The following is a 144,179-nucleotide window of genomic DNA, read 5'->3' as shown; positions in this document are numbered from 1 at the left end:
TTCAATTTCATGTTGTGCCAGTACACAAGATAACATGACTGTGGCCAGTGGGGACTGCCAGAGCTGTAGATAACTGCCAGGACCTGTTTATAGCTGGATCAATACAATAACAAAGATCCAGTGTGGTGTTATTTAAAATCTGCAGGGTGATATTGGCCTATGTCCTACCAATGGATCTTTATTTCTCCATTCATTTATTTCCAAATGCTTTATTTCTTCCTGCTCACAGTGCCACAGTGTTAAATAGGCACCATTTGTGATTAAATAAATAGGCTGTAACCTCTGAGTTTATACTCTATTGAATTTAGATTGTGCACACTTATTTCACAATAAGCCCCACTGAACAGTATGGAATTTCAAAGAAAAAATAGGTAAAACTCTGGGTTTAATCTTCTATATACTTTTATTCTTATTTACTATTCCTTTGTAGCTTTATGCCCACTTATCTAAGTAAATCCAACTGAAGTCAATGGGGCTTGCTTCTAAGCAGGCATGCATTAGTTTTGTGCCATAAATAACTCTGACCAAAAACTATAAAAACTGTGGCAGGATTTTTTTTATCGTAGGTTATTTGAAGACAAGACAAAACCAGACCAGACCATTGGCCAATTCATACATTCAGTGATAAATATTCATGTAACTAAAGTTATATGCAAATTAAGGCTGATAAACCTCAGCTAGGACAATACTCATAGTAACTGAATCTCCAAAATGCATCTTGAAAAAGCGTGAGATCTTAACTCAATTTTTTACTTTATTTGCAAATGATTAAAGTGACTATAAATGATATCTGAACCTACAGTTTCATGCATGTATTATATGTAGATATAATTTCACTTAATAATGTATAAACGTACAATAGAGATGAGGAACATTTTGGTGGCCAGCAGCTGAAGTCTCTGTTGTTTGGATAGGCAACCCAATCCCACATCCCTTTATGTGCACTGCTTTCCAACATCAATGGCTTGCAAGTTATGATTACTAGGGAATGAGATATAACTCTGATTTTGAAATATTGGGAGTGGGTGGGATCCATCTACTTCATTATTTCCATTCTCTTCCAACAATCCTCAATCTGCAAGCTACTTATACTGGCAAGATGGGCATTGCTCTCTGTGAGACACTTTGTCCTACAGGGGAGAAACAAAACCACCACCACTGTCAGGTTTGGAGACCATATAGTTGTACAAATCCAGAGCTTGCAGTAAAGTTGGTGCAAGCCAGGAAAGGGTTAATGTTAAATGGCAAGCTGTAAAAAAATAAGTACAACTGGGTTACACTTCCTGAGAGATAAGGTTAGTGTTTAACCAACCTAGGTAGGTCAGATAATGCGAGTGGGCTGGAATGGGGGAAAAGAAACTAGTTTGGAAATAGTTGGAGAGCTCAGAAGCATATAAAAGACCACAGATGGGGGTGGGGCAAGGCTGAAGAGGGAGGAAGAGAGGTGGGAGCTAGGAGAACAGGGCCAGACTAAGATGATACCCAAAGAACGAAGCATGCATCATGATGCAATCTCTGCTTATTTGAATGGTGGTGGTACAGAAGGGGTAAGGTTTGCATTGTGATGCCATGATATGCATTTCATCACTTACTACCCTCCCCGCAAGGATGGCCATGGAGTGAGGGGCCCCTGCCTCTTTTGCTGGCAGAAAAACTATTCGCAAGATATGAAAGGAAGGAAGGCACCAGCTTTTCTTCTTACAGCGCTTTGTCCAGCTTGGAGTGTACTCCCTGCAGCTAGCAAGCGGGGGAGGCCAGCTTTGGATGGGTGCAAAGGGGCTGGAGACTTTTCTCCCTGAGGAAATCGCCATGGATCCGCTGGGGGAGAGTCAAATCTAGAAGAGCTGTGAGAAGGAGGAGATGGGCCAGATGGGAGGAGGTCTAGCCCAGAAGGAGGGATTAAGCAGCTGCAAATAATAAAGTAAAGTAAAGGCTTGTTATTGTGAGCACATGTGCCAAAGAAGCCGAGAAAGTTAGGCTGTTTAAAGATGTGCTATGCTTTAGAGGAGTGTAGTGCAGCTTTAAGGAGACCGCTCAGCCTGTTGTGTGGCAGAAAGGAAAGATTGCTAGCTTGGAGCAAACCTCCAAGAAGGGAAGGAGAAGAAAAGGGCCCTTGGAAGCCCCCCCTGCTGGTGGGAGATTTGGAAGTAGGAGTGATGAAAGTGGATTCTGAAGGAATTGAAAAGGATCCTGTGTGGGAGATCTCCAGGGGAATCCCCTTTCCAACTGGGGGGGGGGGCAGCTTGCTGCAGGAGCTACATCCATGTGTTAATTTGAGAAAGATGGCTGAAGTAGCTTGCAAATGAGTAAGAAGCAATGTTCCCTTTGTCTCTCCAGACTCGACTCTCAACTGATCCGAGATGGCTGCAGCATTTAAAACTGCTTTTCTTCAAGCTACTTTTTGATCCTGGGGATGGCCCAGGGTTGGGTGGGATGAGGGGGGAGTGAAAGTTTGTTGCCAGGTCAGCAATTCTTTCTCTCTATGCATATCATTTCCTTCCATTTCTGGCGTTCAAGTTGATTTACTTTTCCTGAAATGGGCTTTAGGCTTTTCATTTGCTGAAAAAAGATAGGTCTATAGAGTCTGGCAAATGAGTTTGTAATCATGAGGATTAGTCTTTTTGAATATAAGGGGCCAGGTCTGAGGACTCAATGGCTGGTTTTTGCATTGCTGTTTGGATAAGGTGAGGTGAGTTCTGGCCATGGTGATCTCTTGGCTCAGCAAGAGGATGATGGTACTTCAGCTGCAAAACTGAAGGCAACCTTCAGAGAGCAGCAAAGTGTTCGTATTTTGTGTCTCTCTCTGCTACCATTTAAGGGTAATCTACATTTTTGCACCCCCAGTGCCCTCTTTAGTCACTAATTGCCTTTGACTATAATCTTGACACAAATCAAAACTGAAGGCTCAACTGATGGTCTGTTCATCTAGCAGATTTCGGGGTCCAGGTTTTGTCTTAGCAGACTTTTTACATCTTCTGATCTGGCTTCCTCCACACTTCTGAGGAAGGCTCAGCCACAAGTCCTGTCTTTCTCCAACTGGCCACAGAGTTCTCCCTCGCCAGTATAAGCTCTCCTCTCAGACAGGGGCATCCAAAGAGATCAAACGCATGTTACACGATGCAGGTAAAAAAAGGAGGCTTTGATTGGGCAACTACATCTGCCATCTTGACTGCTCCCTCTGCACTTTTCCTTCTTCCCATAACAAAGATATTGAAGGCAGCAGCCACAGCTGACAGTAACCAAACCATGTTTATGGATCATTTCTGCACATTATAAACTGACAGATTATTCACATCAGTGTTTCTTCTGACTGGCTTTTCTTCACAGATTGCCTAATTCTTAAAAACAAATGCCTTATACTCCCTTTTAACCACATGGACCTCCATATAGCTATCTGTTTTCATTTTTGCCTACAGCCTTATATTTTTCTGACATTACTCTCTTAGCAATGGCAAGCTAAGGTGGTTTTGAAAAATGATTAAACAGCAATAATATTTATGCAGTTGATTCAATAGTAATTTTTCTAGGAATGCAGTATATATAAAGTTTTGCGATGCACTTTATTGCTGACTTTGTAGAATTTGAACAAAATTAAAAGCAGCAAAAGCTAATCAGTAATGGCATTCGGTACATTGTGTTACTGTATATATTCCTTGTAATTGCAGGCCGTTGGCTAGAAATATTGAATTTTATTAGTAATATATCTTTGGGCACTTTGCCTGGTTAACCTGCCCATTTTGACTCTGAACTTTCCTCCAGCAAGAGAATGTAAACAAAAATTGTACAGTTTTACAACATTACCTACCATTTATCTGAGTCTTTTTTAGGCTTATTTTGCAAAAAGTAAAGTTATTTATTTATTTATTACTTCAATGTATATAGCCCAATTGACATGTGACTCAAGCAGCATGCTGAGTTAAAAATAGCAAATTATAATCATATAATGATAGTGATATAATAAAATATATTATACTAAAGGCCACTTCAAACAATCCAAACCTACCAGAAACAAACAAAAAATGCTTTTCCAGAGGGCAGGCATGGCAACCCAGGCAGCATGTCCCCTGGGTCCCACCAGATGGCAATTATTAAGTGATGGGACCTAGAGCATGCCAGATCTTATTGGATGGGCAGAAGTAATTGGAGACAGGTGGTCCCACAAATAACTAGGCCTTCTGTCATGAAGGGCTTTATAGGTAACAACCAGCATCTTCAGTTGTACCCAGAAACCTACTGGTAACCAGTGCAGAAGCAGTGGTGTTACACGGGCACATTGAGGTGCTCTCAAACTACTTGTGCTGCTGCATTTTGGACCAGCTGCAGCTTCTGAGTGGTTTTCAAGGGCAGCCTCATGTAGAGTGTATTGCAATAATCCAGATAAGAGGTGATCAAGGTGTGAGTGACCATGACTAGGCCTCCCAATCCAGGAATGGGTACAATTGACATACAAGATGGATTTGTACAAAGGCCCTCCAAGCAATAACTGGCAACTGTTCTTCCAGCAGGAGTGTGAGTCCAGGAGGACCCCCACATTTCTTACCAGGTTTGTCTGGGATAGCGTGACCCTATCCAGAACCAAAGATGGAAACTCTCTGTATCCAGGTGGCCCCAAATCCACTGCCCCTTGGTTATGTTAGGGTTGACTTTCAGCCTGTTCTCCCCCATTCAGAGCTCTACAGCCTTAAGACTGAGAGAAAGCCCCAAAAGCCCTGTGTACCCCACAAAGCGTGGGCTGAGGACCAGATCTCTCCCTGCATCAACACTGACTGGAACTGATCCTGGAAGAAGGAGGAGAGCCATCATAACATTATGTCTCCCACCATACCTCCAACCCCCTAAGCCAGTCCAGAAGGAATTTATTTATTTATTTATTTATTAAATGTGTATAGCTGCCCATCTCACTGCTGCAACTCTGAGGGCTTATACAGTTACAAACCAAAAAAAGCAATACCAAAACAACCCCCAAACCCCAAAAAATCATTAAAAAAACATTAAACTATTAAACCCTGATCAAGGAAAAAGCATCTGCTCTCCACATTTACTGGATCACCACTGAGTGGCAGGTTCTTCCTTGCTTCCTGCATTGAGGAGAAGATTGGACTATTACATATTTATTTGCTTGTGGATAGATTTACATCCCATCTTTCCTCCACAAGCTGAAGGTACACCCTCCTCCTATTTGTCCCCTCAACCCTGTGAGATAGGTTGGGCTGAAAGAGAGGGACTGGTCCAAAGTTACCCAGTGAGCTTCTGTGGCTGAGGGTGGACTAGAACTTGGGTCTCTTGAATCCTTATCCAGCACCCTATTCATTCACTTGTTTGTTTATACATGTAAACAAAGACTTTCAGTTGAAAGTCTCAAAGTGGCCTTAATTACTACACCATACTGGCTCTATGTATAGTACAGAGCATGAAATAATAAAACAAGTGCCTGCATTTACTTCTCATGATCAGAAACAGAGAAAAGGACACTGAAATTTGTATCCATATATCCAGGTCAACTTCAGCTGTCACAAATTCAGTTTGAGCCGCTTCTTCTAAATTAAAAATAGACCTGTAGATGTCTGATGTTTCCCAGGGCCTGCTTCCTTCTAAATATATGCGGGAGCTGCCCTATTTTTCCAAAGCCATGTTCTATGGCAGTCCCTGTGGACAGGCAAGTGTTCCTGCCTCTCTCTCTTTTTTTAACAACTTTATTAAATTTTAAGATAACAATAAAAACTAACAAAGCTAATATTAAGGATAAAGAGGAAAGAAAGAATGAAAAATAAGAGAGATAACAAAGTCAAAAGGGAGGGAGGGAGGGAGGGGGGAACAAAAAAGAATGACTTCCAACTTTCCTCACAATGGATATAAGTATCAATTTCACTAAACTCTTACTCTAAGTTTACAACATAGCTTTTATTTTTCCTATGGTTCACTATTATTTCTAATCATCAAATCATAATTTCATTTTTTTTCTGTTTCCTGCAAAAAGTCCAAAAAAAGGCTTCCAATTAGCATTAAAATTACTCAATGTCTTTTCTCTAATCAAAGCCATCAGTTTTGCCATCTCAGCCAGCTCCATCAATTTCACCATCCATCCTTCCATGGTAGGCAACATCATATTTTGTGGCTATCAAAGCCTTGCTGCTGTTATCATATATAGAGACAAAGTGCAAGTGTTTCTTCCTCTCGATGACGCCTCGGAAGGCCTCTTATTCCTTCCTTGCTCAGGGAACCTTCAAACTGCCATGAGCTGGAAAGTTCTGCTTCTGACTGGAACGCAGCTGACCACCCCACACCTCAACAGGGCAGCCCTTCAAAGGAGGCCAGGTCAAGAAAGAGGCACGGCAGGAATTCTCTTTATCATTTTAGAGTAGAGTAACCGAATCTTGAAAGCCTGTGAGAGTTTCTCCCTGCCCCCTCTTACACCAAACCACATCAAAGCGGGGCTATTTTGAATTTCTTTCTCACTCTTTCCTCTTTCTCAGAACTGAATCATCTTTCCTGAAAGTCCCCCCTAAACGGTTCACTCATTTCTTCCCCATTCCCAAGGCCAAGTCTACATTCCTTCCTCTCACAGATAGTTTCGTTTTCTTGCACACGGCAGAGGGTTGCATTAGATCAATGTTTTTCAACCCCAGCAACTTTAAGCTGTGTGGACTTCAGCTCCCAGAATTCCCCAGCCAGCCATGCTGGCTGGGGAATTCTGGGAGCTGAAGTCCACACAGCTTAAAGTTGCTGAGGTTGAGAAACACTGCATTAGGTGATCCTTCTATTGCTTCAGTTCTATGATTCTATGAGCTAAACAATTTCTTTCTCAGCAAGAATGACATAGGTAGCTGTCTTGGCAGCAAAATCAAGGAGCACATGCAATCATGCCCTCCCCTGAAGAGAGACACAGACAAGATCCCCTCCACACACTAAAAGAACGTGCCTGGGCAGAGGAGCCATGCACTCAGCCACTGGAATCCTTCACTCCTTCCCCTATTCCTTTGCCCCATGGTGAATTTATTTTACCGTGTGTTCTCCAGGATACATTACTACAAGCAGAAATGCCATGCTGGGGCAGGTGACGCATGGTAAGGGGGATGGCAGGGCTCCCCCTTCAATCTGCAGAGAGTTTTAGGCCATGCCCTCTGAAGATGGGGAGCAAAGAAGAGATATGACGGGACTGACAGCGCTTCCACACGAGGCCTTTGCATTAATTCAGAAACAGCGCTGGACTTGTCCGATCTCCAGCCCCTGCCTGCTTGGAAGAGTCGACTTATTCCCTGCGCTGGACCTGCTGCTTTGACACTGGAGCAAAGCGGTTTGTTCCCTTACTGATGCTGCAGGATTGCAGGGCTGCAGGGCTTGGGGGCTGCGTGTTCTCCCATTGGGGGGGGGGGTGTTGGCTTCCTCCTGCCTTTTTTCTCCCACTACCCCATACCTTGCCTGATGCTTGTCTGCACTCTCGGTCTCGCTGCTATTATACGACCTTATCCTCTCCTTGACCTGAAATAAAGGCACTATGAGGTCTGTGGCCGAGCAGGAGAAAATCTAAGTTTAACGCTGGGTTACTTTCCCATCCTGGTTCTTTAACTCTTGGAATGGGAGTTCCTGTCAATGGTGGGGCAGTGGGGCCAGTCCACCCCGGGTACAGGCAATAAGGGGGTGCATTGTCTGACAAGGCTATCTGGAGGATCAGCAACAGGTGTGGAGGACTTTACTGAGAAAAATATCCATTTATATATACTTACCATTACCAACTGGTAATTGTTTTTACTCATCATACATACATACATACATACATACATACATACATACATAAGTAACCCAGTGTTAGACTTAGATTTTATCCTGCTTGGCCACAGATCTCATAGTGCCTTTATTTCGGGTCAAGGAGAGGATAAGGTTGTATAATAGCAGCGAGACCGAGAGTGCAGACAAGCATCATACATACAGTATACAGTATAGCCCCATTTTTAATGAAGACTTGAAGAGCAGATCCTTGCCCCCAAAGGTTTAGACAATCTAGGAACAGATACAAAAGTGACAATAGAAGAAGATGAAAAAGGAGCAAAAGGGATAATCAAGAAGACTGTGTAGCTATGCTCTTTGTAGGTAATTTCCAGTTGAGTCTGCACTCAGCACACTCCCAGCCATTCCTTAGATCCAGATCAGAGCAAGTACATATGCCATTACATATCAGCAGACATCAAAACAGTTAACTGGAAAATGAGACAAAAAGCAAGCATGAAAAATAGGCAAGAATTTACATTATCTATATATTTCTACATCTATCTTTCAAAAACACAGAACTTTCCAGAGCCACTGGAAACAATACTGTGAGTAATGAACATGGACATCCCAAAGGTTGTTCCAGCTGTCACTCTTGTAGGTAACAGTGGGAGATGTAAAGTAGACCACCAGGTGATCCCTCCTCTATTCTGCACCATGGGGGAAACAATTTGGTGGATGTATCCAGCAATCTTGCTTTCATGTTAGTTTAGTTAGATTAGAGTAGGGGTGAGAAATCTGCTCCTGAAGAGAAAAGTTAAATGATGGCCTCGGCCTATGGTGGGCAGAATGAAACACGACAGTGATAGAGCAGAGTTAGCAGGATTGCATAGCGCTCTCTCTTAATCTGCTGTTCCAGCATGAAATTTGGCTGAAGGTCACAGGATGCCAGTGGAGATTTGAACTAAGGGAAATGATGATGCAAACCCAGCTAACTGAATAAGTGAATGGCTAAGATAGAGAGCTGGCTAGCTACATATAGACTGGTACTCAGAGACTATCGAGTCTTAATTTCATTTTTATGGAGTTTGTGACCAAACATTCTAGGTGAGGCGTTTCTAGAAGATTGAATGTTCAACAACAAGGTCGTATTTTGGCATCTTAAAAATTCATGGACTATAATAAAAGTCTTGGCACTTAAGGTGCCACAAAATCTCTTATTTAATGAGGCCCAGAGCTCCATTCTGGAGGTCCAGAAACTCAGACATCTCACTGTCAGTGTTTTCAGTGGTATGATTTTTTTTTTTTTTTTGCTTTTTAAAAGTGAACTAAAACTACATACAGGTCTGTTAAGCTCTCATAAGCTTAAACTAGTTAGTCCGAGTGAGAGAGAGCCCCCAGGTCAAAAAGCGGGCCCAGAGTTTCAGCCCCACGTCTCCAGTGACGTTCCTCAAGACCCCTGTGGCTCTCAGAAGTATTTTTTTCAAGTTGCCCATCGCTCTCAGGATGAGAGCAATTGCTTCAGCAAGGAAGAAAACTTCCAGACTGCTTAAGAGTACTGGTATGAATAATTAGTCTGACAGAACCAGTATTGCTTCTGTCTGTACAAATTAGACTGTCATAATTTAAAATAGAACAGAATCACAGTGACCTCGTCCTTGCTTTTCCCATCCCTGGCTTATTTCCAGTTTTTAAAAACCAAAAGCTTTTCAAGTAATGAAAAATATAAAGCCATTTCAAATTAATTTTAGGCACCAAACAGTGAAATGGAGAGGCTTAGGACTGAAAGGAAAAACAATAATGCTAGGTACGTTTTAATTTATGAGGCACCTGAAATTTTGGGGCTCTGCAGCTCCCATATCAATGGATCTTATTTTGTTCCTTTCTCTGGAAGAAGGGATCAGTCTCGATTACCTTGATGAAATGTGTTGCATTCACAGGCTTAAAAGCTTTGAAACTGGTACGTGCTAGATAATAATCATGAAATAAGTAATCACACTTACATACCGAAGAGGTACATTGTGGCATGCAGTTTCCCAAGAACATGAAAAGAGACTTTTGTACATGCCAAGAAATGAAGAATCTGATTATGGAGCCACAATTAACAATGCTTTTGCAAAATCTGATCCTGATACAGCTTAAGGGGGCTTTCAGAAACTCAAACTCCTAGACGTAGGACAGGGAAGTAATTTTATATAGGGTTAGGTTAGCTGTTCAGTATATGGTAACCTTCATCAATTAGGACCATCCAAACAACATTGTCTGCGATTCCCATTATGACATGTTGGCTTGAGATGGTGGAAGTTGTGAGAAACAGCAAGAAGGACCCGTGATGGAGACGTCTTCTCAGGAAGGGAAAGGGGGAGCTTCATGCTTTCTCAAGGTGGATTTAGATATTACTGTTCCAAAAGCGTTAACACCTAAATGGAGCTCAGTGAACCTTTAAAGAACATAGGATTCTAGAAGACCTACATTCTATGGGGACCAAGGGAGCAGCCAAGAACCAAGCTGACCCTTTAGGCAACGGCTTTCAGAGATGACTTTTTTCTGGCAATTCTTGTAAATCAACCCAACTGTCTAGTCACGTCACACATGAGCAGGCCCTTGCAGCAGAAAAATTAAAAGCTGACACCTTCCTTACCCGATACGTCTGGTGGTGATGGTGTGTGGACTGATATGAATCCAATCTATTTCGCTGGCCAGTTGTCAAGGCACATTTCCATCTTGCCATTATAGACTAGTGGAAAACCTGTCAGTGGTAGATTGGACTTTCTTTTCACAGCAAAAATGTCATATAAATTAGCTGCTGAGTAGGGCTATCTGCAGAAATGTTCTTTTCTGGTGAGACCATGAAATAGTAGCTATGAAGTGAAAAATAAAAGTCCATAATTCCTTGTTGCTGCTCTCCAGTCTTCACTCAACAGCTAGGCTTCTATCAACCATATTTATTTCCATTCTGAGCCAGAATTCCAGTGGAATTTATCACAGAAACTCACCAGAACCGTCACTGCAGCTGACATTGTAACCGGGTCATCCATGCATGTCAGAAGACAGGCCATTACAGAATTTTCAACATTGTCCAAAGAATAGTCATAATGCTATTTACAGTAGCTACAAAGCCCACTGCATGAGAGTACACAGATTTTGGAAAGCCATCTGGTGAGCTTCAGGATAGTTTAAGACTTCAGTTATTTCAATATTCCTACCCCAGTGATTGCAAGCCAGTTCATTGACTACACCCATTGAAAGAAAGCTAATCTACAAAACGGATCACTGAATGATGCTCAGGATAGGAAAACCCTATTCCCTAGGGTTAAAAAAAGAAAAAAAAATTAAGCTCAAATGGCAGAGGCCTGCTCATACCAGTTCAAAAGTGCAAAAATGTCTGGACAGAAGAAAATCTTCCCTGGAATGCCAATGCTTTTTCCTACCTCTCAACTAGCTGCAGCTGTTTTTCATTTGCACAGCACAGAGTTGCTGCTTTGTAAAATAGACACAAGCGTGTGCTCCTTACAGCAGGCAGGGCTAAGGGGAACTCAGAGGGAGTACCTCAAATTTAAGGCCACAGAATCTTTCCCATACCCCTTTCCTACATGGAAGCAGAGGCAAAATCAAGGCAATGGTACTGGCTGAGTTAAAATCAAGTCCCTGCAGGAGAAAGAGCAGGATTTAGACTTTATATCCTAATAGGACCTACTAGTGTCAACTTCAAGATCCACTGGGATGGAACTTGACAATTCAGTAAATAAATTGACCAGCATTTCCTGGGTATTCCACTTTAAGCTACAGACGTGTGTCATGTGTGGCATCCTTGCTTGCTGAGTCTCTCCATCTGCCTCAGAAACCAGCTTCTCAGGAAGAAGGGAAAGGTGAACCTTACTGTAGCCTCTTAGCTTTGGGAGTACAAGAAATTTATTAGCTCAGTGGTGTGATAATTTCCACATATTTGCCCCAAAACATGTCCAAGACTTCTGCTGATCTCACACCCAGGCTGGGAGTGCCCTGCTACGTAGCTCAGGAGTAAACCAGCAGTTCCATTGTCAGCAACTCCAATGGTTACGAATGGCAGGGCACTTTTGTATAAGACATCCATGCAGAACTTTGGCGATCCCCAGCAGTCTAGCTATGTTAGGGCTCCCAGATTTGGGCTGCAAGAATCTGGACAGCCAAGAGTTCCAGTTTTCTGAATCTGTTTTCTGCTCTCTAGTGGTGGTCCAGATTTCCGCAGGTCAGTTCTGCAGCTCAAACCCAGATAGTGGTGCAGGGTCACACGTAGATAATGCCTCTGGGTAACCTGGTCAAGCTGTGAGCACCAAGCAGCCCTCTCTTCTGGTAACACAACCGCATGGGAAGCCCCATGCCAGTGACCCAGCCACAAATCTGCTGATGTATTTTGCTAGGCTGGAGCTTTCAGTTATCTGTGCAGCATATTTTCTAACAAATTCCTAATTATCCCCTTTGCATGCCAGCAAAGCTGGAGAAAAGCTTACCTTCCAACTGTCAGAGTATGAACAAAAGGTTATTAAACACCCAGCATGTTTGCTTTAAATTTTTGAGAAATGTTTTAGAATAACGTACGGAGGGACCAAATATTGAAACATGTGCTTGAGAGGAAAAGAGTTTTCACAGTGAAAAGGTGGGTTGTCTCAAACAAACAAACAAACAAACAAACGGATCGGATTATTTGGAAGAAAATCCTGTGAGCAATTAACCATGCCTTAGCTTTTAGAACAGCCCCGAAGTGTTGCAAAAAGAGTGTTTTTCTTTTACACTAAGTTAAGAATTATGAAAAAAAGGAATTGTGGCAGAAACCTCTGAGGTGGATATGATCCCCATTTTTCTCCACCTCATTACCCTCTTTTTCATAGTGCTAAGATAGAAGGAGCATTTTTTATTATTTTTAAAGAAGGATACTGGGATACATACATGCATACATATATACATACATACATACATACATACATACATACATAAATGTTTTGCCTTTATGTAATTACAGAGAAGAGTGAGAGGGCATCTCTTGTACATATGCATATAAAGTTTTATAGAAATGTTTCAATAAAGAATGACCATATTTATGGTCATCCATACATAGCCTTTATCCGTAAGCAACTTGTTGGCGTGTTGCAAGTAACATCAGGTCTTCAGCTGGTGGAAAAATAGGAGCCATAAATTTATCTTTCCACTATTGAAGAACAAGCAGTAAGAATAGGACAGAAAATTCATTTTCATTGTCCAATCATCGGTTTCTATGAGTAGTTATGTAAATGAAAAGAATATGGATATTCATTCCAAAATCAATTTAATATGTGTCTGATGTCTTACCAGATTTTAGAACATCACAAAAATATGGTTGAATGAAGCTTTATTCTCATTACATCTACAAAAACACAATGATGTCCAGCCTGGATGGGGGACAACTGAACCCCGGTAAGACAAAGTGGCTGCGGGTACGGGGAGCCTCAAGATCTGGGAGTTTATCATCTTTGGTTCTTGATGGGCTCACACTACCCCAGACAGACCTGGTGCGTAATCTGGGGGTCCTCCTGGACTCACGACTCCTGTTCGAAGAGCAGGTGGCAGTCGTGGCTAGGAGGGCCTTTGCACAACTTCGTGTTGTGCATCAGTTATGCCCCTTCCTCAATCAGGAGGCCCTCCACATGGTCACTCATGCTCTGGTCACCTCCTAGTTGGATTACTGCAATGCACTGTACATGGGGCTACCCTTGAAGAGTATCCAGAAGCTTCAGCTGGTGCAGAAGGCAGCGGTGTGGACAGTTCTGAATGCCTCCAGGGGGCCCATATAACATTACTGTTACGCGAGCTGCATTGGTTGCCGGTTTGCTTCTGGGTCCAATTCAAGGTGTTGGTTATCACCTTTAGTGCCCTTCATGGCACAGGACCAGGTTATCTGAGGAGCTATCTCACCCCTGTTATATCAGCCCACCCCACTCGGTCTGGCAGAAGGGGCATTTGCAGACTCCACCAGTCAAGGAATTTCAACTAGTGAGATCTAGGAAGAGGGCCTTTTCTGCCGTGGCCCCTGCTCTGTGGAACAACCTATCTCCCGAGGTGCACTGGACCCCACTCTCATGGCCTTCAGGAAAAGCATGAAATCCTGGCTATGCTAGATGGCCTGGGGGCCACATGGGGGCTCACACCAGTGGAAGTGGGTTGTGGGGTAATTGATGTTACTCTGGCGTCATCTTGAATGTTTTTTAGTTTTTATGTATAGGGCTTGTTTCTGTAGTTCGATTTTTTAATTAATTATTAATTTTAATTAATGAATAGGGGTATTTATTTTTTAACTGTTTGTGGCTTTTACTTTTATTGTGAGCTGCCCAGAGTCACCCACTGGTGGAGAAGGGCGGCATACAAATTTAATAAATAAACAAACAAACAAACAAACCTAGTCCCTCTGTTCCCTCAAAGGTGCACCTTTCATCCTGTATGTAACTCCATCCATCTTGCTGCTGGTTGTCCTCTTTCTTTTCTTTCTTCCCACTTTTCCTAGCATTTTAGACTTCTTAAGGGGAGCTAGGTCTTTGCAGCAGAATATCATAATTTGAACCTTGTCATTTCTGTTGTGAATGAGAACTCTGGAACAATTTGTTCTATGGTTCATTTGTTTGTTTTCTTGGTGATCCATGGTATTCTCAGGCATCTTCTCCCACACCAAAGTTCAAAAGCGTCAATACTCTGTCTATCCTGCTTTTTCAAAGTCCAACTTTCACTTCCATAGAGTGTCACCGGGAAAACCATTGCCTAACTATTCTGATCTTTGTAAGTATACCAACATCCTAAATATCTTTTTCAAGGACTGCATAGCGAGAGTATACATAGCCATACTTCTATAGATACTCCCTCAATTCCTGTTGTCTTCCAACTTTGTAATGACCACAGTGGTGATCTAATTTCCTCTTCTAGTATTAGAGATTCTTGTAAATAGGAAATATCCTCTAAAGTATCTTTGACATCCCTACTGTACAGAATTGCAATATACTACTTCCATCTCTGATCTTCATTGAATCAGTTACCTTAATGATAACCAACATACCAAACTGAAGTTGGAATCTCCTTCTGAGGTCAGAGATCATTTGGAAAACTTCCTTTGTTTTTCTGTGTCTGTTTCCATCTTCAGTGGCTTTACAGATTTCATTCTAATACTGCTCCATGTCTCCTTTAACAGCCCTCTGAAATACTTTGTTAAGTGCCATCCCAAGATCTTCCTGGCAATTTGTACCCTCTGTTCTGACATCCAGTTTGCTGTTTCTTAGTCATTGGCAGTCTCTTTTCACATTCCTCCTTAATAACTTCTTTGATTTCCAAAAGTCCTCTGGTTCCCTACCAATGAAATTCAGGACTTCAAAGTGATTCCTGATGTTCTTGAGAATGATAGATATGTGCTCAAGTTTATATTGCGGAAACTGATTGGCCTTGTTCTTCCACTTTAGCTTGATTTGGAACTTACACATGAACAGTTTGCAATTTATTCTGCAATAACAAATTTGCTACATGTTTGCTGTTATAACTGAGCTCTTCTGTCTCCTTGATTTCTGTGTGCTCCGTTTGGCGATGTTCTTATATATAGACATTGTTTTGATTGTTTGAAGAATGTATTAGCAATGAAGAAATCACTGGATTTGCAGGAATTGATCAGTTATTCTCCTGCTTCATTGCTGGTCCCTAGGCCATATAGTCCAATTACATTTTCCTCCTTGCTATGGTATTTCCAACTTTGGCATTCCAATCTCCAACTCCAATTCATTTCATCTTTCACCATCTTGAGCTGTTCTATGTTCATCATGTTTCTTACGTTCCATGTACCCACTATAATTCTGTCTTTGCAGCTTCAGATTTTCTTTTACTGCATGGCAGCATCGGCAACTAAACATCCAGAAGGTTTTAATCTCATCAGCCATAAACACCATTAGTATTCTGAAGAGCTGAGGCTGTTCCTCAGTAGCATGTTGAGCGCTATGTGTCCTGAGGGGCCCAACATCTAGCACTATATCATTAATTTTTAACTATCCATGTACCATCTTTTGAAATATAAAAGCTATTTACCACAGCCTTCTCCTGCTCAGTATAAAATGATGCCTTTGTTGTTGTCCCTAAATTGTTCATCTGCTCTAGCATCTTCCTATATCACTGTTGCCTGTTATAGATCCTTGCTTGCTTTAGATGGGCAGCTGAGATAACCTTCACATTTTGGGTGACCCTGCTAGGGTTTACAATCTTGGTATACACTCCCAGCGTTCTTTGCTCAGCTCTCCCAGGAATACCCCACTATCACAATGAGGCAGTATAGCAGGACTTGGGGGGAGGTGGGCAAAGTGAGGATCTCTAATTCTTTATTCCATTCCATTCTTTATTGCATTTCAAAATGAATTGAACTAAGTAAACATGATAGCCTCAGTCTTGCTACCACTGCACTTATGTGGAATAATATAACATTGCTAACTGGGGCCTAATAGCAGCTCTATACTCTGACAAAAATAATTCTGTACCTTACCATTGACCTCTTATCCTGATTTAACAGACCCAGGGAAATGTGTCTGCTACTCCTAACTGTCTGTTAAATCCAAAAACATGTTATTCACAGCAATTTACATTATTTGTATAATGATGTCATTTGCAAAGTAGGGTGATTTTTGTAATAATGTTACACAAATAAGATGAATTGCTGCAAGTGATGTAAATAGAACATATTTTATTATAAATTTAAGAACCTTGTTTGGATTATTTTCAATGCAATGGACTTGCCCATCATTTTGGGGAGATGCTTGAATGGAAATTTTGACTGTTTTATTCACAGTCTGTTAAATGTAGGTACTTAGCTATATTTAGTATCTAAATTAATATTTTTCTCACTCTAGGAATCTCTCTTGATTTCACCCTGAGATTTCAGAGTCTACCTCACTGCCTATAATTTCATGTTTTATTTTGTTTTGTTTAAAAAACAGGTTTATAGCTAGCTCTTGAGTAGGGCTCCTAATATAGGCATGCTTTCTGCAAGGGAAGATACAGCCAGGAAGGTCTGGAGGCTATGCTGAACTTATGGGAGCAGTTGGCAGCACTCAGTTAAGTAATGATATGTGAATGAACATACTCTAGTCTGCAAGATCATTCTGGATATCTTCAAGGTAGGCCATTGCTCACCTTGCTGCCATAGAGCACATGATTGATATGCAGCTAGGTCCAGGATCAAATGCCAGCATTTCCAGATAACACTGCAAAAGATTCCTGGATATTTTGGAAAATTTCTATGTATCAATGCAGTAATAGTGAACTACACAGACCAGTGACCAGGCCCAATATAAGACTGCTACTTGATTTCTGATAGGTTGCTTCTCAAGTTCTCCATGTTTCTAGAAGTTTTGACATAAACTTATAGTAAGGCTATCAGAACTGGGTTGCAGAAATTCAGAGGACCACTAGATGGCAGCATAGAGACCCAGAAAACTATAACTCTGCTTCTCTCTAGAGGCACGCTTAGGGATTTTTACAACTCAGATCTGGTGGCTCTGTTTTATAACATCAGATTGGAGAGTAATGGTAAAGGAATGGTGTAATGGCTGTAATTGGAATTGCATAATTGCACAAGTATGCATAATTGCATAATTGAATGTCAGGTTCCCATCATTCTAGGTAGGAAAATAGATTTAGAAAAGGGAAATTCATATACATACAAAATAATCTAGAATGCACCTGCACACACAGACACACAACACAGAAATCTGGACTTGCTCTTGTGACCTCTTTCATTTTGTATCATCACTCTGCACTCCCAACTTCTCAAACCTAATTAAGTATGTGCCATGGCCCCCTAAATCAATCTGTTTGATCTAAGGCAGTGTTGTCCAAACTTGGCCACTTTAAGATGAGTGGACTTCAACTCCCAGAATTCCCCAGCCAGCATGGCTGGCTGGGGAATTCTGGGAGTTCAAGTCCGCTCATCTTAAAGTGGCCAAGTTTGGACAACACTGATCTAAGGGAACATGAACCAATGTCAATTTGGCCATTGCCTTTGGGGAAGCTTACTTTCAAGGCTCTGAATTCCATGGTGGGAAGACGCAAGACGTACAGAATAAATACATTGGATATATGGACATTGGTTTGTTGGACAGTGGCCACTTGTGGGTCTTGTGCTGCTTAGCTTTGCCTCACCTGCAGCCACAGCAGGCACAAGAAGTGTGAAAGCTTCGTGCTCATGTGTCCCATTTACCACAGGTAACTCCTTGCTTTGGTGACAACCATTTCCTGTCTTTTCTGAGCATCTGTGAAGGGGGTTGCCTGTGAAATGGCTGCCAGCAATGCCTCTGCGCTGCTACTATCAGGTGAACGTGGGGAGCAATGTGCCAGATGTGCAATGCAAGTTCTAACAATTTGTTCCTAGCCCACAGAAGGGCAATAAAGAAGACATGAAAGACTCTCCAGGAAGGCTTTAAGAATTCCTCTCATTGAAGTGTGAACAAGCGGCAGGGGGTGGGGTGGGGGGTGGGAGGTGGGAAGCCTAATAGGAATCAATGAGACACAAGTGGCCATTTGAGGTAATACTTCATTCATTAGAGCATGTGGAGAAGATTAACCACTGAGGTAATTTTCTTCATAAGATGTCAACTCCTGCTGCATTTTCTCTTCCTCATGTCTTGCATATTCTCACATATGAACGCTGCTGCTGACTTGGTGGAGTTTTAATATTATGCTTATTAGAACACCTCATTTGTTGTTAGCCTGGATTGCGCCTTGGTTAGGAAATCACCAGTGGTTTCACCAGTGAGAGTGGGGTCTGGGATAGAGAGCCGATTTTATAAAATGAATTCCTGCTTTTTGTGTATCTCTGCAAACAAAGGAGCGCACAGTGCTTTATGCTGAAGAAGTACTGAATAATTTAGTTAAACTGGATTTTTACAGCTGTTTTCTGTTTCAGTTTTAAGATGCCTTTTGCCACATGAGCACGGTGGAATGTGGTAAGAAGTACTGTGTGGCTGTTCAATATATTGGTTGATCAACAGGGTATAATGGCGTGCTTCTCCCACAGCTATAATGTTTTCCATTAAAACAGCCAAAGACATCCTACTCAAAAAGCAGGGGGATTTGGCAACAACTGTAACTATTATTTGAGCCTTTCTGTATGAAAAGTCGCCACCGTTCTTTTCTAAGGGAAAAAAGGTACTTAACTGCATTGTAAGTAACACTGTAAATACCAAATTCGTGACTTTCCCCAAACCTGCTGCTCTCCAAACATATTAAACTTACATTTTATAATTTTCTGAAGAGTACTAATTTGACAAAAGCTTTAATGAGTGCCCAGATGCACTCTTCTGTTTTACTATCAAAAATGGAGGGCTGACATGCCATCAGTTTGGTATTGGATGTTAGTGACCACGTGGATGACCTTCTCCAGGATGATGGGTCCCCAGCCTGGCCCTTCAGTCTTCCAATGGTGCACCATCGCTTCTGTAATCAAATCTGTCCGCCTTGCTGCTGGTTCTCTCCTTTTTTTTACCTTTCCAATTTCCCCAGCATCGTGGATTTCTCAAGCGAGTTGAGTCTTTGCATAATGTATTCAGAATTTGAGCCCTGTCATTTGTGCCTTGAATGAGAATTCTAGATTGATTGTTCTATAATCCGTTTGTTTGTTCTCTGGTATTCTTAGAAATCTTCTCCAACACCATGATTCAAAAGCATCAATAGTCTTTCTATCCTGCTTCTTCACAGTCCTACCATATTCTTAGTACACCTCTGCTGCTAGGCGTCCCTCCAGCCCTCACAAGAAGCCAACAGCAAACCAGCAGTGATGTGTTGCAAAATCCCCTGAAAATCTTCCCACTGTTTTAAAGCCAAGGGCTTTGTGAATTGTTTGTTTCCCCTGCTGATGGACATCTACATTTTTGCTGGAAAGGTCTACAGTCAAGCAAAGGCTTTGTTCTTTTTTTGCTTTGCTCCTGTTTCATGAAGAACAAGGGAGGAGCTGCTTGTTGATCATAGACTTCTGGGAGTTCTCAGGGAAGGGTGGAGATGATTGGCTGCACTGAGTGATTTAAGGTTCAGCATGCAGCAACTGAGAAACCTGGGCAGAAGAAGGACGTGTTGAAGGTCCTCTGCAAGCTCAGTGCTTAAACACACAGAGAATCCCTGGATGGTGGGGACCAAGTGGGGGAAACACATCTTGGGTTTAAGGTCCCTTCAGCATCATTTGTAAAATAATGGAGGGTGATGTGGCAGAATTCTACAATAAAACTTACTTTCTATAATGTAGGGCAGTGCCTTATTACAAAGGCAGAACATTGTCCCCGTAATTTAGTATGTTCTCTTCGCGGATTAGCAATAGCTCTATAGGGGTTTCAAATAGTGATCTTTCCCAGCCCAATCTAGAGATTCCAGGGATCAAGCCCAAGATTGTTTACATGCAAACCTGGCCAGGCCAGTTCCTAGAAACATATGTTCTTTTCTTTTTAGTTATTCACACACACACACACACACACACACACACACAGGGTGTGTGTATGCATATATGTGTATGTGTGTGTATATATATATATGTAATCAGGAAAACACTGCAGCAAAAGTGTTGTTATTCTGGTCAGAGAAGCAGCTGCTTTAAGGAGTTAACATGTGAATATGCCACACTCCCCTCCCCCTATGCACATGCCAAAGCACCTTTTCCCCTTCGCATCTGTGAACAACCTACTATGTATTGATGGCCCTATAGCTTGCACTGGGTGACAAACTAAGGGTCCTTTCTGTGTTGCTCAGGCCAATTCACTGCATCTAGCAATACAAATGGAGGGCTTATGTTTAGTACATTTCAAAATTACTGTACTTAACCTACTCTTTCTCAAAAAAGTGTAGGCAGGAAGGCGGTTCTGTCTGTTTACGCTGATCCAGACTTTAATGCTATTTTGGTTCACTTCTTGACATCTCATGAGAAACTGGAATTAGTGAGAACAAAACTGGGCAGTTTTGCTGTCCTTTATTCTTCTTTCTGCACCCTCATAATATCAATTTCTATGTTGCCTGTGGGAGTAGTAATTACTCTTAAGAATCATTATTAACTGGGATTCGTTTTCCTGTTACGTTTTCTCTTTTCAGAGCTAATGCTTTTTACATTTTACATTGGATAGAATAAAATAGACCAGAAAATATATGAAGGACAGATACTAGAATTTTGTCTCCAAATGTTAAATTACTATTATTAGCTGCCCCAATCCCAATATGAAAACACTGAGTCATATATGAGTCACAAATAAATGGTTTTATTGATTTTAAAAATGACAAAAGCAAAGAAACAACAAAATAAAAATGTTCTATATATCTCATGTAATATGCTATTTGAGGTCTATCCAGTAACTGTTTTCCAATATTCTATTTTTCATGTAGCCCTAACAAAATTATATCCAAAGTTTAAATAGTTCTTATTCTATCTAACTGTCCTTTATTATTAACATTGCTTCCTTAGCCAGGAATCAAAAGGTTATCTGAGGAAGCAGTAGTGGTAGCCAAGTGATTTTTCTTTTAAAAAGAGAAAACAATTGGACATATTTGTGGAAAATAGATTCATTACTTGGTATCAGCAGCTGCAAAGAACTATAGAGTGTCTCTGCGGAGCAAATACTAGGGACCAGTGTCACTTTTACACCCTGCTTATGAGTTTTATGGGCCAACTATATACTTATTATGCAAAACAACTTCTTCACAAGACTGACTGGGACAATTAAGACCAAACTTTCCTAATCTGAGTTCCTTCTGAAATTTTGGATTCTAGCTCCTCAGGTTGTATGACCAATGATTTGTTTGTTCATTGGATTTCTAGGCTGTGCAACTTCATAATGTCTCTAGGGTCACTTCAGAAGTTAAAAGAAACATTATATAAAAAACAATAATGCTCTGAGGGACAACAGAACCTCCAACCACATCACCCTCAACCCAAAGGAACCTGTCCAATACCCTAACCCAAAGCCTGGGAAAAAAACCCAAATTTTTACAGATCACTTGAAGGCAGCCAAGTGGGGGCCACACAAATCTCTGGGGGGATGCTGTTCCAAAGGTCAAGTATGGTGACAGAGAAAGCCTGCTTCTTGGGTCCCTCTGGAAATAATAGGAATCTACTTTTTTAAAAAAATTAACAGATATCTCCATTTCAATTCTTCATTTTTTTTGTGTCCCCCCCCCCCCATGGTATTCTAGGATATCTGGACCATTCTAGGATATCTGAAAAAGATAACATTTATAGCTATTATAGTATGGTATGAATATAATATGAATAATAATTATGGATAACTGTGAGTGCTAGCTTAATGTTTGTTGCTTGAATATAAGCTATGAGTTGGCAGAGTGATTCTGGTGATGGGCAGAAAAAGAGGATATAAATGATTAAGTAACTAGGAACTAGAAGCCAGAAATTATATAAGGGAGTCATGTTGAAGAGATGAAGCCTGGTATCTCAGCCAAAAATTTAAGCCAGAAGTCCAAGAAGCAAGGAGCTGAAACAGGAGTTAGACTTGAAGAAGAAACACACCAGCCCTAGAAGGAAGGTTGTTTTTCAAGTGAAGTCCAAGATCAGTCTGAAAGGCATATGTAGATCTTCTATCTAGGAAGGTCAATGACCAGTTGATTGAATTGCTCCAAACTATAATTCCAATTCAAGTAGTCATCACTTAATGACCACAATAGGGACAAGAAAATTTGTTGTTAAGCCGGCTAGTCATCAAGTGAGGCATCACATGACCACACCCAATTTTATGACTTTTTTGTGGCAGTTGCTAAGCAAATCACTGCAGTCATTAAGTGAATCATGTGGTTGTTAAGCAAATCACTCTGTTCCCCATTGATTTTGCTTGCTGGAAGCCAGCTGGGAAGGTTGCAGATGGTGATCATGTGACCCCGGGACACTGCAACTATCATAAGTTTGAGCTGGTTGCCAAGCACCCAGTTCACAATCACGTGACCGCAGCCCCCGCGGTCTGAGGCTGAGATGGCTGTAAGTGCGAGGTCCGGTTGTAAGTATCTTTTTTCAATTCTGTTGTAACTTTGAATGGTTGCTAAATAAATGGTGCTTAAGCTAGGACTATCTGTAGTTAGGCACACAAGGCAACATGTTTGTTCCTACCATTAACTGAGTGAAGTTTTAGATGCTTCAGAAAGCATTCTTTATTGCTATCAATAGGCAGCAAATAGTTATTTCATCTCCATGTATTGCCAGGAAGAGTTGCTGCGTAATCAATCAAAACAATGTGATTACCTTGCATCTTGACTTGGGTTGTTCAACATGGACATTTTTGCTCTGTCTCAGATAACAATGTCTTGGGTTGGGTTTGTGTTGTGAGGCAAGGTTCATCATAATGGCTCTGAAAAATCCTTTTCCCAGTCCCAAACACTCTAATTGGATTTGCACTGCTAATTACCTGGAGTTGAGTCCAGTTCAATAGCTCCTAACCAGCTACCAACAGGAAAGATGTTGTTACTGAACAACTGGATAATTATTGTCAAGATCTCAGGAGTTTTCAATATCATGGCTGCTAAATGTAATATATTGTTGCTTAAACACTGTAGCTAAGGAGACAGGATCTAATAATACAAGAAGGAAGAGTGATATATTCCAAAATGAACAGGAAGAAACAAAGTTGTTCCACTGATAGATTTCTCCTATACACCTTCCAGATCAGCTCCAGAATACTCAAGGACCTTCTAGAGAAGTTTTGAAGAGAAGGGAGGGAGGAGAATGTCCCATGTATGATGATGAATTTCATCTATTATCTTAATCTTGGATTATTTTAACACCACATAAGTTATTGTTTTTTCTTTTCAATTTCTGCATGATTCTGCTGTCATAATGAAATGTTCATACATATGAACCTTTAAAAGTTTCAGATAGAACTGAAGGTGCATTTTCAACTGCTGAGCCATTAAAAAGTAAACAAAAATAATAGTTTAGCCCTATATTCTACTGAACATGAAATGTCGTACATTCAGTGAAAATTAAAAACAAAACTTTGTTTTAAATTGACTAGTTCTTCATTAATTAATTGGGTGATGGCATTCCTTTCTCAGAATCAAGTTTCGATTATCAGAAAAGACTGTCTTACAGTAAAAATTAAAATAGAGTCACTGCAAGGTTTCATTTGGTTTTAATCATCAGTTGGTATTTAATGGGTTTTTTTTTTTCCTTTCTTCATTCTATCCTGCATGGGAAAAAACAGGGTTGTGGCTGAGTAGAATCCACACCCACTCATTAACCACTTTGATCTATTTGCCTTCAATGCAAAGTGTCCAAGAGAAGAATGCTATTTGACCGGTATGGTTGTCTGTCCCTAAGTAAGGATATTATTAAGGAAATCCCAGGTTGCTACATAGCCTGCCAACTGTACAATTCTGCTAGGTCCCTGGGAAATAAGGCCATTTGTACTGAGAAAAAAAAGGGGGGGGGATTGTCAGTATATCATCTGTATTCTCCTTGAATTAAATAATACATTCTGAGGTTGTCAATGCAAAAAATAAAGATCCCTAAATTTTGATTTGGTTTGTTGGTATATTGACATGTCTGTACAGTGTAGGGTTGAAAGACACTATTGTTGCTCTCTGAGTAAGAGTTTAGAACAGTTACTAGTGTTACAGCTCTTCAGCAATAAGAACAGAAGATATTAGAAAAAGTGAAATGAAAGGGTAATCAAAACTTCCACTGTGGCGAATGAAAGACTGCCAAGATGGGCTGAGGCCATCCAGGGAGGGGACAGGGAGATAAAATGCTGACAACAAAATCTTCCAGTAACCAGAAGCAGAGGCATTTTTCTTCCTTTGTTTACATTTTGGGGAGGGGGGGGAATGACCACTGCAGGACAGTAGTAGCTGTGATCCTCCTCCTGTCCAGTTACAGACAACCGGCTCCAGAGTGCTGAGATGGAGGACATGTTTTGAAAAGGTGTCCTTCCAGAAGCATTATATGGTGAGCTAGATCTGGATAAGATGAAAGCTATTGCCACTTTCCTGCCATTCTACCAAGTGCCCTGAGAGATTAGTCTTTCCAAGTTTGGTGCTTATCGCTAGTTGACTCTATACCCCCCCCCCCCCACCACCACCATGGGACTTTTACTGAATGTTGGGAACAAGCAGCCCTGGAATTCTTTCCTTACAATACTGAGATCTTTACCAATACTTTTACATATCTAAATTTGTATAATGATTCCAGCCATATAGCTCAAAAAACAGTCAACTAGAGATCCACCTTTTGCAACATACAGCTAGTGCTCTTTAGCAACTGCTGGCCTTAACAGCAGCAATGATTGTTATTATCTCGTAAGTGTATGCCAGCTTCATTACTTGCCCTGGTGCAGAAAGCTGAGGGCAGGGCAGCTGACTTCTGCCTTTATTGTTCTGCAGTGAAAGTCAGTGTTGATAGGCTAGTGGGCAGCCACTAACCAGGCGAGAGAGAAAATGCCTATTTTGGATGTTTCAGCTGAAAACGCCTTCCCCCTCTTCATCAGCTACTTGTAAGCTGTTGACAGCATAAGAGCTGAAGGAACCCTGCAAATTAACCCTGATAATTCTCCTGATTCATCTGAAAGCAGAGATCATTCTGATCAGCAGCTCCAAAGCACAGTTTCTGCCCCACCAGATTAAGGCAGAGAGATACATGGGAAACATCTCCCTCTTCCTCCTCCTCACAACTGCCATTCCTCAAGTCTGGAAGGCTGAAGTTCATCTCACTTGTTTACTGCCTTTCCAACCTAAAAGTGTGTTCTTTTATCTATTTTTCTTTATTTGCTGGACTAACGCCCCACCTTTCCCATCAGGAGCTCAAAAGGGCATACATATCGCTCCTGCCTCCAAGTGTTTCCCCAGAACATTGACCTGTGAGGTACTGACCCAACATTACCCAACATACTTCAGTGGAACCTAGGTCTTCCCAGTCCTCCTTTACCACCTTAACCAGTACCCCACACTAGCACTGTTTTTACATTTAATGTGAAAGTGCACTTCACTTCATAATTTAGGTTATGAAATATGAAAATATTTATATCCTTTCAAGCAAAATTTTAATCACATGAATAAAAATAAATAAGGAAGTGGAATATGTTCCCATATTATTTTCCCCCTGTGTCTTAAATGTATTTATGACAAATACCAAGCTCATTGCCATTCTTATGGTGAGTTGTGTTATCTCCTCGGAATGGGATTATTTCCATTGTGGGAGACAGAGATCTCTTTCTGGATATGCAAACGTTATAAAGAGGTTCATTGTCTGTAACCACTTTTTTTTTTTTTTTAATGGGGTGGGGATAGTGAGCCACAGACTCCTGAGATATCTGTTTTTTGTAAGTTGTATATATTTTTGCAAGACTGTAGATATTTTCCTTCCATATTAAGTTAGTTAGAAATATTCTAAAAATACTAACATTCGGAGAAATCCTAACATAACTCAGAAATGTCCATTAAGGGCCATTACCTCCTGTTAACCCTGATTTAGGTAAAGAGAAAAAAAATAAGGTGCCATTTGTTTCATTCCAGCCTTAGCTACCAACATCACAAACAATCATTTAGACAGCAAGTAATTGTTTTCTTCCAGCTAGACAGACAAATGGGAAATGTGATAAGGTAGGATAACTGCTCTGCATTGTTCAATAATGCCAATATGGCATCTGCTTACTATGGGATTGCTGGAGCTCTAGTTAAAGCAAACACTACCAGTATTTCCTATGTACCAAGTTTTGTTGCAAAAACAAAAGTAAATAATTTACTCCTGTGCTGGAAAAAACACTGCCAAGATTTGAAATTAAGAGTCCCCAGGCAATGTGGCTAAGCTTCTGAACTTACACTTCTTTCCATACTGTGTAGGATTATTATTGCAATGTTGTGTTGTTTATTTAGGTTTGATTATTTGAACTATTTACATACCACTTGTTATGTAGCACACATATCCAGCTGATGTGCAATAACAACCTTAAAAACACAGTACATAATATAATACAATAAAATAGCAAAACGCATAATGCAACTATATCATCAGTGGCCAGAATCACATTCAACAGCACCATCACAAGTTTTCAAGTATCAAGGCAAATAAAAAGTAAATACATACTTAAATTAGAATAATTGGTATGTTTCAGCTAGGTTCACATATCACTTTAGCCAGTGTTTCTAAAAATATATACAATTTTCAATCTTCCAAAAATTTAGCATTTGAGTGTAAAATCTTGCAAGATTTCATGTGGGAACACCAAAATCACATGAGTTTTGCAAGATTGGGGGCATTATTTCATTTGGGGGGGGTCCTGTGCATGGATCTATGGAGATCACAGGTGCAATGGTGCTCACAGATGCCACATGACTGACCCCTGCATGTAATGGTTGGGAACTTCTGCTTTAAGTGACAGATGCCACCATTTGACTGCATAAATTAACACTAAACCTTCTTAGGTTAAAATGATTATTACCTATTGGAAATATTGGAATTATTGTATGCCATTTAGCCAAAATGTTCCAGAGGAGCTCACCTAAGATCAATATCATCAATTCATGTCCTTGGATTTGCTATATCAAAGACAGGCCACAAAAGGAAAAAGTGATGAGGATACACCAGAAAAGCAAGTATCAAGCCTTAAAGTAATAATAACAGCAGCAGCAGCAGCAGCAGCAGCAGGAGCAACAACAACAACCCACTGGGACTGAAAAAGTGGCTGAAGAACCAATTCTTCTTGCAAGCCCACTTTTGTTATCAGATTAGAAAGAATGTACTGATAAATTTGCATTGTGGTTCCCAAGCTGTGCAAAAGTTCTGGGTATATCTCCCACATCACCTATTGATCGTTCTCACCTTTTTAAAGGTATTCCTTCTTATACTTAGACCTGCAATTTATCTCCTAATGATGCATATTTGTTGCTGGACTGTACTATTTTGCCCTTTCCATAACTATAAAATAAGCATGGGTAGACTGTACAATTTTAGGCTCTAGTACAGATTAAACCAAGTACAGGAACAACATCTACATAATGTGTTACTATTTCATTGTATTTAATATCGCAACTTACTATTTTTTATACAGAAGTGGGAAAACTATAATTAAACTGTCAGTGCTCACTTTTTTCCCATATGCAAACCCAGACACAGAATGTGGAGGCTGATTCTGTCCATGCTAGACTCCAAATCTGCCTTCTCAAGGCTCTGGTGGAACAGTTTGGGTCATGATCCAGGCAGCTGCTGGGAAGCAGGATTTGCCACAATCCTTCTGAATCTGCAGGATCACCACGTTTTATCACTCGATGCAACTTTTCATTCAGAGGATTTTGGTAATGGATAATCCCTTGGGGGGGGGATTGTTTTGAGTGATAAATATGTCTCATCACAATGGCATCATTCAGTAATAATATTTTGGTGCAAATTGTTTCTCTTGCTATGACCTAAGATAGAGGAAATGAAGCCTTGTTGAGGGTATTTCTGCCCATCTTCTGCTTTTGTCCAGTTTGGGATTATTTTAAGACAAGCAGATTGCTTTACTGTATCTGTGTGTAGCTTTAATGCATCCTGGTGCATTAGTGCTTTCGGACAAGAGGGAAGCAATGGTTTCTTGCTGTAACTCATTGTTTAGGGACTTTTAAAAACAGTGGTTTAGTACCCTAAAGGTCTCTTCTAATTTACCCATTGACAGATCTGTTGCCTGCTTGTTATGGAACCCGTGTATTATTTCAGAACAGAACAGGATTAGCTGCCTGACCTTTGGAGGATCTCACAGCTTGCAACCCAAGATGGCCTTTCATTCATTCTGGAATCAAAATGCAGAAGTACACCAGTGATGAACATGACAAGAAGTGGTACAAAAAGAATGTGAGGGAAACCCAACAACCTCCTTTTAAACATTACTAACAGAGCTACAAGGAAAGCCATTTCAACTGGCACCTGATTTTGAATGTTATGCTGTCAGCTTCATGAAAAAAAATATTAATTTCATGGCAGATAAAAAAGAAGAAACTGAGCATCTGTTTATAGGCAGAAAAAAGAATACTGTAACTTACATGTGATCCATATTTGCCATGACACAGAAAGGAAATAGATAACTTAAAAAATGTGTCCCAGTTTGTTAAAGAATGGAACTGCCATTGTGGTGATCCTCCAGGACAGGGTTCCTCAACCTTGGTGACTTGAAGATGCGTGGACTTCAACTCCCAGAATTCCCCAGCCAGCATGGCTGGCTGGAGAATTCTGGGAGTTGAAGTCCACGCATCTTCAAGTCACCAAGGTTGAGGAACCCTGCTCCAGGAGATATCTTCTTCCACCATTGTAGGGAATAAGCAGCTGGATTGGGTGGATTTTTGCTCTGATTAGCAGGTGTTTCCCTTCATGTTTGTAAGCAAACATGAGAGCCCTTTTCAATTTTTTTTTTTTAACTGCAGTTTGTGACTTGTCCTATTAGGTTCCAAATGAAGAGCATTGAAATGCTAAGGAGAAATATGTATTTTGGGACTTCCCAAGGAACAAGAAAAAACAGATTATTTTATAAAACGTCATTGTGTATGTCAATGATGGTATGTGTTTTGTGTTGCCTTGCCATACTGTAAAAGGAAACTCTGGGTAACCTTCAATTAATAGCTCAAATGCCTGAATCAAGTAATTCTTCACCTTTCATTCTCTGTGCCGGATTTATAAAAGAACGCCATTTAAAGATACATTTCACTGCAAAGTCAGGCTCCGTTTTATTTAATTTTTAATTTATATTGTGAATGGAGAGAGCAGCTTGGAAATGTACTTAAGGGACTCCTAACGTCTTTGAGATTAAAAATTAAAAGCAGAAACACAATCCAAGTGACCACAGGAAGAATGAGAAAAAGGATTACATAAGAATAGAATTTAAAATGAACCGTTTTGCGCAAAATGGACTGCGGCGGCTGCTGCTTCCACTCATCATATTAGTTTGACTCCTTTAGTTGAGTATCCTCCATTTTTATTGTACTTCTATTTTTCTTACAATTGCATTAATCATCTAGGAAGCAGAAACTTACGTTGAAGGCTCATGTCATTAAATGAAAAGGACGTGTATTCCAGATGTGTTAGGATTACAATTTCCAGTCTCAATCCACGTGGAAGCTCCAAATTGAGGAAAGCTGTCCTCCTGCATGTTTAGATAATCACAACAATATTATGACGCCCTGAACTTTTGGTGCATATGCTGGATATGAATCTAATGAATATTTGCTTTGGGTACTTCTTCTATGGCAGTACAGATTATTTGAATGGCTAATGTTGCAATCATTGTATTCTAAACAACCTTACTGTATAAAGGTTGCTTTTTTTTTTAGCAGATGGAAGAAAGATTTATTTATTTATTTTACATTATTTGTATGCCTCTCACTTCATAAGACTCTGTGTGGCTCCCAGCCATAAAGGCATTGATCTGATTCTCATAACTATAAGCTCATATCAGGTTGCCTCTGTTCTGTCAACCCTCTGAGGATGACATCTGAGGAGAGAGAGTCACCAATATACCGTCCCATGCAGAACATGTAGACTGGGAAGCTTCTACTCAAAGGAGATGGTTGCATAAAAACGGAGACCCAAGGTTTTATAGGTAATGGCCAGAACTTTGAATGAAACCTAGAAACCTACTGGCAGCCAATGGATCATCTTTCTATTTATTCATTTTATTTTGTGACAGATTTTTAAAGAAAAATACACAAAGATTTTAAAAAATGCCCCTAAAGCTCCCAACCAATAAACAACTAATAAACAATAAAAAACTAAAAAAAGAAAATTATAAGCTATCGAAGCATATTACATATATATTTCCTATATGAAAGGTTATATAAACTTTTCAAATTTAAAGAAAAAATCTCCGTTGTAACATATCATAAAATCCATGCCAGAGGGAAAGATACTGTTCCATTTTTTGATTAGTGGAAAAATTTGCCTTTTCAAAATGGATGAATTACACATCTCCGATGGATCATCTATGCTTGGGTATGCCACACAACTGATGGGTGCTGTGATTGAGGAGATCTGCTTTATGTGGAAACCCATAATTAAAATACCTTTCTAGAATAAACAGGCGTGACCTTCAGCATATATGTTTTCAATCCAGTCCACCTGGCTGGGGTTTTCATGCCAAGCATGCAGCTGTCCATCTCTTGCAGAACTTATAGATTGGATGATGAGAAGAGCAATCCTTGACTTGTGTTTACCTGCCATGACTGGGAGAAATGTAATACCACCATAGGCCTAACTTACTTAATTGCTCTAAGGCCTAGTAGTGCAGGATAAAATTAATCTACCAAGTTCTCCAAAGCTCTTTAGGTCAGGTGGAAGAAAGAAAATGGGAATGCAGAAGATGCAGAAACCTTAAAAATGAGAGTAGTTTTATTTCCCCCCGACTTCAACTATTTTTGTCACGTATGAAAATTTTTAGCGAACACAAACATTTGAGCATTTAAAGGAAAGCATTTGGTGGCTCTATTTTTGGATTCCATAAACATTTTTGTAAGTACGCCTGCAAGGAAAGAGAGTAAAATGTCAGCCACACAATATTATTGATAAACTGTTGAGAACATTCTTATATTTCCTGGAAGAGAATCAATATAAAAGTATGGGATTGGAGCAGACTCCTCTTAAAATGAATATGGTGATGTTTTACCAAGTTATTTATTTCTTGGCAAAAACGATACAAGATGTCGTATCTCTGAAGGGCTGGGTTTTGAATATTGTGAGCAACTCTAATATCCCCTGAAACCCTTTTCTTTGAAAAAATGGTTGAGGTGCAAAAACAGATCCACAAAGAATTACTCAAGGAAACTGGACGTGCAGTTTCTTAGATTAAGCAATTGAAAATGTAAGGCACGACATTAAACCATGGCTCTGTTATGCTAAATACTAGACAAACTACAGATTTTACTTACTAAGCTATTTCAACTCAAACAATTTGTGGCTATCCTTCTATTTAGCGAGGGAAATTTCAGTTAGTGAGGTTGTATCTGAAGGTCATGCTTGTTTATTCTGGAAAGGCATTTTGATTATATGTTGCCATGTAAGATAGCGTTCCCCAAACCTGGCCTCCCCCCCCCCCCCACCCCCAGCGTCTGGACCAACTTCCAGAATTCCCCAGCTAGCATGGGCTTTGCAGAGAATACTGGGAGCTGAAGTTCACATAACTGGAGGGTATAATGAATTGGAGATTGGATGCTGTAAAAGGAAATAAAACAGGAAACATTGAAGATGACATTTAAAGTTAAAGGGCTAAAATCATAGACTTAGTCAAAATCTAAATGAGGACTGCTGATTTTAATGGGGCTTCCTTTAATGTGTAGACCCAAAGATCTGAATTCCATGTCTGCAGTTCCAAGGTTTCTAGTTTACATGGAAACATAAAATATTTATTCTAAAAGAAAGAAAGAAAGAAAGAAAGAAAGAAAGAAAGAAAGAAAGAAAGAAAGAAAGAAAGAAAGAAAGAAAGAAAGAAAGAAAGAATTAAGAAGCATTCTAAATGGGAATGCTTCTTTTAATCAGCTATAAGAGCCAAACTTTCTTTCTTGAAGCTTCTGGGAATGGCATATGCCTTAAGAAGAAATAAACAAGTTGTAATTAACAGAAGCTTAGCAGAGAGCGTCAACTGTTTCCAAAATCTGGGCTCCTTGGGAAGGGTAGAGAAAAGGGGACATGTAATAGAGCTTTCCCCTACTTGTATGTTATTTATTTAAATCAAATTTATCAAGCCGCCTGACCACAGAGACTCTGGCAGGGGTACAACACTAAAAACAGCATGAAAACAATGTAATAAAAAAGAAAGAACAATGACATCCAGCCAGAGCGATAGAACACACTACCTAACATACCTATTCCCTTAAAAAGCCCACTCCTCACCTTCGACCAAATCTTGGAGAACAGCCATGTTTTTAAGCACCATTTGAGCGTAGCCTGGGTACAGGCCATCGGGATCTCCGGGGGGACGCTGTTCCAGCGGGCAGGCATCAGAGGACACCCTTGGGTTGATGGGATAATGCCAATTCTGTTCTGCATTCTGGCATTATGAAAGAATAGGAGGAGAAAGAAGAATTGGCAGGCTAATTCTCTTTCCCTCTATTTTCAGTCTGTAAGGTAGAGGGAATTTCTGAAGTTTGAAATCTCATTTGCTGTGGAGGCTCAGCATACAATATAGATTCCCCCCCCCCCCCCCCCGCCCCAAGGATCTACATCCTGTGAAGAATTTCCATGGACCAGAAGGTTTTTCTTCTCCATACACTTTCCCTGTGCATGAGGAAAGTGAGAAGAGGAGTGACAGAAGAAAGGCAAAGCAAACATGCTTATTTTTATTCTTTCTCCATTTTGCAGGTTGTATGGCACAATGTGCAAAGCAGGCCTTATCATCAAAATGAGATGCCTGCCTCTTGGAGCAGATTTTGAGTATGCAGAAAGGACAGTAAACAACAGTGCCTGGGGAGGGAGGGGGAGTCAAAAAAGGCAAGATGATGGCTGCAGCATTGGGTTACAAGCCCCGCTCTATCTGTGGCTGTGTTCACAGAGGAAAAGGCAGGACTTGAATCCCAATACTGTGAATGCCACCTTTCATTTTTTATTTATTTATGTTATTTATTTATATTTCAAATTTGTCACTGCCCATCTCACTGCAGAGCAACAAAATTTTTGACACAAACACACACACACACACACACACACACACACACACACACAGAGACACATAGATCCCATAGATGCTGCTGCCAGTAACATATTAGCTTTTATACTTGTTGAATTTTACTGCTAAGAATGTACTAGACTTCTCTTTCTAGAACTCTTTTCTTTTGAATGTACTAGAATAACTTGGCTGGATTGAAGTACTCTGGCCTTTGACTTGGGTGAGGTGTGCATTTATACCCTCACCCCCCAACTTCCCAGCAGGAGATGATTTGGGAGAGGTCTGACAGGACTGCAGTCAGTGAGCATCAGATACATGATTTGAAACCAGAATGTAAGCCTGTTTTATTTGTACAACGTAGTTAATTGCAAGAGCGTCAAAAAAGTTAAGATGGTAGTGACAGCAATATGATTGAAGCCCCATCCTTTTTTACATGTGTTTTTGTTGGGCATTTAATTGGGACATACGTGTGTTGCTACCATTTACGTTGTAAAGAAAGGGGGAAATATTACAATATAACATGGTTGAATGAAATAAAAGGGTTGCTTAATCCTTTACAGGAGAAAAGGTAAAATAACAAATTGGGGGAAAGGTATAATGATCATTTGGATTAAAACAAACCCCCCCAAAGAAGGCAAAGTTGATTAGAAATGTGCTAAGGAGAATAGGCGCTCTGGCAGAAGCTGAGATGGACATTCTAGTCTTCCTTACAGTAACCGAAGATCACCTGAAGCAATCTTAAGGTGAGGTCTTCAAATCTACATTTTGACATATGCATTTCAATAGTCAGTCATGCAAGAAGACAACCAGCCAATGTCCTTCTGGAGCATGGATGCTCTTAGGCAGTTACAGAATCTTTCTAATTCTTGGTAGATAATTAAGCAAATGTGAGTGAGCTGGTAGACAGGACACCAGGGCAGACTTTCCCATCAGGCATGGCAGCCTCCAGACACACTTGGGGGTATATCTGGGTAATGAGATACTGAGATGTGAGAGCCGAATTGTGCCAAACCCTAATTTCGATTTCAACCTCAGACTTTTGTGCTTCGTTCTCTCTGGTTTGATTTGACGCTTTTTTAAAGCAGAAGTATTAGAGTTGAGTGGCCAAACACAGCCTGAGCTGTCAACAGTATGTAACACCATCAAGCCCAGCTCGACATGATCTCTTACTCTTTGTGGGAAGCAAGGCTGTTACTCAAGGCTTGATAATCACCTTTTTGTTAAGGGGATTTGGGAGTTGATCAATGGCTCCTTGTTTCTGAAACTGACCAGCCGTTATCTTGGCTCTGTCATGGGTATATGGGCCTTTCACTTGGAGTGTTTCAGAATTTTCCTTGTATGTTGCTGGTTTCTCCCTCCTTCTCTCTCTCTCTCTCTCTCTCTCCTTCCCTCCCTCTCTCTCTCTCTTTTAATTTATTCAGACTTTAGCAGGAGATAATTTTGTGTCAGAACCCATGCCTGTTTTTTGTTGTTTTGCCAGATTTGTTATGTTGTTACAGACCTCTTCTGCTTTTTCCTCACTCTCAGAATTGCTTAGAACAGAAAACAGTTTTGTGTAACTAAGTATATGGTACGACAGAAGATATGACTCCTGTGAGTCAATGGCATCCTCCAAGTGCGGGGAAACTTTTAATATGACTCATTTTAACACTGTTAGGAAAGATGCCCACATACTGGTGGCTGCCACATTAAACACTTAACGGTGCGTCAGCCATACACTTCACTCTTATTTCTTTAATATATCTCTTTTTCAAACCCTAAACATGTAGCGCTGCACAATGAAGTGAGCATATGAGTAAACATGAGGTCTCAGTCATGTAAATCATGTGGGGTTCAATCACACACATATCTGCAGTAAGGCACAGAAATCAATCCATTGTGCACTGATATTTTTTCAGGATTAAGATGTATTTGCAAGCACTTAATTTAAGAATGACTTTATAAAGTGTATGTAGGTTATAGTGATGATTTCACTTGTTTTTGTACAAGGCCTGGTCAGGCGGGGGCAGCTTCCTCCATAGGGTTTAAGGTTTTGAGATTTGCAATGTAATTGCTGCAAATTATAGCTGGCCAAAAAATTCCAGAATTAATCGAAGAATTCCAGAAGCATTTGGGGGTGGGTAATGCCTTCTTTCAACTGGTCTTTCAGCTGGCAAATGGGATGGAAACTACTTGAGTGGATAACCTAAACTGGGAATTGTATAAGAGGAGTGAAGACCTTCTAGTTCTCATTAAATACCCTCCTTGAATATCTGGCAGATTTCATCCTTGGGAGGCACTGTTTTTCAGTGGTTGAAGCCTGTCCTATTAGGTCAAGTCTAGAAGGTGATGCTGCAGGACTATTACTCAACCATTATAGATGAAAAGCTTCTAATAGCTAGTTGCGCATGAGGAAGTCGAGGTGGCATTTGTTCAATTGTTTTAATCTTTGTATTGGAGGATAAACATCAACACTTTGAAAGATCTACTGAAATAAGTAACCAATACAAATGTACAGAATGGGTGAGATAGGTGTCCACTGTTGGTCCTAACTGAATTATTTGGAGTTGTATTTTGTACTAGCTGAAGTTTCTAAACAGTCTCCAAGGAAAGACTCACATTCAGCACTTTTCAGTAGTTCTGAAGGTTTCCAAGTCATGAATGACAATAGTAAGGCTGTCTATTCAAGCATGAAAATGACTCCTTCTAGAACAGTTTGCAGTCTGTATTCCTGGCTAGTGAAAATCACATACCAACAGTACCATCTTGTCTCAGTTTATAAAGTTATGTTGTATTTAACAGAAATAAGGTCAGTCAAATTATAATAGATCTAACTGGAATGAAGGGATGAGTAAGGCAGATCAGCTGTTTTTAAGTTACTAGTCTTAATCTTAGTTACTGCTTTTTGTTTGGGGGCTTTCTTTTTTACTCATAAAATAATTTATCTGCTCTGCAGTATACCTAATTGTTTTTCTTTCTGCCTTCCAGTCAGTCCTGACTTCCAACGATTCCCTGGACAAGTCCATGCAGTTTTCTTGGCAACATTTTTTGAAAGAAGTTTGCCCTTGCCTGCTTCCTAGGGCTGAGAGAGAGTGACTGGCCCAGGGCCACCCAGCTGGCTTTGTGCCTAAGGCGGGACTAGAACTCTCGGTCTCCTGTTTCTAGCCTGGTGCCTTCACCACTACACCAAACTATGGGGACACGCAATATCTGACAAAGCTCCTTTAAGAAGGTCTGGACTTTTTTGCCTTCATGTAGTGACATGGCTTTCACAATTTCTTTCTGTAATTGTATAGTGTTTCATTTTATTCAGAGACTTGGTGTGGAAAAGTACTTCCAAAAAGAATTAAAAAACGGATTATTGTTATATTGCCTCTCAACTGCTGCCAGACTAAAATGTTATATGTCCATTTAGAGAAACAAACCAGAAGGAGACGTGAATTTCTGTTGAGTAGTTACTCCTCACTGAACCATATTCAAATATATTTTGCAATAGGGGTGAATGCATGTGCCGTGCATAAAATAATGGGACAGTTCCTTTCACAGCATGTCTCCATAAATCTTTCCCTACTGGCACAAGGTGTACTGACATTGTCTATATCAAAGAGGAAATATATTGCTGCTCTTCCACCAGACAAGCCTATTTTTAAAGCAACTTTTAAATTATTTTTTCAGAATTTCTGATTTAGTCATCCATATAGTTAAATTTTGATTAAAAGATTAGCAATATATACATCTCTTGTAGGTGATATCTGGCAATATTATCTGGAATTCCTTTTGATTGGTGAACTCTGATGAAGCGGATAGAGCACTCTACAGCATGGCTTCTGCCATCTCTGCTACAAGCCCTTCCTGGTTTCTGAGGGAATCCGGGAGGGCAGAGTCAGCTGGATCTTTGCTCATCTTCAGCCAGTTGTGGTCCTACCTGACTTCTGTTGAGAGATAATCTTGCTGCGATAGAACCAACTGTGTATCAGATCATACTATTCCTCTTCATACCCCAAATCTCCACAGGCCTAGTAAGGAAATCTGTTCCTATCTCAGATCAATCCTAAATAGTGATGGCTCTGCCTCTTCAGTTTCTAAATCAAACATCTCCAGCTGACTTGCAAAAATACCAGCTCAGTAACATATCAGATCTGAACTGCAGATGTGCAACAGTTTCCCACCTGCAGATGAATCCCAGACAAAGAAATGAAAAGGAGATCAGGAGATCTTTCTGAGGTATGACGTTCCACAGTCTTGGCACCACGACTGAAAAGGCTTTGCTTCTTATACTTCTTATACTCACTAGCTTACTTTGTGAGAACAAACAGTTCAAAGAGTATTTACCAAGGAGTATATTTAGAAATTATTTTTTAAATGTGTATGATTTTATCTGGCTCTTAAAGTTGTAACTTTTGCTGGCAATTTGTAGAAGTGCATTTCAGCATTTGAATTATGAAACGTAGTTTGTATTCAAAAGTCAGGGGGAAAAAAAACCCTCTAAATCTCATTTGATGTGGCTTTCTTGGAAGAGATGTGTCTGCCAGAAAGAATTAAAAACTAAACTAAAATTGCTCCTAGCTGATCTCTCAGAGGTTCATGCTTTGGAATCTGTTATAAGTTATAACCACTTCAGGGAAAGACAGTCAATCATGTTTTTATAATGATGGAATATATCTCTATTGTCATAGCTATTGTGAAAGGCTACTGCCCTTTCCACAATCTTAAATCTCCAGCATTGACACTAATAAGAAACAATCCCAAATACTTTTGATATATTTTTAATCCCAAAAGGTTTTGTTTAGCATCCATCAGTATGATTAAATATCATCTTTTTTTCTGGGCAAGTGACTTATGAATCAACCATCAGCATTAGGCAAGGGCTACTCTATATTACAGATACCTTCTCACATAAATAATGTGAAACAAAGCAATTTAGGGTTCATTTCCTCCAACAGCATTGTTGTTGGTCTATTTCTTTCCCTTTATGCCATACCATTTCCCTTTGAATTACTTTTTGGGCTATTCTTCAGAAGGCTTAAATCAGAGTTGCTCATATTTCTTATAAAGCAGGACCGTGCAATTCTTTTTTGGGACAAGAGCCCCACCTGATCTTGGCTGCAATTCAAAATATGAATGAGACTGACACCAATACCAAGAAATGGGTTCAGAAGGAACAATTTAACATCAAATGTTTGTCATCCTAAAAATCAGTATTTGGAGAATTCCAGGAAGGTTCATTAGGCCTAATAGGATAATATTTAAAACCTTGAGGATAATGACAATTTATATAGTTACAGACTCTACAAATTAAAGAAAAAGAAAAGATCTGTGGGATCATCTAAGATCAGACCATAAAGCCCAAAGAAAATTTGCTTACTTTAAAGAGAAATAAATTACCAAGCAAATACTTTAATATTTAGAGTCTGTTATATGCCTCTCTGACCTATACAAAAAGAGAATGTGTGAATTCACACTTGCTCCAATATAATCAAAATCTGATGCCCATCGTATTTTAGCACTTTAGTTTTTAAAGTGACATTATATTAATATGACTTTGAAAAGCATCAGATTTTGCCCTTTGAAATAAAAACCTGTCAATACTACATACTTAACCAGAAATAGGTAGACATCGTCTTTCTAACCCAATGCAAACAACAGGCAAATATCGTTATAGGACTGCAGGTAAAAAAAAAAAAAGAGCATCAGTAGCTACTATACATGTTGTAAAAATAATATGGAATGATTGTACTCTAAGAAAAACTCCAGAGTCATTCAAGCAATATCCTTTGTAGCAAACATTCAGACCTGGGGTTTTATGTCAAGAGCCAGCTTTTCACGCAGACTGTCACCAGACAGAAATTCTCCAAAACAAGGCAGATAAATTATTCATAATTTCCTTCAGAAAGAAGGAAAAGAACAATTGGTCTTAATTACTGCACCTAACAATAGTGAAACATCCGATAAAGTCTTTAGAGTGCCACAAGAACTATTGTTGTTTTGCCTGTTTCCCAACAGCTCTGTTGAAATGCCGTAGGGTATGGATAGAAGATGAGATCAGTCACGAGGAATTTACATTCTGTCAAACCTGTTCTAAAACATAGCTTTACGACTGAATTGCATTCTTTCTCGGGTTCTAATAATAGATTTCTCCGGTAATGTGGTTCTAAAAAAAATGGCTACGTATCTCAATCATGTATTTGCCTTGGGACAGAAGCACTGTTAACACAATTAACGGTTTTCCTCTTGTGGCAGATAGTTGGGGGTGGGCTGGATTTTCCTCAAGGCCACAGCAAGAAGGAAAAAATGACATCAATGCTACATCCCACTCGGCATCATGATTTCCTTCTGTTCATATTAGTTGAGCACAACATCTCTGAGTGCTCCTTGAACTATTTGAAGGCTGCTGAGCTGTCCTTCAATTATGTTATCTCTGCCTTAAAAAAGATGAGGGTGGAAAACTGCACAATTTTAAGTATGATAAAACTCTCGTAATTTTGCAGGCTCAATGATCTGTAAGAAATCTATTGTCTTGTCTGTATCAACCCTGAAGTAAAGAGTCAGGATCAGGAAAAATCATCGCTCCACTCTCAGTGTATGAAGTACTTGGACTATTGCAAGAAAGATGATTAGGCATTCCTGGAAGACTGCTTCTGTTCCAGACTTTAAAAATTGGCTTCACAAAGTTTGTCAGCTTTCTGCTTTTGAACTGGCTTTGTACTGAAGCAAAGGCAAGATGAGACAGTATGATTCAATTCACTGTTTAAAAGCTCAGTGGTAATTATTTTTATTAATATAAATTTAGGAGTTTGAAATTGTAGAATGAGAGTGGAATGTTGAAATTCGAATAGGGTATTTTCCTTTTTTTTTTCTATTTTCCTTCTTTTTTTTCCTTTTTTTTTCTTTGTTTTGCTTGTTTGTAATGATTTTGTTTTATTTTTTAGTGCAGATGTTTTTCTTTTCAGCAGTTATTCATGAATCATCAATCATTTATTTTATAATAATATCACTGTCTACATATATATTTGCTACTGATTGTTGTTAATATAAAATGTCTTGCAAAAAAATAATGCTAATATTTGTAAAATTCAACAAATAATTGTTTAAAAAATCCTCTTTATTCTGCTTTGGTCAGATTGCATCTAGATTACTGTGTCCAACTCCTGGCACTGCCTTTTAGGAAGTCACCCTCTGGGGGAGATGGGTGGCATATAAATTCAATAAGTAAATAAATAAATAAAGGACACTGAGAATCTGGAGTGAGTCCAGAGGAGAGCACCAAAATGGCCAGAGAGGAAAGCAGTATGAAGAAAGGTTGGAGGCCTTGGCCATGTCTAGGCTTGCTGTTTATCTTCAAGCATGGAAGGCCTGTCTTATAGAAGACAGGACAAAATTGTTCCAAGTTGTTTTAGAAGGCAGGACTAAGCAACAAAGAGTTTAAACTGTAAGGAAGTAAATTCTGGATGGACATCAGGAAAAGTGGCCTAATGGTAGACTTTCCTTCCTGGCCATCTGCCTCTGTTTAAAAAAGAGACTGGATGGCCATCTTTCAGGGATGATCTAGTAGCCGATACCAGCACAGGGCGGGGGATTGGAGACAATCTCCCAGATGTCTTCCAATCCTTATCATTCCACTCTGATCTGATGATGGTGATGATGGTGATCCTCCCCCGATGTATGTATTTTTTCTTGCCTTTTGTTATGTTTATTACTTCTCTTTTTAATTCTAATATGTAAACTGTCTGGAATCACTTTGGTAATTGAAGGGGCTTGCAGATAGATAGATAGATAGATGGATGGATGGATGGATGGATGGACGGACAGACAGACAGACAGACAGACAGACAGACAGACAGACAGATAGATAGATAGATAGATAGATAGATAGATAGTTAGAATGGAGCAGTTGCCAACACTGCCCAACTACTTCTCCTATAGGGATGCACTAGAAGAAATTTTCAGCATTTTTTCCTCTGCAACCTCCAGCATGATCCAACCTATTTTCAAACCCAGTTTTTCTTTTGCTGGATTCTGCCACCAAACAAATTTCATCCCATTCTGTCCAGTTTTTTGGGAGTGATTGTGCTTTCAGAGTCCTGACCCCTTTTACATAATATTGTTCCAACATTTGATTGGGTTGGAAAGAATGAAAACAAAAATAAAGCTAGGGGGAAAAAGGAACCAAAAAATAGCAAGAATAAAAACATGATAGCACACACAAATATATATACATACATTTTTTATGTATCCATAAATATGTATCCATAACGATTGGGATATTTCAAATAATCAAATACTGAATATGGAGAGAGAGAGAGAGAGAGAGAGATGAATGTATTATGATCAAAAGAAGAAATACAAACATTTTAAAATTCTGTATTACAATTTTTATCCAGAATGACATTTGTATGGAAAAATACTATATATTTAAAACCTTGGAGGTCCTTTCAGATATTTATGACGTTGCCAAACTGATGCTTTGGTTCCTTATAAAGAGTTTCCAAGGTTCTTCCCACACACAAGTGTTTTAGCACTAAGGACTAAGTAACACTATGCATTAAATATGTAGCACAAAGCTGCCCTCCCATTTTGCGTTTCTCTTTTACAGTAGTCTACATGCTTCAGGGCTTACATTTCTCATCCTCCAGATACTTGCCATGTTTGGATGAGATATCCAAATAAAATTTGGTTCCTGCCCTCATTACAACTAGATGTGTTGGTTGTTCATTGTTGAATACATAATATCAAAGATAAGTCTATTGCCAAAGAACAGAATAAAAGATAGGCCTGACTTCTACATTAACAACGCTGTATAACAGCCTTTTCAGCAAGGCTCAGTCTATTCTAAAACATAAATTGAAACTACATTAGTGGCTGGCTGGTTATATGAACCAACAAAGCCTGTATCGTTTATTCCAGTGGGCCAGAAGAAAATAAGCATTCACTCCTTCCATGTGGTTCCTCTTAAAAACCTGCCATGAAGTCAGCCAAACTCAAGAAAGGACTTATAATCTTTGGTCATAATGTATGTATGTATCATATAATACATAATGTACATTATATATCATAACGTACATAATCTTTGATCATGTACAGACAAAATGTGTTATGTTAGATATATATATATATATATAGCACTATAGATGGATGGAGATGTGAAGAGAGAGAGAAAGAAAAATAGCACACAATACTTCCATTTTTTCAAGGGCTAGCCACCTGTATCCGCATCTCATGTCAGTGAAAAACAAATGGAATTATACTCAAATCCATTCAATTTTACTTCCAGATGAGTGGGAAGTAAAGGTAGTAAGTGAGTGGGAGGACTTTTTAGAAACATTTCAACAAGAGTGATTATAACTTATAAAAATAATCATCAGAATTTCCCCAAATTACGAGACGATTCCAAGACTCTTAGAGAAGCTGTTCTGAATATTCAGTGTTTGGTGAAAGAACATGTTTATCATGAAGGATATTTTTTTTAATTCAATCAACAAAGCAGGCAGTTAGACGAGAAGTTGACGTCTGATTCACTTTAGAAATATGAGGATAGTACATAGTACACAAAGTGGTGATTAATTGCTTCTTTGTTGCACTGTCTCATACGTCATTTTTGAAGAAAACATATTGAAAAAACAAAACTATTTATGATGACTATTACTGTTAGCTTGAAATGTCATCATGGTTCATAAACCATTCCTGTTCTTGTAAAGTATGATGCACTTTGACAAAAGTTAAAGGCCCTTGTGACTTGAAGCTTGATTCAGAAGGTTGAGCACAGGGCTGCCAACTCTGGATTTTTTTTGTTTTTTAACACACATAGCAAACCAAATTATGGTATCTGGGTAGAATTCTTTGAGTCAGAAATGGTACTCAGAGCAAATTTAGCATTTAGCCAGAGGATATGAGCAGCAAATTTTGCAAAATCTTAAATTAATTCAGCAGGTTTAACAAAAGCAAAGAAAGGACAGTACTCCCCCCCCCCCCCCCGATTATATGCCAGCTAAAGTCCAAACTTCATTTACATCTCTCTAGATGCTTTGGAAGATCATTCTTGTTTCCTGCAGAACTTGTAATGCAGGGCAGGACATAGATATCTTGGCTGCTAATTACGATAGCCAGGAACAGGCAGTAGAGCTCTTGATACCAGTTGTAAAAAATGAGTGAAGGAGAGCTATCTTGCCCTTCTTTATGGCCTTCCCAGACAGCTGGTGGCCTTGGTAGGGAAGAATTCTGAAGAACCTGATCACTAACCGGATTCAGCATGGCTCTTCTTACATACTTACATTCTAGGATTTCTGGTTTTTTTATAGGCTAGTATATATTCCAGGTATGCTAGTGTACTGGTAGTTATTTTAGAATACATTTATTTATTTGATTTTTATGTCACCTTTATTTTGTACAACTCAAGGCAGCATGCCTAATGCTCCCTCCTCCTATTTTCCCCACAATCACAACTCTGTGAGGTGGGTTGGGCTGTGAGAGAGTGACTGGCTCAAGTCATCCAGCCAGCTTCTATGCCCAAGGGACTCATGAGCTCCCAGGTTCTAGTCCAGCACCTTAACCATTACACCAGACTGTCTCTCTATATTGATGATGATGATGATTACGACAAAGATGATGATGATGATGATGGTGGTGATGATTTAGTATAGCCACCCACTCCAAAGACTTTGGGTGGCTTACAGCATAACACACATACAATTAAAATAGTTAAAACACAACAAGAAAACTTAACAGCCTGGACAAGAAAACAGCCATCACAGTCAAAACAACAGGACAGCCCCTCACCCCTCCAATGCACCACCCCCAGGCCTGGGAACAGAGTCAGATCTTAGCACCTTCTGGAACCCTAGGAGAGTGGGTGCCATATATATCTTTGGGGAGGATGCTGTTCCAGAGGGAACTTTTATGTTACTGAAACTTTTATTTTAGAAAATAGATGACTTCACTTCCTAGAAGAGGTTGGATAAACATGTATGTAGTTTAAGAAAATGAGTACAAAACTTAACATGGGAGCCAGCATTTCATAGCATCACTTCTTGCTTTATCCTTATTTCTCCTCTTTAAAAAGTAATGTCTCCCAGGCTGCTCCCTACTGTTTCTTAAGCCAACTTCAGAAATTTCCATCCAGACTGCAGTGGGTTGGCAACGGGGCTGGTCTTGCACCCAGTCCAAACTATTGCCAGAGTGGTCTTTCCCCTGCTTCTCGCCCTTCCCATCTGCACAAGGAAGGCAAGCCTCACTGGCTGGCGCTCGTGTGGACCAGGCCCTGCTCTTTCCTTTTAGGGGTTCTTCCCTCCTCATGAGTCCCCGTGCCTTTCCCTGGCTTTCCCAGAGATCTGCTCACATAGATGCCTTCATATCCCCCCCCATCTCCTTTTACGCAGAACCCTTTCTTTTCTTTTCTTTTCTTTTCTTTTCTTTTCTTTTCTTTTCTTTTCTTTTCTTTTCTTTTCTTTTCTTTTCTTTTTCCCCTTACGGCACCATCGTGGCTCTGATGCTACAATCAGAGCAACAGGGAAAAAGTTGCTCTTTCGCTCCTACTTCCTCTCTAGCTCCAGGGAAAGTTTGTAGCAAGGAAGAACTGATCGGTCAACTTTATAGAAACAACATAGCAACGTTTCTACCTTGCAACTGAAATATGCATTTAAAAAATAAAGGGAAGAAGGGAAGGGAAACTCTGCAGTACAGTCCTGGGAGCAGGGGTGGGAAGCAAAGGGAGCGTGCTTCAGCCAGCCGGGGCAGAAAGTGAAAGGGTGTGCACAGGGAGAGGCAAGAGTTGAATGGCTTCTAGGGTTGTGGATAGTTCATTGACATAAGGGGCCATCACTGGATCAACCACAAGATTATTTAAAAAAAAAAAAGCAACTGCTGGCCAGCAGAAAACACAACAGCCCAGACAAAATGGCTGCCCAGGGCCGAGACCAGCCGCTGGAGGGCAGGGGGCGTGCCGGGCACTGCAGCCAGTCAGAGCTGGGCTGCTCCTGGGGTGGGATGAAGCTCTGGAACCCCCCTGCTCTCAAGGACTTTGGAAGGCTTAGGTTGGAAAACAGCAGTTTTGAATCAGGACTGGGAAACAGAGGTGTGGGGGGCATTTGCAGTGGGCTGGGAGGGGGAGGAGGACAGCATCATCTGAAGCAGCGAGTGGCCTGTACTGGTGATGGGTTTTTAAAAATTGTTTATATGCCATCAAGTCATTGTTGACTCTTAACAACCATGTAGACAGATTTTCTCCATGACAATCTGTCCCTAACCTGATCTTTCAGGTCTTCAAATGGAGCACCACTGTAACTGAGTCATCCACCTTGCTGCTGGTCATCCTCCTCTTCTCTTTTCTTCCACCTTTCCCAGCATCAGAGCCTTCTTGAGGGAGCTAGGTCTTCTGTGTCTGAAGTAGGATAATTTGAGTCTGGTTATTTGTGCTCAAGTAAGATCTCTGGGCTGATTTATTCGATGATCCATTGGTTTGTTTTCTTGGTGATGGGCCAAAACCAAAATGTGAATCTGCCCTTATAAAGCTATACTACATTTTAAAACATTTCTATAGATCAGCATTTACATCATTCAAACATAGCTAGTTTCTGTAGAATGCATATAATTGGACAAACCTAAGCACTGGACAGAGAGACAGCATGAATGAATAAGTGGTAATGTGCAAAATTACTCAACCGCAAACCTTTATGCTATCTAGTTGACTGTCATTGGAAAGTGGGCAGAGTTCTGAAATGATGTCATAACACTCTGTTTCAAATATACTGTGATCTGTAAGTTATAAGATGCAGCTTTAATGTATTAATATGACGTATTCTAAATCAAACCCTCTACATCAACAGCCTTGTATTGTCATTTGATAAACTTTCAGCAAAGTATTTTGACAAATTGCCCCATGATTTTCTGATTAGCAAGCTAGTTAAGTAGGGGTTGAATGGCGTGACAATCAAGTGGATAAATATCTGACTTGAAAATCTTTACTTTAAAGTGTTTATTAATCATTCCCCACCAAGCTGGAGAGATATAAAGTAGGGTGTCACAAGATTCAGTCCTGTAGTCCTGTTGGCTAAGAAAGCACATCAAATTTGCAGATGATGCAAAATTGCATGATACAGTTAACATCCTAGAAGATGGAAATATAGTACAGTTCAAACCAATCTTGATATATTAAAGAAATGAGCTGAAAGTAGCATAATGAAATTTAATAAGGAAATGCAAAGTTATAGACCAGAGTTCCCTAAAGTGGTCAGTATTGACCCCCAAGAGTTGATGGGACAAACAAAGGAGTCAATAAATGGCTGGGGGTCAAAAGGGGAACAGTAAATTTCTGGGGGTCAATCGATGGTTGATAAATGATGGAAGGTTGATTGGGGTCAATTAGTCTTTTGGCATCTCTGTACAGTTCCATCCCAGTTTCTAGTCCAGAAGGTGACGTGGCTAGTGGCAAGGTTATCCAAGGTTGGATGGTCAGTTGTCACCATTATCATCCTCATCCTCATCCTCATCCTCATCATCATCATCATCATCATCATCATCATCCTCCTCCTATTAGTTAAAGTAGTATTTATTAAATTAGTTTCATATAATAAATGTTTGGGGATTGATGAACAATCTGAACCTTCATTGAAGGGGTCAATGAGCTGAAGAGTTTGGGGACCCTATTATATACGTACCTAACAAACAAAAATCAAATAGACAGATATGGAATGGGGAATACCTGGTTTGGCAACAATACTTAGGGAAAGGATCTTGGAGTTGTACCTGATAACTGCAAAAAAGGCAAATGCAATCAGGCTTCATCAAAAGAAGTGTAGTTTCTAAATCATGAAAAATAATTCTATTTTATTTTAGTTTGGTCATCCCCCAAGTCATCAGGTTCACAGAACGACAGAAAACAGGATTCAGGGACCAGAACCAATGAAACAAGATTGAGAGAATTGGGAGTGTCTCTCCTTTAGAGAGCACTCTTCAAATATCTGAAAAGAGACCATGCAACAGATAGCCAAGAACATTTCTCCTCCATCATTGCAGAATCCTAGGCATGGAGTGATGGATATAAATTAGAGAAAGACAGTTTCCTACTGAATATTAGGAAAAGATTCCTGAGAATAAGAGTAGTTTAATAGCGGAGCCAGCCTCCCCAGAAAGATGGTGAGCTCCCTTCATTAGAGATCATCTGTTGTGGATACTTTGTATTACTGCACAAAGCAGGAGTTTGACTTGATACCTTACATGCCCCCCTTCAATTCTATAATTTTATTAAATGCATTGACACAAGATCCCTCAAATTATCTTTTTAGTATCAAGATTAGTTTATAGAATACACCAGTGTTTCTCAACCTTGGCAACTGTAAGATGTGTGGACTTCAGCTCCCAGAATTCCCCAGCCCGCATGGCTGGTTGGGAAATTCTGGGAGCTGAAGTCCACACATCCTACAGTTGTCAAGGTTGAGAAACACTGGTATACAGTATCACTTTCTGATGGAATCATGCTGTAACAAATCTCTCTCCTAGCCCTTTAAAATATTACTTTCCTGGATTTGGAAAGGAGGGGAAAAAAGACTATGGGTAATCAATAGACTCTCAAGAAGAGAACAGATCAAGAATCATCTTGTTTGCTCAGCAGGAGAATTTGTTTCCCTTTTTTGACAAAACAAAACAAAAAAGAGCTCTTTCTAAAATATCATGGCAACTAACATTGTGAGTCGGTATATATTAACTTGAAGGTCGAGGCAGACAATCTTCTTGTAACCAAGTGTTGCATTGATTTTTTAGCTACCAAGGTCACAGGAGATGTGGTGGTGAGTGCCATTGCTGGAGGATGGCAGGACTGGAATTTTAAAATCCTTTTTATTTCTTTGGTAAAATAGAAGCATTAAGTTTTTGAATGCTTAATGCATTTATCTGTTTATTTTCTTTCCGAAAGGAGGGGAAAAAAAAAAAGATTCACTGAAAGACATTGGTTTGTGACCTTGGGGAGCTTGTGGTAGTGTGCATGCCCTGAATTTTATATTCCTAGTTTAAGTAACTCCCAGTGAGTTCAATTAGATTTCTCTCAGAGAAACCCTACCAATAAATGTAGCCATTTCTGCAACAGTATGATTTTATCCATTGATTGTAACAGAATTTATCCCCAAGAAACTACAATTAGGAATTCTTGCAATATGATGCCTTGAAGGCTTCAGCTTAAAGTTTCTGCTAGATCTGTGACTTTCAAGTCTACTCCATCCCAGAAGTGTCCTTGGGAGGGACCAACAAAGTCAAAATGGTAAGCATAGCTGTGCAATTAAACACCTATCCATTTTCACATCAATGTGACTCATGTGACAGATGAAAAAGGGCAGGATTTTGAATGCGTGGTCATACTAATCATCATGACTACTTTGACCTCCTATGAACAGCCCACATCATCCTTTAACCAACTAAGATTAAGAATATCTAGCAAAATATTCAGATTACTTATTGAAACACTAACTTAAAAATTAAGTTATTTAAACATTTTTATTTCTTTACTCAAAAATAAATCCCTCCACACTTAATGGGGTTGAACTCCCATGTAAGTTTGCCATAGTGTCGGCCTTTCCTCCATTTCTGATCTTCTGTTTATGTTCTGGACAAAATAGAAAATTCCAAATATTGGCCCATTTGACTTGCAAACTTAGAATAAATCCCATCTGATTTTTAATAGCTCCTTCAGGTTTGTTGTTTTTTTAAAAAAAAGCTTAGATACATTCCAGTATTTGTGCAACACAACACCTCAGGCATATCCTGATGCAATGACTTATGAATTTGTAGGTTGTTGGCAGAGCACACAATCCTATGAATCATGTTCACAGAGAAATTCACATCATCCCTTAAAAAAAAATGCAGGTTTACACTTCCTTATGGTTATTTACATAAGACTTATGGTCCCCATGGTTACCTAAAAGGAGATGCACACTTTCACCTAGGCAGTATAGAGACAAAAAGCACATTGGAAAGTCAGTCTAAAATATCTCATCCTATACAACTCTTATGCATTTAATGATGCATCATTAAATATGCTAGCTTGCAAATTACTATTTTAAATTATAGAAAGGTAGTATCTGTTGATTTAGACCTTTGTCAAAATGTCAGAGAGAGAGAGAGACTAAACTACCAGCACTACAAATAACCAAATTTGATCTAGAAAATGTGGCAAATATAAACTGGGAATGAAGAGCTCCAATCCAAAGAAAAAGCGAGGGACATAAATGAACTGCTCATCTTGTTAAAAGAGAGGATGTTGTTTGTTTCCTTTCTCTGTATGCCAAACAAGCAAAGGTTATTAGTACCTGAGGTACCTGTAGAGAAAATGAATTCAGCATTAAGTCTAGTCTTTTTTGTGTAAGAGATTATGTTCACTCATAAGGCTCAGCTATTGAAATTCAAGCAGCCCCAAGCAGCACAGCCAAAGATGAGGGATGCTGGAAGTTCAGCAACATGTAGAGAATCCCAGGTTCTCCATCTCTGGAGTCGGCTTTTGATCAAACAACTTCCCAATTAATTCAAGGCAAGCTTGGCCATGTTTGTGCAGCTCACATGCTAATATTTACATTCAGAAACTTTGAGGAACAATAATTGGGACCAACTACAAAAAGATTGTGCCAAGTTTCTCCATATGTTATAACGTGAACAACATTAAAGTTGGCATGTTTTAAAGTCAGTGCCTCCCAGATTGTCTCTCATGAACAAATGAAGCTAATCTAAAAAGGTATTTTCCTTATGATGCCAGAGATTGTTTTCAATCATGAGGATCTGCCTGGCAAAATATTCAAACAAGAGTATTGAGTTCTTTGTCACAGGGAGATCATAATTGCTTTGGGAACTAGGCCCTTGCAGACTGCATGATAGGCTTTCATTCCACAAGGATTAATTACAAGGTCATGTCAGGAATTTCTTCAGACAAGCCTGACAAAAGGAGAAAGTAATGACAAGGTCTATGATAGAACACAAAAATGAATGTGGGAAGAAGTAATGTTCCTTCCTACTTCACTGGTTGCTATACCAAAACACTGTGTCTTGAAAGGCTTTCTTCTTGTTCTTTATGAATTAAAGTTTCTCTCTCTCTCAGTTATTTCCAAATTCCATACAGGTAGTCCTCACTTAACAACCACAATAGGGACCAGAAAATTGGTAGTTAAGCAGGGTGGTCATTAAGTGAGTCACCACGTGACCGGATCTGATTTTACAACCATTTTTATGACAATTGTTAAGTGAATCACATGGTCGTTAAGTGAATCACATGGTCGTTAAATGAATCCAGCTTCTTTAATGGACTTTTTTGCCAGAATTCACTTAACGACCATGTGATTCACTTAATGGCTGCAGTGATTTGCTTAACGACTGCAGTGATTTGCTTAACAACTATCATAAAAAAGGTGACAAATCGCGATTACATGACCATGGGGGGTGTGACAGTTTGTGATGGTCATAAGTGCAAGTGCAGGTTGTAAAGAACTTTTTCCAAGGCTGTCGTAACTTCAAACCATCGTTCAACAAATCATCGTTAAGCGAGGACTATCTGTATCAGATACCTAATCAATATGTCAAAAGATCATATTCCAAAAGACAACTCAGCAGCCATTTTCTTGTTGCATCAGCTAGTCCTGCATGCTAAAAGGCTAGAACAAGCCTGTCTGTGTATTGTTCCAAACCCCTGTGAAGTTCTCAGATAGCAAACGTATCGTTATCATTATCATTATCATTATCATTATCATTATCATTATCATTATCATTATCATTATCATTATCATTATCATTATCATTATCATTATCATTATTTTATCCCACATTTTTTATATATAACTCAAAGCGGTGGGCATACCTAATATTCCTGCCTCCTAGTTTCCCCACAACAACAACCTTGTGAGCTGGGTTGGGCTGAGAGAGAGCAACTGGCTCAGAGTCATCCAGCCAGCCTTCGTGCCTAAGGCGGAACTAGAACTCACAGTCTCCTGGTTTCTAGGCCCACACCTTCACCACTGCACCAAACTGGGTCTCATAATGGGCAAAGATTAAACACAGAGCCCAGCAGAGAGTCTCCCTCAGGCAGAAGCCTTTAGGGCACTGACCTTGCTCAAGCTAGCAGTTCCAAGGGTGAAATCCAGAAATACACACTGGACAGATCCCCTATAGTACTCTGTGGCAAATGCTCTAAAATTGTTTTTCACAGTTATCTCTGCATGCAAACCTTGTAGGGACTGCTTTTACAGTAAACAAATACTGTATAGGCATGGGGTCACACATGGGTGAACAACAGTGAAGTGGGGAAAGGCCAATGTAGAGAGAATGTAATATTTTTCTCAACTTCTCCCTTCCAGTTGTACTCTAAAGGGGGTAAGACTATGCATATATTGGTGTGGGATTAGATTGAAACATGAGGCTTAGAATTTAGAAATTGGTATGTGGTATCAAAGCTTGCTGATTGCTATATTGTGCATTATTTCCTTGTTTTACTTTCTTGAAGTACTTATTCTTCTTGTTGCATTTTCACTAAAGAAGTAAAGAATGTTTTTTGCTCTTTAATGAACTCTGTCTCATGATTTTTTCCCCTCTGTATGAGCATTCACTGCCCCATACATTGAGGCAAGTAGAAACAAAACCCCATCAGGTCCCACAGGAAGCATCTTGTCCAAGTGGAATTCACTGATCCCCAGGAATCACTTCAAGTGGGGACTGAGAAAAGACATATTGGTAGATCATAACCTGAAAAACAGGCTTGCAAAATGCGGACACATTATCTCAGAAATATCTTTAACATCAATGTTAGCATCAGATGAACAACCTTCTCCTACACGTGGCTACCTACAAATAGAGTGTGTCTAGTTTCTGGGGGTTGCTAGACTGAAGTGCAAGCAGTCCCCTGGTGCTGCTCTATACTTATTTGAGAAACAGTTACAGATCTTGATAAGCTTCTGATGGATAACTCTGCCAAGATTTCCATGTCAAGTCCCACTGATTCCAGACACTTCCAGATAACAGGCAATTGTATTTTATCCTGCAACCTTTTGACATTTCATATATTTAATTGTAAGCACAAAGTGACCCAACTTATATCAGGACCATCTTATGGGGGTGTGTGTGTGAAGCCTAATCCCCTCCCCACAGCCCTTAGAGCAAATTGTTAAATACAGCTCTGCCCCATAAAGAAAGTGGACAGCATCTCAACTCTTCTGAGTAGAACTTCCTCTAGCATGCTCATATTGCAAAGGATAGGTAGAAGATGAAAGAACCTTGTGGGAGGTTACATGAAATAGAAAATGAATGATGCCTCCTAAGTACCCAAGCAATTTCTCTTTCAAGGACCTGTAGTGTCCCTTCCCTTACCGATCACCTAGTGTCCTGGAGCTTAATCATATGACTGTAAGTTGTATTCTGATATGTCTGATTTTATGTGATGACTTCTTAGGAAGTTACTTAGTGCTTTTTTCTTTTTGGACCTCTTTGGGTAAGTCAGTGTGTCTAATAGTTTCTGGAAAGCAAACTTTTAGCTAAGATCTCTTCCTGTCTATCTGTAGGATCATACATTGCATGCTTCTTGTCTGTGTTGGATCATGCATTTCCCAACCTGGCACCCTTTAGACGTGTAGATTTCACATCCCCAAATTCTCAGCAATAGCAACGCAGGGTGGAAAAAAGATGTAAGTTGAAGTCCATACATCTGAAGGATGCTCAGGTTGGCAAAGGCTGCACTAAGCCATAAAATGATTTGTTTGATTTTGGTGTAATATATTATGCAAACCCAGCTAATTGAGGTTTATACAATAAACCACACTTAAGTAAACTAGCTTGACCAGAGCTATAAAACCAGTCTAAGTGACCATTTCCATTCTGGCCTGGATTGAAATAGTCTGGACCTCATAAAACAGTCAGTTCTGCAGGTTTAGTACTCAATATGGATTTATCTTTTTGATATTAATAATATCCCTATAAAAGACATTACTGGTTTAATTATGGAAATATGTTATAGTAAAAAAAGCATTAATATACATTTCTGCCTTATACCCAAGGATAATTGAGTGCTTTATATATATAACTATGATTAACAAACATTATCAAATAACTAAATTAACATAAATCCAAGATGCATAGAGAAAAAAATATAAAATACAAAAAAAAATCTACTAAAAGGTAAGTAAAGAGACAGGTACTGTACATGTACAAATTTACCATATGTATAAAGTATTACCACATTGTAGTCTATTGCTATTGATGTAAACCATAAAAGCCTTCCAAATTTGATAGAATTGTGGTTCCTGTCTCTGATGTCTCATTATTTTAACTTTAACTATTTTATATATATGCCACTGATATATAAAAGCAGTCATTAGTCATCTGAGTTAATTATAAAATCCATAATGAAGTATTTTCTTTATATATAGCCAGTGTGAACTGCCCACATAATAGCAAATTGGTATGATAGTGAACCTGAGCAAAGCGACTGGTTTTTGTTTTATGAACATTTTGCAATGCCAAACTCTTGGTGTTTGTAAGCAATGGCATCTGTAGGAGGGGTCAAAAGAGGCAAGACGGCACTCATAGCGTCATGATTCAAGCCCTGCTTCTTCTGTACATGTGTTGACATCACACGTGTGTTCAAAAGGGTAGGGCTCTGATTGGGATGTTATGCCTGCCATCTTGCCTGTTTTGACACCATTTCTTCTAGACATCACTGTCTGTAGAGCAATTGTATTATTAGTTTCAGTTTAAGATTTTATCTCAGATGCTGTTATGCACTTTTGCTTAGTTAAGCCCCCACGTGTTATTTTTCATGGTAATAGGAAATGTTACAATAAGATGCTACCGTTAGTTTCATGGCAGAGACATGCATTTCAGAAAAATAAGTAATTTGTCCAATCTTGTAAATTCTTCACGTTGAGATGAGAAATTCATTGCAGATTCTATGATACTGCAATAAAGAAGCTAAGTCTCAAAGCTTATTCAAATCTTTCTAAGATGCCAGTGGATTCTTGGCGAGTTTTCCACCTGAGTCACCGTTTTAACTTGCACAAATTCCTATCACTGATATCTAATTTATATAGGCTCTTGTTTTTCCTCCAACATAACAAGCTCACCTTTTTTCCTAGCTCAGGTGATATTTGCTGGAACATTCAAAAGGTGGGTAGTTAAGAGAAAGAGACAATAATTCAAATTACTTCTATTTTTCTTTCTTTTCTTTTTGGAACTCACAAATATAAAAGGGATCTATTTCCTGTTGCAACCTGTTACCTAGTTTACATGTAGGCCGTAGGCCATCAGAGAAAGAAAATACAAATTAATTCCATTTTTCTTTTTTCATTTATAACTCCCAGATATAAAAAATATTTGCTGCCCGCTGAAGCTGATGGCATCCTTAGTTACCCATCCATGAGGAGATTCAGATGCTGTACCAAATACAACTGTTCCTTTTCCCACCTTTTTTTAAAATCCAATTTTGAAACTGATGATATGGGACAGAAGCTGGCATAGGAAATGTCACCTCCTTTTTCCTACTTCCATTTGAAGAGCTGGATTGCTATGACAACCACGGTCCACTTGAGCCTGAAGGCTTTACAACATAAATACATTTATCTTAAAGAGTTTCCTGAGAGGATGTTTAAGATCATGCAAAATTCATTTTATTATATAACTTCTTTGTTCAAGGTCTTGATTTCAATCAGAAAGGTCTCTTCAAGGACTCCCAATGAGTAAGAAATAAGCTCCAGAAGTAAGAATAGGGCTACAAGAGACCAGGTTTAGATACAGGTGAAAATTCATAAAATACAATGAAGAAGAACTGACACATACAAGGTTTCATTGTCTGGACTTGTCTGTAAAATCATGATGGAATGTATCTAACATTCACCCGTAGGATCTGGCTTTGTACAAAATACCTAAGGAGGCTTTTAAGATTCTCCCCAACTAGACTCCTTCAGGAATTTCTGGATTCCTCATTATCTCTTACTGATTGCAATATGGTTGATCCATGTTCACTAAATTGTTGCTATGACTGATATTGTTATTTTTATTATTGGCAGTGAATGGACAGGCCCTCCTCCCCCTCTCAGTTGGGGTTTGGTATGTCCACAACCAGCAGCCCAACCCCCCTCCTTTCTGCTAACAGAAAAACAATTGCACTTTTAAAAATCAAGCAGGAGCGGCTGACAAGAAGCTGGACACTGGTGGGCTTTTCCAACTCCCCTCAGCCTCCGATTTAAGCTGGATTTTGCAGAAAGTAGGAATTTCCAGGTAGTAAAATTGGCACAAGGTAACATCTGTTCCAAGGGTCACCTATTCTCTAAGGAAGCAGGAGGAAATTAACTAAGAACTGCACTAAGTTTAATTTCTTTTCCGTCTCTGCTAGTTAATGCTTAATGATCTCTGATATTTTAGCGTTCTGTGTACATGTTGAAATAAATGTGTGCTTTTATGCAAGTTGGAACAACTTTACAACAGAGTTCCTCTAGGTCAGAGGACTTTACCTTGAGTCTGCCCAGAAGCGTAATTGTAGTTTTCTTACTTACAGTCTTCTACAGGAAATATTTTGATGTCATAGTCTGTGCTCTGAGCAGTCCTATAGTTTTATCTTCTTTGCCCTTGAATGATTTACCTCTGGCTACTGAAAGCAACATAAAGGAATTTTTTACATTCTTCTTTTTAATAAAGTAATTTTATTTACTGATTGTGAGATTGATCTCTCTCCAAAGGAAGAGGCACTAGTTTCCTTAGTCGCATACCTCATACCACAGAACCAGGAGGTGACATTATAAAATTTATTTCATTTTTATCATCTTTTTTTTCTTTGCTTATGAATAAGGCATGTAGGCTGTGGGGTCTCCATCTCTCTCACCCATTGGGGTTAAAGAGTAGGACACCTGGTAAAACCAACCCCTGGCAGTAAGATACTAGCAGCATAACTGCTATGCAGCTACACTAAGGTAAGAAGGTAAGGCCAGAGTAGGTAGACCCAGAGGGTTTCAGGGAGAAGAGGGTTGAGACCTCTTCCAGTCTTTCACTCCATGGTCTTAGCTCTGCATCCTCCTCCTCCTCCTCCTCCTCCACAACATTCTTTCCATTTCTCTACTTCCTTTATATTTTTCCTCTTCTATATTATTACCAGAAATTAGAATGAGTTTGTCAAGAACAAGTCTTGCCAGATTAACTTTACCTCATTATGTACTGAATAGCTTTCTTTGATAGACTGTGGGAATGCTGTAGATGTATCTTGACAAATCATTTCACAAAGAACCCCATGACAATTTATTTGCAAGTTTGTTAAGTGTGGGCTGGATGACATAACGATTAAGTGGATGTATAACTGGCTCAAAAATCACAGAAAAAGAGGACTTACTAATGGTTCATCATAAGACTGGATATATTGAGTGGGATACCATAAGATTTAGTCCTGCATTATCAAGAGGTAGAGGGATAGTTCATCAATACCACAGATGACACAAAATTTGTGGAATAGCTAATATTCTAGAAGAGACATAAAATTCAAAACAATTTTGATAGGTTAGAGATATGGGCTGAAAATAATAAAGCAAAATATACTAGACACAAATGCAAATTTTTTAACTTAGGAAACAGAAATCAGATGCACAGGTATAGGATGGGATACCTGGCTCAGTTACAGCTTGTGAATACAGGAATAGAATAGAACAGAATAGAAATTGATTGCTCATTAAATATGAATCAGCAATGTGATGTGATTACAAAAAGGCAAATACAGTTTTAAACTGCATCAACAAAAGCCTATTTTCCAAAACACAAAAATAAATACTTCCACTTTATTCTTCAATGGTCACGCCCAACCTTGATAATTGTGACTACAACACTTTAAGAAGAATTGAGATGATCCCAAACAGTTTCAGACAGGAGAAACAAAGATGAGGAGGAGACTAAAAACAGTATCCTTTTTTGGATAGTCACAGTTTAGCTACAATTGGTCATGTCCTGGTACCCTCACACTTAGATGATCTTAATGTGCTCTATGTGGGGTGCTCTTGCCCATGGCCTGAAGCTGGAGCTGGTACAGAAAGCGGTGACCAAGTTGCTGAGCTGGGCATCTAATGATGTGTGTGCTACATGGTTGATGAAATAACAACACTGGCTTCCAGTTTAGTCCCTGAATCAAGTACAAAGTTTTGTTTTTGACATGTAAGGCCTTAAACAATTCAGGTTAAGATACCTGAAAGACTGGCTTCACTGTTATAGACCTGGTTCATTGCTAAGATTGTCTGGGAAGGCCCCTTTGCATGTGCTGTGAACCATAAAGTGCCATCTTGATCTTACAGTTAGATGAAGTAACTACTGCAAGAATTCAAGTGCCTGTTGAAGACCCATTTCTTCACCCAGACTTTCCCTGTATAACTTTTTAAGAGCTCTCTGGAAAGTCACAAGGGTTGGGGCCAACCTAACCTCAGGAGGGATAATGTTCCAGAGGGCAGGTGTCATTGCAGAAAAAGCTTGTCTCTTAGGTCCCATCAGATGAAATTCTCTCGCAGATGGGACCCACAACATAACCTTCCTGCCAGACCTGATGGGACAGGTAGATGTAATCGGGAAGAGGAGGTCCCTCAGGTGACCAGGCCCTATGCCATGTAGGGCTTTAAAGGTCAAAACCAGCACTTTAAATTGGACCGGGAAGCAAACTGTCAGCCAATTCAGCTCACAGAGCAGAGGTGTAATGTGTGCCCTTCTAGGGGCACACATTACTGCCTGTGCTGCTGCATTCTGCACCAGCTGAAGCTCCCGGATACTCTTCAAGGGCAGCCCCATGTAGAGCACACTTGTTCTTCCTATCAGCAGTCTATATTATCAGCAGTTTATATTATTGTATAAGATATAGTAGTGAAGGAACAATTTTCTTGGGCATGATCACTTACATCTATTTCTTTTGGGGATAATTTCCTTTGCTTTTGATAAGTAGAGTATGGTGTTTCACTAGCCTGATCATTTGAGAGGTTCTGATTTTGTTTATTTGAAAGACTTTAGAGTCAAATAACCTTAAACCATTTGATACCTTTGTATTTATGTAAATTATGATGAAAGCTTGATTGGGATCTTCCTGTATAATAGTAAGTATAAAATAATATATAAATAATGTAGGCCCCTACATCTTTCTGAGCATACCATCAAATTTTGGTGGTGTAGTTGATGAAAATCAAGGTTGGAGGTTACCTGCCATTTTTTAACAAGAAACATATGTCAACTGTTGGGTGAGCCCTATAGTAAGTCTAGCCCAGTTAAAAAGCAAACAATTCCTTCTAAGCTGTGCCTGCCCAGTAATTTATAGAATTAGCCAAGAATATAGTCTCTCAGGCTACAACGAGGGTCAGAGAATTTATTCTGCATTGTCCCAAAGGCAATAGATGTTTTCAACAAATGCTTCTCAAAGTGACACAACTCTTTTAACAGTAATTGACAAAAGAAAAAAATGAAATAAAAATAATATATGGACCTCACTAAAAAATAATTCCTTGAATTTTGGAAGACTGCATTGAGCTTGCAATAGTTCTATTATTTCTGCAACATTTTGAATAAAAAATGATTTGGTATTTCATCCCATCCATCTTCTTTTTAGCTGATACTTTTCAAGAAAAACATTTTAATTATTTTTCTTCCAGCAATTCCTGGTAGTTCTCATTATCTTTATAAATGCATCATTTTTTTTTAATTTGCAAATTTCCAGTGAATTAAAATTAGACTTGTAATGCCAGCAGAATACTGTTTTTTCTTATCAAATAGCAACAGCTCCTTATTTAGTTTAAATGATAAAGAAAGAAAAAGTCTAGTAATAAGGAAATGCAATATTTTTCTTTAAAAATTATTTCCATGTGAATGCTTTTGAGAATGCACAGGATGGATACAGGAGGACTGATTATGCAGATTTTAGGTGCAAATTAGAGGTAGTTAGTCTTCTACTACCAGCACTGTTATCAGTGAATGTAGGAGCCATGGAAAGTTGGGTGTGTGAATGGGTACTAAACCTTACAACCGTTGTATAAAGAAGCAATCATCAGTACAGATTATTCACCCAAGTCAGCATGGCCCTCATGGAGAACTACATAAAATGGGATTAAGTGCTGAGACCAGAATTGCCCATGGCACTAGGGGCAAAGTGGCCCCTACATCTTTCTGAGCATACCATCAAATTTTGGTGGTGTAGTTGATGAAAATCAAGGTTGGAGTTTACCTGCCATTTTCTAACAAGAAACATATGACAACTGTTGGGTGAGTCCTATAGTAAGTCTAGCCCAGTTAAAAAGCAAACAATTCCTTCTAAACTCTGCCTGCCCAGAAAATTTCAATCAGGTCTGCTACTTTGTGTCATTGCCCCCACCCATGTCAGACTGTAGCCCCAAAAATATTAAATGAGCTCCCAGGTGACAAATGTTGCTTATCTCAGGTACAGAGGAATGAAACTGAGCGGTGCCTTTGTTTAAAAAGAAGGAAGTTTCTGAAAAATTCTACTAACCCTGCAATCCTCCAACTGCAATCCTCCAACTGTGCCTCACATGATAATTTCCCAAGGATGAACTTTCATGAATCTTTCATTACTTTTCAAACATTCTGAAGATAAACATGCTTCTTTCCGAATATGCCTGTCAATTTATTTCTTCCAGAAGGCTTCTGTATCATCAATCTAGCCAGGAGGGAAGGAGAAGGCAGGGAAGGACTAGTCATGATGCACATCTGACACCAGATGACCACGAATGGGAAGGTTCTGCTTATGGCAATTGACATGAAGACCCCCTCCCCATTTCAAATCCCCTGAATTTCCTCCCAAACGTTCAGCCAATTTTCCCTCCTTTTAGAGGGGTTCAAGGGACCCCCACCCCCAAAAATCCTTTAACCCCCCCTAAACAGAAGAAGAACCACTTAAGTTCTGGACCCACCCATTTAGGCAATGCCATGACTTCGCTAGGCACATCCCTTGTGATCCCTGGAGGCCACTTTCAATTTTAAAAAATGGCCCCCTGTTGCAAGAAAGCTGCCCGTTCCCGGATAGGGTTTTGGAGGCCCACTCAGAACATTTGGTAAGGATAAAAAGAAGGAGCAGTCTTAGGAAACTAAGAGAATGTAGAAGAGCTATTCCTTGCCAAAGTCTTATAACAATTCACTTCCTAAAGTTTGATATGCTAATTTTCTACATCAAGGATGGCCAGCCTTTTTTTAAATTTTATTTTTGGCCAAAGGCCTCACTGAGGACTCCATTCAATTGCTGGATGGAAATGAAGCAAGAGGCAGGTAGAGCTAGAATAAAAATGTACAGAGTCATTCATTATTCTATCAACAGCCCCCCTTTTCTAACATACCTTTCCTTTTCTCTCCTTCTGAGACCTTTTTCCTCCTTGTCACCTGTTTATTAGGGAAGGGATACGTTGTTCTTGACAGAAATCTAACTTCCCTGTTGGCAGAGGGGGCTTTAAATGAGTCTGAGGCCACATGTGGCTTAGGAGAGCAGTTTGTGAACCCCAACTTTATGCACAGCTTCTCTAAAGTGAGCCCCAGTGACCCATATTAGAGGTGGACTGCCAACAATTGTGATCATTCTGCTGGCTTTCTGTCTAGGCCTTGTGTCCCAATCAATAGAGCAGTTCTCTACTTACATTGTGCTAAGCACGGAGATATACTGCTGCGTCACTGGGCAGAGTGACTATCCTGTCCATTGTGTACATAGCGAGATAACTGGAAAATACATATGGCCTTCAAAAAACCAGATCCATTCCCAGTGTCCCTGGGAACCACGCCATAATGCCACATGCCAGTTCAGAGGCAACCAAAGATCTCATTATGACTGGCACATTCTCCCACTTCCGCTACACACCAGACAGACCCCAGCGTTATCACCCCCTCAGGATTGCTGCTGTGCAGCAGCTGTAAATCTGCCACACCCTCTAGCGTCCTTCCAGGTTGTCTCCTATAGGCCCTGATGAAGAACCAGAGGCCTGCCAGATGTTATTGAGCTACAACTCAACATGGCCCATAAGGAGAGATCCAAGGAGCTGCTGTTCATCAATATTTGGAGGACTGTGTGTTTCCCCAGCATGATTCAGGTAGTAGGTCTCCAAGTATGGGATTGCCCGTAATAAAATTTTGTTTTACACACACAGGGGTGCACATGAATATGCAAAATGAAATGTGTAAAGAAAATACCCATGTACATATGACTGCAAAAAGTATACTTCTAGAGAAAGCCTAGAAAATAAATATGCAATTATGCTTAAGGAGCTGTTCCTCTTAACGTACTTTATAGGATTATTACCTTTAAATACACTCTAGGCAATAATTGCCATAGCTACATATCATACTGTTTCCACATTCCTTAGCCTAACCCAGTGCCAGTGTTTTGGGTTTGTAATTTACATAACTCAGAAAATCACTGGATAGATGTACTAATGCAATCTCTGAATGAGTCTTTCCTTCATAGATCAGACTTGCCTGTGCTCTGCTCTGCTCATTGTGGAATAGATTCAAGGAATGGACTTCCTCCTCCTCCTCCTCCTCCTCCTCCTCCCCCCATTCTTGATGCCTGCACTTGAGATATTCTAAAAATGATCTTTGGACTCCTAAAGTTGATATAATTCATTGAGATCCAAAAGACCAAGGGGAAGTCTCTTGTTAGCCCTTTATTTGGGCAAGAAACTTTTTTTTTCTCCTGAAGACTAATTTTCCACAAAGTTTCTAGACATTTCTTCAGGGAAGCTCCCATCACCCCCATCTAATACCATTATTGTTCAGGTTCCTGGGAAGGGTGAGATTTGTAGTCTATGAATGTAGAAAGCAGTTGAGATGGCTCGGTTATTTATTTATTGTATTGTCTGAGGCTTGCATACTGCTCTAGTCGAAAGCAACTCTGAGAAGCTTACATGTCCAGATATAATAAAAAGGTTTAAAAGGAAAAAAATAATGCAGTAATAAACACAGTCAGCAGCAGGCAATACCTACCCTCTTCTTGAAGGGAACAAAAACTCAAATCGCATGCATACACACACTTACCCCAAGGCCCTTTGGAAGAATCAGATCTTAATGGCTTTCCAAAATCATACTCGTGTTGGAGCCGTTCTGATCTTGGGCAGGTCCTGTTGAGGGGGAATCAATGAAGAAGGCCCAGCCTTCTCTTTTAGTTGGGCTGTTTAAAAAAAAACAAAAAAACCCACTACTTAATTGTTGTATACCGCCCAGAGTCTCTTTGTGTGAGATGGGCGGCTATATAAATGTGATGTATAAATAAAATAAATTTTAAAAAATACCAAACCAACAAACTTCCAGAATAACTGGTGTCCCATAAATTAGTCACACTCAAAGCATGAGCTAACTTTATTGTTGCAGGGTATAATAACTGAAGCCTGAAAGACTGGCAGCAGGGTGTGGTCAAAAAAGTCAAGATGGCAATCACAATAGTGAAGATGGAAGCTGTGCCTGCTTTTCAGGTGTGCACATAAAAATCAGGCAACGCTTCCATCACACCACTGCGGCGTCACCTTGACTTTTTAGACCACAGCTTTCAGGCACGCCTGCCTGCCAGAGTTTCCCTTTGCCCCCTCTTATACTAAAGAGAATCAATACAGGGGTGTTTTCAGCCTCTTTCTCCCACACGGTCCTTCCTGTCCTGGGGTTGAATAGCTGTCTACCTTCTCTTACTGGTTTTCCTAACAACTCTTGTATACCTTTGTCAAAGCAATGCTGACATCTATTCATACATTACGTTCAGTTCTGTAAGATATGCAAAGAGTGTACAGAGAACCCTAAAGGATAAATGTGGCTTGTTTAAGGTTTGTAAGTCATGGTTTATGGCTTAGTACTATGTGTGAATCAGGCTTGTCCAACAAACCATGGTTGAAACAAATCATGGATTACAGCAGTGTGTGAATTCTCTAGCAGCTGACCTTATGCTATTTACCTTATCTCATCTGAACCAATCTTTGGTGAATTTTCTTTCTTTTTTTTCAAGTAAGAAGGAGAATGTTTAAAGAATTGTCAATTTTTTAAACATTGTCTAGGGCAATTAAAGATCTCAGCTGATGTCAAAAGCTGGCTAGTGTTCTCTGGATTCAGAAGGAAGCAGGGTTAACCCTGGTTAGTATTTAGCTAGGAAACCACCAGAGAATATTGTGTTTTTAGGCTGATTAGGAAGTTGAAAAAAAGACTCAGAAGGCCACCGCAAACAACTTCTAGAACATTGACAAGAAAACTGCATGGATCATGAATGATTGCAGCGGGCAAGTGATGACATGTAGATGCTGATGTCATCACACAAATACTACAACTTGCATACAGTACTTGTGTCAAATGTTGGGACTCAGATATATAATCCTGGCATATACATGATGTCACTGCATGTATCATTTGTTTGCATCTTGCAGTTAGTTATGAACACCCTGGACATGTTCATGAGGTCATTAAGTGACAGGTTTGATTTAAAGGAGACTTTACTTTTAAAGCACTTAGAATAATATGCAGATCAAATGAAAACTAATGAGTATTTTTAAAAACTGGAAACATAGATTTTCTTTATCATGAATTCTTTTGTGACTGATTTATTGTTTTTACTTTTTTTGAAGACAATTCTTGCACAACAAGACTGCAATCTGTATACTGAAGTAACAGATTGCACATTACACATGTGAAAAACGAAGAACTGGAATGTATTTGTTCAAATGGTGACTGATTCTGTAGAGGTTTATTTATTTTAGAAATGATTCATTAACATCAAGCCAGAAATGACTGAGAGAATGTATTCATGATGATGTATTTGACCTGTGTTGTAATCCAAAGAAAACACAAAATATTTTGTGGTACATATTGGCCACCACATGCTATTAACCTAATAGTGGAATTTCCCTTGATTAAATTAGTATTACATATGTTAAGATGAGGACTGGGGAATTTTTACAAGAAGACCTATAGTTATAGAATAAGATGATTGAAGTATGAGATCCTATACCGTGCTGAAGAGGATCTCATACGTCAGAAGCAGCGCTGAATGTCACAGAAAGCACCAGCTGCTTGGTGGAAACAGCATTCATAACACCACTTGAACTGACCTGAAGCAATAAACTTCATGGTTAAGAGAGGAGATTACAATAACCCCTTAGGTCAGTGTTTCTCAACCTTGTCAACTTTAAGATGTCTGGACTTCAACTCAATGTAAGTGACGCCGCCTTAGGTAATGGTTGCAGCTCTCATTATATGGGCAAAACTAAGGACCCCATGTGATGGCAGGGTTGATTCAGCCCAGCTTTCAGGAGGCAGCATGGTACCCTGGAATCACAGAATGCTGCCCTCTGGTGAAGTGTGGAGATTCCCCCTCCCAACATGAACACAAGCACACATAGTTGCTTTAAACAGCCCTGATTCTCACCTGTGACAGCACTAGTGTGCATGTGTAAATAAATATACATCCATACAGCAGTTCAAAGCAGAGTACTAAGCTGTCAGCATTTATCCAGTGAATCTGTAATTGGCCCCTTATGAGTCATCCTTCAGAAACAAATTAACAGAATTGAACTCCAGTTTGTCTTTTGATCTGTAACAGAGGTGATCTAGAGACACTTCCTGGATGGGGTGAGACCTACCCATTTTTCCTTATCTTCAGGAAGGTTTATTCTTTTCATTCATCTCGGCAGCAGTTCTTGTATGCATTGTCATGCCAACAAGACTGCTTTTTTTTCAAATACTATAAACCATGAAAAAGCAAACAGTTCTTGGAAATGAAGCAGCAGTGAGTTCTCTTACGCTACTCCACCCCACCCCACTCAAAGTTGTTTCTTGGGGAAGAGAAAGACAAATGAATTCATTCTATCTTCAGCTTCCGTATCAGATTTCCCTCTGCATTTCACAGCTTTTCTCATGCGTTTACCTTAATCAAACTTCAATTCTGTTTGACATGGGAATCCAATTCAAAATCAACAAGGCAATCTTACCCATTCAGAAATAATCCCACTGAATTCAACTGTTAGGTAGACAGGATAGCAACTTTCAATTGCTAGATTCCCATCCAACATAAAAACTCCTGCTTCCCCTTTGAAAACAGTTTATTATTTGGAAACAGAGGAAAAAAAGAAAAGAGAGAAGACCACAAAAGCAAGATGCATATGTGGTGTGTGTGGGTGTGTAAACAGGTAGTCCCCAGTTTAAGAATGAGTTCCGTTCCCAAGGTCTGGCCTTAAGTCGAATTTGTATGTAAGCTGGAACAATATTATTGTATAATGCTGTATAAGTAGTATTGTGTAATGAACTTGAACCATTGTGTATTTAACTCAAATTTTGCTACAGTAGGCTGTAACTTAACTTAACTATGGGTCATCCTTAAACAGGGCATTCTTAACCTGGGGACTACCTGTATATTGTTTCACATTTAAATCAGTTATCTTAAAAATAGTGGAAAAGGAGAAAACAAATGTACAAATTAGTTTATATTGTCTTAATTTCCTCAAAATGGGATTCTAAGCCACAGCATTTTTGTTTAAATATGTAGAGGTGAGCTTGATGAAAAACAGACAACCTTTTAATCTTGTCATATATTTACTGCAATCATAAAAGCATATAATATGCATTTATATTATCTCCTGTTACCAACTATTGGAATGTCCAAACAGGAGCCACTATAAATATATAACCATATCATAAGAACCAATGTTGCATTTCCAGTAATGAGCTAAATCTACCAATTTCTTCCTAAAGACACGCAGGTCTCCAATACACTCCAATTAATTTTTGGTTGAATTGCAATTTTAAATATATAGTAATGTGGCCTATTAATGCTAAATGTTAACCCATTTCCATTCACTGTAATTCTTCATTCTGTTCTTCCCTATCCTTCAGTATCTACAGTAATTTAATGTATTACATACAACACATAAATAGTACACCTCAGCAGCTCTCTGAAGGACATTTTGTTACATCTAACCAATCATGTCTGGACTCAGAAGTTAAGCAGCATTGGGCCTGGTTGGTATTTGGATGAGAGACCTCTTGGAAATGTCTGGGCTAGATTGGGAAGTCAGAAAGACATTCTGGGAAAGGGAATGGCAAACATCTTTTGTAATTCTGCCAGTAAAAACAACATGGATGTGTCCATGAAGTCACCAGATATTTTCTCGGCCTGAAGGAGATTCTACTTCCTTTAATTTTTTAATTTGATTCATGAAGCAATACAGTCCACTCACTTCTGACATAAAGTTGGAGCTGAAATGGTCATGTTGTTTTCATTTCCCTGCTCTATTTCCTCCAGTAAATCCAATAGCTGGAAGAGACTATATACACATATCCCCAAGGCCTCTCTCAGGCCTCATTATCTTCTAATCTAGAGCGGGTTCTGAAACACTTAGAGCCACCTGCCCATATATACTTGATTTGCTTCCCTTAAAATAATGACCACACACTCCAGTTCCTCCTTTTAAAATCCAATACTATAGCATCTTCCTAGTTCTATAATCTTCTTGATAAATCCAACAGTCTCCCCCTTCTTACCCTAAGCTTTTAGTCAGAAACATTCCTTTTCCATCCCACATGGACACGCACAGGGTTTCCACATCACGCTAAGAATATGATTTAATTTATTCTGGGAACCTAGTCATTGTGGTTTCTAAATCATGTTTGATGGCTTTAGTCCAAAGTGTGAGTCTAGCTATTGTGGTTGATTCAATGAACCACAGTTAGAATTATCAATGGCTTCATATAATGTGTGAAGCTAGCTACCTTTTCCTTTCATCCTCTGTGAATCAGCTATAATTTGACATCTAACCTATGTCCAGAATTGTGAACTTCACACAGGAGCCATGAATAAAATATTCTGCCTTAGGAACTTAGGCAGTAAATTGAATTTTAAAGGGGGAAACAACCCAGTTGCTGACATTTCTATAACCTTATACTATCCTCTTTCAATAAATTTTGGTAAAGTAACTCTAGAAAAATCTTGCTTTTTATGGATGTAGGACAACCAAGAACTTGACAAGTAGTTTGAACTGGGCTCTGGCTAGATAGGCAGCCCATTAACAGCCTTGTGATGTAACAAAACATGGCAATACCAGGGAAGGTCCAGAACAGCTTGAATGGCGCTATTTCGAACTAGGGTCAAGGGACAGAAAGTAGAATCGAGAACACCTGCCTGGAGACTATTGCAGTAGAATATAGTAATCTAATTTAGATTGCAGTAATCTGAAATGTGAAGCAATCAAAGTGTGACCCAATAAAGACATATATTCCTCTCTCAGGACACCTTGGATCCTATGAATAACTCATCAAATGAAAATTAATGATCAATATATGGGTGTAAAGTGAACTGATCCTCAGTCATACCCTGAGACTGTGGGCAGAGAAAACTGGAAAAAATCTGGAAGTCTTGGAAACAAATAGAAAAATACAACAAAGAATGGGAACGACAGTCAGGCCAAAATAGAATAATATTTATTTTATCTATCTGCAACTTGAGATTATGAGAGGGCATGGTAATCACAAATTGTCTAAAAGTTGTTGTAACAATAGCAAAAGGCATGTTGACCAAAAAGGCATGTTAACAACAAAGACTAACAAATTTACTATGGCATCCACTTCTGTGGATTAGAAGTCCACTGCAGAAGACAATACCAGCTTGTATATTGCTACCTTCTAAGTAAGTGGTGCACTTAGCTGATATTGGCTGATCTTGAAAACTAAGCAGGATAGGCCCGGGTTAGAATTTAAATGGGAGAACCACCCCAAAATCAGGCTGTTAGTTGTTTTTCCAGAAGGACTTTCTGGAAAAAGCAATGGCAAACTATTCCTGTAATGCTACCAAGGACATGAGTTCCTCAAAGTGTCATCTACTAGGAGCAACTTCCTCTAGCAAGGGTCTCTATTGCGTGCAGCCCAGAAAGGAGGCTGGGCTACAGACCACAAAGGATAGCAATCACTCCAATTTTGTGGAAATCCCTCCCCATTAAGGTGTGGTTTTCATCTTCTCTAATGGCTGGTAAAAGAAAGTTGATAAATTAACATTTATCATTTATCTCTGATGGCTGGTTTGGTAATAAGTTAGGTGGCTCTATTGTGATATATTATGTTGGTTATGTGTTATGTTTTATTAATGTGTGATTTTATAGTTTAATACCATGTTGCCAACTGCCAGGAGCCAGCTTACCAGGAGCGTGCTGGTAGAAATATAATCAATCAATCAATCAATCAATCAACATGTATGGATGCTGTCACCAGACGTTGAACTCAGCTTCAGCATCTTTTTTTTTTTTCTTTTACTGAATCTCTCTCCCTCCACGTCCACAGAATCACCAGCCTTGCAGCATACTGTATATAGCTTTGGATCATGTTCCTCAATAAATAAATGAACAAGTATAATGTTTATGACTCATTTGTTCAGTTGGGTTCTCTTCATCTAGTTTTAGACTTATGTGGAGAACAGATCACGTTTTAGATCGCATTTATGCAGAAATATTTAAAATTCAAAAGAGTTCACAAACTTTTAAGTACCACTGTATGCTGAGTACGCTCCCTGCAAGGGCACCTCCAGGGTGCAATGGGTGAGCATTGAAAAACCAGGGGCCTTCTGCTCCGTCTGGCCTAGGACGCCAGCGGAAAGGTGAAGAGCAAAGTCTGTGGTCACTCAGAAAGGAAGGCAGCCATACCATTGATGTCACATACTACAGTACAAAATTTAAATGGAGACTCCAGCCAGACAGATTCTGAGTTTTGCCACAAAACATCATAACCTAAACTCCAGGGGCTGGGTTCTTTCTGTAGCCTCAGTCCAGAGTGCAGGAAGGTGATCTCTCTTGATCGTACTTGGAGTTAATTCCACTGAAATCAATAGCAGTTATTTATTTATTATTTATTTTAGTAAAGTAGCACTAATTGGTATTGAGCAAAGTCCTTTGTCAGACCTCCCCTGATCCCGCTCTCCGGCTGGCCCAAGCGGCTTCCCGCTGCCCGCGACCGCCGCGTTGCTCCCGGTCGTTTCTCCCCTAGAGGGCGCGTCGCGGCCGATTGACACCGCCTGGACGTCCTATGGCAACCATAAAAGGGCAGGAGGCGGATCGCTTACTTTCTTTTCTTGAGCATCGGATTGGAAGGCGACGGGGCATATAAATTCAGGCAGGGCGGAGTGAAACAAAGCAGTTTGCCCCAGGATCCGGCGCGGAGAGGTGGGAGCCGAGCTGCCCTTCACAGGAGCGGGGAGAAAGACCTCCATGAGCGTTTGGCAGCGATCCGGGAGATTCCTTCTGCGCTTCGGGTCGTTCTCCCTCCTCTAAACTGGTCGCTTCCGTGATTTTATCGGAGAGAGAGGAGGGGAAAAAAAAGATTACGGACATCTCAATGAAGGAAAGAAGAGCTAGCCAGAAATTATCCAGCAAATCAATCATGGACCCTAATCAGAATGTGAAGTGCAAAATAGTGGTGGTGGGAGATACGCAGTGTGGAAAGACGGCTTTGCTTCACGTCTTTGCCAAGGACTGCTTTCCTGAGGTAAGTTTCCATCCGCCTGCCTCGAGGACCCCTCTCTAAGTTTTTAAGCTTCTTTTCGGCTGGCGGGGAGCCGGCTTTCCCAGGGCAGATCTCTCCCGTGACGCGCAGGGACGCAGTTCATGCGGAATGCCAGAGCAATGCAACATTCGGTCCGCTGATGCGGATCCTACAGGCAAGAGAAATTAGCCTGGCCTGGACCCGGGTTGGGGAGGGGGAGAGGGGACCTGAGGTCACCGGGGTCTCAGCTTCTCACCGAAGCTCACAAAGCCATTTCTCCGAGAGACTTTTGTGGAGCTCTGGATCGCAATCTGCTCGAATCCCGGTTGTGCTGTCCAGACTAAAGCCGCTTCCTCGCCCATGATTGATAGTGTCACCCAGCCACCCCTGTGGTGATATAAAGCCTGTCTTCATGGCTGATATATTAGTCCGGGGCTGGCTCGCTGCCTTATAAATCACTGGTGAGGAAATGGAGTTGATGCCCGGAACTTCTAGCTGCTATCCTTTATCTCCAGCTTCAGAAATCATGCTTGGGTTCTACCAGTTAAGCTCCGCTGAACTTGCCTATAGCAATTTAGTGAAATTTAGCAATTTAAGTTAGTGGATGGTGATGCCCTAAGAATCTGTTTAAAGCATACTTGTGGATGCGGAAAAACTCTAGCAGGACTTTGTCAAGCAGCATTGTGCAGCCCTCCTTAAAAGATATTTTGGGGGGGGGGGGAAGGAAAGAACAATCATGCAGACCCCTGCCCCCTTGATCGAGTGCTGCAAGCGAGGCAGAATTCCTCACCTGGGAACAGAGTTAAACAGAATCCATTTTAATTTGGCCTTCCCCAAGCTGGTGCCCGCTAGATATTTTGAAGGATGACTCCCATTAGTCCCGTCTAAGCTGGCCTTTGACCAGGCGTGATTGGCACTGCAGCTGAAACATCCTGAGAGGGTTGGTTGACTTTTGAGATCTGAGAAGTATAAACTTGGTTGCAGGAGGTGAACAGAGGCTGATGCCACAATGTATGTTCCAAAGCAATAATGGAAAATGGTATAGAAATAAAGGAAGGACAGACGTGAAGAGGATGAGGGGAAAATCCCCATCTGCATTCACTTCTCAGCCAGTGAATCTGCGAGAAGGGGAAAAAAATGTTAAAAGTGATGTGGCGTTAACTTTCAAACGACGGTAATACTGTGCTTCTCTCTTTTGTTGCCTAGAATTATGTGCCCACTGTGTTTGAGAATTACACCGCCAGTTTTGAAATAGACACACAAAGGATAGAACTCAGTCTCTGGGATACTTCGGGTAAGAGGCTTGCTGTATAGCAGGAATCCTTTTTCTGTTTCCATGCCATTCGGGTGACTCATATCTGGCTTGTGCCATAATTATAAGGCTCCACTAAAACCTCTGTTAACACCCTGTTGATGAAGTAATTATTTGCCATCTTGAATGCTGCTTTTTTGGGGGGGGGGGAGGTTCAGATTTCCACATAAAGTATTATGTCCCCTCCTCCCTCCTCCTTTGTTTTAATTGTAACTCTTTCTGCAGTGTGGTTATTGCTTCCATCATGTTTACCTGACTCCCCCCCTGCTCTTCCTTATTTTTAATTCTCTCAAGGGTCTTAGGGTAATTAGCTGAACAGATGGGAGAAGGTTATTCTGGCCTATTGTGAGCCATTCTTTTTAATATTTGCCTCCACTGCTGGGGGAACCCGCATGTGTTCTCTGTCTGGTAATACGTGATTATACAGCAGCAAGAAAATGAGTAACGACACATATGCCAATGTACATTGGGGGGGTGTATGTGTTTCTCGCTGATTTTTCTTACGTTTTGGCACATATTTCTCATGAATTTTCCCTCAAATATTCTCTGCTGCAAAATGTGTGGGAAGTCCTCCACTTAGTGGATATTAGGTGGTTTTGGCATGGGGGTGTAATCCCTGGAGGATTTGACAATACATCCAGCAGGGGGTGGAAAAGCTTTTGAAATGGAATTTGACAAAAAGCTGAAAGAAGTTTAAACAGAGAAGTGGAGTTTTATACCTAAGCATAGTTCAAGGTGCAGTTAGGTATTCTAGAAAAGGGTTAACCACAAGGTAGATTACTGAGGGGTGGGTTGCTGAATTTCAGTAGATGAACAAACTTTATACCTTCCAACTGTTTAAACAGCAGCAAGAAAAAGGTTCCTCCCACTCTAAAATTTGTCTTGATATCTCTAGTAATTTAGATGTAGATTTGAAATTGTCATATTCATGTCATCTCTGGGGGAGATGGGCGGCATACAAATTTAAGAAATAAGTAAATAAATAAATCTCAGTACGTAAGATTTAGTGAGTAAAGTAGATGACTGGATTGTCCTCTCATATGAGCCATTATATAATTTGGTAGCCTCTAGTTACTGTTAAAGAGTAAAGTAGGCCCAGGAAACCTGGACCTTGGCCTTGTTTGCTAAGGAAGCCTTGGAACAGTTGCTTTCTAGCAAGACAGATCAACATAGCCTGTACAATCTAGATTGACTAGCAATGATCCTGTGGGTTTCAAACAAGAGACTTTCTCAATCTACATAGGGATATCAGAGATTGAACCATGGGCCTCTAGCATGCAAAGTTTGTATTCTACTACTGAATTATAGTCCTTCACTTCCCCTTCCCTCCCTCCATTTTGTTAGATTACAGCACTGGAAACCATTGCTGTTTTCCCCTTCTGCTGTGCGCCAGATTGTCTAGCAGTCTTCCAAATGAATTTTCTGCCCCATAAATCATCCTCTTGAGCCTCTTTTTGCCTTTCCCCTAAGCTGCACTGTGATTTAATGCCAGGTTTGTAGATACTGTCATCTCAATCCATGTTCTATCCTAAGGCAATAGCACTGAGATGGTGGGAGAAATTAAAGAAAAAGTGTAACCTGGATCACTTCTGAGAGACTGAGACAACAGTCTTATAAAGACATTAATCTGTGTTTTCCGGTGGTTTAATATATACTGTCCCATCATTCCTAAAACTATGGTCTCTTGCTAAAATGTTTATATTTCATATAGATATGAAGCACATTTATAACCTCTTTCAGACCTTCAGGCCAAGTCTGTAAAGAGCTTTGCAATGAACTGTGTAAGGGGGTGCTAGAAGCAAGCTACGTATGTACACTGATGTCTCTGCAGGACTTGCATAAGGCTGAATTCTCTTCTAAAAGAGGTGACCAGATTTTGTACTCTGCAAGAACCACTGCAAAAGAGAGTACAAATGGCCAGCTCCATAATAAAATCAGCCCCATTTAGCCATAAAATGCATTCATTCAAGTACAGCATTCCATAAGAAGCAGAAGCAGGAAATGCTGGAATCAATTGCTTTCAATATGCAGGTAGAACCATCAAGGGGCTCATTAAAATGGTATTTTGTTGGGGCATATCTAGGATGCCAGTGGTCATGTCTGTTTCAAAGAAAGCCAGTTTGGGGTTATGCTGTTTTGATGCATTCATTTCTACCAGAATTATAATGTGAATTGGCAAACAGAGTTGGCTTGAAAGGTCGGATTGTCTAAAATAATCAGGAAAACTTGCAGAATATCTTAGAAGTCTCTGCTAAGGGCATAAAGAATTTTACTTCTCTCTCTCTCTCCCTCTCTCCTGACTAATATATATACATACACAAATGCACATGCTGAAGTTCCAGGGCTTCTGCGGAAAAAAAATTCCATCAAGTTAGATGAGGTTATAAAATTCTGTGCTCAATTCAGAGCAGATAAAATCATCCCAGTACACTGTCATTTATGACAGATTAAAAAAACTTGGTACTGAAGAGCGCAAGAGTGCCCCTAAGGAGTGGGAGACAAAGGAATGTGCAAGATGATGAGAATGAATGGCAAGAGAATCTGAGCTCTTGTCTGTATTGCCTTAATATGGGTAAGACCACCCAGTGGGTTAGCCATTCTTCCAAGGGCAAAGAAACCCAAAGAGTTGCTGCAGAAGATGCCTGTTTTACAGTCTAACACAAAGTGCAAAGTGCAAAGCTGTTTCTGGTTTTGAAAACACTTAAGGTATTGGAGCAAATGTTTGCCTGCTGGTTGGAAGAAGCAACATTATGAAATCCCATAATGGCACAAAGGACTGTCTGATGGGGAAAGGAAGTTAATAAAAGCCCCAAATGGCAAGTTTGTTTGTCTTGTATATTGGGCAACATTTCTACAGATCTTTTGAAGAAACCACAATTAAGTTCTTTCTGCTTTAGCAGTCTTCACAGCACATTACTGCTGTTGGCATCATTGGAATGCATGCTTCCAGATGTGGATGACAGCTGGGAGGCCTGCAGTTCTGATTCTCTTTCTCTTTTCTCTTCCCCCTACAGAGGAATGTGTACTGTTTTTCTCACTCCACTGTGATAAAATGAAATTAAATTCTCTACTTCTACCCCATAGCAGGAGAATGAGCATAAAATGGAGAGGTGCAGTGAAGAAAAATTAATACAAAAATCTCAGTCAGAACTTCTGCTTTTATTCAAAGCTAGAGATTTCCTAAACTATTGTACATGTTGAGGGTAGTCTGTAGAAACATTTTGTTTTCTAAATTTAATGACTAAGAATTAAATTCCATTGAACTCAATGGGGCTTATTCTAAATCTAAACAAACCACTTCAGATTAGAATCTTACTGACATATCTTGTTTATTCCTAGCATAAATGAAGTTATACTAGGTTGTCTGGTATCAGCTTTCCATGTTTTGGACTGTGGTTCCCACTGTTCCTTGCCTGATGCCATATTAGCTGGAGGTGAAGGGAATTACAGTAAAAAAAATATGTCATTTATTAGATTAATTATCCCAGCATTTTTATGTTACTAAACATAATAGAACAATTTCTTCCTGATCCTGGCATGAATCAAACATAGCCTTCCAATTCCAGCAGGATATGATGAAAGTGACTTCAAAAACTTTGAGGAGAGTGGCTGAGTACTTTAACACATTTCTTAATTCTTAATTATTATTTTTATGTATATTGACTTCTCTTGCTCATTTGGGTCTCAGTTCCTATGATCTCTTCTACATTGCCCTCAATAAGCAGGAGCTATAACTATCTAAAAAAAAAAATAACACTCATCTGGATTACTTATACTTGTGGATTACTAGGTAAAGAAACCTTGGTCTGATATTATCCTTCTCATCTCTGTTAAAGATGAGCAGCATATCTTTTGCAAGCCTACTGTAGAGGAAAGGCCTGTTTGCTAGACAAAGGCCTGTTTGCTAGAGACAAAATCTGGGCCTAGCTTCAACTGTATACAGTTTGCACAAAGTCTCACTGCTTGAGTAGGACACATCTCAAATATCAGAGTAGCAGTAATGGCCTGAAGTAGGCAACCTGTGATCCTCATAGTTGGAATCCAACTTTCATCATCTTTATCACTGGCTATGCTGGCTAGGAAATTGGCATTCAGCACCTACAGGATTATATTATCAACTCTGGTAAACACATAGGGGACACATAGGGGACAATACCTGCTTGACTATGGATGGTGACTGGGGTCAACCATAGGATGGCAAAACAGGATTAAAAGAACAAAAGGACATTTTGCCATTGAGAAATCCCAAAGTTGGTATGAGTTTCTGTATGGGAAAACTGTGACCTTGCATTATGTACTTTATTTAGAGTATATAACAAAGCAGATTTCTAAGATGCAGTGAATTTCTATAGCTTAATGTCTACCAGAACCAGTCCACTGTCTAATTGAAAACAACTCAAGAAAATAATGGCTCACATTTAATGATACCACTTGGGTAGTATTAATTCTTCAAATGTTGGTTGACACTCCCAAAACATTTCAATATGACTCTTTGTCTCCAGTGTTCTCATTAAATGGATGGGTCTACTTTAAATCACTGCACATCTGGGATGAACATTCTTGAATGAGTAGTGTTCTCAATTAACTGCAGTTAATTGCTCTTTGACCAAATCTATCCATTTGGGGTTAAATTTCTACTTTTCTTGCAAAGATTTAGAAATCAATGAGTAAATATTTGAATGTTTTTATACTTAATCTATTCCTAAACCTGCTGGGATTGCAAACATTTGAATGGCAACCAATACAAATATTTTAGAGTCATTTCTTGAAAGCCAACATCTCATTTTTTTTAAATGTGAGAGAGTACAGTGCAGTGTTCAGTATTTTTGTGTAATAAATCTAGTAAATTAGGGAACAGACAGGACTGGCAGTCTGAAAAAACAAAGCATCTGTACCATAGCCAGGTGGCCTAGCAACTCTCTCTTCCCACCAAGGTGGAACCCAGTTTCTGATTATGTGCTCCTGACTCAGACTGACCACTTATGACAGGGGTGGGCAATCCTTCAGAGGCCAAGTGCCACATGTAACAATTTTTGGGTAACCAAAGATGCCTAAGTTGATGAGGCCACATAATTCATGTGGGTGGGCCTGCGTTTCAGTGGGAATGTTATTGTTTATTAACTGTCATCTGCCTGTTTTATATCGTATGTTAAGGTTCTCATTGTTTCCCAACTCAAAACTGTGCAAAACTGTGTAATCTTGCTCAGAGGAGGCTCCCCCCACAAAAAGTAGATTTGGAATCTCCATATAACCCTGCAGGGACTTGTCCAGGCAGTCGCCAGAATAATTTGCAGTAAAATATTTATTCTTCTATAGTCTTATTATACAACTTGCTGCAACAGAAAATGAACTTATTTTCAGCAGCTTGGTTTTGGACTTATATTTTATTTAGAACTCAAAACACCTGAAAAGTGTATCAAATGAAAACCATGATGTATGTTTACTTGTTTTTATCTCATGTTAAATAGCCTATCACATCTAGCGGACATCTTTTATAATGTCTAATTCAACTTATCTGTTTTCACGCATTCAGATTTCATAGTTGCATGGTTACCCAGTGTTAAATCACAGAATATTGAAGATGGGTACTATGTGAATTTTGATTAAGTATAATTACAAGAAAAACATGATGGCATACCAAGAGGCCTTGATAACTTTCAAATTAATTGACTTTAATATTAATCTGTTAGGGTGATCCAGGCATGGTTTCCCTGGGTATGTTGGACTTCAATTCCCATAAATCCTCAAAGAATGTCATCATTCTTTGTGGAATGAATCATAGGTTAAAGTACTTTGCCTTCTGAAGCATTCGGTGGCCTTTTGGAATGTTGGGGTACATATAAATACTGTATAATTTCAGGGGACAATTTTCCTCTTGATCCTTTTAGCAATTAGCCACTAGTTTGATTCCCCAGATCAAATACTAATCATTGTGGATTGTCAGTCTTCCAAACTATTACCAGATAGTGTTGAAGAAAGGGCTTAATAAACTCAGATGGGGTAACTCTTCCTGCCTCCAGAAAAGAATATGGTAAACACCATCTGATTCCTTTACAATAATCAGTATAGCAGATCTTTATACTTGCTAGAAGAATTGATTTTAAAAGCCAGGCATGATAACTTAATTGGGTTTAAGAAGCTTTTTAATTTATGACATCCGGGAAGTAAGCATGTAAACTGATAACCACTCAGCTTAGGGAACTGGATAAGGCAGCCTTTCATTCCTAGATCAGTGGCAGATCCCTAACCGAAAGAAGGGCCAGCAGTTATTATGGGTTATTGCTATACAGTCAGGCACTACTTAAACAGCAATGGCATTTTCTGCTGCTCTTAGTATTCACTTTGCATTTCATGTTAATATACAGTGCTTAATAGACTAACTTTTCAAAGGTTATAAAATGGTAGACAAGCTTTTAAAGTGTATTAGAATTCTTCATCAAGCAGCATGGTAAACCAAGGGGGAAAACCTGGGAGAGAAATGGTTGGATTGAAGCTAGAGAATCTGCATTTAGCCATATCAGGTTGACAGGTGGGATCAGGTTGGCTGCCATAGATCGGGCTCAGAGAGGCCTAAGTGTCCTTTCCTAATCACAAGGATGCCAACATATGAAATGCATGTCGTGATGTTATGACACAAGATCCATTCTCTCATATTTGCATTGCAAGTTGGCATGCAAATAGATAGGGAATGGAATATGTATTGTGTTGCCGTGACACATTTGGGAAAAACCCAGAAACATTGAGTTTTACCCTTTCCTTCTTGGAAAACTTAAACCTTTATTTGGAACTATCACCTAATGTACAGGTGTTTTAGTAGGTAGAAAACAAATAGAAACTGGACAGTTTTTATATTAATAAAGCTATCTGTAATGCCAGCCATTTTTTAAGCTTCCATCACATTTTTCTGCTTTGTTTTCCATTTTGTTTGATAATTTCTGGAAAACCCAAAAATTCCTGTGTTATTTTATGACCTTTGGGTTGACTTCAAAAATTATTGCCTTATAATGTAAAATGGAATTTCTTGAATAGCCAATGTGCAACCTTTGTTTTCTGGCTAATTTTGAAACCATTGAATATGAATATTGCATGTCATTCTCTGCCAAAAAACCAACATCTGGGGGAAAAAGTAGCTCTTCCTATTTTGCCTGGTATTCATATATTCAGGCATGTCACAATTGATATAACCAAAGTCGTTTCAGACCATGATTTGCTTAAAGTCCATTTATTTTAATACATACAAAGTTTTGGTATGGGTTCCTGATCTCAACAAAACTGAATAACAAGAGGCCTAACAAGACTTTAGGAGATACTTCCCCCACCTCCAAAGGTCCCTTGGTATTGTAGTTTATTGTTCTAAGTAACCCTCATAAAACTACAGTTCACTAGCTGTATTTTGGACTGGGACAGGAAAGCAGTCATGTCAAATGTTGCTGAACTACAACTCCCGCTGGTCTCCAAAAATGGACAGTGGTGAGGAATGCTAGAAGTTTTCGGTTAGCAACATCTGCAGGGCCAGAGATTTTCTACTCCTACTTTATGGCCCTTAGTTTTGTTTTGGTAAGTTGTCTACAATGTATGATTTAGGTTGGACAGAGAGTTATTCTTGCCTAGAACAACCCCCCCCACCCCAAATTGTTACTGAGACAAGCAAATGTGTTAGCGAGACAAGCTTGATATGGAATGGAGCTCCCCAGCAGTACACTTTGACATCAGAACTCAGTATCAACATTGAAAGCAGATTCCTAATCCCCGTGAACTTCATTTTATATAGTAAATTCTGAATCTAAATTTTCATTGGATGTACAGCGATCTACTCAATCTGTGCCATTTTTGCATTTGGGGCAGGGTTTCAATTTTCTTAAACCATCTTGGGAAAAGATTGAACAGACTGCTGTTGAGCTGTGTTGAAAAGAGACTGTTTAGATTTAACACACATTCCCAAGATTCCTCAGCTCTGAGGATTTTGTTCTAGTAAAGAGGTTGAAATGATAAAATGCCCTATTGAATTCCATCTTGATGCTTTTGTTCCTAACTGCTGTCTTACTTGGGCAGAGATAAAAGATGCTTTTTGAAAGAAACCAGAAAATACATTTCTTGGGAAGCATACTGTTTCTATATGTTCTTAAAGGATGCGATATAACATTCCTCACTCATTCCCCCACATTCTTTCTCAGATAAGAATGCTAGATTGTTTTCCTCCATCGTTAGGCTCAGCAAATTTATAATTAAATAAGGTGACTCTGGTATATCTGTATATCATTCATGTCTATGTACATATATGGTGTGTAAATCTCCTGGGTGGTGACTGAATGCTTAGGTATGTGTCTAAAGAATTGTTATTATTTTTTTTGGGTGAGGCTCTTCATTCTTCTCTTATGCAAGCAGTATCTCTGTCCAAAGTTTAATGATCCTTAGAAGTTAAGGGTTCATCATGCCCATGCCTGTCTCAAGAATCTTCAGATGAGAAGAGAAGGTGGCACCCATGCTAAGAACCACATGATAGCTGTAGGTGGGAAATTACAATATTGTACATTTCCCTGAAGTTAGTAGAGGTTAGTCTTTGTCAATTGTACTCCAGATGATAGTGTATAATACCTGGTTATCTGTGTGGTGCACTAGAGAGAGCAGTGGTGTTGGAATACCAGGCATAAAAATCTGTGATCATTGTTATAGTCTTTGGTGAACTTTAGGTGTGCCATAAGAGAATAACTTAGATTTGGCCAACTGATTAATAGTCACCAAACTATTCTCTATGCTGGCCTTGTCTTTGGGAAAAGGCAGGTGAGGCCGTTTTGGGTTTTAGGTATGTTGCTTAAAGACTACCTACTCTTTCTATCAGGAGAGAGCAGGTAGGGCCAAGGATTTTGTTCCTTAAAGGTATGCAAAACAGATTGAGATGGCAGAACCCAACAGTTTCTACTATCCCTTTCCTAGAGAAAGGCCAGATAGGAGCAAAAAGTGATCCATCTGCCTTTCTTGTTGTGGCACAGGAAAGGTCAGCAGAGGTTTCTGGTCTCCTTACAACCGCACTGCAGAAGGACAAACATGAGAGCCCATTTGGAGACTGAGCTCATAACAAGAAAACATGGTTTGATATTGCATCTGAATACAGCCATCTATAGCATGTCAAATTGCAGGTGCCTGATGAGTAATGCCAGGAAGGGTCAGACAAGTACATGTTTGTCTTTAAAGTAGGGTCAGTAGGGCACTAGCTTAACTGCAGAAGATTCCAGCTTTCATATTCCAGGTAAAAGAATCAGATGGCATGTTATGGGAAAGAACATAAGTTGTTCTTGGTGAATTTCTGTTAAGCAGGGTTAGTTATGTTCGTTTAGATGGACAAATAACTCCCTTGATTTCAGACAATCTATATCCTCCTAGATTAGAATGAATAACTTTTTCGGGGTGCGGGCTATATTTAGCCTTTGAATGGCATGTCACAGAGTACACTTAGATAGGGGCAAATAGTCTCACTATTTAAATTTAAGATGAAATAAATACATTATTCCATACATATTTAATGGCTCTTCCCTTCTATCACATTAAGAATTATAATGTGGTAGTCACTTTTGGAGTTACTTTAGCACAGGCTTACTTCTCCAGATGTGTAACCATTCCTGAGAATTCTGGGAATTGATGTCTACACATCTAGATAACATACAGGTTTGGGGTAGGTCATTCTAGAAGTTATACCTGAGACTTTAGCTTTGGGGAGGGTACATTTTCCCTCTAGCAACCTTATTATAGTAGTAACTGTTCTGCCTATGAAGTGTTTGGCAGTGTTGCCAGTCTCCAACAGGAGCCAGTGAAGCAGCACTGAGATGACCCAGGTTTATTGTTCCTGTATAAAAGTTAGCTCTGGTGTTGACACTACAAACACACATTGTGCAGAAGATCACTTGAGATGCCTGACTTCATATGTTTCTCTTTTGGGATGACTGTTCTCAGTTCCTGATCCAACAGAAATGCCTGTTCTGAATACTGCAGAAGTGATGAGAAAATAATGCCATCAACTGTCTTCATTGTATGTACTGTTTGAATGAAGGCTAATGGAACTGGGTCATGTGCAAAGAATAAGGAAATTCCTTCTTCCTGTAGAACTTTAAATAGCTTCTTGAACATTTGATTCTTACAGTGAGAGAGGTGCCTTATATTAGCCTATGTCCAGGAGCAACCTTCTTGAATCATTACATAGGCCTGGAATTAAACTTGAAGGGAAATTGCAGATCAGCTTTTCCTGGCCAGAGTTTCACTCCATATGTTCCTGTTTCCTTCAAAAGCAGCATTCCTCAAATTCCTTCCTTCTGGTCCAGCTGGCCATTTTTCAGATGAGTTCTTTTTGCTGTTTACCTTAAACACCCTGAAACAGCAGGAGCTGTTTTTGCAAGGGGATATTTTGCAGTGTGTGCTCTCTATTCTGTTAAGTTGTAATTTCTATAAAACCTCTAACTCATCTGTAGCATATTGGAAATTTAAAATATTGCTAGCTCCCCAAAGCCAAAGGTGATCTGATCACCAAATGTTTGTATGTCATCTTCCAGCAAACAGTATGCAGCCAACAATCCTGTACATTGATAGGGAACATTTCCCAGGAGAAGACCTTTTGGTAGCCAGTACAGCACTATCCGTGCCAAGATTTGGCTGGCTCTCAAGAGCCCTAAGGTATACTGTACAAAAAAGGATCAGGAAGACTAAGGAGCCTCCTTTTGACCATCAGAAAATAAAATCTAGCCCAGTGAGGATTAAGCATATGCAGTAGCCACCATATGCTGATTATCAAGTATTTTCTTTTAGAAAAAAGGATCTGAAAGAGGGATGGAATAGATTATCCTGCTGACTGACTGATCTGGACTGCTGAAAAGGATATGCCATCTGCACAGTTTTGTGGCAGGTCAATGATAAGTAGGAGTAAATGTGTTTTTAAGGATGCAGTCTAATTCTTCACATTCCTGGGAGAGAGACCACTCAACCATTTTAAAATACTTAAGCCATTGGCTTCTTCAAGAAACAGCCCATTCCAGCAGGCTTTTTAGTTTCGTGGGAGCTACTTGCAAAGACAGTGTGGCTGGAGGCAATGTGGAATTGTCTGCATTCCAGAAGAGCAATTCCCTCTAATGACCCATTATAGATTTGAGCAGGTCATTAAACTGTGGGTGCTCCAAAGGATTCTTTTACTGATATTTGATGTAAGTGACACTACAGATAGGACAGAGAAAATTAATAGTTACGTGTAAATGCATGCAGGGCCAGGCCAGACTTCATGGGACTGATGGCGACTGTGGTCAGATAACTGCTCAGTGTAGGGACTTAGTTATACCCTTCCTGCATATCTGGTGACCCGCAAAGCTGTGGGCAGCACGATAATTCAATCAATGTTATCATGATGACTGTACAAAGTCGACTTCAGAGCTTCAGCAGGAAGGGCCTATTGGCTTTATGTCCTATTTGTGGCCAAATACATAGCATCTTGTTGCCCACTCTATGGAAATGGGATGCTAAGCTAAGTGAATTATGGCTCTGATCCAAGAGAGTTCTTCTCTTTTTGCAGACGTCGTATCTTGCTAGATGATACCAGTTATAGGCAGGGAACATAAATAAGATGTTTATTGAGTTTCTGGTGGTTGCATTATAGGGTCACAAGTTGTGACAATCTAAATTGTAACTGCATAGAGCTTTACAATTAAAAGTAGTCCTTGCAACACAATCGTAAAGCACAAAGTCACATGACTGTGCCGACTGGCAACAGCAGTTGTGGCAGTCCCAATTGCTGTCATTAGGTGAATCCCATGCAGTTGCAGCATCCCGCAGTCATGTGATTGCAATTTGCAACCTCCTGCCAGCTTCCCCATTGACTTTGCTTGTCAGAAGCTGGCAGCAAAGATCGCAACTACGAGGACCTGTCGTAAGTCCCCCTCATTCAGTGCTCTCGTAACTTTGAAAGGTCACTAAACAAGTGGTCATTCAATGAGGAGTACCTGTAGTTGAAAACAAGGTCTAGCTAATTTCCCATCCAACTGATCTCCAACCACTCTGCTTTGCAACAACAAAGATCTGCAGGGTGGTGAAAAGGATAGTAGCTGGGTATATAATAGGGAGATAATGCTTGGCAAAGGTCAGCAGTTTTACGGCAACAGGCTAAACCATTGTGTATATTTTCCCATTTTGGAACAACATTAGGCTACTGGCCTTCTTGGGATTGAGAAAGTAATGCTGAAACTATCTTTCTTTAGAGTCCAAACTTGCAATGAACCTAGTTACATGTTTAAATCTAAAATTCAATTAAGTTCTGAAAAATGCTGGGATAACAAACTGAACCTAACTTACTTCATTAGTCACGGAACAGAAAATTAGAGGTGTGTCATTTTACTACAGCTGTAGACCTTTTAAAAGAAAGCAGACAGCTCCTGGGCTCTCTTGGCATAGAAGTAGAAGACTTTAGTGAGCCTAATCATGTTTTAATTCTCTGGAGAGACCAGAATAGTTTCAAATTATTGCTTCCCTTCCAAACTGTATGTGAGAGCTGTTTCTGGGTGCATTGCAGCCTGTGCTTCATTTATTGGTATGTGACTTATCTAGAAGAAGATGGGCTGAAGAGCCTGAAGAAGATCTGCATGCATTGGGTATACCACATGGTAATACTCCATGTGGGTATTCCATCTCTGTTAGTAAATGCAAAGAACGTTCAAAAGATGGTGACAATTTCATCTGAAACTAGCCTAAATGAAATGAACTTTAGTTGAGAATATGGGGTTCAGGTGATTCTAATGGATGGTAGAAACTTGAAGGAAAGGATCAGGGAATCATGGGAACATGTGACACTGATATACATGAGCCTTCTCTAATCTAGTACTCTCCAGGTTGGGTTGGAACTGCTGGCAATGTCATCAGAGTTGAAGTCTAGTACATTTGGGGAGCACATGATTAGAATGACTGTCACATGCCATGATTAAAACTCTTAGGGCACATAATTTTGTTGTGTGTGTGTTTTTTCATTTTTATAATCCTAATTTATTTCATTTATTCTCACAGGGTCTCCTTATTATGATAATGTCCGCCCACTCTCCTATCCCGATTCTGATGCCGTCTTAATTTGCTTTGACATTAGTCGTCCAGAAACTCTTGACAGCGTATTGAAAAAGGTAGGTGTTTTAGAAATATGTATATCTATGAAACACCACTGCTTTCATTGTTACATATTTAAATATATAATCCAGGCTAGTGATCGATTCAGCTACTATTTAGACTACTTGAAAGCATAAAAAAAGAATAGTTCATCATTTCCCCAAGCATATTCAGCTCCTTATGTTAAGCATAGTGCTTCCACTTTTATTTTTCTACTTGGGATTTGAGTTTAAATGTATAGCTTAGAGTGCTAAGAGATTGAGGATTTATCTCTTGATCTATACATTGGCCAGGAATCATAATTCAGTAGAAAAACATATAATTTGAATCTTGGAAAACTAGATTGTCAAAATCCCAGCATCCTCACCATTGGCCAAGCTGACTGGAACTGCTGTAGATTGTAGCTCAAGAACAAGAGTGACAGGTTCCCTACTGGTTCAAGTTTAGTATAAGTTTATAGTCAAAATATTTATTGAGAACAAAAAAGAGCCGCTGCCCTCAGAAGGAGGAGAACACTGAAATTTATTTCTGATTCTTAGTCAAATTAAAAACATGCTTTCTTCTTAAAGGCATGAAGCATTGCTTCTTCATCATTCCCTCTTCAGTATAACATAACCCGTGAATGAAGTACTCAGAAGCTGAACTAATTTGGTTGACTCAAAGAAGATGCTCAGCCTATTACCCAAATTAATCACTGTTAGATTTGAGTGGAATTTTATCTATTAATTACAATATGATCTGACTTGTTCCTCATTATGAGAATTTGAAGATTATCCTCTGAATTTCATAATTTTCTATATTTTTGATGTATATCTTGATCATAACATTTTACACAATTTTAATACAATTTTAGGATAAATAGAGAAATGCATGAATAAATAAAACATACTGAGTAATGTCTGCTTCTGGTGATTATTTAAACCAATTGAAGATTAATGAAGAAATCACATAGAAAGGACACGAGCAGACAAAAATGTAATTGAAATGGACTAAAATTAGAAGGATACATCTATCTTTCTTTGAGTCACGGTGGGACCAAGAAACACTGTTTGAAGAACAAGTCTGAAAAACAATGGAACATTCTCCACTGCTCTATGCTGTTTATAAGGAGAAGGAGGATATCTAATCAAGCATATGTGCAGGAAACTGTATAAAGGTGGGATCTCAAGCCAACAAGATGCCTGAAACATTATTTTCTAGTTTTCTTGGATGCCTCTGCACAAGAACACTGATCCCTAGATTTTTGAATGCAGTAGGATAGTGGTTAGGATAGTGGTTGTGTCCTTCCAGATGATACTGAATTTCAGCTTCCCAAAGCACTAGACAATAAGCTTGAATCTGTCGTTTGACATAAATGATTAAGGCCTTGTTAGAATTTTTTCCTTGCCCTGTTGCACTGAAAAGTCTTTTGGAAGGGTGGGGTGGGGAGATTAATATTTCTCCCTTCCAAGAGAAGTTTTTTTTACGTAGGCCACTTTCACATTTACTTCTTGCCATAGACGAGAATGATGTTAATTGATGTTAAATGATGACGTTACTCATGTCCTGGTAATACCTATGCATATGTAGCATCAAGACGACTTTGGACTCGGGTTTTTCTATTTGTTGAAGAGCTGGTATCATGTTCAGAGCATGGTCCAGGAGACCAAGGGGGGGGGGGGGGAGAAGTTCAGATTCCAAATTGACATTCTGACTTGCAGAGCAGCCTTGACAAATTTGTGTATCTTGGCTTCTGTTTTTACCTTCAGCCTCTCCAGATTCCAAATCAACCTCTAACTCCAACCTGCAACATAGAGGCTTCATTTTACAATTTAAATATATGGATATTTACACCCGCCTTCACATTAGTATTGCAGCAGTGGGCAACCTGCTGATCCTCCGAATATTGCTGAACCAAGCAGTATGGTTAATGGTGAGGAATGCCAGTTCAACAGCATCCCTTAGATTCCTCATTCGTGTTATATTGCATGTGTAGATCTCTCATTGCTTTCGAAAAAAATATTCACAGAAATGTTAGGGCTGATCGTGATACTGCTGTAAGTTATGACCCATCAATTGAAGATTATACTGGGAATGTAATCAAGCAAACTGAATTGTGACTTGAGCCTATTGCATTCAGTGGGTCTCAAATGTAACATGGGGATCCCAGCAACTAATCAATTTCAGAAAGCAATATATTCATGTACATTAGGCATGCTTTAGTTCTGAGCACACCTTCAGCTATAGTGAGAAGTAGGGGACTGCACATATGATCTTCCTACAGATATTAAAAGAACAACTGCCCAGGCTTGTGTATAATTCCATTGCATTGTTTTCTGCGGGTTAATTGTGGCTGACTAAATTGGATTGCATTTTTTTTTTTTACACTGCATTGCTGATGCACATTTTGTAATGTAGTCCATTTCTAGAATTGCTGCTGATCTAACACATTCCATATTCTGCAGTGGGAGGGAATATACACCTAGGCTTGTTGCTTTATATTAAAATGCAAGTCAGTTTTCACACTGTGCAGACCGTATGGTGTGTGACACAGGTTAAGACCACAGTTTAATCTAATGATACAGTACATGAAATTTAGGGAGCAGTTGAAACTTGTTCTCGGAAACTCCCTTGATTAGATCTGTGCTGTCAGTTGATGTGATGACTCAGACACAGGGCAGCTGGGCTATCTGCAGGGGATGTTGAGCCTCCTGTTGCCATTCCTTCTTCCTCAGCCCTCTGGAATTGGACGGGTTTAAAGCTGGTAGTGCTACAGAAATTTAAGACTTGTCCTGACAGGCCAAAAACTCCCATTCTCTTTAAGATGGCTTCTGATCTTTAGTGAACCATAATAAACAGCTCTGCATTGAAGCACAAGGGTGCTGGTGGAGTGGTAATGGTGTGTGTGTAAAATAGATAGATATAGATGTAAATAGCATACACACACATCTTTATCTAATGTGTCTGTGTGTGCGTATAAGTGGAGATTTTGGAGCTCTCTGAGTTTGGTTGTTTGCTTGCAGACATTTCATTACCCAGCTAGGTAACATCATCAGGGCTAGTGAGTGTGGGGTTTGCTTCCTGTTTATATACAGTAACACCAAGGTAGCACCATATATGTTTATATACAGTGAGCACCAAGGACTCCACAGTTCAACCCTGAGCTACAAATATTCTCTTCTATTGGATGTATGTATATCTTAAGGATAATTAAAGAAACTGGAAGATATTATAGGCGAGTTTGTTCTCTCACTTTCCCTTCTGTCTAACACACATGTACATCTCTAACCTCCTGTTAATCTAAAGATTTTCATCACATGATGGAGTGGACATCTATTGCCTTCCTTCACTTTTCTTTCCGGGGAAAAGATTATGGAAATAAAACTTCCATTTCAACATGCTTAACCCTGGCTTTTTCCTCCAACATACAACATGATCACTCTTCAGCTAAGAGGGCACCAGGCCTAATCCAGGGACTGATGCAAATTTTGAAACTTAGAGGGGGCAGAAGGAGAGAGATACAATGACATCATCAGACAGGGCTGCAGTGGAATTTTCAGTCAGTGTCTCTCTCATTTTTAGGGAGTTTTAAAAAACTTTTCTAGACCTATCAGAGGCTTCATATTTCCTTCAGAGCTATGTGTAAAATCAGTGAAAAACTCTGCTGCTGTTTGGCATTGTGCACACTTGGGAGATTTCACATTGGGGGAAAAAAAGAGGAGGAGGAGGAAGAGGATGAGAAGAAAAAGATATTAGGGTCACATATCAGTATCTGTGACCAGAGGTAAAAAATGTTGACATGGTGGTCTTGGCAGTGCAATCAAAGCCCCGCCCTTTTTTTTTTTTACATGCATGTACAAAATGGGCAGGGCTTTGATCACACTGCTTGACTACTGTCTTGACTTTTTAACTTCCCCCCCCCCATGGATGCTACTGGAACTACATATAGTCCATGGACCATACTAATCCTGTACTCTTCTATGTAGCAGAGAAGTTGAGAACATCAGTCTGTGAAAAAAAGCTATTGAAATCTAGGCCATGTGTACTTAAGCATCCATATAAATTTGACTGGAAGAAAAGGATTTAAATGATTTTGTTGTTGTTGTTGTTCAGTCGTTAAGTTGTGTCCGACTCTTCGTGACCCCATGAACCATATTGCGCCAGGCCTTCCTGTCCTTCGCTGCCTCCCTGAGTTGGCTCAGTTTCATGCTCATTGCTTCAGTGATGCTATCTAACCATCTCATCCTCTGCCGTCCTCTTCTCCTTTTGCCTTCAATCTTTCCCAGCATCAGGGTCTTTTCCAAAGACTCCTCTCTTCGCATTAGGTGACCAAAGTATCTGAGCTTGAGCTTCATTATCAGTCCTTCCAATGAGCAATCAGGGTTGATTTCCTTTAAGGTTGACTGGTTTGACCTCCTAGCAGTCCAGGGGACTCTTAAGAGTCTTCTCCAGCACCACAGTTCAAAGGCATCAATTCTTCGGCGCTCAGCCTTCTTTATGGTCCAGCTCTCACAGCCATACATTACTACTGGAAAAACCATAGCTTTGACTATGCGGATCTTTGTCGGCAAGGTGACGTCTCTGCTTTTTAATATGCTATCTAGGTTTGCCATAGCTTTCCTCCCAAGGAGCAAGCGTCTTTTAATTTCATGGCTGCAGTCTCCGTCTGCGGTGATCTTGGAGCCCAAATAAATGAAGTCTGTTACTGCTTCCATTTCTACCCCTTCTATTTGCCAGGAATTGATGGGTCCAGATGCCATGATCTTAGTTTTTTTAATGTTGAGTTTCAAGCCAGCTTTCGCACTCTCCTCTTTCACCCTCATCAAGAGGCTCTTTAGTTCTTCTTCAGTTTCTGCCATTAGGGTGGTATCGTCTGCATATCTGAGGTTATTGATGATTCTCCCTGCAATCTTAATTTAAATGATAGGCATCTGCAAATGCAGTTGACGTAAATGATGCAAAAATGACTGAATGTGCATCCTGACATCACAATCCTATTGCATATTTGCTTAGAAAAAAGTTCTATTACTTATTGATCTTACAGATATGTGTGTGTAGGATTACATTTTTTCTGTATCTATAATCCAACACTATATTTAATGCTTAAATTGGATGTTTTACTGTTACATAGCACTTCAAATACACAACTAACGATGATAGAGATTAACACTTTAAACTTCTCAGTGAAGTGAGACACTTTACTTTGTTCTTATGGCATCGCAAGATTAAGAATGTCTTATTTTTACAGTGGAAAGGAGAAATCCAAGAGTTTTGTCCCAACACCAAAATGCTTTTGGTTGGCTGCAAGTCTGATCTGCGCACAGATGTTAGTACGCTTGTAGAGCTGTCCAATCACAGACAAACACCAGTATCATATGATCAGGTAAGTTCTGACAACTTCATATTTTGCTTGTTACTTGCAGACTTTTCTGTTGATGCTTTCCATCATTATTTATCGTACAGTATAGCAAAGATGGTTATATATGTTACACTGATTTTCACCATTCATTATTGCTACAGCAACTAGGGACTTGTATTGGATTTCTTGAAGCCAGATACTGTGAGTTATTGACTCATAGTGCTTGTAGGGTCATTGCTCACTCATAGAGTTCACTCTGCATATAAAAGATCCCAGGTTCAAATTATAGTAAGTCCAGATAGGGCTACAGATAACTCAAATCTGAAATATTAGAGCAATAGTGGACAGTCTTTTTCAGTTTAATGCCTGCACATTTTTGTGTGTGTTCTGCCTGGGGCAACAAACATCCATGTGGACCCATGTTATCTTTTAAAGACTTCCCCCAAACACAAAAGAAGATGTGCAATTTTGGTCCCATTCATTCCGGTGGGGGCTGCAAATAGAGTCCTGGAGGAGAGTAAATTTGAACTGCAGGTTGCCCAAACTGTCCTAATGAAATTCTGCCAGTCAATTAGCAAAATTGACTAATGGTTTAACTCAATAAAGGCAGCCCTGTGGTACAGGATCAGATTGGGCCAGTAGCCATGATAGAGAAAGTGGATCTTTTGTATGAAGGTCTCACTTGAACAATGCTAGTATTGCTACATAGACTGTGAAGCTCAAATAAAGGGAATAATCTATGCATGACTGATTGCATGTTGCTATGATAACATTCATTAGCGTGTTAGGTGAAACCTAGTCATTGTGAACCTACCCATTGCAGCTTATTCAGTAGGTCATGTTTAAAGCAAGCCACGGCTCCAGCAATATATAAAGGAAGCACAATAGCAGAAATGTGTTTACACATATCCTACCGGAATCAAATTACTCACAAGTGAGGACTTCATGGAAAAGCTTTCATGTGAACAGAATCCTCTTCAAAAGGAATAGGGAGTGCTCCACTTGATAACTCAGAGTATAATCTACAGAAAATGTTATCAACAACCGCAGGTTTTATGTCCCCCTCCCAATTTTCTGTGTTGTTCAAGCTGGATAGCTAAACTGGGCAGGAGTCCATCTGGCTTTAAGATGTTCTCCTCCCTTTGTGGAAAGAGTGAGCTGAATGTGTATTTCCTTTTGTAATGATAAGCAATAAGGCAGAAACCACTGTTTTTCTTTAAAGAAACAAAAATTAGGGAGTGTGTCTAACTAATGTCTCAAACTGGGAATTACAAGTCTTTTCCCCATGAGAAGATAACATGAAGATGGCACAGGATTTTTTTTATTATTATTGTAAAGCTCCATCAACCTAAATCTGATGTAACACAAGATTTAAATAGCCCACTTCCAAAACATTTCCCAAGGCAAATGGAATCAAACTGCATTGAAAACAGTAATGCATACTTTTAAGAAAGCTTGATTTCAGCTGGCATGCAGCTGATCTACAATATGTGGAGTTCTAGATGTTGTTGAACTCAAATCACATCAGCCCTAGCCAGATAGTTAATGGTGATGATTTTGGGAGCTGCAGTCCAGCAACATCTGGAGAGCAACATACTGCCCATCCAGTCTTCAGTTTATTCGAATCCTATATCTCCAGTATATTTGTCAACCTTTTTAGGTCTATCCCATCTGATGAGATTTTGGCAATATCATTGCAGGGACCTTTTAGATAATGCTGAATTTTCACAAGACTTCATGTGAGATTTTGGCCAGATGTTTACATTTTCTCCTGAAATCTTGGACAAAGTTGCAAAATTCTTTCAAGATTCCACATTGGATCAAAAATCTCAAGATTTTCCCCATTTTTTAAAAATGAAAAATAATAATGTTGGAGGGCTCTGGGCACTAACTTAGGGGAAAATATATATATTGCCTGTGCATAAGGAGAGTCTTGCCATTTTATAAGAGGTAATTGGCAACAAAGAACCATGTCTTATTTGAACTATTAGCAGAATATTTTGAGCTCCACAAGAATGTCAAAAGAACCTCTTCTTAAAAGGACTCCAGAGGAACTTCTGCCTAATTCTACTGTCAATTGAAGTGTCGACTTTGGGCACCATTAAGTCTGGCTATGTTTGGACAACATGCATCTGCTCAGAAGAAAGTTCTACTAGTTCATCACATTTGTTCCCAAGAAAATGGCTTTATAGGAATGAATCCTATAAATTATCCTTTGGTCCATAGATCACTTATATATTCCCAAGGACTTTGTCCAACTACAGTTGCAAAAAATCTGTGACACGGTTTCCTGCCATTTTTTTTTTTTTTTATGGGAAGCTTAAGACAACTGAAATTAAAGTCCTCAAATAGCATAACAGTTTTAAAAACCAAACCCAAACCCATAAGTTTTCCATTTTGTGAAGTCCAAGGAAGAACACTGAAATTCTGAGTCTGTCTGCATGTGTGTGTGGTACGGCTGTGTCTACATTGCATCATATTTAGGGATACCTGCTGAAAGCAGAGAATCCAAACAATAACATAGCTTACATCATTAGTCCTCCATTTTTTTAAAAAAGTTACAAATGAAACCGTGGTTGTCCTGAAGGCACAGGAATTAGTTCAATTTGAATTGTCAAGAAAATAAATAATATTCAGCTTTTTTTTTTTCACACAGTGTTTGCTTTTGAAACCTTATCAAGCTGTGATTAAGTCATGTGCTAAGGTTTATTCCTATACAGAATCTATACAAAAACATACCTACAGTTTACAGCATAATTGAATACTGTGATAAAATGGGGAAAGGGTCTGTTTTGGATCATAGAGTTGGATTGATCTTGATGGTAGTTTCAAAGTAGAATAATATGGCCTTAGATCAGGGCTTTAGGGTATACAGCATGACCACAACCGTATGTCTCTGAGGACTACATTTTTGTGGATTCCAAATTGGAGCTTTGTAAAATAACATATGAAACAAGGACTTCTCTGTGGCTTCCCATGTAGCACTTGTGAGTTTAACATTCTCACTGGAGATTGATTGTAAAGGATAATCCAAAAGCCATCTGTTTTCCCCTTTGGTTGTGATGAGACAAGCCATTTTAATGATGTTGATTTAGGAGGATTTATTTTTCTCCCAAAATATTAAGTTTACACAAAATTATTCAATTTTGCTTCTCTCTGAGAGCCAACTTAAAGTTCCAGCTCTGATTATCTAAACATCCAGCAACCTTTGGTTTCTCAATATCTTTCAGACCATTTCCATTAGGCATGAAGTTCTACAGTGACAAAGTACATGAGACATTTCCTAATGTCAGTAGTGAGACTTATGTTTGTATAACGAGAATATGCAAACTGTTCTACATTCTAGTTGAACAACATTTTTCCCCTATCCAGGTTGAGCAAATAAGCATTAGTACCACAACAGGAAAGTCAAATATTTGTTTTTCCTCCAGCTTTAAGTGGTCTTTATCCCTCCCTGATACTTTAGGGCAGTAAATGATTCAGGAGGAATAAAATTATAAATCTGATTGAATCTGCAAGAGATTTTGTTTATCATTCTGTTGGCTTAGTGAAATTTGAGGGTTTCTAGAAAACACTGTTCTTTGTCTATACAGTATAATAGTAGCCTTTTTTATGTTGAAGCAGGTATTGTTGATTTTAGAGTCAAGCTACAGGTTTAACCTAGTCTTGACTAGCAATGGAAGAGATGCCATCTACTGTCCAAAAACTTGCAATTAGCACAAGTAGCTCTAACCTATTCCTTTAAGAGAACAGAGAAAGTGGCTTAGCTTCACCACATTTGTTGGCTTTCTTCATCTTTTGAAGCCAGTTGGGCTTTTAAAGTCAACAGCTGTAGGTCATAATCTAAGCTAGCTGAACTATTCAACCTTGTATTTAGAGGGGAAAATAGTAGACAGCCCAAACCTAAAAGTCTATGTTGGTTGCTGCATAAAGAATGGTCTGTACCACAATAGTTAAAGCAATGTACTGTCCTCAGCTTGGAAAGTAAAATGTGTCTTGTCTGCTGTGTTGAATCCATATATAAACCCATAATATGAAATTGTGCTAGGAGTTATTAAACCTATTCCTCTTCACTCTTACTTGTTGCCAGAAATATATAATTCATTCTATAAGCTCTGCTAGTGAGAAGACTCACAGGCACTCCCTTGTAGGAATGCTGATAGGAACATGAAATACCAAAAGTTCAGACCTTTGACCAGAACTTAGGATGTGCTGTTGCTTGCATACCATCTGACCCAGTTACTTCTCCATAAGTACTTTTTTTGAAATGGGTGTTGTTCAGTAAGTGCTTTTTAAAAATTGTAGTTGTTGTTAGAATATAAATCTATTTAAAGGCTCCACTATCTAAATTTCTGTCAAAGATCATTTAAGGCTGTGATGTGGACAATAAGACCTAGGATTAGAAGACCTTGGATCAGCCTTCATTGGTTAAGTGCCCTGCAGATTCATTGAGGTTAAAACTCCTAAAATTGATATGCTGGTTGGGAATTCTTGGAATTGCAGCCCTAACACATCTGAAATATATCCAGTTGGTTTCAGGGGGACAAGGGGAGAAATTATTTTTATTTGCTTAAATGATGTGTATAAAAGTAGTATCCAAAAGTAAATATGACCTTTTTTCAATTTGAACTGACTTTTACTGATGGGTGACATCTGCCTCTTTCTTCCCAGGGTGCAAACATGGCCAAACAGATTGGAGCAGCCACGTATATTGAATGCTCAGCCTTGCAGTCAGAAAACAGCGTACGAGACATTTTTCATGTGGCTACCCTAGCCTGTGTGAACAAAACTAATAAAAATGTTAAGCGGAACAAGTCGCAGAGGGCAACAAAACGAATTTCACACATGCCAGGCCGGCCAGAACTCACCACAGTCACCACAGATCTGCGAAAGGACAAAGCAAAGAGCTGTACAGTGATGTGAAGACTCCATTCCTCACTAAAGATGGCCAAGGACCATGTGTTTGGGGGGATAGATGACAACTCAACAAGAAGTGCCCAGTGAAAATGGCCTCTTATATGGGCATGCCAATGCTTAAAGGCTACAGTTTCCCCTTAGTAGGCAAGAACTGTACTTGAGGGGTCAGTATGTAGGGAATCAGTGGGAACAGATGGATTCTGAAGGGTTGTTGAAGCTACTTGGATGAAATACCAAATATGAATGAAGCTGTTTGAATGTGCTAACAAGGCTAAAGGATTAAGTAGCACCCATGGAAATGATGTTCTGGAGGAAGCTTATTTTCAGTCTATTTTGAATACCAACTTTGATTCCGATTACGTTCTAAAAATACGCTCAGATATAAAGTCAAGATTTTCCTACTCCTTTCATTGTGAATTTTGGCCCTGTGGTACAGTTTTAGTTTTTCCAAAGAATATATCTTTGCCTTTTAGTTGAACCTTAAAAATAGGAAGAGTTAATCCAGAGAATACTCTTAGACTTTAAAAATATACGTTGTGTGAGAGGACTAGTGAAGAAATTAAACACTTTTTAAAGATTGTTCAGAAGCTCTGATTATAAAAACGCAGATGAATAAGGAAGTGGGTTTTAAGAATCTCTTTTTAAGAGCAGATCTTGGATACAACACCTTTCCCTTCATGCTTAACCGCCATTTGGATAATAGTCTGAAAACTAAGTTGGATTTCAGTGGCTTCTTCAGGAGTTGTATACAACAAGAATGGCATAGGTTGAATGGCAACGTCCAGCAAATGGTGCTAAGAGTTAGTTATCAAGGCCCCTTACTTAGAAAGGAGCTTTAGTCTTACCGCCCTCCTAACCAGCTCCTTTAGCGTGAAGGAGACCAACCACAGCACTGTGTAAGAGAGTAAGTGCTGTTTTGCTACATGACCTTTTCTATAGTTCTGTCCTGGGTATTTTCTGTTACAGCTAGCACATGAGCCAATGTTCTCCCATTATCTCCATTGCAATGCATCTCAGAGAGAGAGGGAGAAAAAGGCTGCATATGGATGACCATCTCTTATTACACATTTCTGTTTACTTGTAATGAGCACTCTGAGGAAATGGGGAGGTGGAGCCCAAAGAATGGTGGAGCCTTAACAGGTCCCATGTGGAAACAGGATATTGCATTAATCCTGATGGTCTAATGCAAGCATATCCAGACAGTGATCATTAAACATTACTTGGGTGACCCAGATTCTGTCAAATTCCTTTTCCCTGACTGATGACTATTGTTACATCCACTAAGCCAATCTCAAAAATAGTTTGCAGATGTTACGCTTTAGAAGACACTGCAGAGCTCTGCTGAGAATGCCTCTGTGGCTTGTCAAAAGCTAGCATTTTCTCCAATGCTTCATTTTTGAAGTATTTTCACACAAAAGGTCCAGATCTATTGCCACTGTGATAACGCTTTTGATTGACGCAATGGTATGCTTATGGCAGTACAGTATTAAAATAAACAAAAAAGCTGGCAAGTGCTTTCCGTATTTAAGTATTGTAAAACGAGAAATAAGTTAACTGTTTCAGCAGAACATCACTTTTTAACAAATGTTGGTCACTTTGTATGTTTGGTTATTGTTTCTGCAGTATTTATTTTTCTTTTAAATAAAAAAAATGTTTAGTCGTTGATTACATCTCTGTTTCTAGATTGTTTTACACTGTCCGCTGCTGATATTTCGGCGGGGCAAAGAACGGAAAGACCCATTTGGATGACCCAGAGATAGATAAAGATCTTGGGTCAGTGATCGAAGTGGACTTTCCAAATCTTTCAATGTATTGGGAAAGGCCAGAGTGATGGGCACAAAGAATTGCACTCTGGTTCTATGTGATTTTATTTACTAATATTTAGACCCTACCAGAACTCTTTGGTTAATTTCCGATAAATGCCTGGCATTTTTGTCTGACTTTGCTGCAGCTTGATACAGTATTTTTAGAGATGCTGTTGAAAAGACACTCGCTGAAAGAAACTAAAAAACTGCAGTGATGTTGGGGAAGGGCAGGAAACAAAACCGACAAGTGGATTCAGATCTCTTTTCAGCAGACTTTAAAATTTTTCATTGGAGGCTCACAAATACTGTGATGATGATGAGGACGATGATGAGGACGACGGCAACAGCAAGTTGAGATTTGGGGATTTGTTGTTTTTACAATTCTGTAAAAATGGATAATGTAGAGAAGGAATAAGGATCATTTAGCCACTGCGGGATCTTTCCTGTTAAGAAGACACTGCTACCTTAATGCTATCCTAGCTCTCCTAAGCTGAGCTGTGGAAGTTATGGCAGCAAAAGCAACCGTGCTTTGAGAAGCTGTAATTTTCCTGAATAGCTGCTTTGAACATACTGAGCCTAAAGTTATCTTTAAAAAATGTTCAGCTTATTGCATGAATAGTGTATTGTCTTGGTTGGCTCAGTAGTATGGCTGTATTATGAAGTAAGATTGGCCAGTAGAAAAGAAAGGATTGCTCATCTGCTGCGTATTATCAGCTTGTTTACTTTACTCATGACTTAATTCATCAGTGCAACTTACAGTACATACTGAAAAGACTAGGAATGGCAACTACGCATTCATAATTGAAATATAAATACATATTATGCCTGAAATGTTAAGATAGCCTTGTCCAAACTGGCCCCTCCAAATGTGTTGATCACAGCTCCCACCTTCCATAGTCTTAAGGTCCCTGTGAATCATTGCTGGTTGTAAATGGAACTGAAAATTCCTCACAGGAAACCAACTCCCTTAATTTGCATTTTTCAGATAGATTTAATGAAGGCTTCCTCCCCCTGCCCTCCATTCAATGGCTTTGAGTTACAAGGAGGGGGAGAAATGACCTGTGGGAATTTCATTCCATCAATTTCCTTGCAAGGAAGTGGATTGGCACCCAGATTTTACAGCCTAAATCTTCTGCATCAAACAAAAGGGTATAAAAATGTTTTTTCCAGGAAAGCTTCCCAATGCTGGGGACTGGCACAATTACTGTCATAACAGCTTCCATTGCCAGATGCAGTATCAGATAGAGCAGTTGTGTGATGGCCAATTAATCATAACAATTTACAGTGGGATTGCATCTCACAGGTAATCACAGATGGTCAGACATTACTTCGCTTAGTAACCATAGGATGCCTCTGGCTAAGTCAGAACAGAACCCATCAGTACCACACGTCTTCCTTGGATGAAATGATGGAAACGTTTTGGAAAATGTTCTTCACAAATTCTATTATGAGTTTTGGATCCGATCCAATTACAGCCTGCTGATGAGACACTTTCCCAAATATTAAGCCTGCTCCTTCCCCTCCCCTTCTTTTCATTTGAAGCATTTGGGACACAATCCAATGTCTGATCACAAGGGAGTAGACCATACTGAGTATACTATCTTCTACACAAAGGCTTGCAAGAAAACAGATTGCAGTACTTTGTGAAACAGAAATGGATATATCCCAGTTATGCTGCTGGGACAGAGAATACAAATAAAACAAAAATAACATCTTCTTAACCTGAAGCTGTTTCCCCATTGAGGAGTCAATTCAGCCATAAAACAAGAAATGAGCAAAATGGTGAATAAAACCGAGACCCTCAAGAGTCGATATTCAGCCTGAGGGGAAAGGAGATTTAAAGACTTTCAGAGCTTGTCTGAAAACCAACTGGAGGAGGCAGAAAGCTTGCAAGCTGCTTATATACCAGGATGGAGCAGGGAGGGGCAGAATGGTGTTCCAGGTTGATTGGTCAGGGCAGGGCCTACCAGCCAGCAAAAAGTGGATGAGTGGTATTGAAATTGTTGAGAAATAGAGCTTTGTGCCATACCTTGCCTTCTTCAGGCTAGACCAAGGTCCTCAGGTGCAGTGGTGAATATTGTGATGCCATCAATCCTGACATGATATTCGGCTACCAGTCTAGTTAATTTCTGTAGATGGAGTGGGAGGAACTGGTGCCATCTTGTCTTTTCCCTCAGGTGGCAAAAGAGCTCAGGTTTTCCCTGGAACTGGAAGGACTGCTGAGATGAAGGGTGCTTAGAACAGTCACTGGATGTGACTTTTCTAGAAATTCTAGGTTTTGAGTTCCATTATACCCAGATATCTTTTAGACTTGATTTAGTCAGCACAGCTCCAAGCTCCTATAAAATAAAAACAAACAAACACGAGAAGGCCTGAAGCGTAACCATTGTTTCACTCACTTTTCATGGAAAAATGTACTGACATTTTACAAATGCAATCCACATGCACATTTATTTTTTATTCTAAATCCAGAAAATCAACATACTGTAAACATGGGAAATTGACTTTTACAGTCATGTTGGGAGGACATTTTTGGTCAACAAAGTTTTAAAATGTATTTTATTGACTTGCTTTCTAAGACATACTCTACTTGCAGACAGAAAGAATTCTATGACAACAGTAACAATTACTAAAAAACTAGAATTTCTTGAAACTTTCAAATGTTTTAATGTTGCTAATTGTTTGTAATCAGACAATCAGAGAAATAACAGTTGAAATATGAGGTGTTTATGTGGGTTCTTTGAAACACAGAAATATTTTCATTAAGTCAGAAAAAAGTAAATATTTCAGGCCTAATTTTAGGTTCTGAGCTTCCTGAAGAAGAAGCTATAATATTTGCCATTTTTCTCTGGTTTTAAAGTTGCAAAAAAAGTTTAATTTTTTTCTCCCAAATGACTGACCTGACTCTTTTTTTTTTTTAACCTATTTTTAGAAGAAAAAAAAATTCAAGAAACACTTGGCGGAACATTTTTATTTTTAATGTGAGAAGCTAGACTGATTTCAGGATTCCTGTGCAATCCTGCAATGAAAGCACTGTTTTGCCTTTTTCTTTGTCAGAATTTGGAAAATCAGCCCTCCAGAATTCCCAATGCAATTTTTAGCCTTGAGGAAACTGTCATGAATTTGTTTTTCTGCTTGTTTTCCTAATGCTAGGGGAGACGACTGTGCCAAGAACACATCCTTCTTACACACTCATTTCTCATTCACTTATCGTGTTACTGGATCAAACCAAAGGTATGTAGCCAACTCTTTATCTTCAGTAAGTGGCCAGATGTTGGTGGGAAGATCACAATCATATGATATGAATAGTCATGCCTAATGTTAGTTCCTACTCTCTTATCTGGAATTACAATAGGGGCCAGCAACTGGAAGTCTTACAAGGACTAATCTAACAGCTGCCAGTTCAGCAAGATGCATTTTTTGGTTGTATACTTGAGACAGGAAAATTATGTCTCAATAATCTTGATCTGTTTTCAAAGTGGTCTCCAATAAAATTAATTGCTGACCAAGGGCCAAAGTGCACTGAGTTTCTTTTTTAGTTGCATTGAAGCCTTACAAGACAAACAACTCAGAAGCTAGATAAAAGCTTTATTTTTTCTCTCCCTCATAGGAATCTAACAGGAACTTCATGATTCCACAAGTATACATTTAGATCTAATGCCAACTAGTATCCAAAACTGCACAAAGACTTTTTCTATACATAAGCTGTTATATTACTATTACTATATTACTGTTATAGCTGATTACCAGTGACCTGTGCATGTTTAACTGAATGCAGAAGGTTTTGCTCCTAACAAAGTACATAGGATCATATGAATTTCCCTATACATTAATTTGTCTATTCGGCATTGTTTATAAATTGGTCCAAATGAAAAAAAATGCAGATTTAATGAACCAGGAAATAATGGTTATGTGATCATTGGGGAAAATAGTTGAAAACTGTGCACTGTCCTAGCTAGTGTTGGTAGTCTAACTTTCAGAAGTATGAATCTTTGCCACTTTTCAGCCCTTGAAGACAACAGATATCTAAAGACAGAGGAAGAATCTCTGCTGGTGTTTCTCTTTCAGGCTGATGTTACCGTCAACATACTGTAGAGCTATTCTAGTTCAACTTCGGAACAGACAAGATTATTCCATGATGGCTTATTTGGATCTGAATTTCTCAGTGCTAAAATCTGTGAAACAAGGAGAAGGCATCCTTCCCTACCATTGACATTAGTTATGGGAAGTATTCACATATCCACATTTAGGGAGATCATGGTGTATCTTTTCTTTTAAATTAAAGGTGGACTTTTATAAGTCAGTTGCTGCAAAGCAGACCTTTTGTGCAGCTGTGTAAGCATCCTTTCAGATTCAGGTAACATAGAAATGTTCTAGTATACATTTCCTCAGTTGTTAACACATTTTGGTTTCTGATTCTATGTGCACAGGCTATCATTGATGAAAAAAGATGCTCTCTAAATTGGCCAGGGCCTCTTTGATGTCACAACTCTCCTTAATTGGCTTTTGCTGTTTGGAGCTTCTCTCCAGGCATACATTTAGACAATTATCTGTAGTGACATAGGTTTTAGCCATTCCAGCTCAGATCATCAATTGGTCAGACATCTTATTAGATAGATTCATATTGTGCTGAAGGGCTGCAAAGACTGAAAATCAAACCTGAAGTAATATTAATTAGAGATTACAAATGTTACCTCCTCCACCCCATAACCACATAGAAATCGCTGCTTTCTGCATTGAGAAGTGACACCATCCTTGAAGAACAGCGAGAGAGGCAGAGTAAATGATTTTCTTTTACCATTAACGGCCCATTCTCCTGAATTCTGGATCACTCCTGCTGCTCCTAAATTACTCCTGCTTGACTTCTACCTGTCTTTCTGTCAAGAGTAAACCCTGGAGCATTTGGTCAGAAACAAACAATGTTCTGATGTCAGGTTTCCAGTTTATGTCAAAGAGAAAGACAAGCAGAGCACTTGAGTCACAATCTTTATACTACGTTGGCATACCATCTGAGAATGTAATATTGGACATACAGATATATATTTATAGGTTATTTCATACTGTACGTATCTCTCTCTCTCTCTCTCATTTCATACTATAAGACTTGATTTAAGTGTTGGGCTGAAACTTACTTCTACCTTTGGTATCTATCTATTTTTTCTTTCTGAAAGCAAGAAAAAAATAAGAACACAAGGAGAAGAAAATTTCAATGAATTTATATGATTTGGATATGGTGTTCATTTTGCTGTTGAGTATGTGAATGCCCTGTCATTCATTCTACCATCATCTCTCCTGTGGTCTGCAGTTTCCCAGTCTTCCTATACTTCAGTTAAGTCCCAAAGAAAGACAGCAGGAAGAAACTTCTAAAGGGTTTCTTTCAAGTTAGGGATTGTTGGAAGTCATGGAGACTTGAGGACAGAGAGAGATACAGCAGAAAAGAAACAAACTCAGCCATCTCCATTCTCTGATAGTAATAAAGTTAGCTCAAAAAATATCAACTAAAGAAATTCTAAAGTACCCCAAGAATTACATGGACAATCTGAAGAGGAAGAAAACATCCAGAAGACCAATTTCAGCAGAATTATTTTTCTCCCTCCAATAAGGAATGTTCTTCTATTGGGAAGAGGGCGGGGTGGGGCCATAATACAGATCTTGCCTCTTTGCAGGGGCTTGATAGCCTTGGGTTGGATTCTAGACATGCCACATCCCAATAATATTTACTGGGCATGGTAGGGATTTATCTATTCAGATATGCAATCGTTCAAATCTAATAATTCTTTTTGAGCTATTTTAGTAATATACATCATAATCTGCCTTCATTTATCATCTAATTCAGCTTCCTATTCTCACCAAACTGCATTAATCATGCAGTTTCTTCTGAGCCATTAACACTCAGTGGATGGCTGGAGAAAAGAAAGAGGGTATCAACTTTTATGCTATATTTAAAGGATCAAATGATGTATGAGACACTTTTAGTTCCTGTGGACCTTTTGGATTATTTTACCCATTCTCTCATCCACCATGCAGTGGATAATCAATTTCAGTCAGCACAGAGAATCATAATCAAATGATTTTTTTCTTTTTCTTTTAAAGAGAAACTACTGTCCATATGATGATTTATATTATATTAACCAATCCAGGGCACTCTTATTATAGAGAGCAAACCTGTTGAAACAGGCAGCTCAATCCTATTCAACTCTACCCTGAAATAAGCCAATTTTACTTTCAGATAAATGATATAAAACAAATAAAGGAAGAAGTTCATCAACACTTACAATGCACAAAATGTACCAAATGTGTAAAACCAAAAGATCTGGAGAACCTTCAAAAAATCTGAAAAATTGGGAGCTGAAAAATGCAATTATATATACAATTATATATACAAAGTGCTAGTTTAACAGGGCTAACTAGGTTTGCCTAATTTCAGTGAGAGTGTTTACTGGATGTTTGTAGCTGTTGTGATTGGCACTGCATTTTTACAGTGTGCTGACTTTTATAAGTTTGGCTCTTTTCATGTCTATGTAATAGGGTTGTGCAAGCTTTTAAACTGATTCAGAAGAATAATTTCTTGGGCTCAGAAGCCTGAAAAAAGATGGACTGCTTTAAAGAACAGAGATGCAATGCTCATGCTTGTGACTCACAGTCTTCTGAATAATTTTTTGAAGCCAGTACAGCCAAACAAGGCAATATATTTGCTGTATGCTATCCAGTGTGCGATCATCTTGAACGTTGCTACATTTGCATTTGTGGGATACTAGAAGCCAGGATACATGAATCCAAAGGGAATGGATAGGTTGGATGAAGTCTTGCAGGGGTGGGGATGGGGCAGGAGGCTAAAGTCTGCAACACAATCTGTGTTTGAGAGGAAAGTTCATTTTGGTGACTGTTTTCATCAATTAACCACATCGACCACGCTGCCACCTGAATGCACCCCCAGTTCTGCAGCAGGATTGCTAAATACCATTAAAAATAGTACATAATGACTACTGTCCAATACAACTTGTCTTAAGAAGAAATTAACTTAAAGATGAATCCACTGGGAATTTAAGGAAGAGGGTCTTGGAACAAATCCATTCTATAGTAAGCAGTCAGCAAATCCTTTTCAGATTTCAGCCAAACAATGAATGAAGAATGCTTTGCCAGAATGGGATAAATGGGCCAGGTTGCTAAGAATGAGTAGATTGATTAAATATTAGGTCCTAGAAACTGAGCCACTACATAATCTAAGAAAAGCATAAAAGAGAAACTAATAGTAGCTTCTGTTAACTTTCCATTAAAATTTTAGGTCATGGGATTCGTCCAAAACAAACTATGTCTGGGACATTATAATAAGGAAAGTACATTTGTGTTTGCAAATATATTTGGTTGTTCTATTTTTTACAGCAAGTCCTATTAAACAAAAATGCTTGATTTGATACTCATGTCAGCTGTGTTGGGTTTTTTTAAAGCATGGAACTCACAAATATATATTTCCCCTCTTTATGCACATTAAAAAAGCCTGCAGGAGGATGGTTCTTTCTTATGAGTATAATGGTAGACCAGAAATCTAAACTGGGTATCATACAGGAATCACTATCAAAACTCATTGATTCCAAACAATGAAAATATTAGAAAAGCCACCATACAAGAAACCAGAAAACGTAAAGATTTTTGCTGGGCTGTTGTAACAATGCTGCAAATTGAATAAACTAACAATTAAATTGCAGAAGAATGAAAGATTTGGATACAAGATTCAAAGGGGGAAAGTACAATGACCCCCAAAATATGTAAGTTTAATGGAAAACTTCAGTGCTAGAAAGGAGAGGCATGTCCTTCTGTTTTGAAACATCCTGTATGATCAGAATACCCTTGAAGTTATCCAGCTCTTACCCTTATCTCTGTCATCTCATCCTTCTTCTTTTCTTCCCATCATTAAAATATATGCTTGTAATTTCCTTGCAGGCAAACCTACCTTCCCCCCACCCTTCTGCTATTAAAAAAGGGTCACTACAAGAATCATGTTGCTCTTCTATTTGTCCTCATAACCAGCTGCTTCAGTCCCAAGTAATAAAAAGAACCTTCTCAGGAGTTCCTCTTCGCTCCCTTTTTTGATCTTCAAGAAAGAGTCTAGACCTTCCTCTTCACTCAGATCTTTTGAGTGTAGTTAGTCATATTTTAGTTCTTTTCCCCCGCAACTGGGTTTTAACAGTCACATATATTACTGTTAACTGCTCTGAGTGCCCTATTAATGGAAAGGAGAGTTATAGATCAAAACAATTCTGAATCATTTCTAGAGGGCATCTCTTTAAGATAATTCAATCAGCTTTTTGTCCATATGTGAAGTTTTGAACCTGATTCTCTTGGTCTAATGTCCATTTTTTGTTCCATCCCTCTTTTCCCCTTCTCTCTTTTCCTCCCCTTGGTCTCAGGAGGTATTAATCTTGTTCACCTAGTTTACGCTTTGAACTTAGGGTCAGGCTGGGTTACTACTTGGCTGGAAGACTACCAGGACTGTAGGCTAGACTGAAGAATATTGCAGAAACAAGCAGTGGTAAACCACTTCCACAGGTGCCAAGAAAAGGGCATGATTTGTGCCCATGTAGTCATCAGGAACTGAGATAGAATATTGCAATACTGCTTAACTGTCCAATCCTGTATGTATTTAAAAACTGTTTTGTGGAAACGTGGCCTAGAAAGAATGGGGTATAAATATTTAAGTAAAGCAAACACATTCTGCTGAATTTCATGAAAATATGCTATAAGTGTGTTTAGCTTGCAGTTTATCACTAACCATTACACCAGACAAGTTTTCTCCATTTTTAAAGAATCTATGTTATGTTGTTATAATAAACATGGCTGAGGTGCTTGTAAGTTATGTATTTTCTAATACTATAATCTTTTGTGTTTAACACAAAACCAGGGAGTCTTACTTCCCAGCTGATGAATCCAGGTCTGGATAGCATTACATCTTTTTGGACTGCTGGTAGATACTAGCCATTATAGATGCTGAATGTGATGTTGTGTTGGCAAGGTCCTGAGCATCAGAAAAGCTTGGCGCATAATCTTGTAGGAAATGTCACAGGACAAAAGGATGGCTAGCACATGCAAAACTAAGTGTGCGGGTTTCTGTTTCATGATTAAACACTGCCAGCCACACTGCTCAGCAAGTGTTAAATTGATGTTTCCAATGCAGCTACTCATGTTTGTATTAAATGAAGGTTGCAATCTTGCTGATTTTTTTTTTTTTTTTGCTTTCAGCACCTTGTGTGAGCTATGAGGACATTGTGTTTTCTGGATGAATAACAGGCTGGAAATGTCCAGCTAGCAACCCAAATTTGAAATATGTCAGCAATGTTTGCCCCCACCCCTTCTTTCTTGCCCTCTTAGAGCTCATTTAAGGGAAAAAAGTGCCTTCACTTTGTTCAATTATTCCTGCTCCTGGGGTTGCCCAAAATTTATTTACCATTTCTTTAAATAGTTGGTGTTGCCCCTAACTTAAACAATTGCTGGACAGTGCCTTTAAAGAAACCATAACAAATAAAAATGCATTACCTTCTTTCTGTATAATAGGGCACTATTGAAAGAACTAACAAAAATGGTTTAATAAGAGCAGGGGAAACAACTAAATCTCTTAGGCAGATAAATACATGCAATAATTAAGTCTTTAAAATAATGGTTTTATTTTCAAATGAACAGTTGCAAAAGTAGAAAAAAATATCCAATAAAATTGGTGAGTTGAGAGCTGAACAGCTTTTTCCTTGAATCTCCACTTTTTGGTGAAGAATTTCTAGTCCCAGTTTTGTTCCAGTTTTTTGATGTGGATGAGATTCAGTGTTAGCAATGTTGGCTGCATACAATTGCTTTTCTCTCCACTCTACTCCATCCCCCCACCCCATTTTTCTTAGTTTGCAAGCTGCTAGTAATTTTACTGGCATCCTGGCTATCATTTTGTAACCTCTACAGTGTCCCACACAATGCATTTGGGGAAAAAACCCTGACATCTGGTACAAATTTTACAACCTGGTTTTCATTTTCTAGAGGGATAAAAAAAGAAAAAGAAAAAGAAAAAGAAAAAGAGTTGAATTTAGTCAGAAAATCTCTTCTGAGAAATTCTACTAAGCTACCTCTCATCTTTAGCACATTTGGAAGGAAACTGTTGTTCCCAGAGCCCCAAAGCTTTAATGGCTTAAAGTCAAGAATCAATGCCAGAAATGGAAGTAATCTACTGAAGTATCTTTTTCCAAGATATTCCAGTTTATTCTCTCTGTTTTTCCTTTATTCATCTGAACAATCAGCCACCATTTCATGACTAATGAATTTATTCAACTATTACGGGCTTGTCTATGTCTCTTTCCCATATTGTGTATGCCTTATGTATATTCTTGATACTTTCAAATTTTGGAACTATCTAAAGTCTATTAATATCCTCCTTCATGTTGAATGGATATAGTTCTAGGGATCCACATTTGAAGAATGATTTGACTGTAGAGTGTAGGCCAAGGATAATGGGACTTTTACATCAACTGGGGGCAGAATTGGCTGATAGCATAGTCTTTGAACAGGAAATTAAACTATCAACATTGACAGTATGAACACAACCAAATGTGCTGTGTTTTGTTATTGTTTTACAAAATGACTTTGATTTGTTACAATTCTAATTGAAGTTGGTCAGGTGTAATGTTCAGAAACTCTCTTCAAATGCATAAAATACTAAGACTCAAGAAAAACTGGAAGAAAGAGCTTCACTGAAATTCACAATATTTCATTCCTTTTGAATATATAAGGTCTTCTGATTTTATACCACACATGGTAATTTTCATTGTTTTCAAGAGGGCTTATTCCTGAGTAAATGTGGTCTTAACAACTCTAAGCTGGTTTAATAGTTATTCATGTTTTTCCAAGAACAGGGAGATTTTTAGTTCTGTGGTCGAGGCTGGGTAGTTAAACAGAGAATTCAATGCCCTCAACAAATTCTAATTTATCAATGTCTGGCAGTATCTATTTGGGTTCAACTAATTTAATATTTATTTTAAATGAGTCACATTTTTTAAAAATATCAATGGAATGCAGATAAATACCCTATCAGGAAACATCCCGCCTGCCAATAATTGGTTAGGAGTCAAACTACATAAAGTAAAAATAAAACATATTGTAAAATTGGTATGTTTGTGAACTTTTTTTAAAAAAAATCCTGAATAACTTCTTTTCTAGTAAAAAGTTCAGAGGACAATGGATTCAGAGGTTCTACCCCCCACCCCTCCATCTCTAGATATTTGGCTCCACATTTCATTCTTCTATGATGATGACAGAAATGAAAATGATTATTTGGTTTCAGCTCTTCCTGGAGTGGATTGCTGAGAATATGCAGAATTTTAGTCACTCTCCACTCAAAAGCATCCTATGATGAAAATACTGGGATATTTGAGTATGCAGTTAAAATTCATTGACAATAATGATTGGAGGGGATTTTCATGAACTTCTGCCATGGAGAAGAAGTTGGGCAGTTTTAATTTTATAAACAAAATTAAACAAGCCTATGCGCTTCTCTAAGTAGCGTGTAATCATCTCGTTTGAAACCAAATTATGTTTCATGAGAATTTTTAAAAACAATTTTTATTAAAAGAAGATTTTACAATAATTTAAAAAACATAGAAGAAGAAATAGGAAAAGGAAAGGATTATAAAAGGGTATAAAAATGAAGAATAACAAAAAAGCAAGAAAGAGAAAGATATCTAAAGAAGTGACTTCCATACTTCTTTGCAGCAGTTACAAACATAGTAATTACCATCTCCACCCTGCCATATTGCATATCATAGTTCCCTTCTTCCCATAAAGAAACCTTATTAATCAATAAATCCTGAAACCAGCAGTTCACTTTTATCCATTTTCCTCAAAGAGTCTATACAGTAAAGGTTTTCCAGTTTTTTATAAAAGGAATTGTAGTTCCCTCCTTGATCAAACAAGTCCATTTAGCCATTTCTGCAAACTCAGCCATCTTCAAAATCCATTCCTCCACTATTGGTGTTTCTGCAGTCTTCCATCTTTGTGAGTATATCGCTGCAGTTACCATATATAAAACCAATCGTCCATGAGCCTTTTCTAGTTGAGTGTCCATAAGTCCTAATAAGAAAAGTTCTGGTTTCATCTGAATGTTAATTTTTAAAATTTTCAGCATCACCATATGTATTTGTATCCAGTATCTTTTCACTTTTTCACAAGTCCCTCATGCATGATAAAATGTCCCTTCATACTTTTCATATTTCCAGCAGTGATTAGAAGTACCTTTATACAGCTTAGACAATTTCTCTGGTATCATATACCAGCAGTACATAATTTTTAAAAGGTTTTCTTTTACATTGCAAGACAATGTGAATTTCAGACCTTTTAACCACATTCTCTCCCGTTGATCCATATAACCAACATTCTTGGCCCATTCTACCATACATTCTTTAACTTGCTCTTCCTCCATTTCAAATCTCAACAAAAGTTTATACATTTTAGCAATCATGTTCATCATTTGTACATAATTCGTTTTCAAATTCTGTTTTATCACATTCTGTTCTTGGTACTTTTTTATCTATATTAAATCTTCCTTTTTATTGTGCATATGAAAACCATTGAAAACGAAATCCCTCTGCAGTCAATTGTTCTCTTGATTTCATCTTAAGCTCCCCATTTTCCTGTGTTAGCAAGTCTTTATATGTTAACCGTTTATCTTTGCCTGCTGTTTCTTTTCTATAAAATGCTTCTTGAGCTGAGGCCAACAAAGGTATTTTCAGGCATAGCCTGGGTTTATATCTATTCCATATTCATAGTATGGCATTCCTAATATAATGATTTTTAAAAATCTACATTTACTTTGATTTTATCATACCATAAGTAACCATACCACCCAAACTCCAGATCATGACCATCTAAATCTAAAATTCTCTTATTTCTTAACAGCAGCCACTCCTTCATCCAAACCAAACAACAGGCAGCAAAATACAATTTAAAATCAGGCAATCCCAGTCTGACTCTTTCCTTTGCATCTTGTAGGATCTTATATTTAACCCTTGGTTTTTCCCCCGCCATATAAATCTGGGTATGTCTTTTTGCCACTGTTTAAATGGTGTATCAGCTTCCAAAACAGGTATTATCTGAAATAAAAATAACATTCGTTTTTACCACAGAAATTCTTCCCAACAATGACAATTGTAATTTTCCCCATCTTAATAAATCCTTAATTCCATTCCATAGTTTAACATGATTATTTTGAAATAACATGCAATTCATGTTAGTTAAAATGTTATCCAAATGTTTCACATTTTTCTCAATCTGAAGATTTTTTTTTCACCTTAACACACTCATGCACATCCCATCATTGTGAGATGCGGCATATTACTCCTGTGTCTTTTCTCGCATTGCTATGGGTCTAGAGTTTTGGCCAACACTTCTAATAGAATACGTAGCTACAGCTGCTCAATTGTTCCTATTCCACTTCTTTCATTCCTTCCTGGTATCATTTTCAGAGTTCCTCACTGTCAAAATGTGGACAATAATTTTATTGAGGCTAGTATAGAGCTATTAGATTTGAGCTGCTAAAATCCAAATAACTACTAGATGGTAGCAGAGAGGTAAAAATGAGACCAATTCTTTGCTACTGTCTAGTGATGTCTGCACTGTTGCAACCTTGATATGGTAATTGTAGACGAGTGCCTTTGATGCTGCTATTGCCACAGTTTATGCCTCATGCATTGTGATTTAATCGCAGACCCTTCTCACAGAAATCAATAGAATGTAAAAGAACCTCCATATCCCATCATGCTTCAAAGTCCTTGTTATACAATCACATACGAAAGACCTTAATATATAGACTCATCCTGGTTCATGATGGCTGATTTCTATCGGATTTTCAACTCAGCTTTTGAAATAGCCAACCATTGCAGAATGCTTTTTCACAGCATAGTAACTATTGCGGTGTAGGACTGTGGTTGCAATGCATGAGAAAATATAATATAGATATCACCCTTCAGTCTGCAGTTACATGGTGAAATTGAAAAAAGATGGATGGCACACAGTAAAGCCATTACACACCTGAATTTTTATCAGCTCCCACGCCAAGCTCAGAAATATAAATCAGATCCCTGGTATACCTGACTATTGTTTAATTGCACTCAATGTGCATAAACCATCATCTTCTCTTAGAGTGCCTTCAATGAGCATTTGTAAAATCTGTCAACAATCTATACATTCATAAAAATGAGTGGAGAGATAATAACAATTCAATACAGTAACCCTAATACTTTAATAGCTTATAAGTGCAGATGAATACGAAGAATAGCTTATAAGTGCGGAAGAAGAAGACTTCATAGCACAATATCAGAAGGTGAAAAATTACATCAGTAGTTCAAGAAGAGCTTTTGGAACTAATGTGTAGGACTAGCATATTATGCTGGCCAGCTATGCTTCATATAACTTTAAACATTATTAATGTAGGCTAAATCGGGTAGTAAATATTCATAAGGCTAAATCTCCAAATCATGAGACATATTAATTTAAATTAAGAAATAATATTAGCGGATGAAAAAACACAATATCTCAAGATAGCAAAAAAGAATTTGTGGCTTTGAACTAGGTTACCTCTGTTCTTACTAAAATAAGATGTTAAGAAATGAGTATCTGGTACATAGGCAAATCACATTATAGATTAATTCTTGCTTGTTTTACTTCTGTTTTACTCATAACATTCTCCATCATTTCTACCACAGCACAGGAAGTTATAGCTGGATGGACAGACAGATAGTCAGATGTTAGATCAACTTTGATTGGGCATCAATCATTATGAGGTATTCAGAAGAAAAAACAGTTATTTAGAAGTGGATGCACTATTGAATTCAAACTGCCCTTATTCTCTTGCATGCCATTTTTTCCCCCAGTAGGCTCAAAAGCTTTCCATTTCTAGATAAGGAGCAGTAGCAAGGTTTGGGGAGCAGGGTAAAAGCAATTTCTATGACACTTGCAGCAGAAACAGCCTTCTACGTGAAATCCAGTGGGCTCTTGCTCAGTGTAGTTTTGTCCTTACAATATTATCATACACACATGCATACCCACCTTGATGGCAAGGTCCTTGCTTTCTGAATCATCTAATCTGTGCATTTTATCTTTGTTAAGGGATAAGTGATCAAGGACATGTATTCCTTGCTTGGCTGGAATTGGAAGGCCACCAGGATGCTTGACTGTCAGACACATTCATGTGTAAAACAGTGACTGAACTGAGCACATTTTCTTTTTAACCAAACTAGCTTTTCAGACCACAGTGAGCACCAGAAAGGGTGCTGCATGCTTGAAGTTTAGCTTATAGTAGTACCGAATGCTGTAACTGCATCTGCTCTCGACTAGCCAGAAATCATGTTTAATAACAAGAAAATCTACTTCGGCCAAATCCCTGTTGGGAGGGCTTTACCATGAACAAAAGAGCTCCGTGAGTCGTGATTTCCATAACAGATGCAGGATCTGATGCATGACAGCTCAGCAGAGTTTTCCTCTTCCATTATTGCCCTGCGTATCCATCTGCAAGAAATAGCTCTTTCGTTTTATTAATTGTTCCTTGTGTCCCATGCTTTGTTCAGACAATATGTTTCTGCACTGCTTAGAGCATGGCAAAGGCCTAGCTCCCTTTAACAGTAAAGCTCAAAGCACAGTATCTTAAATGGGGATAGGAACAAAACTTCACATTCATTCAACCATCTACTCACTTCTTTCTTTTTCTCTTTGTCTCTATTGGCCTCACGTTTAAAGAAATATTAAGTCTTTTCTCCATTAGCACCTTTGTAATCTATGATATTAATCAAGCTGAGCTTGTGAAATCCGAACTAATGACACCACAAGAACAGGATCTGAGCATGGGGCTGAGGAAAAAGAACAAATTGCCAGAATACAGATCTAAGGGTGAGGGGAGGGAAGATGTTCCATCACTCCCCCCCCCAAAAAAACCCCAAGAACAAACAAACAAAAAACATGAGGCTCTTTTTTTTTTTTACCATGTTGGGAATATTTATAGCAACTATTTCCTGTATTTATGTACTTATTGCCCATCTCAGATAGCAGCAAATAAAACAAACAGCATTCTAAACAAAGAACGGCTAGCTTGCTCTAAAACAAAGAGAGGGTGTTTGTGCATTTCAGTTTGGAACTGAGGTTTGATGGGTAGAGAACTTGTTCCCATAACATGCTTTTCAGAAGAACTATTCTCAAGATCCTTGTATCTAGGCAGGAAGAAAGGACAGATGGAGATGGGACAAAACACCATATCAGGAGGAGTGACCTGAAACACAATGGAAACCAGTGCTGTTACTTTACAGGCCTAAAATATACGTGAGCAAAATTTTAATGCTCACATGTCCCTCTCTCGTTCCTCCCACATCCATGCATTTCCTGCAACCAGCAGGAAATGTTACGAATAGCAATAGGGCAGGCTTAAAATGGATTTTTAAAGTTGCTGAAAAGATAGATCCCAAAATATATGGTGACTATACTTCCTTCCGAGTTCTACATTTATAAAGGAAACCAAGCCGTTTTTAGAAGAATCAGTTCCAAAGCACAACAGGATAGTTCATTTCACTTCTTCATAACATTATGAATGACAAAAACCATATTAGCTTATTCTAATAGAAGTTTAGTAGTCATCCAAACGTCACAGCATCCCAAATTATATTTATTGTGTTTCTGGTAGAGTTGAAAATCTCAATAAGGAATTTATGCTTTAGCTTTTATTCACCATGGCAACAGATCACAGGAGAATATGTCATCATTTCAAGGTTGACTAAGGAAAAGAAGACATGATTTATCAGAAGGATAGTAAGAACAGATGTGTGCAAATTAATGGCATAGCAGGCTATGGATCTCCATGGACAAAAAGGAATTCTTGGGAGACATTGCATTAGTGCCTTTGACAGAATTAGGGTACAGGGTGGCAACCCTCTGCCCAAAAGCTGCATGTGCCCAGCCCCATTTCTTTGGACCCATAAATTACAGATTTTTGACAGCATCAGTTTTGGTAGGCATTTTCTGTGGGAGTCGGTGAGAGGGGTAAAATAGATACATTAAGTCTCTACAAGGCTTAATGAATCTATTTTGCATTAAAAGACACCTCCCCAAAAAATACCACCCAAAAGGCTGAAATCCTGGCCCCTTATTCCCTGATGAGATCATCTCTAACCTCATGTTTCCTAGAGGTTAACAGGCTGCCCCTCAGAGTAAATCTTGCCTACCCTGTTTTAGGGGGTCCAGCTATAGTTCAATCCAACTTTTGTACCCTTGACAATTCTATCATGTGCTTTCTTAATCTTCCCTTTCGCAGGCAGTGCATGCTCAGCCCCATCAGCCATCTTTATGGGACTTGGTTTTCAAACCTCTGGTCATTCTGGATACCCTCCTCTGGACAGGCATCTGTTTGTCAATATTTTTTAAATATTTGCCACCAAGAACTCAGCACAATACTTCAAATGTAGTTTAACCTATAAAAAGATAGAGTAAAAATCTTACTTCTGATTCTCTCCATACTGTTTGCTTGCTTGTTTATTTATTTGCTTTTAAAATAACAGAAGAAAAAAAAATGGGAACCAAACACAAAAAATACACACATTGTCAAAGAAAAATACATAACAAGGGCTTAAAAAAGAAATAAGTGAAAAGAATACAACAGAAAAAGAGATATATAAAATATAATATGTCGTTACAATAAACAGTTACAATTCTATATATAATTTTCTAATACAAACCTTATGCAAGTATATATATTTTCTAATACATTTATATAACCATCATGTTTTTCTTTTTCTCTAGCCTACTGTATTTTGCATAAATGAGTCCCATATTTCACTGTACTTATCCATACAAAGTCTATGTCTATAGGTAATCCACTCATAGGTGGCAAGTGTAATCAGGTCTTGAGTGAATGGGGCCATACATTTATCTTTCCAATTTTGCAATATCAGTCTTTTAACCACAGTAAGGGCAGAAGAATCCATTTACATTGTCCAATTGTCAAATTCCATGTACTAGGTATGTAATTCAAAAGAATATTATCCTCTGAGAGTTTTAGTTTTTGTCACACAGTCACATTTATACGGTCCACTACTTTCTCCCAAAACTTAGTAAATCTAGGACATTGTAAAAACATGTGTTTTAAAGAAGCATTGTCCTTATTACATCTTCAGCAAGATACTGTCTTAGACATTTCTTTTCTATATAAACGTAATGGAGTCCTATAAATTCTAAATATTATTTTTTGTGTATAAACCATAGTTTAAAGTCCATTGACACTCTTGCTATAGAAGTTAAGACACTCTCCCATTGCCTAGGCAATATAGGAACCTCTAATTCTTTATTACACTCATATCTTAGCATCTGCATATCAAATTGATTTACTGATAGCAAATATCTGTAAAAAGTAATAGTACGTTTTTTTAGTTTTAAAGATTTAAGAAGTTGTTCTAGTATCTCAGGTGTCTCAGAAGCTAAAAATGCTGCTGGTCCAAACAATGTTGTTAATAAATGTTGTAGCTGTAAATATTGCCATTGGTTACGTTTGATATATGATATTTATTTCTTAACACAATTCGTCTTCATCATCTATCAATTGGTCCAAAGTCAATATCCCTGCTTCCATCAAATTTTTTCATATTGCCATCTTTTTCCCAATTTTTAATGTTGGGTTTCCCCATAAAGTCAATTTAGCATGGGAAAAAGGATTGAATCCTTTTTTATTAGACATTCCATTCCATAGCTTTCTAATTGACATAATTGTTTCCAGAGATACTAGAGTTCTGTTGTATTTAGATCCTAATGCTGTCCATCCAACCAAAGGTGCTATAGATGTATATTTCCATGTTGTCCAAATCGGAAAATTAACACCACTTGCTGGCTTCCAGTATTTAATACTTGGCAATAGGTAAACTGGATGATATAGTTCCAGATTCAGAAAACCAAATCTTCCTTCATCATTAATGGGTAATTGCATTTTTTGTAAAGAAATTCTCAGATGCAAAGAACCCCATAAAATTTTTCTAAACAAAGAATTTATTTTCTGAAAATATTTTCCAGATATTTCAACAGGAATCCCTCTCAGAATATAAATTAATCCGGGAATAATAATCATTTTGAGAGCATTCACCTTTCCTTATTCTCTCCATACTGTAATAATGTCAGTGAAGCCTAGGTTGCATGAGCTTTTTGCCTGCTCTTCTGAGACAGCTTTAGCCCATCGTCTTGACCAGGGGCAACTCCAAGAGATCTGAATAGGTGTGGTTTTGATGGCAAGCAGTAATGACTCTCTTTTCCTTTAATAAGATGGCTCTTCTGACTCCAACTAGGAGTTTACCTTAGGGGACTAAGCAAGACAGCGGGAGGGGAGGGATATCTTCAGTTAGCGTTTTTGGATCTCATGTTTGGATAGTGTGCATGTTGTTCTGTTTCTCTAACTGGGTTTAGAAAAAATCAGAAAGCCAAACAAGCAGATTTCTCTTAAAGAGGAAGAATGAATGACAATTAGTGAAGCAAATTATCCCAATTTTAAAAACATTACCTAGATTTTCCATTATAAGATGGCAACCCCGCTGAATAAAATATTTAATATTATGTCACTGTCTTTTGTGTTAGAGCGTTCTAATTACATGAATAATTGAAGATTGTCAAAAGAATCCCAGGATATAAGGACAGTTTTCATTATGTATTCCCAAGGAAAACAAAAAGGATATTGAAGTGCCATGATAAATCAAAAGCCAGTTAAACTTTAGGCTTATCAAACCCACAGAAAGCTTCTATCCTTAATTACTCTAAGAAGAGAAAACAGGCACAGTAGTATGAATGTTCAGGCATTAGTGTCAGTCTGTCCTGGGTTTTATTCTGTAAAATGCTATGCTGGTGTCCCTAAGGGCAGTAAGACATGAAACAATTCACATTCCATGTAATTATTGCAAATGCTTCCTGAGTTTTCAATTTTTTAATTGTTTATGCAAAATGTTGAGAAAAAAATGATAGCAGCGTTCAAGACTGCAACATGGTAATTTTTAAAATAACAACAGAGAAATGTATTTTCATTTGTAATAGAAAGGTAAATGATGTGGTCGATCTGTGATGATTCATTAACTGACAGACATACACTATGCTACCACGTGAACCAGTCCTTGGTATCCTAACTGAAATGGGCAGAAAGATTTCCATAAAAACAGCTCATGTGTTTTCAGTGCTTGCGTTCTGAAGCTCAACTAAAAAGTAACATATACTCCATAGACTGTGGATAATGGTTTCTATTTGAATACACACAGTTACATTTGTAAGGCATTTGGATTCAAGACAGAGAATGCATGTTCAGACCACTTTGAACACATTTAAAACCTTATACTAAAGATGGGGATCTGTACTCTTCCAGAAGCTGTTTGATTACAGCACCCATTGATCTTGACCACTGGCAATGCTGGCTGGAGTTTATGGACACTGGAATAGTCGGCTTGGTTCCCCACCTGATCTGTGTGTGTGTGTGTGTGTGTGCGCGTGTATGTATGTATGTGGGGAAATGGGGCCATAATGACTAGATTGAACCCTGGCACTACATTTCCTAACTAGCCTCTTCCTTAGTATCTGCACACAGTGTGAACATTTACAGGAATTCAGTTGTATATATAATGATTTCCATATGTATTCTTGAAGACTTCCCCTTCAGATAATTCACACTGTTCAGTAAAAACCTGGATATTACAGATCTGCATTTAGTAGATTTCGGATGTAAGGGCCACAATTTTGGTCTGGATAGATATCATACTGAAATGAAGGACATAGTCTCCAAAGCAGTCTGGCCAATGTAATTTATATCATCTGCATATATTTATTTTATTTGTGTTACACAAATGAAATACATGTCTGCAAATGTGGTAAATTTGGGGAACATACCTTTCTCCCAGTTGATCCATAAAAGTGAGGTTTTACATTTGGGGTAGGAGATGGTTGATCCAGAGGAGTGAAGTTAGCAGGAATGGCTCTGTTTTTTCCTACACATTCACAGACATTGTAGCATAATTCATCTTGCAGCAGTATGTGACTCACATTATGTTGTGTAATCTAAGGTTGAAAGATTTGTTAGCACAGAATAGAGCACATCTGAACTGGGAATCTCCTGCTTTATACATCAGTCTTCTAAAGAAAAACAAGGTACATATATAATTTAAGACAAAATAATTTTGCCCCAAATTGCATAACTCAGTACTACATTTAGTCTGTCACCTTTACTATGAAAAGAAGAATTGAAATTGATTTTACTCATGCATAAAATGATATGGAAATTGGGTTATATTTCTGTTAGCATTTTATTAATATATGGAAGGGGGTCAGGAACATAAACCTGTTCCTACTCCATACTACTCAGTGAACTGAGATGGGAGGTGAGTTTCAGGGATTTCAAAAGGGTGCTAGTGGTTGTTTAAGCCTGATGTGTCCATCTTGGGCTCTTCCCCAGAGAAGGAGGTAGAGCAGGAAATGAAAGCAAGGATCTTGACTGTCAGCCTTGCAGGGTAGATAGAAAGCACAGCCGTTCCCTTGGCTGTGGCTGTTCCTGCTGTTTCCCAAGGTCATTCTCACATTCTCACTCATTACACTGAGTTGCGTTTTTTGACCAAGGACTCTATTCAGCAGACTCAGTCCCTGTGACACCTTTAGACTGAGCTCCAATTTCTGATCTTGACCCTCAGCCTCTAACTCCTACATAACACTACTGCAGCCAAGTGAAGGAATAGGGGGCTAAAGAGCAGAGAAGTTCAGATTGCATGTCTGGGCTCCCCAGGAGAGAGAATCAGAGTCATAACAAGCACCACCAAGAAACCTTTTAGGACACTATCGAAGGCTGAGATTTCATCCATACTGCATGCTGTTCAGAAGTTTTAGCCATGAATTGGTTTATTGGATAATTCAACCTTCACTTGAATTAAGATCATGCTTCTAGAGTAATCTCTCTCCTATTGGATACATTATATTGTGGCATTGGATCTGTAGATGGGCTTCAATAGCTCTTTGGTTCTAGTATATCTGTAAGACTGATTTACTGGCACTTGACCATGGCTGAGTATCCTCTCTCCTGCTTCCTGTTTCCCTGAAGGACAGAACAAAGCCTTAAGGTGTGTATTTCTCTGCAATGTGTTAAAACAAAGAGCAGAAAAAACTGATCTAAAGGGTTCTGCAGGAGCTACAGGGACCACAAATAGAATGCTAGGTGGCCACATCTGTTTGCCTATTCCTGTTTTAAAACATAACTTGTCACTAAACTAACCACTATACATGTAATCAAGTAACCATAGTAGTACATGATGCAGCAATTTCACTAGAATTGGGCATACTCCTAGCTAAACACAAATTGGACTTAGCTAGTTACAACATATTTCTTTGCAGCAGAAGTGTTACCTGGAAGTAACACATATGGATCTATTTTTGCTGTTTGTTTACTAAACACACATAAACACAGAGGAGACAGTATTATTTTTCCATGCAGAGAATTATAATACACAGTGATAGCTTTCAGCGTGAACAAGTGCAGGAAAGGGTGTGTGTGCATGTGTGCAAGTGTGCATGTATATGTATATATTCTGTCCTTCATTTTTACAAAGCTGTTGGTCTTGAAAACAACTGTTCTTTCATACTTTCTGTGTAACCTCCCTTCCAAAATTGCAACCTTTCAACCTGTGCACAGAAGAAGAGGTGGTGACATGTGCACACAACAGATGGGGAACCCAAGGTAACAGAAACAATCAGGATTCTTTATGAAAAGCACTCTTACAGTACACCAGCTGTCTAATTGCAAGGTTGCACTTCATCTGTTAAGTCCACCCAACTTGACAGAGAAATGAAAAGTCAAAGAAAAGGATTTATTGTTTCTCAGGCAAGTTCATACTGGAGATGGGTAAATAATTGCATTCATTTCCTTTTCAAAAGAAAACCAAAACCCTTAGCCAAACAAGCATGAAAGAAGAAAACTTATCCATAATTCAGATATTCCAATGGCCCAACCAAGGATTTAGAAACCATCCTTACTACTTTACTGCTCACTGGTGAGGAATTTTACACTGAGTTTAACAGTGATAATCTAGTTCTCTGATTGCCAGTTCTGAGCTTTTAGATTATATCAAGAGGATATAAAGTTTCAATTTTTCATATGAATTCATTCCTTAAAATTCTAATGAGCATTTCTTAGATAGCTATTATGTTATACTAGACAACCTGTGACCTGTTGGGTCATCGTTTCAGAGATATTTCCTTACCTAAACAGAGAAAGAGAATGGCCAAGGGCAAAAAAGCACTGGGAGTGTGAACGACTTACACGCTTGCTGCCAGCTTCCCTGTTGACTTTGTTTGTGGGAAGCTGGCAGGGAGCATCAGAAATCCTCCCTCCCTCCCTCCCTCCCTCCCTCCCTCCCTTTCCACATATAATATAGGCTTGTGCTGTTTGCCCTCCCCTGGCAATCCTCAGGAGAGCTCCTGTGAAGCCTCCTCCTCCTCCTCCTCCTTGACTGACCTGCAGAACTGCCTGCCACTTTTCTGGGGAGAGTTGGAACAAAGGGAGCCAAGAACTGTGAGAAAAACTTCACCCCTGCTCCCCATTCTGGCATGTTCCTAAGGGCCCTCTCCCTTGAGGAAGGGGCTCACCCTTTGGTCCCTCCCAGCCAGCTCTACCTCACCAGCAAGCATTCAAGTCACTCCTTCTTCCTTCCCTCAATGCCAACCACCGTTAAGAGATTTCAAATTTCTGCCTCATTTCCAAAGCAGCCAATTGCTGCTTGTCAGTCGGGCCATGCTGCCAACCAGTTGGGTGCAGTGGACAAAAGGAGGCGGGAAAGATGATCACGTGACCTGGGCTGACTATGGCGGCATGGCAGCACAGAGTACTGAAGCAGCCACAAATTTCCCAAATTACAATCCCACGGGAGTAATGGGTCCTGGATTTTGGATGCATTCTGTAAGTTAGCCCATTTGAGGTACCTTGGTTCAAAAATTGTTGCCCTATGACACACCATTTTGCCCAGTTGAAGGTTACAGACACAAGAGTTTTAGTACTTTATAGATAACAATTGTACATCCAGGGACTTGAAAATGAAGAACATTTACATTCTATCTGAGCCAGTGGAACAACTCCCTACACACAACTAGTCATAAGTTATTTACTAGAAGACTTATGAATAATTATGAGAACTTTTACTCACTGTTGGATTATAAAAAGTAGGTATAGTTATTTCCCAAAATGTAAAGGATGAGAAAGAGACATCAAATATAACAATTATTATGTACTGAAGAGCACTTCTTCATTTAGTCTGGCATTTCATCACATGTTCCCTGACACATATCCTGAATATTACAGGTTGGGCTCCATTTAACCAAAGCACAGTGCTTTCTGGTCACAGTGAATTTAGTGACATAAATTATAAGATAAGTCTCTTAAAAGTTCCCCTTAATTTATTTGGTTCAATTTACAAAGTTTACGTTGACTGCTAAAATATAAAACAGATCACAATTTATATTAGGCACAGATTATTGCTTTAGCACAATTTTAAAACTCCAGAAGCAAAGATGACTTTTGTTTTGATGTCACATGAACTCAGAAACAGTTTTAAGAACAAGGCTCTTAAGAGAACTTGCAGAATGCTTCCATTCTAGTATCTTTATACCCTGATAACAGGATAAGGCATCATCCCTGAAGCAGATACATGGGGAACTCCCTCAGATTCTGTATCTCAGACATACAGAAAGAGACCCTGTAAGAGACACCTGGAAAGGGCATAAGTACAGATTACTAGAATGTAGAAGCAGCATATACAAAAGGAGCATTTTTTGGAAACTTCATTTTGGAGTATTCACTGTTTCATACACTAACTGCCTCATCCAAGGGCGAAACTGTAGAACTATGACAATTACTAAACTTTGGACTCAAATCTTCACTGAGTCCCCATTTTCATTTCTGAAGTGGAAGAACGTTGAAAAGTTTCTGAAGTTTTACTTTGAAATTTCCGTGGACTCAGATCATCAATCGTTTTTCTTCCCTCCAAAGCTGTATCTTTCCCTGATACAGGAGTGTCAGCTTTCCTCCGGCAAAATATCCATTTCACAGATGCAAAAATTAAAGCAGTCAGAATTATAGCTGCAAGAATAACTCCAATAGCAATTCCAACAGTTTTGCCAGATCCTGATTCATCTGTGGGAATTGTTTCACTTTGGGTTGGGAGCACTGGAATTTCTTTAGTTTCATCTTCTGGAGGAACAGGTGTAGGGGGAACTGGGAATATAGGAGGAACAGCAGGTGGGGCAGGATGACCTGGTGGTGGGAGTCCAGGTTTGGTAGTGGTGGAGACTACAGTCTTGACACAACTTGGAACAGGAGGATTCCATGTATTCTTAGCACCACATCTAACAAAAGCAGCCCCTACCAAAGTATAGCCAGGATTGCACTGAAATGATATACCAGTGCCATATGTATATGTAGGTTGAAACACAGTTGTCAGTCTCCCATTTGGGATATTTGGCCTATTACAAGTGACCTTTTTACATTCAGGTGGACGTGAATTCCACTCTCCATTTAGACCATCAGCTGTAACTATACAGGTAATACTTGAATTTCCAATAAGAGAGTAATCGGCATCACACCGGTATATAACTGCTGAGCCAATAGAATATTCATCTGCAGGGTCAGGATTATATCTTCCATTGGAAATTGTAGGAGGGCGAACACAAGGAATACGTTGGCAGTGTGGAGGATGTCTATTCCAGTCAACTCTGCCTGATTTTAGAACGCATCGAAGGGTAGAATCGCCTATTATTCTGAACCCGTGATCGCAGGCAAAGGTTACTGTTTCGCCAAGCCGGAGGTCAGTTGAGGATACTATTCTGCCATTATCTACATGTGGAGTTGGACATCGCCTTCCTCGACAAAATGTAGGAGTGTCCGCCCACTTTCCAGTTGGAAGACATGCAATAGCAGGAGGCATTCCAGGTATAGGTTCATAACCTATGATGCAAGTTAATTGCAAAACAGTTCCAGTAGGATAGCTATCTTTTAGGGTTCCTCCGCTTCTTAGTGAAGAATGCGGGGGTAGAGTTGGAGTTGAGCAGTCACACAAAACAGTGGAAGACAGGAACAGAAGGACCAAGGCCACCGTAAGGACTTCATTGGAATAAGGAGAAAGACCCATTGGAATACCTACAGAATCTGGAGAAACATTCCCTGAATTTACAAACAAAAAAAGATGGGGCTTGTGGAAGAATTGAAGTTTGAATATTAATAAATGTTTTAAGTAAATATTTAGCAAGCACTAGAAGCAAGTAGGTACATAAGAATAGTTTTTATATTATATTTGTGGTTAGGCTTTAAGAGGAAGCTGGTCAGAACACCTAGCTGAAGCTGTGGCTTGACACCTAGCAAATACATTTAGCAGACACAGCTTAGCAAGTCGGGTCTATTTTAAAACTTTGCCTTTTTATAATTAATTAGTAACCAGTCACATTTATACTCTTGTATTTCCTTTTTTGGTTGATTATAAATATACCCTGTTTCCTGTGTATTAGGGTCTTTCCCATGGAATATTCCTAAATGTGTCTATCTGTGCTTGACCTGGCTTTGCAAACCCATAATACATTTTGGAGACCAAAGTCCTCTAGTGTCCTGCTTGAGAAGATGAACCTCATTTTGAGAAGGAAGAAAACCCTTTTTCTCCAACAGGTTCCAGAATATTCGGACAGAAAATGAAAAAACCACCACTTTTCCACTACAGGGGTGTGAGCAGCATTGCATTCAGAGTGGGACGTTCAAAAGTCCTAACGAATAGGAAGGGATTTTGTAAGATGATGACATACCCCACATAACTTTTGAATTGACTCTCCAGAGAAATGTTGCAAAGGTGTGCTTTTCTGGAGCTGCACAGCAGGTGGTGGCCCACTGGCAGTAATTCTTGCCATGTAACATCCCTGAATCTTACATCCAGGGGCAGTGAGAGAAGATGGTGGGAGAACAACAAACACTGGTCTTCTCCCATGGTGTAATTCCCCCACCCTTCCAGGGATCTAGGCCTAGCTTGTCCTGGTTAACTATGGTGGCTCTATGGGCCTGTGAGTTAACTGGGCCTACAAGGCCCCCTGTGAGCAATTTCCAGGGGAATCCTCCCCCAGGACCTCCCAGCTGCCCTGATCTCTTCCAGGATGTCCCTAAGCCTGTCAGGCGGCTGGTAGCCCTTCTCTGTCCCAGGCCTCTACCACTAGGCCCTCTTGGTACACCCCTTGCTCCCCCAGAGTCTACCTCAGGCCTTTCTGATCTGCCTTGGGCACCGCTCCACTTACCGTGACCTCTCCTACTGGGCGCCTTCTAGGTCTCCAGTGCCTAGGCAAAGGCTGGCTGCCACTGGACCATCTAGGCCTCTGCTGCTGGGCCTTTTCCCAGCTCCGCATAGCTACAGAATCTCCAGACAAGCTCGGCCCAGCGATACTGAAGCAGCAGTGGGCAACCATTTGATAGTCAAGGCTGTGCTTAACATCTTTTCAGGGGCTGGGAGATGCAAAGTGGGTAGGACAACATCCAACATATATGGGTGGGGCTAGAGTTTTTGTTCTTTTCTTTTTACAGGAGATGTTTTAATTGTGAAGATGGCTGAGTTTGCAGAAATGGGTAATGGACTTGTTTGATCAAGGGGGGAACTACAATTACTTTTATAAAAGTCTGGAAACCCTTTATAAACTTTTTGCTGAAAATGGATCAAAATTAACTGCTGATTTTGGGATTTATCAATTAAAAAGGTTTGTTTATGGGAAGAAGGGGACTATGATATGTAATTTGGCAGGGTGGAGACAGTAATTACTTTAATTCTAACTGCAGCAAAGAAGATAGGAAGTCGCTTCTTTAGATATCTTTCTTTTTCTGGTTTTTTGTTATTCACTTTTTCTTTTACCCTTTTATAAGCTTTTTCTTTTTCTTCTTTTTCTTCTATGTCTCTGTAGTTCTTTTTAAATCTTTGTAAAAATTTCTTTTAATAAAAATCATTTTTTGAAAAGGTGATATTTTAGAGCTCAGGCATTTTCATTTATTTCCCAACTCATGGGAAAACTAACCTGGAAGCAGGTCAGTGAAGATGCATGAAGTATCAGTTGGGACGCAGAACTGGAGTAGAAGATGCTAGTTAGCAACTTCAAACTAATGAGGACTCTGCGATTGTTATACAACTTTGTCAGGAAGTGAGCTAAGAAATGAATTTAACTGTGGTAGGATCTTTACAGACCTACTGTTTAACGGACAAGCACAGAAGTGTGAACGGTTACATTTCAAATGCATCCTCAAGGTGATTGGAACACTTGCCAGACATCAGTGTGAATGCTGGAATGCACGAGGGTTAGTTCAGAAGATGTTCACGGCTGACATTCCTGGGCTTCGTGAATGTAAATCAAAAGCTCAAAGAATCAGTGGGGACTGATCACATAATACGCTTCTCAGTCTAGGGAATGTGCTCTTGTCAGTGCATCAGTATCAATTGCTATGAAGTTGGTAGAGAGTCTGGAGTGTTTTTATAGCTGCAGGCAAATCTAGGTCCCCAATCTAGCTTTCCAAATAATGATGAAAGGATCATCTTTCCGTTCCCTTTGTTCTCCGGAAAAGAGATGGTTCTGTAAGAGTATAAATGATGTATGAAATATAAAGAAAAGAAAAGAAAAACCCAGCCCCAAATGAACAGAATAAAGGAAGCACTTAATGCTTTAATGGGTTATTTATCTATTTGTTAATTGGCACTGTCTTTAGACAAATTGCCTTTGTGAAGCAAAAACAAAACCTCAAGAGCCTAATAAATAATCCCTTATTTCACCCACATCTTTTCTTCACAAGCAGATGCATGTTCTCTTTCCATCTCACCAGATTTGTTTTTTTGTGCCCCCCCTGCCCCCTCAGGAGCCACTTCTTTTGATCCATCTGACATTTTTCTTCTTTGCTAATGTGGTGAAATGAAAAGCTGTGGGATAGGCACATGCAAAATGTTTTGTCTCCTGAGATGAAACGATGCAAGGAACTCCAGAACATTCTGTTCTTCCTGAAGACAACACCATTCTGGGGGTGGTCGAGCAATTTTCCACAAATAAGCCTTCCAGAAGAGGAAGTGGTTTATGACATAAGCAGTTGCCTTCATGGCCCACACAATTCTTTCTCTTTGACTGAGTTTGCACAACACACTAACCCATGGCTAATTGGGACTATACTGTATTGAATGAACACAATTGCCTGAGTTCTTCACACAACACACAACTGAACCCAGAACATATTGAGCCACAAACTAACAGAGCACATTTCACCTTGGTCTGGTGTCACAAAGCCAGCACTGATTACAACGAGAGAAGAAAGCAATAAAATTAGCCTTTCTAAACCTTGAGCAGTTCTCAATCCATATTGTTATTTTCCAGGACACAGGGAAAACCTCCAGTTGCTTCCAGAGTTGTTGGAAATACTGTGAATTGAACCTAGGATCTTTTGCATGGGGAAAATGTCAGCTAAGCTGTTTAGGGGCTGGAGATCTTGTGACTTAGCTAACTTACAGTGTGAGGCAGGCCTGCCACTTGGCTTGTAGAAATACAGAACTCATTGCACTGGGAAGCGTGACTGGTGAAATGGGTCTGCTGAAGAGCGTGTCCAGTTGGGTGCAACCTCTTATGAATTTATGATATACAACCGTCCTTACATTCAAAGAGCAAAAGCTGAGGGATAGCCCTACAAAACTTACTCAGTGTAGACAGGAAATGATGATGATGATGATGATGATGATGATGATGATAGCAGCAGCAGCAGCAGCAGCAGCAGTATTTTTGTTTGAAATATTTGAAATGGCTTAACTGGAATAAAGTAATTGCCTCAGACTATTACATTTCAAGAAAAAGTATTTTTGTTTGATTCTAAATTACTTATGAGAGAGACAGTTTGGTGAGTGGTTAAGGCATCTGGCTAGAAACCAGGAGACTCTGAGTTCTAGTCCAGCCCAATGCCAGCTGGGTGACTTAGTGCCAGTCATTCCCCCTTAGCCCTAGGAAGGAAATTGCAGGGACTTGTCCAGGCAGTCCTCAGGAGTCCACACTGACTTGAAGGCATAGATAGATAGATAGATAGATAGATAGATAGATAGATAGATAGATAGATAGATAGATAGATAGATAGATTCATTTTGGTGATACCATTAAAATCTTTCCAAGTGATTCTCTCTCTGAATTCACTTCTTTCTGGCTCTCAGTCCTCTAAAAATATACTCAGAATTTATAGCAAGGCAGGAAATGAGGATTCAAGGATGCATTTACAGAGGAAAAATTACTGAACAAAAATTATATAATAAAAGTGGGCTTTCTGGATTTCACTGCAAAGGTTATTGGTCTACTAATAATTTGTAGAGAGCAGAAGAACTGTTTCCAGCTTTCACGTGGAATTTATTACTGTTTTAGTGCCGGCTTGTTGCCTCCAATTGAGATGATGTTTCCTTGCTCATTCTTAAAGGACTGTCAGCAGCTGCAGATGTCTTCTGGACCTGCAGTCGGTTTTTGTAAGCATGTGGGGGGACATTACTTTTCTTTGTGTCTCCTGTTTCAACATTTCTCTCCATTTTCACTGAAGCGTCTCTTCAGTTCTTGATCCAGGGATGTGTAATTGGTCCTTGTTCAATGTTTACATGAGACAGATGGAACACATTGTACTGGGAATATGTGGCATTGCAGATGTGCCATTGAGCCTTTTTTAAAACATAGATATGGGGAAGGGGAATGGCTTCTTAATAATCATTATTAATAAACTAAATTCATTCTGTGCATTCTCAATTTACTGTGACAAAAGCACTTGCAGTGCTTTGTTAGGCTTCCCCAATCACGTGGCACCGCAGGATGAATGGTAGCGTGACCTTACCCCATCTTTACACATTATGATGTTAACATTGTTGGGGCTGGCAACCACACTGCTGCTCTCTGTCCAGTATGCATTCATTATGTGCCAATAAATATCTGAAAATGATTCTGTTCTAAAGAAATGGGAGAGAGTATAGTGGCCAATCTACAAGCAGCTGGACATATGAAGCTCCTTGCCTTGCCTGTTTATTATGCATTATGCATTATGATTATTAATATCATCATCATCATCATAGTTTTTGGAAAAAAGATTCCCAGAGCCAAATGTGTATAATCAATAATTTAAAAGATATCCTTACCTGCAGACTTAGCATTTAAACCACCATACCAAAGGAAAAAGGGATGGGGAGGGAAATAGGAAAAAACAATATCTTAAGAATTAGTACTCTTAAGTATTAATTCTTGTATAATAAGCAGCTAGATATAGTTCAGACAAAGGAGAAATCTAATGGAGTGAATTTTTGAGCAATGCTGATGGAATGGTCCTCCTTCTCTTTTATTTGCAAGGTTACACAAAGAATCCAGTGGGGACCAGAATCTAAGCACCAGGATGAAGGGTTAAAATGTGACACCCCCCGCCCCCCGCAATTGAGGTAGGATCTCTGGCACCTGTTTTCGGCAGTGTCAAGCAAATGCCACGTCTAGATCAGTTGTGCTGATGGAGCTTCTTTGTGCATCTTTTTCTGAGACAGGATTGTACTGTTGGATTGGTTAAGCAGTTGGAGAGCAGAAGGAAGTGACAGTACTAGGACAGCCAAGAACAGCTTTTATGACAGCAGCAGAGTTTTTATGGTCCGTTTGGGGGATACAAGCTAACAGGAGCCCTCTTGGGAAGAGATATCATAAATGCTTCTCATAGTCACAATATGAGTACTGGGGCCACTTTGGATGTTTGTATTCAGTCCCAACTTAACTTTATCTCCAAGGTCAAACTCAAGGGGAAAAAAATATCTTTAAATTTCTAACAGAAGCTGGCTGTGCACAAAGCTTATTAGCTAATACCTTCAATGTTAGCAACAGCAATTCCTCTTTCCTATTGCTATCAGTACGGGGGGAGAAATCCCAGTGATGAGTGAATGGTTAAATGTACATGGGACACCCATAAAAACAAAATGAGGTGATTGTATGGAAGGAAAGTTCAGAGTGATGATAACCGCTGGGTTTAGTTGACTGGTATAAACACGTGTCACCTCACATTGCAGAGCTGGCAAGAAGCCTGACTCATACTGTAGCTGAAAAACTGGCTATGAGTCACTTCTCTTTATACAGTACATCAGTCTTCACTTAGAACCACCATTTTAAAGATCTGTCTTAGCCCTGAAATTCTGGAATGTGACAAATATATATTATAGAAGATATATAGATGGAGGTAATAAGTCTTTGAGAAATGTGTTAAAAGTCAGATGGATTCATAGCTCAAGATGATGCTGGAGCATACTGATAAGGCAATATATTTGAAAGTTGTTGTAGGAAACTTCCTAAATCTCTCAGATAGGCCTAAGCCTGACATAAATGGTGGAGAGTCAAATACCGTAGTGTATTGCAAAAAAGAACAGATCATAAATCAGAAGGAGCAGTATTATAATTACTTATTTCACTGATGAAATCTCCCATAAAGTGAGATGTACAGTATAGCAAAGGTCATTAAGGCTTAACCAGAATATAACTCAGTACTGTCAAAACGCCTGAGTGATTCTCCAGGGTCACTTGATTTTCTTTTTCCAATTAGTGAGGCTGCAAATAGAAAAAGAGAGTGAGAAATACTTCATTTTAAGGTAGGTTAATTTAGAACGCCTATCTGACTCCTGATTATCCCAAGGGCCACAATATAACATGGATTCCTTTCTCAGCAGGGTGGGCAACAGGGGACTTCCCGTTCCCTAAAAGGTGACTAGGGTCCACCTTAGAAAAACAATGCCTGGGATGAAATATGAGCCAACTCTCAGTTGTACTTTACCTTTTACGTATGCATTTAGTATATTGTAATGTTTTGTTTAAACATTCCTGTGGAAATTCATATATTGCACATGTGAATAATATTTTCACAAATAAATACAAATCCAGGATTAGTACATGGGCTTTAACCAATACAGGCCTTCTTCTTGGCAAGGCTGTTCCTGTAGATGTGTCACAGTCAGTCCAGGATGTCAGTTATCCCTCCACGTGTATGGCCAGATCAGACTCTCTCAAGTACTATTACAGAATGTAGTAATTACGTTATTGTTAACTGGTTAGCCACATTATACCAGTTCATCTAGTTTACATGCATCTTATTCAGGGGTTCACTCCCTATATAATTAGAAAGCTATGAAAGAAAAGGAATCATAAAATACAAGGCTTGGTAGGGATCTTAGAGGTCATCCAGTCCAACCCCACCCACTCACCCCTCGTCCTGTACAGGAGGCCAGTACCTCAGCCTCCCAGACAGGTGCCCATCTAGCCTTTCCATTAGAGAAAAGCCCATCACCTTCCCAAGTAGTCTGTTCCTCTTGTTGAGAAGCTCTTCCCTTTAGGAAGCACCATGTTCCTTGGCCCTGACCTCACATTTACCTTTCTGCCTCTGAACTCCATCACCTTCCATGCATTGGGGGTTGCCTGTCCAGAGCAGGGTGCTTGTTCTATTGTACGAGCTCTCCATTCAATGCAGCAAGTAGGTTTCTAAATGATGCAAAGAGCCTAGAGGAGTAGAAGTAGAAAAGCCTCCCCTACTTCTTCTGCCTAAGGTATCCCTCAATTGAATATCAGCCCGCTGATTACCCAGAAAGCCACAAACGTACTAAGTAGTCTCAGGCAAATCACTATTAACACAACACCATATTACAATGTGGAGATTATGTACAGAGCTGGGATAAGGATTATAGTGATAATATACATGGATGTTAAGAACCATATTAACGCCTGCTGTTACTTAAGTTACTTAAACTTAAGTATACTTAAGTAGATAGTATACTTCAACTAGCTAGAGATCCTTGACATTTTAGAAGATATGCAAATAACCGTCTTAAAAATATTAAATGCTATAAGCAGGGATGATTACAGTATAGGTACAAGTTCTGTGCCTGTTTCAAAAATAATGCAGAAGAAATGCTTTAGATTTTGCACAAGCATGGCACATCTCTGTTATTCATTAAAGCAGGCCAATTCCTCTCTAAATTAAAAAAAAATGCTGCTACTTTAAGGAGTTTAATTACTCAAAGTTAATGTGACTCTTAAAACATCCCCCTTTTCAGCTTTGAAAAAAATCAGGATGCTTTAACAAATTTTCAAAGTGTGCATAGCCATAATAGGTGCAGAGCAAAATGATCGCAGTTTATGCAAATTCACAGGCTTGCTTTCCCAGCAACAAGAGAATTTGCTAGAAACCCAACTATGCAAAATCCCTCTTGACATTTCCTTATAAATGTATTTGGGGTGGGGAGAAATTCTCCAACAATTTCTCTGGGTTGTGATCCTTATTAGTTGTGAAAATAGAGTTTCCTTCCTTGTTTTGCTTGCTGCTATGGCAAGTGGCCACAGAAGCATCTGTGTTCACAGAATAGCATTTTGCAGTGTCTGCAATGCCCAGACCTATTTTAATTTCAGGGCACTATGTGGTGTGTGTGTGCGCGTGTTTGTAGGTGAGTGGATGATATTAACAGCCATTGTCAAAATAAAATAAAATAATGGACAAAGAATATTCCACTAGTAGGATGATTATCTATCTATCTACAGTATCTCCAACACTTTCTCAGAAGAACCCAGGAGCATAATTTGAAGGCTCTGGGCCTCAAGGCAAGTTTGGCAGATTGTCCCCAACCCAACATTAGTCGTCCATTATAGAGGTACTGGCTACATTCAAAAGAACAGATCTGTTTTGGTACCTGGGGCTTCCACAAACAAGACAATGTTGAGGAGAAATTGCAGTAATGGAGGCAGGGTGGTGCTGGTAGGTATGGTATTACCAGGCAACCAGATCTGGGCTACAAGTGTCTGAACCAGTGTTTCTCAACCTTGGCGGATGAGTCGATTTCAACTCCCAGAATTCCCCAGCCAGCCATTTGAAAGTTGCCAGAGTTGAGAAACACTGATCTGAACAATCTGTAGATGGCAGCAAAGAGATCCATCCGTATCTCTTCACTGCCATCTGATGGTCACCCTTATCAGTATATGCCCTGAGGCTGGCCGCATTCACCTGCAGCATGCTTCTGCTTGCTGCTCCACCCTCACCCACTGTGGTGCCCTAAACCAATGTCTAGGCTGGGCACAGACTAGCCTTGCAGCAGATCAGGGCCTGGTTGTGTTTTTTTTAAGACTGAAGATTGTTACACACGCTGCTCCCAGGTTCGGTTTATGGTCACTCACTCACACTCACAGCCTGTTGAGGTACGCGGATCTTGTCAGCCCCCCTTGCTTTCTACCTGGGTTTTCCAGATAGGTGTGGCTAGAGCAGACAAAACACACAGGCCTGGTCAACAGCCGGGAAATAATTAGGGACACACACAAATCACTTCCAAACGAACACTGAGGCACAAGAAGTTCTTTGTAATACACGGAGACCCAGTGAATTTAAAGTAACAGCAAAACTTTACTGGTTGCAAGGTACATTTGCTCTTTCTCACACACACATGCACGCTCATCCACACTTACCCACATCCTTCCCAACTAGGCTGTCAGGCACTAGCTAGAGGGACAGAAGCCACCAAGTCTGGATCCAAAGATGACTCAGAAGACTCAGATGACTCAGAGTGGGTGGGCTTTGGGACCCCTTTTATCCCCAAAAGTCCTTGCTTTGTTGATTCACAAGTCTGGCAGCTGTTGATGGGATTGGGGTTGGGGTTTCCATGTGCTCAGGCCCAAATTCTTTTCTCTGGTTCAGGTCACATTTTTTCTTTGTTTCCTTAAGGACTTGCTTCCTTCTTATCTACCTCTCCAAAGGGATCTCATAGACAAGATTCCTGGCTTTTGTCCTCTCTGCTTCATCTTTAGGTTATGGCACCTTCAGTCTAGTCTCACACGATCCTGCTGGGATCCCCTGGGCTGGCAGGTCCCAAGATGTAATGGAAGGCATGTGCGAGGAGGATACTGGAATGGAAGATCAAGGCTATCATAAGGGAGGGAGGTCATTCCAGGAGAGGGTACAGGGCAAGCGTTTTCTCAGCCCGCAGCAGGACCGTGGGAAGAAGAAGAGGCTTAGGCTAGCCCCTCCCTAGAGTCTCACGGGTATATCCACTAGTTGCTTTAGCATAGATTTAGTCTGGCGAGATTCTGTCTTTAGGGTGTAAGCAAATAAAGGAACTATACTTGACTGAGCTGTCTCATCTCTGTTCTTGGGCTGGGCCTGACACAAGGTAAGCACTAGCCCTTCCTTGACTGTGGAAGAATCCCTTTGGAGAAATTTGCTTTAGCTGTAGCTTCCTAGCCCCCTTCATAGAATTCCAGCTCTCAGGGCTGTGGATTGGTTTTAATTAATTTGGGTATAGATGCCTGTGTAAAATTAGGTGTCTTTATGTTTACTGAAATTACTCCATTTACACACACCTCTTTCATGCCCAGCAAGGTGCTATTATTCAGCTGAACTTGGCTGACCTCAGAAAGCTAAGTAGGATCAGGTCTGGTTAGAATTTGTTGGGAAATCCCTAAAAATACTGGGGCTGTCACCTGGACTAGGAAGTAGACAACAACAACAACAAGAGAAGGAAGAGAAAATAGGAAAGCATTTCCTTATTGTTGCTGAGAAAACTACATGGATTGACCACAAAGTCACCAAGAGTGCAGCCTGACTCAGAGAAGATTTTACCTTCCTCTCTGTATTTCCCCACATAGTCATCAGCTTTATCCTCCAAAGCCTCAGAAGCATTTTTGTATCACCCACTGAGTGTCCTCACTATTGCTCCTTACAGTGCTGACCAGCTGACAATGGGGAGTGCAGAAATCAGCATCCAGTTTTTCATTGTATCCACTGCTTCCTTGCCTCTACCCAGTTTAAGGAAGACTTAATAATCAACTGCAAAAGAAAGAAGTTGCTATCATCTTACTTCCCCATTTATATTTAAGAAGGCGGCAGGGAGCAGAAGCCCAGTGCAAGACTCCCAGCCATGTTCAGCATGGGGGTTTGGAGGTATGGAGTTTGAACATGGGGTGAATGCAGAGAACCCCCGGCGGTACCTCTGTCCAATGCTGGCCGTCACGGTGGTTGCAGTGGTGGCAGCTGGGCTGAGGACGACGAGGAAAGGCTGTGGGCAACAGGGGCAAGTGCGGCAGTGGGCAGTGCTTGGACCCAGGGGGATGAGGGCGGCTGTGACAGCTGCGGTGGCAGTGGGAGAGTGCTGGTGGTGGCTGCCAAGGCCACACCATCTAGGCCGGGAGTGACACCCGGGCCCAAGAGTGGTGACGACAGTGGCAAGAATTGGTCCAGCTGGGCCGGGAGCAGCTGCAGAGCCAAGGCCCATGCCCACGCCCACGCCCAAAGCTGTGGGTTTTGGCGGTAGCACTGGCAGTGAGAACAGCAGTGATGAGAGCACAAGAGGCGAGTCCGTGCCAGATCCGACTACGACGGTGGAGCTGGAGGCCAGAGCCCGAAGGCCCACAGAGCCCGAAGCCCATAGAGACACTAGGACCTTGGGGGGTCTGGGTTTTAGCCTCCTAACATGGCAAGAGGGCTACCCCTTACCCTCAGAGAAGAGGCCAGGGGGAATGGATTGGTTGTGGGGTGAGTTGGTGAGTTGGTGTATGGATGAGTGTGCTACCTTCTTCCCAGATGTGAGGTGGGAAGAGGGTAGGAGTGGATATGGCCCTCTCCTCACTGGCTAGTGAGAGAGGCTGGTTGAGAGAGGGAGTGTGGTAAGGGAAGGGGGAGTTGGGATGACTAAGCCACTGTTGGTGCTGAGAGCAGATAGCTGAAGTGCCACAGGGGCCCTCCCCCCCCCCCATATTCCCCCTTGTTCTGAATGGTTTATGATATGGCAGGCCCCTTAGGCCAGAGGCCAGGAGGGTGGGTGGAGGATCACCTTGGGTGATTCAGGGTGGGTATTGATGTGGTGACAGGCATGGGACGTTATGACGGAAGCCAGAGGACAGGCTGTTTCAGGGGAAGATGCCCCCGATGTGTTATACCAGTGGCATGTTCTGGCCCTCTGCGCTCAAGCCCAGACCCTGGTCAGTGGATCTACAGAGGCCCGGACTTTTGGCTGCTGCTGATGAATGCCAGGTCAGTCAATAATAAGGCCCCCCTTATACATGACCTTATTGGGGGCTGACCTGGCATGCATTACTGAGCCCTGGCTGACACCAGAAGGGGGTGTTACCCTTTCAGAAATGTGTCCACCCGGGTTTAGGGTTTGGCACCAGCCAAAACCCCAGGGTAGGGGAGGGGGTGAGGCAGTGGTCATCGGGGAATCTCTGCTGGTCTTCAGGGGCTCTGTTCCACAAGTTGCAGAATGTGAGACCCTGTTCTTGAGGATGGGCACATGGGATCAGTTGGAAGTTTTGCTTCTGTACCAGCCTCCCTGCTGTTTGGCAAACTCCCTGCCTGAGCTGCTGGAGGCCATCTTGCGGTTGGCAGTGGAGTTCCCCAGGCTTATGGTCTTGGGGGACTTTAATCTGCCATCCCTGGGGTAGGCCTCAGAGGTGGCTTGGGAGTTCATCGCTACCATGGAGGCCATAGGCCTATCCCTGGTCATTCATGGCCCGACTCAGGACAGTGGTCACACTCCAGACATGGTTTTCTTGTCAGAGCAGTGGCAACTTGATCTGGTGGAGGATTTGGTATTATCCCCTTTGTCATGGTCAGACCATTCCCTGGTGGTCTTGAGATTCTCCTATGCTGCCCCCTTCCGCAGGGAGTCAGGACCTATTTGAACATTTCTCCCCCAGCAACTGATGGACCCGCAAACGTTCCAAAGGAAGCTGGGGGCTGTTCCTGAGGCCTTGCTGCACAGTCCAGCAGAGGCCATGGCGTCAGCCTGGAATAAGGAGGCGGCCGGGGCCTTGGACAGGATCGCACCTGTGCAGCCCATTGTCCTTGGCACTCCCCATGGTTTACAGAGGAGGTAAGGGTGCTGAAAAGGGCCAAGAGATGCCTAGAGCACCGCTGGTGGGAAACTAAGGACAAGTCTGACCCAACTTGGGTTAGAGCCGCTAGTAAGGGTGGCAAAATGTCATTATTTATTTGCTCTTATTGCATCCTCAGAGTGTTGCCCGGCAGTCCTGTTTAGGATCACCCAGTCCCTTCTGGGTAGGGAGGGCTCGGAGGACCACCTACAGGGACATGCAGAGGAATTTGCTGAACACCTGATGGATAAAATCGCTCTGATCCGTTCCCAGTTGGAGGCCAAGTGTGATGCAGGTCCAGTGAAGATGCCCAGAGAGCAGACTTACCCAGTTATCTGGAAATGGTTTGATCCTGTTGGACCTGAGGAAGTGGACAGGTTCCTCGGATCTGTTAGTGTGGCTACCTGTATTTTAAATCCTTGTCCCTCCTGGTTGGTTAAATCAGGAAGGTGACATTAGGGTGGGTACTGGCGGTAGTCAATTCATCCTTGCAGGACGGGGTGTTCCTGAAGCCTTTTAAGGAGGCTTTTGTCCACCCCCTCCTCAAGAAATCATTGCTAGATCCCACCCTCCTGAACAATTTTCATCCAGTTTCCCACCTCCCCTTTTTAGGAAAGGTGGTGGAAAAGGTGGTCATGCGACAGCTTCAGAAGATCCTAAAGGAAATGGATTATCTGGGCCCCTATCAGTCAGGTTTCATGCCCGGTTATGAGACAGAAACAGCATCGGTCTCACTTTTAGATGTTTTCTGGTGATAGCGGGATGGGGGTGGCACATCCATCCTTGCTCTTTTTAACCTCTTGGCAGCTTTTGATACCATCGACCATGGTATCCTTTTGGGTTGGCTGCAGGAGGTGGGGCTGGGTGGCACAGTTCTGTGCTGGTTCAGCTCCTTTCTCCAAGGCCAATCTCAATCGGTGTTGATAGGGGTCCAACCCACAGCTCCTACTTTGTGGGGTGCCTCAGGGTTTGGTGCTCTTGCTGTTATTTAACATCCTCATGAAACTGTTGGGTGAGATCATCTGGCACCATGGGAAGAGGTATCATCAGTATGTTGATGATACTCAACAATATATCTCCATCCCGGGTGACCTAAGTGATGCTGTGGCTACCCTTTCACAGTGCCTGAAGGCTGTAGGGGCCTGGATGGGAGACAACAGGCTTCAACTGAACCCTGGTAAGATAGAGTGGCTGTGGGTACAGGAAGCCTCAAAATCTAGGAACTTATCATCCTTGGTTCTTGATAGGGTTGCACTACCCCAACAGACCCAGTGCATAATCTGGGGCTCCTCCTAGACTGGCGACTCCTGTTCGAAGAGCAGATGGCAGTCGTGGCTAGGAGGGCCTTTGTGCAACTTCGTGTTGTGTGTCAGTTACACCCCTTCCTGGATCAGGAGGTTCTCCGCATGGTCATCCATGCCCTGGTCATCTCCCGGTTAGATTACTGCAATACGCTCTACATGGGGCTAGTATCAGGAAGCTACAGCTGGCGCAAAATGCAGCAACACGGACAGTTCTGAATGCCCCTTGGGGGTGCCATATAACACCTCTGTTATCCGAGCTGCATTGGTTGCTGGCTTGCTTCCGGGTCCAATTCAAGGTGTTGGTTATTGCCAAAGCCCTTCATTGGCACCGGACCAGCTTATCTGAGGAGCCATCTCACCCCCATTATATCAGCTTGCCCTACTGGGTCCGGTACAAGGGGCATGTTGCGGACATTATCAGTCAAGGAATTTTGACTGGTGGGGTCTAGGAAGAGGGCCTTTTCTGCTGTGGCCCCTGCTCTGTGGAACAACTTACCACCCGAGGTGAAGTGCGCCCTCACTCTCATGGCCTTCAGGAAGAGTGTGAAATCTTGGCTATGCCAGATGGCCTGGGGGCCTGATGGGAGCTTGGATCATTGGAATTGACTCATGGGGTAATTGATTCTACCCCCTCCCATCATCTTGAATGTTTTAATCTTTTTATGTATATAGTCTTTATATAGTTTGATTTTTTAGCTAAATTAATGTGGATATTTATATTTTTAACTGTTTTTGAGGTTTGATTTTAATTGTGAGCCACCCAGAGTAATCCTCTGGGGGAGATGGGTGGCATATAAATTAATTTTTTTTTTTTTAATCTGCACTCAGTCATTACCAGCTCTGCAGTGACTGCTTTTGGATGAGTCCTTTGCAGTTTTCAAGGCAAGGTGTTTCGGAAGTGGTTTGCCAGTGCCTCCTTCCTAGAGCAGAGCCCAGCTGGCGAGCGCAGGAGGCGGGGTTTCCATTGCTTCACGCCTTTTTCGGGCGAGCGCAGCTTCCGCGCTACCGGCAACTGCTCCTGACTCCTTTTACAAGGCACTGCCAGCATTTTTCCTCTCACCAGAGTGAGAGTACCCATTTATCTACTCACGTAAGTTTTTGAACTGCTGGGTTGACAGGAACTGGGGGAGGAAGCAGGAGCTCACTCTGCTATGCGAAGGTTGGGCTCGAACCGCTAAAGTGTCGACCATTTCTGGCCGGCAACTTTCAGCGTCATTAAGCCGCTGCGCCACCACGTCGTCCTATAAATTAAATAAATAAATAAATAAATAAATAAATAAATAAATAAATCTTCTCTATCATCACCTCTGTTATATTTCATACAATCAGCTTGCTTTGAAAATCCTTACAGGTAGTCCTCGTTTAGCAACTGCCTTGTACAGCAACTGTTCACAGTTATGACAGTGATGGAAAAGTAACTTTCTGACCAATCCTCACATTTACAACCTTTGCAGGTCTATAAAGAAAAGGAAACCTGAAGTAAGATCATAACTACAGTTGCGATTTCACTTAGGGATAACTGTGCTTAACAACTGAGTTGCCAGTCCCAATTGTGGTCGCTAAACGAGGACTGCCTGTATTGTAAGATTCTTCTAGTTAATAAGTTCACGCTTATTCCCTCCACTAGCAGAGAAAGTAAGATGCTAAGGAATTACCCAGTGGGTCAGGCAAAAGTGGGTCTCAGGAGTGATGCTGAGTTGTGATGCTTGTTTTCTCTTTCTGAAAGAAATAAATTACTATCATATTTGTCATCACCTCTGTTGTCTCAAGCGGGTGTGGGGGAGGGGACCCAGCCAGACTCTAAAAGATCAAGCTAAAGTCATGACTAAGCACTAAGATGCCTTGGTTCAGCAGGGAGAGGAAGATCTGAGGAGGTGGGATAAGGCAACAGTCCAGGACACCGCCTGTCTTGCAGCTCCAGCGTTAATGCGGCAGGGCTCTTCTTGCACGTTTTCTTCCTACCTTGCAGCTGAGCCAGAAGTCAGTAAGCTCAGCTGCAGAAGAGTTGCCGAATCCCATTGCTGTGAGAACACAGCAGGGCAATGCCAATCCTGGAGGGGTACAAATGCTGCATGTGGATTACTATTTCAAAAAAGTGCTGACTGGCTTCAGATCATTACATCTTTAAATTATTCCTTACATATGCCGCAATTATTCTCTCTCTCTCTCTCTCTCTCTCTCTCTCTCTCCATCCATCCTAAACTTATTACAAGAGTCCTGTCATCACACTGTGCTTCTAGTTTGGGGGGGGGGGGGTGGCAAACACATAGATTTAAGATGTCTCTAACCCTTAAGAGGAATGAGCTGATGACATCTCTTCCAAATGGTTTAAGGGTATCCAGGCTGGAGTACAAGGAGCAGTCAGAAGTGAGTCAGGCAGTAGAGCCTAGGCCAAGAAGGCCAAGGCTCTACTGCTGCTCCTTTGCTGTTTCTCTCCTCCTACCTGCCTCTCTGAGTTGCCAAAGCAGTGGAGAGGCTGAGAGAAAGCAGCAACCTCGGGCTAGCTTGGAGTACTTAGTGGATTGACTCAGAGAAGGAAAGCAAATGAATAGAGATGGGTGGGCTGACTCACAGGCAGTTTGTTCTGTGACATATTAAAATCTTCAACAAAGGTCTTTGTTTTGCTCCTTCTGGCAGGATAAAAAGTATAGCTGGAGGCACATTTTTATACATTCCACTAGATGTTCCAAAGCTCACTTGTTCCATAATCAGATTTCTAAGAGGGCAACTCACAACTGAAGATTCTTGTAGAGCCAAAAACTCATCCTGTTTTGGCCTTGCTTTGCATCTTCTAAGATGTCAAACGACTTCTATTTTTTCTTCATTGTTTCTATCAGGGAAAGGTAATCTTTTGTTGGGTGAGGAACGCCTTTTTTAAAATTATCCTCTACAATGGTTGAATGTCAGAATGGATGGGCCATGATCCAATGACATGATGCAAGTGGGCAGAGCTGGGGTTTCCAGACTATTTTGTGAGAATATTTGGGGACTCTGTTATATGGGCTCATACCTCATAGCTTTATGAACCATTCTTATTTTATGTCAGAAATAAACAAATAACTATACCTGGTTTATGGCTGAATTTCAGTGGTATTATTTCGAGGGTCTGCATAAAGGCCTCCAGGTTACTCACCCCTGGTTTATGTCATTCCCAACTGAGAAAGGAAAAGGTTTCCCATCCAGATCTTTGCTGCAGTGGATAAGGATAGCCACAAAGGGCTATGGATTAATATCCTTACCATAAGATATCTGCCAGGCTCAACACATCCATCTGCTCTATTATCACAGTCACAGAAACACAATATGGTGAATGTTTATATTAGTAAACCCTTAATCCCATAACATAATGAATATAAAATAGCTTGCCTTCCTAGCTACTGAACGGTAGCACACCATAGAGTAGACTGTACCTTTGACAAAGTGCTTCATGCTCCTCTCCTTCATCAAATGCTAAAATATGGACTAGATGTTCTCACTGTTAGACCGACCCACAGCTGGCTGAATGTCTGCACCCAAAGAGGGATCGTTAATGGCTCCTCTTCAGCTCAAAGGGAAGTACTAAGTGGAGTGCCATGGGCCGTTCAACATTTTTATCAATGATTTGGATGAGGAAATATCTGTAAAGTTTGCAGATGACACCAAGCTGGGAGGGGTGGCTAACCCTTTAGATGAAAGAGAGAAGATTCCAAATGATCTAGATGGACTGGAGCAGTGAGCTAAAATGAATAGGATGGAATTTAGGAGGGAGACATGTAAAATTCTGCATCTGAATAGAAAAAATAAAACACAAATATGCACTTGGCTTGGCAGTAGTGCATAAATAAGATATCTGTGACACACGAGCCAGCAGTGCCGAAAAAGCAAATGCTGTTTTGGTGCATTAACAAGAGCATAAACTCCATATCTCAGGAAGTAGTTGTTCCACTCTACTCTGAGTGGTGATGTTATTAGTATTTTTGCTTTTTACCATATAGCATTCTAATTAATTTTGTGCTTTGCTAATTTGTTTAGCCAGTTGCCTTTTTAAAAATATCCTCTATTTTGGTACCTTAGCTTTTTACACTACTGTTTTATGTTATTGCGTTTACACAGTCCTCACTTTAACCGTAGTTCTGTTTTACTGGTTTTTTGTTTTTACATTTGGTTTAGTTACGTTTTGCACTAAAACTGCCCAGATTGAATTGGTTGTAAATTGTGTATTATACTGTATTTATGCTGGTTTATGCTGTCTTTCTGTCTGTCTGTCTACCTTCCTCCCTGTACCATTGTGGAGTGTGCTACAGTGCTCCCCATTTGGAGTTTTGTACCCAGTTCTGGGCACCACAGTTCAAATAGGACAAATTGGAGCAAGTTGAAAGGAGGTCTTCAAACAAAGGGAGGATAGTCATCTGTCAAAATGCTGTAGAGGCACCTGCATTGAGCAGGAGATTGGAGTAGATTGTCACTTCCAAATTCCAGTGGTGACTAAATGTGGAAAAACAAGGGAATGAAATGTGTAGAATGCTGTATAGGCTAAAGAAGAGGAAACAAATTGCTAAGTGATGGAGTCCGTCTGTCTTTCTTGTAGAAAGAAATGAAAATCTGCATTTTTAAAATAATTTTAGAAAACATGTCCACTTGACTTATGGGACCTGTAATTTATCTCTTGCCTGTTTTTGTCAGGCAAATAAATGTATTTAAATATGGGATGACAGTTGGAATTAAGTCCTAGATGACTGCATAAGGAAACAGTTAAAGTCAAATTTTATTCTCAATAGTGTGTATAATTTTGTAAAGAAGATGAATTTGTTTAAGCAGCCCTTCCATGAATTACAATCTTCCTCTCCTTAAATATTCATTCATTGTCATCTTTCTTTCAAGGGAGCATCACTGACTCCTGTGTTCAGAGCAGTTTAAAAGCATTAATAAAATCATAGTGTTGTACATCAGAAGCCACACAATCTACAGATTCGTGCAGGGCTGCTTGTGCTGAACTGAAAGATATCAAAATGGTGTCACATCAGGAAGCACCAACTGTTTGGGGTTTCTTTACTCAGTGGCCAATCTGGACACCTGAGCTACAGTAAGTTGCGTGTAGGATCCTGTTAAATGTCACTCTGAGGTTAGTACTCTTTTTACCTATCTGTGATGCTTCTTCATCAATTCTAGGTGGGAATAGTTTTATTTTGAGGAACAGTACAAACTACATAGTAGTGAGCATTGCTGGCCGACGCGTTGTTAATTCCATTTCTGAATCTAAAATAGCTGTCAGGAAACCTGCATATCACATGACTCATAGCACAAATGTAGGGCTTTTGTTTACAAAAATGGTTGTCTAAGCCACAATAACTATGTGAGACATCTTCAGTCTTAGTCTTTCACCTACCATTTTGACAAGTAGGGAGGGATAAGCATGGAAATTGTCAAAGACTCCATGTAATTTGTGGCTGTTGGTGGTCAGGCATAAATGAATATAGTACATATGTAGCTCAAGGTTGAACTGTGGAGTCCTTGATGCTCTCTGAGTGTGGTTGCTTGCAGACATTTCATTACCTTACATCATCAGTGCGAGTGAGTATGGGCTTTGCTCCCTGTTTATATATTTGCCCTGTCAGTTTTGGTGGGGGTGTGGTTTTCTCCTTGGTAGTTCCTTGATTAGGGTATTGTTTTCTGCTTGATTGTTTATCTGGTGTTAATCCCTGCTTATCTTGGTGTTGGCTGCTGGAAGGGATGTGTCCTGGTCTTTTTGTTTTCTTCTTAGCTTTTTATTGTCTCTTTTCAATGGTGTATAAATATGCTTTATTTCTATGTGTGTATTGATGGCTGATCCAACCGAAAGCCAAGCTTCCAAGAATTCCCTTGCATTTTTGGATTTAGCTTGGTCTAGGATGCTCACAGTTTCCCAGTTGAAACTATGGTTGAGTTGTCCATGTGTTGTGAGGTTAAGGAGTTTTCATCATGTCTTCTGACAGCTAGCTGGTTTTCATGGATGCGCTCTGCTAGTCTTCTGCCTGTCTGTCCTACATAGTGGCTATTACAATCCTTACACTGTATGTTATAGATGACTCCTGTTTTTTTTTCTTGGGCTACTGGGTCTTTTGGTTTACTTAAGATGTTTTGGAGGACTTTAGTTGGTTTGTGTGCTATGGTAATACTGTGTGGTTGTAATAGTCTGTTGGTTGTTTCTGAGATGTTTTTGATGTGTGGTAGTGTTATCCTTTTGATAGTTTGTATTGATTGTGCTGTAGTGGGTAGAGTGGTCAGGCATTTTTTGATAAAGTTGTGTGGGTATCCATTTTGTTGGAAGATGTTGTATAGGCAGTCTGTTTCCTTTTTCTGTTGTTCTGGGTTGCTGCAGTGCGTTTGTATTCGTCTGAATAGCATTCTTACACAGCTCCTTTCGTGGGAGGTTGGGTTGTCATTTTGGTAACGGAGCACTTGGTTAGTGTGGGCTGTTTTTCGATAGACTTGTGTTTCTAATATGCCATCGTTTCGTCTGCTGATGAGGATATCCAGGAAGGGTACTGTATTGTTGTTTTCCTCTTCCCTTGTGAATTTTATTCCTTTGAAGATGTTGTTGATTGTTTCATGTGTCTTCTCTAGTTGTTCCTTTTTTATTATGATGAAAGTGTCATCTACATACCAGGTCCATACTTTTGGTTGTATGTGTGGGAGTGCTATAGTTTCTAGACACTGCATTACGGTCTCTGCTATGAGTCCTTAGAATGGTGATCCCATGAGTGTTCCTGTGATTTGTTGGTATATGTGTCCATCAAACTGAAAGTAGGTAGTGAGGCAGAGGTTGATGCGGTCCATGATTCTGGGTATTTCAAAGTTAGTGCATTTAGCTAGGTCAGGTATGTGCTGTAGTACTGTTGCCATGGATTCTTTTGGTAATTCTGGATCTATGGATGTAAAAAGTGCTGTGACATCAAATGACATAATGGGTGTGCTGGATCATGTAACAAGGAGAAGATTAAATAAATTTCTCTAGGAGACTCCAAAGTTAGATTATGCCCATGACTAAGCAAGTTTCACATTCAAACATAAAGTGCCATTGATTTCAGACTCTTGAGTTTTATTAGTCAATTTTTATTTATTATTTATTCATCATATTCCACCTTTCCACTCTGACCTTCACTCTTCCTCACACCAATAACCCCTTGAGGTAGACAGGGCTGAGAATTACAGATTGGTCCAAAGTTACCCATAGAGCTTCTATGGTTTCTACCTAGGTCTCCTCAATTTAATATCTAGCCACAACACCATCTGGCTGTTACCAGTTGGCTGAAACCAACACCATATTATTGGTTACTATTGAGTATACTCATACTGTGCTATCAGAATGTCAGGTTCCTCCACTTAGCAGGAAACACAGGAATGCTATTTCTGAAGTTAACCTGTTACACATAATGCATTTATTAATTAAATTATTTCCCCTCACCTTAAAGATCCTATTAATTCTATTTAATGCAAATTCTTCTTCTTGTGTTAGTCATAGGTAAATCTAATCAATACATATGGTGAACAAATTAATGCCATATAACTCCATTTAGCCATTTAGATCTTGTTACATGATAGTTTCACAAAGCACAATGCCAAATGAGAGGGAACACACTCCCACCTAGATAACCCATTCAATCAGTTGAGGTTGAACTGATAGCAATAAGATTCTGTATACTTAAATATATTTGTTAAAGAACACACATTATTGAGACAAAGCCAATTCAAAGTGAA

General features: G+C 39.7%; 2 protein-coding genes and 1 pseudogene across 2 annotated transcripts; 2 read left to right on the top strand and 1 right to left on the bottom strand.

Moving 5' to 3' along the window:
* Nucleotides 1-69,382: 69,382 nt before the first annotated feature.
* Nucleotides 69,383-96,096, top strand: RND3 (Rho family GTPase 3). Its single transcript, XM_007426409.3, has 5 exons — nt 69,383-69,740; nt 70,944-71,031; nt 84,079-84,188; nt 89,399-89,533; nt 94,181-96,096. Exons 1-5 carry the CDS (start codon nt 69,591-69,593, stop codon nt 94,430-94,432), a joined length of 735 nt encoding a protein of 244 aa, XP_007426471.1. The 5' UTR covers nt 69,383-69,590; the 3' UTR covers nt 94,433-96,096.
* A 25,067-nt stretch (nt 96,097-121,163) lies between these two features.
* Nucleotides 121,164-122,414, bottom strand: LOC112540439 (membrane cofactor protein-like). The gene has a single exon (XM_025165548.2). It carries the CDS (start codon nt 122,412-122,414, stop codon nt 121,164-121,166), a length of 1,251 nt encoding a protein of 416 aa, XP_025021316.1.
* An 11,143-nt stretch (nt 122,415-133,557) lies between these two features.
* LOC148215080 (uncharacterized) lies at nt 133,558-134,967 on the top strand (annotated as a pseudogene).
* The last annotated feature ends 9,212 nt before the right edge of the window (nt 134,968-144,179 follow it).

The sequence above is a fragment of the Python bivittatus genome, unplaced genomic scaffold (assembly GCF_059951505.1).
Source record: "Python bivittatus isolate LINGU-HERP-01145 unplaced genomic scaffold, Pbiv_v1 ctg000480_np1212, whole genome shotgun sequence".
In the NCBI taxonomy this organism is placed as follows: domain Eukaryota; kingdom Metazoa; phylum Chordata; class Lepidosauria; order Squamata; family Pythonidae; genus Python; species Python bivittatus.
This window is presented reverse-complemented; position numbering and strand designations above follow the sequence as displayed.

Coding starts and splice junctions, on each gene's coding strand:
- LOC112540439 (XM_025165548.2), bottom strand. CDS start 122,414: ATGGGTCTTTCTCCTTATTCCAATGAAGTCCTTACGGTGGCCTTGGTC.
- RND3 (XM_007426409.3), top strand. CDS start 69,591: ATGAAGGAAAGAAGAGCTAGCCAGAAATTATCCAGCAAATCAATCATG. Junction 71,032..84,078: donor CAGTCTCTGGGATACTTCGG/GTAAGAGGCTTG, acceptor TTATTCTCACAG/GGTCTCCTTATTATGATAAT. Junction 89,534..94,180: donor CACCAGTATCATATGATCAG/GTAAGTTCTGAC, acceptor CTTTCTTCCCAG/GGTGCAAACATGGCCAAACA.